The 141,962-nt window shown below is 51.7% G+C and overlaps 2 protein-coding genes and 2 long non-coding RNA genes across 8 annotated transcripts; 2 read left to right on the forward strand and 2 right to left on the reverse strand.

Moving 5' to 3' along the window:
* Positions 1-14,673: 14,673 nt before the first annotated feature.
* Positions 14,674-21,329, forward strand: LOC131491305 (basic proline-rich protein-like; the record flags this gene model as incomplete). Its single annotated transcript, XM_058694048.1, has 3 exons — positions 14,674-14,693; positions 14,992-15,072; positions 19,340-21,329. Coding segments are annotated over exons 1-3 (2,091 nt in total), but the record flags the coding sequence as incomplete, so codon positions are not given.
* Positions 21,330-46,278: 24,949 nt separating this feature from the next.
* On the reverse strand, positions 46,279-106,388 carry VWA5B1 (von Willebrand factor A domain containing 5B1). Of its 5 annotated transcripts, none has more exons than XM_058718837.1 (22): positions 105,987-106,388; positions 87,561-87,725; positions 86,159-86,311; positions 84,273-84,543; positions 80,675-80,820; positions 79,764-79,895; positions 79,016-79,140; positions 75,194-75,370; positions 70,681-70,791; positions 68,567-68,769; positions 67,994-68,108; positions 64,541-64,726; positions 62,474-62,657; positions 61,322-61,512; positions 57,376-57,577; positions 56,590-56,904; positions 54,242-54,379; positions 51,674-51,808; positions 49,232-49,306; positions 48,288-48,357; positions 47,658-47,775; positions 46,279-46,785 (listed from the first exon to the last, which is right to left on the reverse strand). In XM_058718837.1, exons 2-22 carry the CDS (start codon positions 87,697-87,699, stop codon positions 46,279-46,281), a joined length of 3,693 nt encoding a protein of 1,230 aa, XP_058574820.1. In that variant the 5' UTR covers positions 87,700-87,725; positions 105,987-106,388. The 5 variants fall into 5 exon arrangements, with proteins under 5 accessions (XP_058574820.1, XP_058574819.1, XP_058574821.1 ...); XM_058718836.1 differs by lacking the exon at positions 105,987-106,388 and adding an exon at positions 95,950-96,144; XM_058718839.1 differs by lacking the exons at positions 46,279-46,785; positions 105,987-106,388 and adding exons at positions 47,135-47,566; positions 95,950-96,144.
* A 15,331-nt stretch (positions 106,389-121,719) lies between these two features.
* Positions 121,720-123,339, reverse strand: LOC131493664 (uncharacterized). Its single transcript, XR_009252792.1, has 2 exons — positions 123,274-123,339; positions 121,720-121,896 (listed from the first exon to the last, which is right to left on the reverse strand). It is a non-coding gene; the product is annotated as an uncharacterized LOC131493664 (long non-coding RNA).
* Positions 123,340-123,425: 86 nt separating this feature from the next.
* On the forward strand, positions 123,426-126,802 carry LOC131493666 (uncharacterized). Its single transcript, XR_009252793.1, has 3 exons — positions 123,426-123,670; positions 125,859-125,999; positions 126,484-126,802. It is a non-coding gene; the product is annotated as an uncharacterized LOC131493666 (long non-coding RNA).
* Positions 126,803-141,962: the final 15,160 nt, after the last annotated feature.

Below are 141,962 nucleotides of genomic sequence, written 5' to 3' on the forward strand. Positions count from 1 at the left end.
AAACTCAAAACCCATCTACGTCATGTGTATCAGCCTCAACCATGCATCCACGGTGCCCACCGCACACGCAGGCCCGGGGGTGCACACGCGAAGCCACGTATTCACACGGGGCTGGGCCCGCTGGGCCCGCGCATGCGTGTTTGCTGCCCTGCCGGCGCGCCACAGGTGTCCGCGTCCCATAGCTTTGTGCTCAGCTGCGTGTGCCTCTCCCGCTCATAGCAGGTGTCCATTCAGGTCTACGCGAGTGGCTAGATTTGCACGTGCACTGGCACTCTGTCACGGATGCGCATTCACGGCGGGCGCAGGCTTGCACGCTCACACGCACCTGTCTGTGTGAAAATGCAGACCGGGGTGCATCCACGTGCCACAAAGATAAGAACAACAGCTGACAGTGAACTGGCTGCTGTGAATTGGGGGTTTTAACTCATTGAGCCCTCATGGCACACACACATATGCCTGTATTATCCCCATTTCACAGACGTGGACACTGAGGCTCAGGGAAGTTACATCACTTGCCCAATTTCCCACAGCTAGGACGTAGGAGGGCTGGAGTGTGAACCCAGGCAGTCAGCTCCACAGTCTCTATTCATCTCCGTTGCACTAACGTGGTAACGCAAGTCTGGTTTTGCGGGCGCCACAAAGATCAAGCCAATCAGTCCCTCGCCTGGCTCACACGGGAGTGTGAGTGTAGAGATGCCTTGCCCACGGCTGTGAAGACGGGCATGTGGGGGGTTGTGCACGCCTGCCTCGAGCTGCGTCCTCGGGAGCCGCCAGGAGCACTTTGGTACTTTTTCAGGGGTCAGTGCCCTGTGGCTCCTGAGCCCGTCTCTCTGGCACTGGTCACCTTCCACTGCATTTGCTTTTCTCACATCGGGTACCCCGAGTCCCAGCTGGGCCCCACCAGGCAGGGGGAGGAGGATCAGGCCACTCCCGCAGTTCTGGGTCTTGCCGGGTGGTCAGGAAGTCCTGAGAGCCCCCACCGCACTATGCTCCTGTCCCTCCTCCCGTCTCCTTTTGTTGAGATCACTCTTGAGGACAAGACGCCTTCCCCATCCCGGACCAGCATGACGGAGTTAGGGGCCCCCTCCCTGAGCACCTACGGTGTGGCTTGGGATCTCCCTGCGTCCTACGTTTGGCCCTGCCGCTTCTCAGCTGTGTGACCTTACACAAGTTTCTTAACCCCTCTGAGCCTCAGCTTCCTCATCTGTAAAATGAGGACAATATTGACACCTGCTGCAGGAGTGAATGGCAAGATTACTTGAGCTCATACATGGGAAGGGCCAGAAGTGCACTTCTCCTTCTGCTGCCACCATCCCCGTCACTGCTGCATTTGTCAGCCCCCCCAGGCAGGTAGCATGTGCTGTCTAAAGGCGGGGACCACAAGTTGTTTCTTCTTCTGTCCTGGGGCCTGGCTTGGTCCCTGGTGCAACATTGATGCTGCCTGGCACTGATTGGATGTCTGAATGAGGGAGCCCGGTCCTCTCCCCAGTGGGACCAGTTGCCCCATGAGTGGGATAAGCCCCGTCTCTCTGTCTTAGGGGGTGGGGTGAGGCCGCCTGCTCTATGCCAGGGATATAAAGTAGGACAGGCCTCCCCAGGGGGGTTGCCGTGGCAACAGGGAAAGTTCTGCTCAGAGGCAGACGTACAGAGGGTTGGCTGGGAGGCATGGCGGTGTTGCTTGCCTAGAGTAAGGAGACGGACTATGGAGATGGCTTTCAAGCCTCAGTGACTCATCTGTACAATGGGGGCTAAGCTTCCAGCTCACGACTAGGGTCATAGGCAAGGGGTCATGGATGTGGAAGGCTGTTGGAAGCTCCAGAGGGGCTGTCCAGCCTTGGCCACTTTATGACCATCTTCCGCAGCAGCATGGACGTGTCACAAGAGGAAGGACATTGCTTTACTCACTGCTGCACCCCCAGCACCTAAAACAGTGCCTGACACATAGTAGCTGCTAATCGGCATTTGCTACCTGAAGAATTATTCAAATAAGAAGTGGGGGGGGGGGCACCTCAAGGTCCCGGCCCAACCCAGCATCTGGAATTCTACCAGGTCCTGATTCTGAGCTGCTTAGAGACCCTACATTAGAGAACCCCCCCCCAACTCCATCTATGACCTACCCCAGATCACCCACGGACCTCTGAGGACCACCTCGCCCCCAGGTGTGAGCTCTGAAGGCACACAGGGGACTAGGGTCCACCTAGCCTCGGGAAAATTGTCCTAGCCCGGGATTCTCAGACTTTGGCTGATGACAGAGGCTTGGGTGGGGATGGGGATATGGGTGTGGGAGGTGATCTTGGTGGCTATAAAGAATACCGGTCCCCAGACCCCTCCCACATCCTACTCAATCAGACTCTCTGGGGTGCTGCCTGGTGTTTGGGATTGTAACAAGTTCCCAGGGGATTCTGGTGACTGGCCAGGTTGGGGACTCCTGCTCAGGACACAGCCTCCTGCAGTTGGAGGGACTTTAAGGGGTCTCCCCAGTTGACCCAGGGTCTGGAGCTTCTTGTACACTTGGGGAGGCTGAGGTCCAGAGAGGGGCATGACTTGGCCGGGCCCCCACTCTGGCACTCTTTTGCCCTGGGGCTCGGGGTCCCTACTTGTGCCTCTTTGTCAACTCTCACGGTGTCCGGCCGTCCTGGCTGACTGAGGGCTGACTGGACGGCTCTCACTCATGCATCCTGATCAAGACACAGAGCAACAGGGAAGGAGCTAAGGGCTACCCTTCCCCCGCCCCTCCCCCCCCCCCCCAAAGCCCTGAGTTTGCAGCCTGGCCCTTGTTTGGGGCTTCTTGGGCAAATGCTTTATTTAACCTTTTTGAGTGACTGTCTCTCCCCCTGAAAAATGAGCATAACAGGCCACATTTCACGGGCAGCTGGGTTGGGGAGGCAGTTGCAAGTTTGAACTCCGCAGCCAGGGTGTACTGGTTTGAGTCCCGGCTCCACCGGCTTGACAGCTGTGTGACCGAGCAACTGACTTTTACCTCCCTGAGCCTTTGCGCCCTCATATATGAAATGAAGGGGAGGAATCCCAGCTTCATGCAGGTCACCGGGAGGTTAAGTGTGAGGTTGCCCATGAAGCACCTGGTTCGGGCTCAGCTAAAATGAATGCTCTTTTAAAGAAAGGCGGGAAGGTGAGGACCCACGGGCCCAGCCTGCTAGAGAGAAGCCAGAGGACGGGCCGGGAGCTTCGCCTCTGTGTCCGAAGGGCAGCCCGGAGCAGGGGCAGTGGAGGGGAGAGGTGTTTGTTGGAACAGCCAGGGACGCTGCGAGGCCCCCGGTGTCCAGCCATTAGCCGGTTCCTGCTGAGCTGCAGGGCGAGGGAGGCTGGGGAAGTGATGAGCCACGCACAGCTGTGTGGTACTTTCTCCGCTGAAAAGCAGTTTCCAACTCGTTGTCTTAATGTGTCCTCACAATAACCCTGTGATTGTTAGCCCAGCGATCGGGCTTCCTGTTTCAGCCGGGAGATGAGAGCCCAGAGAGGTCAGCCGGCTGGGCCAAGGTCACGCAGCATAGCAGCGGCAGGGACAGGGCAGGTGGGGGGTGGGGGCGACTGCGTTTCCAAAGGATGTGACAGCCCTAGGGGCCTCCCTCCTGACTTCTGTCTAGCTTGCCTGCCACTTGCCCCCATGCTCTGGAGCCACAGGTCAGAGTTGGATTCCTGGATCGGCCCTTTCCTAAATGTGTGCCTTAAGGAAGTGACTTAACTCCTGTAAGCCAGGGTTCTTTGTCAGATGGGAAGAAGCATAACAGGACCCATTCCATGGAGTTGGTTTTGGGGGAGTAGCCCGGCCAATATTTGTAGAACACGTATGTGCCTGGCACACGGTAGGCTGGCTGTCTTATGCACAGCTGTGTGGCTCCCTAAAGTCATAGCGCCTGTCTGAGCCTCAGCTGTCTCATCTGCCAAATGGGCATTTATTTCGTGCCAGGCATTGTGCTAGGTCCCCGCGAGTCAGGATGTTATTTAACATGAACAGTAACCAATAAAACCAATTTCTCTCAGTCCCATTTTCCGGATAAGGAAACTGAGGTGCAGGGGAAGCAACTTGATGTGTCTGTAGATATTTGGCTAACGACCAAGATAATCCAGGTCAGACTCAGACCACAGCCCATGGCCCCTACACGTGTCAGCCTTAGGTTTCCGTCCAGGGAATTCTTTAGGGCTTATGCGCTTGCCTGGGATTGTGGAGTCTGGGGACCGGTGTCTGCTCGAGCAGCAGCCTCAGGCTGATACCCCCACCCCCCAACAAGGCTTCACAGACTGTGATCTCCCTCTGTACCCTGCCTTGGCATGGGGCTCAGGTCCTACCTGGGCCTTCCCACTTCCCCCGGGGCCGGGAGGAGGCTGGCAGGCCCCAGGCCATGTTGGGAAGGCCATTAGCTGGCACTGGAGCCCGAGTGCCGGTAATGACCCTATTTTCACACGGAGGCAGCTCACAGCCTCTCCCCACGCTGGAATCTGCTCCCGGAGCTCCCATTCCGGAAGGAAGCAGCAACAGATTATGTAACTCGGAGCAGGTTATGTAAGGATGTAGCAGGCCCTGGTGGGACTGGGGAACAGGGCAGTGCCCCCAGCCCCTAGCAGAAGTCTCTGGGGGGCAGGGCCAGGCTCCTGGCTGTCGCCTTGGGACCGAGACCCTCAGCTAGGCCTGGGCAGGAGAGGGGAGGGCGAGGCCGCTGTATGGAGTGGGACAGCGCTGGTCAGGGAGCCAGCAATCCTAGCTCGGGTCCCAGCTCTGTCATGAATTGGGCAAATCCTTTCCCCTCTCCAGGCCTCAGTTTCCCTTTTTGGAAAACCGAAGAGGGGTGGCTTGGGTAAGCTCTAGGGGCCCTACGGGTTCTGGGGGTGCTGTGTCTCTGTCACCTTGGAGGCAAGGCCCAGATTTCCAGGTTCTGACGCTCATGCGGTCGCCAGCTGCTTGAGCAGGGCACCGTCTCTCTCTGGGCCCTGACTTACCTGTCTGTCTGTAGGGAGCCGGGCTCCCCTGTCAGCCTTGTTGGTGCCAGATGGGCCTGCACTTTTGGGGTTCCAGAGGTGGGTGAGAGAGCGGAGCCGGGACATTCTGCCCCTAGTCTCTCCTTTGCTCCCTGATGGAGTCCTTGCAGAGAGCCCCCACATCACCAAATAGTAACAGTCAGGACGAAGACAGCTACAATGGCCCCGTCAGGCCTGTGCTCAGGCCCTCTGCGTGCGTCGTCCTAACTAGCTCTCACAAGGGCCCTGGGAAGTATGTACTTTTATTACCTCTATATTACCGGTGGGGCCGAGGCTCAGAGGGGGGCAGGTGACCTACCCAAACTCACACAGCCCGTCAGCGGCTAGGCCAGGATGTGACTCCAGGTACATCCGACTTTAGTGCCCATGATATTGCAAGTCTGCACAATGCGGGCCTGCTTCTCTCTGGAGACCGGAGAACTGGGTACGGCCAGATGGTGTAAACAGCCCTGTTCCGTGGTCTAGGTTCTGAGGAATGTCCGTCCCCCTCACTAGCCACCCCCGGGCCTCTCTGGACTCTCCACCCCCCCTTGTTCCTTTTGTGCCACCCACGGCATCCACGATGGCATCTGGGAAGTGGGCAGTGCAGGCTGTGTGGGCACATGGGCACTTGTATTTTTAAACCCTGGCTCTGGCCAAGCTCTGAAGTCAATTCAGACAGGGCCAGGGGTTTTTCTGTGGCTACTGTTGACCCTGAGTGGGAGGGCTGGGGGGCATCACTGGCATCAGGAGGCACCCCGCTGGTCAGTGGGACTGTTATCAGCCAGGGAGACGCTCAGCGCCGGCTGGGGTCTGTGCCCCTTGGACCCTGGGAGCCCCGGAGCCTGAGCGAAGAGCATGACCGCAGGGGGCAGGTCGGAGGCTTGGAAGGAGGAACCTGGAGAGAGCAGGGGAGGAGGGAGGAGGTGGAATGAAGGTTGAAGGGGCTGCAGAATATGGGCGAGAGGGCCTTTACAAAGCTTAGAGTCCAACCCCCTGACTCTGAGATGGGGAAGCTGAGGTCCCAAGAAGGAGAATGTCCGGGTCACAAAGGGAGTTAGAGGCAGAGCCAGAACTCGAACCCAGAGTGCTTGACCCCCAAGCAAGAGCAATTTTGGATTAGCTTCTCATCTGGGCTCCCAGGGAAGTCCTGCTCACGGAGGCTCTGCTCCCAGGTAGGGGAGTTTTATCTGCCCTGTAGGCAGGCTGGGGAGGAGGAGGCCCCTCCTGTGCCCACCAATGCCACCTCGTTGAAGAAGTCAGGGCAGGATTTCATAATCAAGGCCAGATGACAGCGGAAGACGTGACTGGGGAGTGAGAGGACGCTCTATAGCCACTGGGTCCCACCGGGGCTACCCCCAGTCTCTCCCTCCTGGTTCTTGGCATGTTGGCTGCTTTCCTTGCCCTGACTCCGGGCACCAGGAAGGTCCCTGATACCATTATACAGAGCAGGAAATTGAGGGGAGGCCACTTACCCCTCATGACAGAGAAACATGATAAAACTGAGGCATGGAGAGAGTGGGAAGACACGGCTTTTGCCCCAGGCTTGGATGCTCTCGAGCTGTATGACTTTGTCACAGCACGTTTCTGGGCGTCAGCTTCTTCATTTATCACACGGGGACAATCAGCAGCAGCATTTACCAAGTGCTAATTTTATGCCAAGCTCTGGAGCGATCACTTTCATATGTTATTCTTCTCAACCTTGAGATGGTCCATTTTTCAGATGAGGAAACCGAGGCTCTGCATGGCAGAGCGGGGCTGGGGATACACACAAGCCAGTATTTTCAGCCCTCTTCTCTCACCTCTGCCCAGACCCAGTCCAGGCCCCTCTCCAGATGCCTTCTTGCCCACCCGTGCCTAATCCACTCTCTACACCACTGCCACCAGCGCTGGCCTTTGGAAAACATGAGCAAACTTGGTTATCCGCTCCCCAGCTGGAATCTTCATGGATCTGCACTGCCTCTGGGGAAAGTCCGAATTGCCTAGCTTGGCATTTAGGGCCCTTTTGTAAGCCAGCCCCTTGCTCCTCCAGAGTCCCTCTACCCTGGCCACATCATTCTCTGGACAAATTTTCTTCTCCTACCTCATGCCCTCACTCAGGCAGCTCCCTCTGCCATTTTCACTTTATCATCACACTCCTATTCCTCCCTTGAAACCAGCCCAAAGTCACTGCTTCTGTGAAGATTTCTGTGCCTGTCCCTGGCGGAACATCAGTCCCTCACGATGCTCCCTTGGCCTTGAGAGTGGTTCTCATCACATAGTTTCTGAGGTACTTGCTCATGTGGTACTCTCCCCAACTCACATCACCCAAAGATCCCCGGGGGGGGGGGAAAGGAACTAGGTGAGCCTCTCCTGTGTCCCCAGCCCCGAGGCCGAGCAGATGAGTAAGAATGGATCAGGAAGCGGTAGAGAATGGCAAATCAGAAAAAGTTCTCTCTGGGTAGAGGCCACGTCTTGGCCGAACAGCTTTGTCTGCATCCCACTCACGAAGGATGGTGCAGGTTGAGAGCTAACAGCCCGCAGTTGGACAGACCTGGAATTGAGATGTGTGGATTTGGGTAAGTCACTGAACCTTTCTGAGCCTCTGGTTCCTCATCTGTGAAATGGGCAAACAATATGGTTAAAATGAGGAATCAGTACTCTAGTGCCTGGGAAACTTCTAGAGCAGAGCCGAACCTGCAATAAGGTAGGTGCTCAGTACAAGTTTCTTCTTTATTCCTGCTATCGTCTTCCATCATCATCATCCCCTTCCATCATTATAACCAACGTCATCATCTCCTTCATCCCAACATCATCTTAATCACCTCCATCATTACAACCAACATCATCCCCTTCATCTCCCATCATCACCTCCATCATCATCACATTCAACCCAACATCTCATCATCACCTCTGTCAATATAACCGTCATCATCCCCTTCATCCCAATGTCATCATCATCCTCACCACTGTCATCGTCATATCCATCCCCATTGTCATCATCATCATCACCATCTTCATCATCATTCTTCAAAGCCCTCTTCTTTCCCAGATACCTGCCCCTTGCACTGGAGATGCTGCAAGTATGAGGTGCCAGCCATGTGCCAGGAATTGGGCTAAGTGCCTTCCTTTCATCATTCCATTTAATTTTCACCCTGAAATAAAAACACAAGCAAAAATCACTTCTTTCCTGTGGAGAATCTTCACAGGCACCACGTGGGTTGCTACAATGATCCCCGTTTTACAGATAGATAACCTGAGGCTCAGAGAAGTAAAGCAACTTGCCAAGATTATCCACAGCTAGTAAGCAGAGGAGCCTGGTCCAAGTTTGGTCAGCTCTTTTAGCAACACCAAGCTGCTTGGGGCTCCTGATTCACTTGCCCTTAGGGTTTTCCGCATTTGCTGCTTGTTGCCAGTGCTCCCTGCAAAGGGTCAGTATAAGTTTTCAGCACTTTCCTGGGTTCCCTGGGCCCAGCAGAGAAACAGCAGCATTTTTTAGTGAGAGTTTTACTCAAAATCTAGAAAAGCAAAATTGGGCATGAGCAAAGATGCCAGGGAGCTGGGTGGAGATTTGTAGGCTCAGAAGCCGGGGTCTTGGGACCTTACCAGCTTGCTCACTCTGGACACACGTCATCATTACTCTGGACTCACAGCCTGGGCCAGGGTGTTCCTGCCTGAGGATCCAGTCCAAAGGAGCCACTCCAGAGAAACTCCACTCCCACCTCAATCTCATTTCCAATCCCCTTCTCATCCTTGTCCTCTTTCCTTCTGGAGAAGCATCACTGGCATCTCTGAAGTTGGAAAAAGATTCCCATGTTGGCTTTTTTTTTTTTTTTTTTTGGGGGGTATGTCTGGTGAAGCTCAAAGGGGAAAATGGTAGGTTCATTCGTTCTTCAGATCTGTATTGAACACCTACTGTGTACCACAACGTACCACATGAGGACCCAGACATGACTCAAACACAGCCCCTGCCCCAGAGGAGCCCCTCTTAGATCGTTACCTCTAATTGTAGCTGAGACCTTTCCCACTGCCCTGCCATTGTTCTGCGAGGGTCCAAGGGTAGGAGCCCATCTTCTATCCCACAGAGATGGACACAGAAGGGCTTTCGGAGGATGTTTGTAGAATGGAACTAAACTGAGCTCAGTGGAAATCAACCTCACCATGTAACTATGACCTGACCCTCTTTCCATGGGTCCGCCCAATGTCTCTATGTGGAGGTACCCTCAATGGGGTTTGACTGGGGAGGTCCAAGGGGGATGGGGGAGGAGAGTGAGAGGTTGGGCATTTTGTATAAATGTGCAAATCCAAAATTCTATGTGAGAATATGGAGGTCTTTTGTTTCTTTTGCTGACCTTGGTCAGGTTCCTAAAGCTAGTAAGTGGCTGGTTTATTATTCTGTGCCTAACACACAAGGTGCTCAATAAGTGAATGAATGAGTGGATGAATGAATATTTATCTGTATTGTCCCACTTATTTCAGTAGATTTTGCTGATTGGAGGCTCCTCATTGATCGAGAAACATTGGAGGCTTACTCTCTTGGGATTTTGGGTAAGTGACTTATGAGGAACCTTCAAGGCAACAGTGCATAAGTTTTCATGCTTAGAGGAGTAGACCAACTGAAAGGGAAGAGGAGATAAGGGAGTCAACTGTTCATATACTGACTGACCCATCCATTCACCTACCTATCCTGAGTTGGGGCCAGACATTGCAGGTTTTCATCACCAGAGAGGTGGGCCCATCAGATGGGAGAGGTGAGGAGAGTGTCCACATTTCATCCATCCATCCATATACCCACCCACCCATCCATCTATCCACTATTGACCCTTTAATTTGTGTGTTTATGTATCCATCCATCCATCCATCCCTCTATCCATCCATCCATCCATCCATCCATCCATCCATCCAAGTCACATTGTTCATTGTTGTTGAATGCCAGCCTCAGGACTTTAGACTGAAAACTATCTTCTGTGACAGCTGTCAAGGAGAGGAGGTTAATCTGCATGAACAGCCCCAATGCATGCTGGAAGCTAATTGGGGTTAAGCTGGGATAGTCAGAAAAGGACCTCTGCACACTGTCATGCTAGTTTTAGAGAGAGATGGGAAGCAGATGGGACATAGCAACTCTCATGAGCAAACACCCGGGTTATGCACTTATTAACCAGTTCATACTAACTCTAGAGTATAGGACAGCAGACAGATTGATCTGGATTGGCTCTCAAAAGTTCTTAAGAGTACCTACTTAGGCTTTCTGGCATCACTGTTGGGTTCAGGACTGAGTAACAAATACTTTTTGAATGAATAAACAATCTGGGAGGGGGTGACTTCCAAAAGCTCAGGGTCAAAGCCAAGACTGGACCTGCAAGAGGGGCCAGGCCTCTTGGAGGAACTGTCACCTTCTCTTTGCCTCCGTGTTCCTTTCTCCCCACAGCCTGTACTTGACTTCAGCCTGCACTCAGTGTCTGAGATATAGTAGCAATGTTTCCAGAATGAGTGAGTGGACAAATGTATCCACTAGTTGCACAAACATTTATTGAGTGCTTACTGTGTGTCAGGCACTGTTCTAGGAGCTGGGGGTACAACAGTACACAAGACAAATGCCCCATCATCGTGGATCTCAGTTTAATGCTCAACGTATTTAAAAAACAGAAGTGAGTCACACCTCTTGTGGGGCAGATGCTGCCGCTGTTGTTTCTTGAGAGTCTGTGCCAAGTGGTGTTTCCAGGTGCCAGTGGGAGATGGTTGTCTTGGAACCAAGGCTCAGTGGTTGTTTCTGGGCAAAAAAAACCCAAAACCAAAACCAAAAACAAAGCCCTCCCAAAACGGTGAAGAGCACCTAGTGAGGAGGCCAGCCTGGTGGAAAAATCCTAGGTGCTGTTGACTGAGTACTTGTTACACGCCAACATATAGGATCTCTCTCTGATGTCTCTGCCTTAGGAGGTAGGCTCTTTTATTTCCTCTGTCTTACAGAGGAGGAACTGAGGCCCCAGAAGCTCACCCAAGCTGGGACTCACCCAAGGCCACCTGGGGAGAGGGTGGTGAAGCCAGGATTTGATTCCAGGTCTGTTTGGATGCCCTAGGCCCAAGGTCTTGTCCTATGCTCAAATTCTTAACCACTTGGCTTGACGGCCAGGGAGGGTGGCAGGGGGTAGCAAGCTGCAGCCTATACAGGGACGGGGCCTGGCCGTGGAGAACTTTAGAGCGCTACCTTGGATGCTGTCTTAGCCCTAACACGCTCTTGTCCTTGATTGTGAAGCTGTCACGGGTGACTTCAGACCTTGCTCCTTGCTGCCTGCCCACCAAGAAGGCCATTCTACAAAGCAAATCGTGTCTGCCCACAGCCAATATGGATCCTATACATTTACACAGATCACTGAACACAAATTACAGATTGTTGTAATTTCTAAACACTGCCCTGCCACTTGGAGCTGCAGGGGGAAGCCCTGAGCCTCAGGGAACACTGTCAACAGCTCTCAGCCCTGCTGGGCACGCTGCAGCTCTGGGAGGGGACAGTGAGTCGGCATCGTAGCTGCTCCCACTGTCTTGGTGGCGGGATAGAGAACCTGGTTCTGCTGCGGCTTTGAAGGCTGACCCCATCCCAGCTACTTGTGCAAATTTGCACTGATTCCCTCCCACGTCTGGAAGCCCATCCAGAAACTAGAGATGCTTATTATACTAAAACCAGGCACACAGCCACCTCTCATTGAGTACTTCCTATAGCCCAGACACCTAATTCTCACTACAACCCTTGGAAATAGGTATGTGTCATCCCCACGTTATTATGAAGGTGGAAACAGGTTCAGAGAGGTTAAGCAACTCACTCAAGGTCACCCTACTATTGTTGAAGTAATTGTTGGAGATGGTCACAAATCTGACTGTGACGGATTTAAATGTCTGGTTCTTGGCTCTGATGTGGTCCTGTCCCCGACCTGCCTCTTCTCTCTGAGACCCACAAGGAGACCTAACTTGGGGGAGCAGCCAGCAGCAGTGGACTCGGAGAGGATCCACAAGAACAAACTGAGGGGGCCAGCTTACCGTGTGTGCAAAGGTCTTAAGGCACGTGTCCTTTTGTGTTCACATCTGTGTCCTCACGTGTGTCCTTGAGGTGTTCCATATGCTCACGTGCTCGAAGTTGTATGTTCTGGATGTGTTTGCATGCTCACATGTATTTGCAAGTGTGGGACTGGGTGCTTTTATGTTCTTGTTCACAAGTATCAGTGTGTGTGTGTGTGTGTGTGTGTGTGTGTGTTCGTGCTAATGCGCATGGAGTGTGTATCTAATTTTCATCAGGTTCTCACTATGTTCCAGGCACGAGCTAAGTGCTTTACAGGTATTGACTAATTTCATTCTCATAGTAATCCCACGAGGCAGGAACTGTTAACATCCCCAAATCACAGATGAGGAAATTGAGGCACGGGGAGGGTACCAAGTTGTCCAAACATCCCTTCTTTGTGATTACAGAAACTCTTTACGTCCTTTATGCTGCCTTCCTCATTTTGGGTCCATGTGACTTAGGTACTGGCCCCCACGTCCCCCACACCTGGGTTGGCTGTGGGACCCACGTGTGGCAAATCACAGCCACTGTGATTGGTTCCAGCAGCTGAGCCAAGCGGCTCATGAGAAGCATCTGGGGGTAGTTCAGTGTTACTGACAGCGTGGTCTGCAGAAACCCCTGGAAGCGGGAGCCTGCTTCCACAAGCCCTCTAGGTGACCCTGTGCATTTGAGGATGTGGACCTTGAGGTCAAACTGCCTGGGTGGCTGGAATCCAGCCCCACCAGCCACAAGCCATGGACAAGTTATAGAAGGTTCCTGTACTTCCGTCTCCTCATCTGTGAAGTGGAAATAAGAGGGGTCCTGGCATTTTTGAGGACAGAATAGGCTTATACATGCAAAGTGCCTAGAGCAGTCCCTGGCGTGTGTCCAGTTGCGGGAGGGTTCACTGTCACTCTGTTATTACTCGGGGACAGGTAGGGGACCCAGTCCTGCCCAGTGAGCATCAGCCCGGAGACTTTTGCTGGCACCGGTAGAGAGAGTCTCCTGCTGAACTAGGATGTAAGCCTGGAGCTGCCGTTGGTGACCTTGTACTGCCTCGGGGAAGGGTGGCCTGGGAATAAAGCTGCCAAGAAGGAAGTGAAGGGGAGAGGCATCCTCTGGGACACTTCTCGAGTGCCTGGTCCATGCCTGAAGCCACTGGACTTTTCAATGTCGTGGGCAAATACATTTTGTTCTGGCTTTAGCCACTTTGAGCTGGGCTCCTGTCCCTCATCCCTGAAGGACTCCCACCAGGTGCCTAATCTGACTCAAACCGTTTTTGCAAAGAAGTGACTCAAGTCAGTCTAAGACCGGACAGAGAGACGGGGCGGTTCTTGGATTTCTGACCCCCAGCCCGGCACCTCTTCATGGCTGTCTCATCCTGACAAAGCGACCCCAGGCCTCATCTCCTGCCCCGCCCCGGTCGTTCTCTCTGGCAGGCAGCCTCAGGCCACCCTGCCCGCTGGAGGCCTGCTGCCGGCCCACTGCGTTTCTTGCCAGCATCATTGCTTGCCCGAGTCCCAGCTGCACGTTAGGCAGCCTTGTCAGGAACCTGGGCACTTAAGCCACGTGGGGGCTTTTTGAAGAGGCCCTTTTGCCTTTTGAAGGTCAAGTAGATCTCTCTTCTGCCAGGCCCCTCACCCCCAGCCTGGAGATGGGCTGAGGTCAGAGGCAGATGGACCTCGTGGGGGGTGGCTGACCTTGTGCCAGGACCGGGCAGGTGTGGGCAGGCCGGAGGGCATTTTCTGCCTTAGCTTCCCCAGTGTGTGGGCCTCTGGCTTCCTGCTTCTTTCCTCAGCCTGCTCAGGCTCTCTTTGCCTTCTGCCATCACTCCTGGCTTTCCGTCCGTCTCCCCCAGCTCCGCTCTCCCACCCACCCCCAGCTTCGCAAGCCCCTGCGGCCTCCCGGACCTGCCCCTGTCTGACCTCTCCTGGGTCCTGCGCCCCACCTCCCCAGCTCACCCCCACACATCACAGGTCTCTGTAACATGGGCCCCTCCCTCTCCCCAGGCCTCTCCTGACGTCTCCATCCTGTCTGCCTCTCCCTGCCTCAAGCAGCACCCCACACCTGTCTCCCTCCTCCCTCCCTCTCCTCCAGGTGGCCTGCTGCCAGTTGGGTACCAGTTGGGTTGCCATGGAAACCACTGAGCTGCTTAGAAAGCTGCCATAGATCTAATCATGGGCCATGAGGTTTCAAGGAACAGCTCACTTTCTGGACGAAGGACTGGTGCTGACAGCCGATTAGGCCGAGCCTGGGATGGGAGAAGGGGAGCAGGAGGTGTGGAAGGTGTCAGCCAAGGCAGGACTAGGCCTCAGGGGTACCTTGGGACTAGAGGCCGGATCTACCCAGCCCCCACCGTCCAGCCTCCCAGACCTTCTAGGGTTTCCCTGAAGAGATCAGCGATGCTCGATTTATTCTCTCCTTCTTCCCCATCACTCACATTCACTCATTCACATTCATTCATTCACACATCAGATTGCCCCCCACTTTTGGTCATGAGCTCCCAAGGCTTTCCCAGCCCAGTGGGAGGGACAGATCCTCACACGGCAACCTTCCCCCGGGGGCTGCGCTCTGCTGGACGGCATCCAGGGAGACGCAAGGAGGGCGGAGGTCCATGCCAACTGGGGACAGTGAGGGGGTGGGGGAGGTGCTTCCCAGGGGATCCTTGAGCTGAGTCTCGAGCGATAGGAATGCATCAGCTAAGCAAAAGGTGAGGGCCCTTCTGGACCCACAAGTTCTGTCTCTGAAGGTGGGGCCACGGGCTCTGTTTTGGGGTGCACTTGAGTGAGGGCATAAGGAGCCTCTACTGACTCCTCCAAAAGGTGTGCCTTCCGAGCAGACCCTTCTTACAGTTGTGCTGAGGATGGGTGGGCAGGGGGGTGACCCCACTCCTGGAAAAATAGCCCTAAGTTCCCAGCACCCAAGTCCCCCGGAGTTGATGGGAGGACAGGAGGGCAGGGGATTTTTTGGAGGAGATGCTCACACCTGCTAATGCCCCCCATCCTTAGTTGTGTAGCCAACGGGTTGCGTCAGAACTTTATGGTCAGAAGGGCCTGCCAGCTTCGTCTAATCTCAGATGGCTCCCCCTGGTACCAGGTTTTTGGTTTCTCTCATCCAAGCCAGAGACTGTGTTTGCACATAATTTGCATACATTTGCATGTGGTGTCGGCAGGGCCCAGCATAACACGGGAAAAACACATTTTTCTCGCCAGGGTGCTTGCAGCCTGGATTAGAGCCCAGGTGTGCAGAAAACCAGCCTATAAAGTTCTTCCCTTCTGTGGTCCTCTAGGACAGTCTTTCCTGCATCCCTCCCCTCACTGTGGAGCTTGAACCCCCAAGTCAGCAGGTGGGGAGGGTGTCCCAGTCAGGGAGCCTGGATTCTCCTGGTCCTGGCCCAGATGTCTACTTGCTCTGTGACTTGACAGGTCCCCTTTCCTCTCAATGTCTCCATCTGCCTTTGTAGAAGTCTAAGGTTTACAGAAGATCAGGAAGTGGAGGGTGTGCACCTGGAGAAGCATCATGGCATTCGTTCATTTTGTTCTATTCGTCGTGTGCTTAAGATGTACCAGTGCCCTCTGTTCTGGAATCACAAAACCAGCCACGATCCTTGCCTCTGGGGAGTTCTGGGGAGACTGGCATTAATCAAATGACCACACAAATCAATGCACAATCACAACTGTGATAAGTGCTCCATAGAGATATGTGGTGCTTTATGGGAACCCAGAATTAGTCTGGAAAGTCACAGAAGACTTCCTGGAGGAAGTATTCTTTGGCTGAGATGTTAAGTACAAGATGCTATTTAGGTAACAGGGGCTAGAAAAGCTTTTCAGGGAGAAGAAAAAAACGTGTGCAAAGGCCCTGGGGTGGGAAGGAGCAGAGCAAGTGTACAGAAGGGAGAGGAAGGTGCTGTGTCTGTCTGAGTGAGAGGGGTGTGAAGTAAGAATAGACAGGAAGATGGGGCCAACCCACAGGACCCTTCTGACCCATTAGGAAAGGTTGTCTTTAAAGCACTGATGCCTTTATTCTAAGAGCAGTAGGAACCATCAACCCAGGAAGTGACATAAGCAGGTTTGCATTTTGCAAGGATGGGTGTGATGAATGCAGGATCACCAGGCAGGAGGGTGGGATTGTCGCTGGAGAAAGCTAGGGCCTGGCTTAGGTCACAAGGGTGGGGATGCAGAGGAGGGGAGGCATGGGGCCACCAGGTGGTGGCACAGACCAGGTTCAGTGATAGGTGAGTAGGAGGCCGGTAGGGGGAGGGGTGTTGGCAACGCCCTCTTGATATCTGAACAGCCTTGGGGCCGTGGCAGTGAATCTGGGACTGGCAGGCTTGAAGATGAAAAGCAGGAGCTGAGTTATGGTCATGTTGAGTTTACACTGCCTCTGAGGCATCCCAGTGGCAGTTGGTAGAAGCATCTGGAGCTCAGGGAAGGGGTGGATGGGGACATTGTGTCCTCCCAGTTCTCAGACCCAGGTAGGGGACTCCTCAGGATCTCCTCTGCATCTAGCACCTTCCAGAAGCAACCAACGTCATCTGTCTTTAGTATTTTAGACTTATTTCTTTTCTTAATTTACACACACACACACACACACACACACACATATATATTTAAAGTTTATTTATTTTTGACAGAGAGAGAGAGAGAGACAGAGCATGAGTGGGGGAGGGGCAGAGAGAGGGAGACACAGAATCTGAAGCAGGCTCTAGTCTCCAAGCTGTCAGCACAGAGCCCAACGCGGGGCTTGAACTCATGGACTACGAGATCATGACCTGAGCTGAAGCTGGATGCTTAACTGACTGACCCACCCAGGTGCACCTATAAATTTTTTATTTGAGAGAAAGAGAGAGAATGGGGGAGGAGCAGATGGAGAGAGAGAGAGAATCCCAAGCAGGTTCTGCACTCCATGTGGAGCCTCATGCAGGGCTCGATTTCATGACCCTAGGATCGTGACCTGAGCTGAAATCAGGTGTCAGATGCTCAACCGAGGTGTCCCTAGATTCTTTCTTTCTTTTTTTTTAAAGTTTATTTATTTATTTTGAGGGGGGAGGGACAGAGAGAGAGGGAGAGAATCCCAAGTAGGCTCCATACTCAGTGCAGAGCCCCACGTGGACCTTGAACCCACAAACCGTGAGATCATGACCTGAGCCAGAGTCGGATGCTCAACTGACTGAGTCACTGAGGCGCCCATCCCCTAGACTTATTTCTAATCTAAGGATAGACAGAACACTGGGGAATGTGGCAAGCATCTTCCCACATTACCTGTGTTAAACTTGCATCCTCCCTAAATGGGGAAGGTATATTCTGAACCCCAAGCACCCACAAAGGAATTCTAGGAAGGCTGCACATTCTGGAGAACATGATTCGGATGTAGAAACTTTAGGATTCCTGGTATCTTTGATGGTTTGTCGGGACAAAAGGACAGAATATTTGAGATCAGGACATTCAGAAAAAGGAGGCTCTGTGGTTTCCATGTTATTTAGGAACAGGAGAAACCAGGAAGGAAGGAAGGGGAGAGAAAGAAAAGATCTATTATTTAGGAACTGCCAGCTGCCAGACCTTAGGCTAGCATTTTTTCTTTTTAGTAGTATCATACTGTTTACTTCTTACAAAAGTGAGGTAGCTATAAATCAGCCCATTTTATAGGTGAGAAAATAGAATCTCAGAAAGGTTAGATCACTTGCCCCAAGTTGGGTCGGAGCTGGAATTCTAGCCCAGATTTGTGCTCTTTCCACCACATCAGCCGTACCTGAAAGTGGAGTTTTAAGCTGGTGCCCAGGAAGGATTTGGCTTTCTTAAGGGCCAGATGCTGGGAGGGCAAGGAGGCACTGCCCAGTAGGAGTGCAGGGCTCAGCACAGGCTGTGTGAGGCTCCCAGTAGCCCTGCTTTCAGACCAGGGATCTGCACCTGGCCCTGCCCCTCACTTAGCAGTCTCAACTCCCCTTTGTCTGCAGGAATTTTCCAGCCACATTGCTCTCCTCACTGTCCCCTGGGAATGCTACCTGCTTTCTCACTCCACGCCCTTGTTCCCACTGTGGCTACTTCTAGAAAGCCTTTTTCTGCCCATGCCCTGCCTGCCCTCTGCATCCCAGCTCCTGGCATAGTTCTCCTCATTCTTTGTGACCCGGCTCAGTGGTCTCCTCTGAACCCCCCTGCCTCATCCCCCAAGTAGAGTTGGCCCCCTATCTCCTAGGCCAGGAGGGTTCCTAAAAGCCTCAAAGCCAGACTCAAATCCTGACTCCTCCACTTAGGAGCTCTGTGACTTAGGGCAAGTGACTTCCCCTCTGTGGCTCCCTGGCTGCTTCTCTGCAAAGTGGGGATCCTAATGGCTCCAACTTCACAGGCTCATGGTAAGATTAATGTAATGAGATGACAGAAGTAAAGCCCTGGGCCCAGTGCCTGGCACATAGTGAGTCCTCTGTGAGGGAAGGCCATTGTATGGGTTGGAGCCCATTCTTTTGCGAGTATTTATTTACTCTGTTTTCCTTACCAGGCAGGGAGCTCCTTGAGAACAGAGCCTTCTTTTATTTTAGTATTCCCAGTACATCCCATAGACCCAATACATTCCAGGTGTTGAGTGCAGGTTTGTTGAATGAATGGACAGACACCAGCATCTTTATTCTCTATATTTTGCTTCCTTTCTCCACACCTGGCTTTTCAAGGTAACATTTGGGTTCCATACTCAACTGTACCCCTTTGCAGAGCCCAGCCCTGCACCCGGCAGGTGCTCAACAAAGGTCTGTGGTTTATTTCCATAGGCAGCCCCTTTCCCAGACGAGTGGGATTCAGTCCCTGATCCACACAGGCGTCAGCCATCCTCTGGGGTGTAATGGATACGTATTTCTCATTGCCCACGTGTCTTGCCGTCCCTGCTGAACACTGTGTTAAATGGTTGTTTAGTAGCTCAAGTGCACAGATATTCCTTTCAAAATTACTACCTTCACCTTTTGTTGGCAAAACATGCCATATGAAACATCCCAACCTCTTACTGAGCGTGGCTGTATGCTTTCTGTTGCCACCTCAGTGGCAGTTCTTGAGGCCAAAAGGCCTTGTCAGGGTTTCAAGTACCTGCTTTGCCAAATATTATCTGGACTCAAGGGGCCAGTGGGAGCTGACAGGCCAGCTGGGTTAAGCTGAGCTGACTTGTTGCCATCATGGCGTCATCCTCTTTATCACTGACGCCACCATCACCACCACTACAGTCGTCACCACTGCCAATGCCACCATCAACACCACCATCACTACCACTGCCATCACCCTCACCACCATCATCCTCATCACCACCATCACCACCATCATCCTCATCACCATCATCACCACCATCACCATCCTCATCACCACCATCATCCTCATCACCGCCATCACCATCACCACCTAAATCACCATCACCACCATCACCGCCATCATCCTCATCACCATCATCACCACCATCACCACCATCATCTTCATCACCACCATCACCATCCTCATCACCGCCATCACCACCGTCACCATCACCATCCTCATCACCATCATCACTGCCATCACCACCATCATCCTCATCACCACCCTCACCATCACCACCTAAATCACCATCACCACCATCACCACCATCACCACCATCACCATCCTCATCACCACCATCACCACCATCACCGCCATCACCACCATCACCGCCATCACCACCATCACCACCATCATCCTCATCACCATCTTCACCACCATCACCACCATCATCCTCATTACCACCATCACCATCCTCATCACCGCCATCACCACCGTCACCACCATCATCTTCATCACCACCGTCACCACCACCATCCTCATCACCATCATCACTGCCATCACCACCATCATCCTCATCACCACCCTCACCATCACCACCTAAATCACCATCACCACCATCACCATCACCATCCTCATCACCACCATCACCACCATCATCTTCATCACCACCGTCACCATCACCACCTATATCACCTTCACCACCATCATCCTCATCACCATCATCACCACCATCATCCTCATCACCATCATCACCACCATCACCACCGTCATCTTCATCACCACCGTCACCATCACCACCGTCACCATCACCATCCTCATCACCATCATCACCACCATCACCACCATCATCCTCATCACCATCTTCACCACCATCACCGCCATCACCGCCATCACCACCATCATCCTCATTACCACCATCACCATCCTCATCACCGCCATCACCACCATCACCACCATCATCTTCATCACCACCGTCACCATCACCACCTATATCACCATCACCACCACCACCACCATCATCCTCATCACCATCATCACCACCATCACCACCGTCATCTTCATCACCACCGTCACCATCACCACCTATATCACCATCACCACCATCACCGCCATCATCCTCATCACAACCATCACCACCATCTTCATCACCATCATCACCACCATCACCACCATCACCATCACCATCCTCATCACCGCCATCACCACCATCACCACCATCATCTTCATCACCATCATCACCACCACCACCACCATCACCGCCATCACCACCATCATCCTCATCACCATCATCACCACCATCACCACCGTCATCTTCATCACCACCGTCACCATCACCACCGTCACCATCACCATCCTCATCACCATCATCACCGTCATCACCACCATCATCCTCATCAACATCTTCACCACCATCACCGCCATCACCGCCATCACTACCATCATCCTCATTACCACCATCACCATCCTCATCACCGCCATCACCATCACCACCATCATCTTCATCACCACCGTCACCATCACCACCTAAATCACCATCACCACCATCACTGCCATCATCCTCATCACCACCATCACCACCATCATCTTCATCACCATCATGGCCACCACCACCACCATCATCCTCATCACCATCATCACCACCATCACCACCGTCATCTTCATCACCATCTTCACCACCATCACCACCATCACCACCATCACCACCATCATCCTCATCACCACCATCACCACCATCACCACCATCATCTTCATCACCACCACCACCATCCTCATCACCGCCATCACCACCATCACCATCACCATCCTCATCACCATCATCACTGCCATCACCACCATCATCCTCATCACCACCCTCACCATCACCACCTAAATCACCATCACCACCATCACCACCATCACCACCATCACCATCCTCATCACCACCATCACCACCATCATCTTCATCACCACCATCACCATCCTCATCACTGCCATCACCACCATCACCGCCATCACCACCATCACCGCCATCACCACCATCACCACCATCATCCTCATCACCATCTTCACCACCATCACCACCATTATCCTCATCACCATCTTCACCACCATCACCGCCATCACCGCCATCACCACCATCACCACCATCATCCTCATTACCACCATCACCATCCTCATCACCGCCATCACCACCGTCACCACCATCATCTTCATCACCACCGTCACCATCACCACCTATATCACCATCACCACCACCACCACCATCATCCTCATCACCATCATCACCACCATCACCACCGTCATCTTCACCACCATCACCGCCATCACCACCATCTTCACTACCACGATTAATACTATTAAGTATTAACATTTTGAGAACCTTGTCTGTGATAGATGTAGAGCTAAACATCTTACATGCATAACTTTATATAATCCTCCAAATGACCTCATAGGTATGTATGTTTTTTATTTTTGTCTTACAGATGAGAAAACTGAAGCTCAGAAAGGTAAAGAAACTTGCCCAATATCACACAGCCAGCAGGTGCTGAAGTCGGTTTTTCAAAAAAATCAAGTCAGCAGACATTTAATGAGCATCCATTGGCACACAGGTTACAGCACCTCCCCACCCCCTGCCATTACCAGCGTTGCAAAAATGAGGGTGCTTCTTTTTCTTTTTCAAGTTTATTTGTTTTGAAAGAGAGAGAGAGAGCAGGGGAGGGGCAGAGAGAAAGGGAGAGAGAATCCTAAGCAGACTCCTGCTGTCAGTGCAGAGCCTGATGCAGGGCTCAATCTCATGAACTGTGAGATCATGACTTGAGCTGAAATCAAGAGTCGGATGCTTAACCAGGCTCCATGAGGCGCCCCAAAATGAATGTGCTTACTGACTGTGGGGGTCTTTACAGCCCTGTGAGGGAGATTGGATGCGTATCATCAATACTAAGCAGCCTAAACGTGTGTCCTGGGCAAGCTACCTGAGGGCAATGGGAAAGAAAGGTGATATGTGGTTAAGACTACACCTAGAGGCACTCTTGTGCCACATACATTTTGACAAAAGCCATCCTAGGCTTCTGGTCACTTAGGAGCCTTCTCATCTTCATGTATTCCTGCCCCAGAAATGTGACCAACCCCAGGGAAGACTTGGTCCTCTCTAATTCCACGTCCCAAAGTCCCAGGCCAATTTCTTTTGCTGCTCTAGGTTTATGAGGACCCCATCTTGGTTTCCAGCTGGAAGGGAGTCTAGCAGCCTCTCACAGATGGACAAGCTGAAACTCAGGGAAGGGAAGAAACTTATTGAAGGCTCAGAGTATATTTCTTTTTTGTCAACTCCCTTATAGCACAGACATTCTGTGAGGACTGTATGGACTCTAGGTTTATCTGTAATGAAAGGGGATGAAAGGCACCCCTTTCATCCTGTCTTTCCTTATTGCTGGTTTATACAGTAGATGGTAGGGGAGGGGCTCCTCCCTCAGTCCCTTCCAAGGGGACCTCAGGACAGGCTGGTTGAGCCTGGAGGTAGGGGACTGAGAGCTCTTTGTCTACCAGTCTTTCAGGGGTTCATACTTCCCATGGCAGGCCAGGGAATCCTTCCCTTAGAGAAGGAAGGTTCCAGAGCACAAGGTTCCAGAGCGTCTCTAGATCCCTCAACGAGAAAAATGACCAGCAGCATCTCAGTCTGGGCTTCTGGCCTAGACTGGCCCATTTTCCTGAGAGGCTAGAGCAGGCCAGAGGCAGAGCTGGAGAGATTTAAAGATATTTGGTCTGAGTGATGGATGTAACCCATACTTCTGGCATTCTCCCAAGAAACTACATAAAGCCTCAACTTGCCTTCTCGTGATTTCTGGGTATAAGACTAATGTTCTTCTGACTGTGACTCATGCTGATGTTGACTTCAGGGAGGAGGAAAAATGGTCTGGCTTGAAGAGGGTTACACTTGATTCTTTCATTGGCTCCCATGACAAACATTTTTACCTCCCACAAAGTGTCAAGCATTGTGGTCCCAGTGGCGAGGACAAAGTAGAAGTGGTCCTTGCTCTCGTGGGGAAGACAGACATGACTCCGGTAGTTACACAAATGGAAACGTAGTTACAAACACTTTTAAGCTCTATCCCAAAGAAGCAAGGGCTGCTAAGAGAAGTTATAACAGGGAACTCGAAGTGGTTTTAAGAGTCAGAGCTTCCTTGAGGAAGTAATGACCAATCATTATTTACAGACTGGGAAATTGAGGCTCAGAAATATTGAGTAGAGTCCAATGTATACAGCTAGTAAGTAGCAGGGTCGGGATTTGAACCCTGGCCCTCTGGCTTTGCAAGCTAGCTTCTCAGCCATTTCACTCCCAATGTTTCCAGTGGATGAATGAGTTTAACAAGGCAAAGTTGGCATGGGCGTGGGGATAGGGGTGAGTGCCAGACAGGTGGAACAGAGCTCCATGGAAAATTATGGGTGGTAGGAAGAGTGCAGAGTGTTCACAGAGCCAGATGAGGGCCAGTGCAGCTAACATGAGCAGTCCAGTGGTAGGAAGGTGGGGGGGGGGGATGGGCAGGGCCAGATTGCATGGGGCGTGGTAGGAGCATTAGGGTTTGGGTCAAGATCGTGGCAGAGTGAGCTCCACAGGGCAGGCACTCTGTCTTTCTTCACCATAGGTACCCAGCTGTGAGCACACTGCCTGGTGCACAGTAGGAAATAGTGAATGGCTGAGTACAGAGGGAGAGAACTCCCCTCTCTCCAGCCCTTGCCCTGCTTGGCTTCCTTAGTTGCCACAGTCCATTGAAATCCCCAGGGATCCTGTTAAAAATATAAATACTGGGGCTCCAGCCCTGGAAAATCCAGTTTAGTAACTTGGCTAAGCCTGGAGATCTGTATTTTCAGTAAGCTGCCCAGGTAATTCTGACCTGGCTGTCCCCTGGGTAACCTTAGAAGCCAACAGTTTGATTTGCAACGGGCCACATGAAGGTAGGGTGCTGCCCTTCAGACACTTGCTGGGAGACACATCTCACTGTCTCCTATTACAGTGTTTACCTACAGTGCTCTGGAGAGAAACCCTCTTGGTAGGCGGTCTTCTGATGGACCAGCAGCCCTCTTCTTTGGGGAATGCAGAGCTCAGTTCCTGGACTGAGCCTGACCACCTGACCACCTGACCACCTGACCACCCGAGAACCCTGGACTGGATCATTGTTGACCTCGAGTTTCATGTATTCCTAGAAGTCTGTTGGGAACCAGGAGGGAGAGAAATGAATCAATCAGTCTATCAACCAATCAACTAGCCAATCCAGAGAAGAGAGGAAGAAGAGGGCAGGATGGAGACAAGGGAACAAGGTAAAATAGGAGAGGAGATGGAGAGAGAAAGGATGGGATACAGAGGGAGAGGAGAAAGAGAATGGAGAGAGAGACTGAGAGGGGAGAGAGAAGGCACAAGGTGGGGATGGGGTGGCTCTGCAGGGACAGTCCTGAGTAGTGCCAGTTCTGGGCAAGGCACCAACTTTCCCAGCCATTCTTGGAGGGGTTCTGAGGGGTCACCAGGAAACACGAGCATAGCTTACAGGTGTTGAGGGGGATGGTGAGAAGATGTCTGCCCCCCCTTCCCCACACTCTCAGCCAGGTTCAAGTCTTCAGCTGCTGGGAAAGAGCCCCCTTCTCTGCAGCTTCACAGACCCCATCTGTCCAGGATTCCTTGTTTGTCTGATTGGGATGGCCACTCCCAAGGGCTCTCCTAGACACAAGGGCCACCCCTTCCTGGCATCCAACACTATACGGTGTTAAGTCACAGGAAGCAGGCAAGGCTGGAGGTTGCCAGAAAAGGTGGCCATGCCAGTCCCAGTGCAGTCTAGGGTTCCACCTTATCTTATTCAGAATGCCATGTTTGACATGTGGTGGCCCTAGGTACCCTCTGGATCGGAATGGACCACTGGGCCATTAGCAAATGGACTGGCAGTAACATGAGCCCATCTGTAGGACTGCTTCAGCTGGAAAATGAGGACATGGGAGCAGAAGATCATACCTACAGCTATTATGCTGAGCTCCCGTGATGTGTCCTATTTCTGTAAGCATTCTAGGACCCATCCTGACCTGGCCACACTCCCTGACCCAATCTCAGCCCCTGCCAATTCCTACCACTCCTTGTCTTCAATCTCTCTTGCCTGCTCTTGCCTCTGCAGAATGTCTCCCCCTCATCTTTGCATGGCTGGCTCCTTCTTGCCATTCCTCCATGAACACCTGTCTCTAGTCACTTGTGATTGTATGACTCGGTTTGTATTTTTTGTCACTCTACTCTTTGCAGCCCCCAGCACGTGCAGTCCATTAAGACAGGGACCTTGTCCTTCTTAGTCTTGGGTATTCCACTCCTGTCCTGTCCCCATGCCTTGTTCGGTGCCCAGCATACACAGACACAATGAATGAGTGAGTGAATGAAATGCAGCAAAAGCAGTCAGTGCTTAGTTTGTGTCAGTTCATGTAGCTATTATGAATACTTACTTTCACTAGGTACTGGGGGGTAACATGGTCAGCATCCTACAAATGAGGAAGCCAAGGTTCTGAGAGGTGAAGCCAGCAGCGGAGGCCCAGACCAAGGACTCTGCTCCCAGAGCCCTCAGTCTTTCCATCACCCTGGGCTGCCCCACCCTTTGCTGAGCTTAGAGGAGACACAGGCAATGAGGAGGAAGTGGGAGTTATTATTTGCATTTAGACAGGAGGTGGTGGGTCAGGGTGGATCGCCTGCTCTGGCTGGTGGCACTCCGCACTGCCACCCACAGGCCTTTGGTGGTGATGACCTCCATGGATGGTCTTGGTTCCCACCCTCTGCAACTCTGTGATTCGGGGAGGCCCAGGGCAAGGCTGGGAGTGTTGTCCACCCACCCTGCTCCTGTAGAAGCCAGGGACAGATGCCCAGTTTGAACAAGGTTTTGGGCCATGGGAGAGACAGCGCTGCTCTCAGAACCACTTGGGCTCACTTCCCAGCCAGACCCGGCATGATGTTCCAAATGGGGAGAGGGTAAAGGCCTGACCTGATTTCTCCCTGGTGGCGTAGGGCAGCTTGAGGCATCCCACCCACAGGGCAGAGGCTCCTTGTCTTTGTGGTCATCAGAGAAGTACCACATGTGCCCTGAGCCTGCAGGGATAGGCCTTCATGCATCGCCTGTCAGGGGTGGCCTATACTCTGAGAACCACTGGGCTGAGGTTTATCAGGATCAAGGGGCAAGATCATGGCCTTTAGAGCTACCCAGGTATGGGTTCAAGTCCTAGCTCTGTCACTTACTTGCTGTGTGATGGTAGGCAAGTCACACAACTCTGTGAGCCTCAGTTTCCCTCTCTGTACAGGGGAAAGCACTTAGCAGAATGCCTGGTCACAGGAAATCAAGCTAGAGGCACAATCTCCTCAGCATCTGGCCATACTGTCACTGTGGGCTACTGCTGGCTGAGTCCTCCTCTGTGCCTTGGCACACACTGTTCTCGCCTTGCCCTACCTTGCCTGCCCGGGCAAAGGTCTCATCCTCCTGCATGGTGGGCACCTCCTCAGATAAGCCTTCCCAGATACCCCAGAGGGCTGGGCAGCCCTGGCTTCTCTGGTGGGAGCTCTGGAGTGCTCTGGAGTGATGGGGTTGCAAAAGTCCATGTTGTACCTTAAGGACCCAGGCTGTGTCTTGTTCATCCGTGTCGCCAGCGCCCAGCACAAGACTCAACACAGAGCAGGAGGAAAAGGGCTAGCATAGCACTTGAACAAATAGATGGGAGAGGAATTAAAAATAGGAATGAATTAATGAGGAGGCAAGGAGGGAGGAGGGAAAAAAAACAAATGAAGGGAAAGAAGGAAGGGATAGGGGGAAGGAAATGGGGAGAAAAGACATGAGAGTGACAGACAGAGGGGAGATGAATTTCGGGGGTGTGTCCTAGGCCCCCGCCCCCCTGCCACAGCACTGCCACCTCAGGCCTGTCCTCTCTCCCTGCCTGGTCCTCTCTGCCTGTCACTCTGCAGAACCCTAGTTGCCTCCGGCTCCCACAAAATATTCGTTGTTCTCTTGCCTGTTCTGCTCCCTTAGGTGCCAAAAATGGTGGAATTATCAGAGGTAAAACACATCTGTCACCAGGCCTGGGGAGTGGGGGTGCTGCCACCAGCGGATTCATCCAAAGACACGCCTCTCCCCAGGGCAGGGCTTGGGGTCCAGAGGCTGACTCAGGCCTGACTGTGTCTTCCTCAGAAGACTCGGGGAAAGTGGCAAAGCCTACGAAAAACGACAGTCCTTGGGGCTGGAGAGTCCTTGGCTAAGGGTGGGGGGCTCGGTTCTGGAGGGGGCCTGGGGGAGTGGTGCACAGTCAGCTGGGCATCCTGGGAGAAACCTATGGGCAACTCCTTGAGCATGATTTGGGGCTGCTGGTATCTGGGGATGGGCTTGTGCTGGGGGCAGGGGACAGACTCTCCAGATGGGGCTGGAGGCAGGCTGAGAGGGCGGCAGAGAGTCAGAACTGCAGGTTGAGGGACAGAGGCCAAGACTCTGGAAGGGGACTGAGGCCGGAGCCAGAGTGGGTGCGTGATGATGGCCACACAAAGTCCAGCTAATAGCCGTTGTTTCCTGTGCACCTGCTCTGTGCCAGGCCATGCTACGTGCTCTAGAGGCCTTATCTCACTTTATCCTTACACTAAGCATCACCACCATCCCCATGTGAGGAAATCACAGCTCAGACAGGTCAAGGAAATCATCATGCCCATGGGTAGCAAATGTCAGAGTCAAGATTTGAACCAAGGACTGACAAGCCCTGCTGCCTCCCTATCAAGGCCAACTTAAAAGAAAAAAGCGTTTTATTAATCTTTCTAGAATAGAATAATACATGTTAGCTGTAGAGATTTGGAAAGTAGGGTTCAAAAAGGAAAACAGAATTTATTCTAAGCCAAGTATTTTTTCCTATGCCCTTTAAAAAGAACCGTACAGCTCTCCACATTTGGCATCTTGTTTTTCCTACTTAACACCAGAGCACAAGCAATTTTATACTCCCAGTAACTATAATTGTTAACGGTTGTCACAGTGTTCTGTTTGGGGATATGTACCCCAATTCCCTTAGCCATTCCCTAGCAGCCAAAATGTGGACTCCAAGTTTTCCTTGCCTGAGCACAGATACCTGGAAGGGGGGTGACTGGACCAAAGAAAGGGCTGCTCTCGGGGTGCCTGGGTGGCTCAGTCAGTTAAGCATTGACTCTTGGTTTCGGTTCTGGTCATGATCTCACAGTTTCACGGGTTTGAGCCCCGCGTCAGGCTCTGTGTTGGTGGCATGGAGCCTGCTTGAGATTCTCTCTCTCCCTGTCTATCTGTCCCTCTCCGACTCACACTGTCTCTGTCTCTGTCAAAAATAAATAAATAAGCTTAAAAAAAGAAAAGAAAGAAAGGCTGCTCTCAGGGTTGGGTAAGTGGGAAGGGGAGTCCGAGGTTCCAGGCAATCTGCTCCTGGGAGGTTGGTTTCTTTCCAAGGGAGACCAACTCATGAGGGAGGCTCCCTTCCTTTGGACTAATGTTTCTGATTTCTGGCCATGGGAATGAGACCTAAAACGCAGGTTGGGTTGATACGCTTTTGACTGTTTCCCCACTGTCTCTCCCTGGAGCTGGTGGTGGGTGGTTTTGTGGGGGGGAAGGGGTGCGTGGGGAACTTCAGGTAGTCACTTAGCTACTGGAGGCATTCAACAAGTCAGAGATCTTTGGGATCATCCCATCCAATGCTCCCCGTGTTCACACAGGTGTGCGTTTGACAGGTGAGGTCCCAGCAAGGACAAGGAAGTAACTTGTCAGAGTCACTCTGCCTGATGGTAACTTTGCTGCGGCCAGAGGCAGGCACTGATTCCCAGTCTGTTGCTCTACCCACGATGCTAGCTGCTTCTCATTGTTTGATTCTAGGCCATATAATTCTACACCCTGAGCATAATGAATACAACCGCTGGTATCATGGTTACCATGGCAACGTTGGCCCCAAATGTTCTCCCAGAAGTACTGGGCATGGGGCTTGGGCTGGGAGAGACCTCAGGCTGGGTGGGAGCTGACCTGGATGGGGCTGGAGCCCACTGGTGTCTCAGGCTGGCAGGATGACATCACCCTGATGCCCTCAAGGAAGCCCCAGGGCTGGGCCTGGAGCAGGGACTGTCACCAATGATGTTCCAATTTGGTGTTGATGTTTCTGTGGAAAAAGAAGCAGGGTCTATGTTTTAGATTTTTTTTTTTTTTGAGACCAGAAAATGAGAGTTAGAGCTGAGTCCTGGAGCAGATAAGCCACCTAAGCAGGGAAAGGCCACTGGAGAGAAAGAGTGTCAGACCCTTTCGAAGCTCCAGGAAGTGCTGGTGAGTGGCAGGTGTTGGTTTGTTCAGGGGAAAGAGCACAGAAAAGCGCCTGGAGAGAGGCTAGGCCCAGAATAGGGTTCCAGGGATGGAGAGGCTCCCAAGCCAAAGTCCTGGGGCTCACATGCAGGACCAGCCCCCAAATCCTGCTCCCCAGGTGTCCCCAGAGCCCTTATGCACTGGGGGCCTCACCCAGGCTGAGGCTGTGAAGGAAGAAGGTGCTGCCACAGAGGAGAATGGGGGCAAGTGAGGCCCTCAGAGGAAGGTGGGACAGAGCCCTGGGACTGAGGGGAGGTGGTCCCCACTTCCTGCTGTTCTCTATTCCCTTCTGTTCCCTGCTTCTTGTCAACTCCTTCCTCTCTACTCTGTCCCCCCTCTCTCCCTCTCCGCCCTTTGCTTTCTTCCTTTTCTCTTGCCCTCCTTCTTCCTCCTCTGCCCCTCTCTTCCTCTTCTCTACCTCCTTGCTCCTCCTTCCCTCTTCCCTGAAGGCACTCTCCATTTCTCTCCTGTCTCTGGTCCCTCACCAGGTGACTAGAAACTCAGCAGTTCTCAGCCTCCCTGCAGCAAAGCCAACCTGAACCTTACACATACGCATGTACGTACATTCAACCACATGGGCTCTTCCTGCCTTCCAGTCATCACCTGGGCCTGCCACTGTTTGCTCAGGGAATCTAAACAGCAGCCCAAAGCAAATAAAACTGAAAAGGAAAATCTATTGCTAAAATCCCAGGTTAAATAGACATGCACCTAGGACAGCGTTTCCCAGACTGTGGCATGTGAACTCCAGTCCTCAAGGTGGGAGATGCATTTCAGTAATGCAATTTAAGTGCAGGCTCTGGAGCACACTAGCCACATGACCTTGGGTAAGTACTTAACCCCCGGTGCCTCAGTTTCTGTTTCTGCAAAAAGGTAATAATAGTATCTGTTTCATAGGCTGTTGTGAAGATTAAGTGCCTTAACATTGGGAAGATCTTAGAATAGCTCCTGGCACATGATAAGTGATAGATATAGATAGATAGATATAGATAGATATAGATATAGTTATAGATATAGATATAGATATAGATATAATACTGTTAGCTATTCCTGTAGGTGTTCCACGAAAGGATGTTTGAGAAACACTGAGAACTTCTTGCCCGCCATCTCAGAAACAATCAACACACAATAGCACATTCGAGGGCCCAGAAGTCCTACAGCAAACAGATCTGTTTCTGTTTACCATCATAATTCTCAAACGTGCTTTTACCGTAGTATTTCCCCTCCCTTCTTTGGAGGCACAAAAATGCCTGTCTCTTGGGACACGCTCACTTTTGAGGGTCACAGTTTGAGAAATGCTGGTTTGTATTATTCACTGTTTTGAGACCATGGTGAGTGGGGTAGAGGTAGAAAGCATTATCTCAGTCATCAAAAAGATCTGGGGTCAAACCCCAGCTTTGCTCTGCCAGCCACAGGGCCCAGGAAATGGTGCAGTCAGGGCCAGAGAGAGGAAGTGGCTTGCCCAAGGGAGAGACTCAAGACTGATGCACAGGACTCCTAGTCCAGGACCCTTCTACTTCCCTCCTGGCTTCTCCCTCACTGTCAAGTAAAAGCAGGAAGGCTTTTTTTGGCTGGGGCGGTGTCCCTCATCTTTGAGCCGTATGTGAGCCCACCCTCCCCTCCCCTGCACCATTGGCTTTTCATGTCCTGCAAGTCTTGGGCCTCAGTGGCCACAAAGAACATATGCTTTCCTCCCAACCAAGGAGAGGGAGGAAGGAGGTAAGAAGATCCTCTTCATCTCTCCCCACTGAAAAGAGTAAAAGAGCTAAATTCCCAGCATGGGCAGTGACCAGGTGCTTTTGAGAGAGCCTGCGCATGTGCCCCTGTCCCTGGTGCTGAAAGATGTCTGGCCCCTGCGTGGTGGTCCCTCAACCCCAGACCTGGCTGGAAGGGCCGCTGCAGAATCTCCTAAGGAGAGTCCATCAGTACTGTGATCCCCAGCCCTTGCATCTCACCTTCTCACTCAGAATCTCCTGAGATAAGTACCTAGCTTCCTCATGTTTGGAAATCTTATGAGGGGTGGCTTGGGACCCCACTACCTTGGGGAGCATTTGTGTATCCCAACCCCAGCCTGCTTCTCCCACGGATCATTGTTTTTCAGTGATATTATTTCCTGAAAACAATTTGTAATTTTGATACTCTCACAGGAAATATAAATCATTTTATATGCTTTATATCAATGGAGCAGATTTTATGGGTGGTTGGCAGTTCTATTATTTTTATAGCAGTAGCGATTTTTTTCCACTGTTGGAGCTTGAGAGTGGATAGTCCCTCCTGATTCCATATTTGCAGTGCTCTGAAGTCCACTCCATTCTTTCCCTCGGCCTGCAGGCCTGGCTATTTAGGGCGCTAGAGCGGTTTTAATTATGTTTCTGTGTTCTCTGTCCCCACGTTGTAATGCTCCAGGCATCGATGAGATGCCTCTGTTGCTGTATTTACTCTTTTCAAATCTTTCTCTTTCCCTCTGGGACCCCAAGGATAATCCTCAGTGGAGAAGCAGGTGCAGTGGACATTCTACCAAGAAAGATGCAGGCAGGGGCCAGATAGCTTCACCAGCCTCTGATGACACCCTTGGGCTCAAATGCTGGTGGGGAATTTGGATCTGATCCTTGAAGTCTCATCACCTCTGATTTCCCTGATGCCAGAGCAGCTGGCTCTGAGGCTGTGAAGAGATACAGAGTAGTGATCACAATTACAGGCTTTGGAGTCAGATCTGGATTCAAAGTCTGGTTCTGTCTTTGGCTAATCATGTGATCTGGGACAAGTTGCTTCCATTTCCTGGGTCTCCGTTGCCTAATGTGTGAAATGTGGACAGTGCTACCCATGCCCCAGCAGGTTGGTGTAGAGATATGGGAGAAAATGGACATCAAAGTATCATCCTTTACATCACCATAAGTTATTCTCATCATACATACGAATCTCTATCCAGGTGATGACAGCAATTTTAAGGAGGGCATTTGTATGTTAACACGATATTCTTCGTGTCCTGCAAACTTCCACTTCCATCCCCTCCCCTGGAAATCAAGTTCTAAGAATGAAGTTGAAAGTAGATGTTTGGGGTCATGGAAGGGCGGGGGTGTGTGTCCAGAGCAGAGTATTGCTCACTGTCCCCTCTAAGGCATCTTCTCGGGGTGTCTCTACTACAGGGCATTCCAATCCAGAGGAAGAAAAGAAGCTGTCCCAGGGGTTGGAGAAGGTCACTGAGTCTTCCCAGGTCCCAGGTGTGGAAGCCTTGGGCCAGTGTGGGCTTGGAGCTGCTCAGGTCTTAGGGTTGGGCTCAGGGGAGAGAACCAAAAGTCATAAACTGGGGGTCCCTTTACCCCCCTTGCACAGATGGGAAAATGGAGGCCCAAAGGCAACAAGCAGCTTGCTCAGGGCCACAGGGTTAGTTGGCAGCAGAATCAATGGAAAGAAGCTGGTGTCCTTTTCATTACCCCACGTGGCCTCCTGGACACAGCACAGAGTGCAGCCACTGAGTCTGTGTAGAGTAAAAAAGACAAGACTCACGAGGTCCTGGGTTGGTTTCTGGGGAGGTGGGTTGGATTGGCTCTGTGTGACCTCAGGGAGAATCAGTAAACTTAGGTGCTGGGAACATAGATTTTGGCATCAGACAGACTGAAATGTGAACTCAGGCTCTGCTGTCCTCCACTTCCGTGAGCTTGGCCTCTGAGAGACCCAGTCTGTTCACCTGTGCAGTGGGACTAAAGGGAAATACTACGTTAGTGATGTTGTGAGTCAATAAAACAGCCAGTGGCAATGCGTGTGATGATGCGCTTTGCTCCTTTTCCAAATGATACTTGAGTTCTGTGTCTGTGCATATGCTAAGATGCTGCGTGCAAGTGAAGAGGTTATGGTGTGGCCAGAAACAGCTGAAATTGTGTGTGTGGCCGTCCAAAGATGGAAGGAGCTGCCTCATCACTGGAGGTGAGCAAGCCCCTGGTGGGGATACCACAGAGGATTCAGGCATCTGCTAGAGAAACGAACCAGCACCTCTGATGTTCTGTGATGCCCACTCTCCCCCTTCTCAATTCCCTGGCTCCTGCTCACCAGGGGCCTCTGTTTTCCAAAGCAGCAAGCAGCCTGCATGGTAATTACTTTTGGACTTATTAAGCATAATTATCCCCTAATCGCATACAACCAGTAATTACTGTGGCTGTTACCAGGGGCCTACCCAGGCAGTACCGCCCGCAGCCCCGGGGTCCAACACCCAGCTGGGGCTTGAGGTGGTGCCGGTGCTCCCTGCCACAGGGTTGGGGGGGGGGACCTTGCCTGCCACAGGGCTGCCGCACCCCCCACTGGGTGCTCCTTCAGCCTGGGCACCAGGCTGGTGAAGAGTTGCTCACGTCCGACAGCCCTCGGACCACTCCAAGCTCCAGCCTGGCCAAGTGCTCCCCACCCTGTTTCACTTCTCTGATGCCACCCTGCCTCTGCCATGCTGTTTCCTCCTCCAGGGGCTCTCTTTTCCCCGTGCACTCCTCTTCCTTCCCTCCAACCACCCACCCTCTCTTCTTCCCTTCCTTCAAATATTTTTGAGTCTCTTTTATTCTTGGTACTAAAGATACAGCAGCAGTGTTGGGGGCGGGGGACAAAACTCATGCTTTCACGGAGCTTACTATTTGGGAGAGAGAGAGAGAGAGAGAGAGAGAGAGAGAGAGAAAGAAGAAAATGGGTAAGTCATGTTATTAGAAGAGGTTGAGCACTGGAGGTTGAAGGAATAGAAAGCAGAATGATGACGATGTAGAGGAGGGAGGGGTTAGAGAAATTCATAGCTTTAATAGGATGGCCCTGGGTTGGCCTCATGGAGGCCTTCAACAAAGACTTGAAGTAGGTGATGGGTTAACCTATGATGATATGTGGGGAGAGAATGTTCTAGGAAGACGGAGCAGCTAGTGTGAAAACTCAAAGGTGGGAACAGCCAAGGGGTCTAGGGTGGCTAGAGCAGGGGATGGGGTGGGGGGGAGCAGGTCAGCGCCAAAAGGGAGCAGTGGCCGGTAGGGTCTGGTGGGCCCTTTAAGGATGCTGGTTTTCCTCTGCATGAAATATCTGAGCAGAGGATGGGCTTAATCTGACTAGTATTTCTGTGTCTCTACTCTGTCCATAGAGAGACAATGGGGAGCCCAGTAAGCCTGAGCTGTTGCAGCAGCCCAGGTGGGAAATGGTGGGGGCTTGGCCATGGAGCTGGGAGGAGTGGAAGGATTCCAGAGATGTTTTCAAGGCGGAGAGGACAGGATTTCCCAATAGGAGGGGAGAGAGGCATGAAGGATGCAGGTTTTTGGCCTCAACAACTGGAAGGAGGGAGTTGCCACTTACCAAACGGGAAAGAGGAGGGTGAAGCAGGTTTGGGAGGAGGGTGGGTGCTGGGCTGGGGGCATGTTCAGGTCTTGGATGCGCGAGAGAGGTGCTAGTCTGTGGTTCAGAGGAGACAGGTCTGGCTGGAGCGCACATGAGGGAGCCTTCCCCACAGGGACAACATGTAAAGCATCTAGAGTGAAGGCACTCATCTAGTGAGCCAGTGGGGACAGGTGAGGAGAGGCCCATGTCCCAGCCCTGGGGTCTCCCAGGGTTAAGGGACCGGGGGGGGGGGGGGGGGGGGGAGGTGAAGAGGAGCAGGCAAAGAAGCAGAGACACAGGAGGAGAAACCCAGGAGGAAGTGTGTCAGCAGGAGGGAGGGAGCTCTCTCCTGTGTTATCCTGGGACACCAGATTCTGCCTCTTCTACTGTCCTCACTCCGCTCTTCGGATTTATCCCTCTCCTTCCCAGCCCCCCACTCACGTTTTCTCTCTCCCCACGGCATTTTTTGTCTTCCTCCCAGTCTCTCTCCCTTGGGCTCCTTCTCTGGGCCTCAGCTTCCAGGCCCAGCCCCGCCGCGGGTGAGGCCCCTGGGGCGCAGGGCACCTGCCAATGTCCTGGGGTCTTGGAAGCAGCTTGCGGGCCTCGAGGCTGCACCTCCTGCCCACATAAAGCGTTCTATTTATTTACGTGCCGTTCAGACTATTATTTATTAAGGTAACACTGTCAGCTATGCGCGCGCTGATTGTTCTTAATGTGCCCCCACCCCCACCTCGGGTTCACAAGGCGACATCCTCGTGGCGGCAGAGCCAGCGCGGTTCGGAGCGGGGAAACCGAGGCCCGAGCGCGCGGAGGGTGCGGGGAGAGCGGGTGACCTCGGGGTGCGCGCCGGAGGCACAGAGGGTGCTGGGAGCGCGCAGTCGGAGAGGTGGGGGATGCCGGGGCGCGGGCTGGGGGTCGCGGAGCTCCCGCCAGGAGAGCGACACCGAGTCTTGGAGCAGGTGGGGGACCCCGAGCACGAGGGGGCGGTTCCGGGGGACTCGGGTGCGGCTCTCGGAACGGATGGGGGACATCAGGACGGAGGGGAGGTGCAGGGGACCCAGGTGGGGGTTTTGGAGCGGATGGGGGACCCCGAGCGCGGGGCCTGGCGGGAGTGAGGTTGGGACGCACGGCGCTGGGGCCTCGCGAGGTTCGCCTGCCTTGTGGGCGGACAGACGGACGACCGCTGGGCCCCGGGAGGGGACCGTCGCCTCCCCCCACCCCGCCCGCGTAGGCGGCGGCCTCGCCTCGCCCGGTTCTCCCGACGTCAGCAGCGGCCGCGGGAGCCAGAGGGAGCGGTTTAATTGGCAGGATTTTGGGTTAAGGACAGATGTGGCTTCTCCGGGTTTGGAGGCAGGGCGCGCGGGGGCGGGGAGGGTGCTGGGCAGATGGGGGGGGGGAGGGGAGCGGGGAAAACAGATTGAGAGAGACCCAGGCTAGGCGCCCCTAGAAAGAGGGGACAAAGGCAGAGTTGGGGGGGGGGGTGGGAAACAGTGGGAGCGAGAAGCGGATGAAGGCGTGCGACAAATACAGCTGGGGAAGAACAGAGGCGACACGGAGGCCGTAGAGACCGCCAGGAGAGGGCGCTGGCGGGCTGGCTTCTAACCCCCGCCCCCCTTCTTGCCTGGAACCACCCCCTCCCTGTATTAGCCCAGGCCCATCCCAGGCAGCTTGGGACATTTATTCATTTAATTTTATTACTGGTATTGTGGGTACAGGGCCTGCCAACTCCCAAGCCTTGTTGGTGTCACCCTGAAAGTTCTCTCCGGGCTGGGAATCGCAGCTTAAGAAAACCAAGGGAACTGTGCCCTGCGCCTCCCGCCCTTCTCCCCCCCTTCTCCCCCCCACCCCCCAACTCTGTAAAAGTTGACTTGGGGCGGGCTGCGCAGGGGCCCCTGGGTCCCCCTTCCGAGCCGCACAGGGACAAACACTTTCTTCCTGCGAACACCGTGAAGGGAAGGACGGTGATTTTCCAGATAGGCACACCAGGGCTGGGAGAGGTGAGGTGAATCGCCCAGCCAGTGACAGGAGACAGGCTGGCTGGAAAGGCCGGCCCAGAAACTCACACTTTTTCCACTACTCGGGGCCAAACCTTTCATTGATGGTGGTTGTAATTTCATCGGGCCTCCGGCCCTGAGGGACAGTGTTGCGGTGGCCTGGAACTGCACCCAGTGGGTCTGCGGGGTTGGTGGCTGTTCTGCACATTCTCTGGGTTCCCAGAGGGCGTGTCTCCACCCCTGAGCCAGGCGTGGTGGCACAGGACTCTGCCACCTGTATGCTGGGGCCTTGCGGCCCGAGGGAAGAGTCCTTGTCTCCAGGAGAGCTGACAACCTCTGGGCAATCCCCACCACCCCTCTCATCCTGGAATGTTCTGAAGTCTGGAACCAGGATGGTAAAGTCACCAGCCTCAGAGTCGGAGGGAACCTTGTCCAGCCTTCCTCCCTCATTCCCTGAATGAGGAAACTGAGGCCCAGAGTCTGTGTGCTTGGCGTGACCTGGGCCTTCACAGCAGGACTTTTGGGGTGTGTGAACCGTGCCCCTCATCTCCTTATTTCAGCATGGGGGGGCTGGGTTTTACCACAAAGTGGGGGAGGGCAGCAAGATTTGTTTTGTGTGCCCCAGCCTTCTTTCCAGCTCTTGTTCCCGGTCACCTAGTGCTCTCTGCTGCCCCAGGACTCGAACGGCCCTGGGATAGTAGCCTTCTGCCCACCCTGGAGCTCCCCTTTCCCTAATAATGCTTCATTTTTCTGCCTTATCACCTTTTGCCTTAATGTATATTTACTTGATTTTGTGTTTCTTGTCCATCTCTCCCCACTAGAACATCAGCCCCACGAGTGTGGCATTATGGGTGAAATTGTGTCCCTCCACCCAAATCCATTTGTTGAACTCTTAACCCCTAGGACTCAGAATGTGACCGTATTTGGAGATAGGATCTTTCCAGAGGCAATCAAGTTAAAATGAGGTCATTGTGGAGGGCCCTGATCCACCAATATGACTGAGGTCCTTATTAAAGGGAAATTTGGAGGGGTGCCTGGGTGGCTCAGTCGGTTAAGCATCTGACTCTTGATTTTGGCTTAGGTCATGATCTCACAGTCGTGGGATCGAGCCGCACATGGGGCTCCATGGAGCCTGTTTAAGATTCTCTCTTCCTCTCTCTCTGCCTCCCCCTCCTATGCTCTCTCTCAAAATAAATAAATAAATGTTAAAAAAAAAGGGGGGGGGATTTGAAGACAGACACATCACAGAGAGACGGCCATGTGAAGACAGGTTCTAGGGCCACAAGCCAAGGAAGCACCGGAAGCCGGGAGAGGAGCCTGGAACAGACCCTTTCCTTGTAGTCCTCAGAAGGAGCCAGCCCTGCCAGCACCTTGAACTTGGACTTCCAGCCTCCAGAACAGGAGACATGAAATGTTCTGGTCAGTGCCTGTGGATACAGGCAGAGGCTGCTGGGCTCACTATGTGGCCCTGGGCTGGAACGAGTTACCCTGGCTTGTGACATGCAGTGATGAGGGCCAAATTCTGGGTGACCGCACAGATGGAACGGGGGAACCTGCAGAGGCAGAGCCGACATGTGGTACAAACAGGGAGTCTGGTGTCTTCAATCCTTTCCGATCTCACCTGCCTGCTTTCTGTTCTTTTCCCGAATAGTATCTTTCCTCTGATCAGACCCATCTTTCTCCCACCCAGTGTGCAAAGCTCTCTGATCTCCCCTTAGGGGAGGAGGGAGGAGGGCTGTCTTCAGACTGATGATTGCCTGGGGACAGAGACCTAAGACAGGTGTCACTGGAGGTGCACAAGAGTTACCTCAGAGAGTGAAGGGTCTGATGGGGGAGACAACCCCTGGTCAGATGGAGGACGTAAGGCCTGTGGCCTCAAAGACCCTCCAGTCTGATGGGAGCTACACAGCCTTGCCCCGGGAGAGATCTGCAAATATGGTTGGGAGCCCCCTGTCTGATGGGGGAGACAGAACACACATATGTATACACTAGTAAATATCCCGTAAGAAGCTGCTGCTGTGGGAAGACCTGGGAAGGCTTCCCGAAGGAGGTGGGTTCTCGCGGAGTCTGCAAAAGGAGGGTTGCTAATATGGCGGAGAGGAGGAACAATGGGCAGAGCAAGGAAGCCCAAGTAGTCCCCTTTCCAGTTCCCGGGAGCTGGCCCAGCGTCTGGACTCACGGGTGAGTACGTGACCGGCGCAGCCTTTCAGTGGGCTTCCTAGCTATCACGAATCACCCATTTTTAGCAGGGAAAAAAGGCTGTTGACAGGGGACGGGAATAGCTTCTGAAGCCTCTCTCCATCCCTGCCCCTGCTGCCCCTCCTCTCTCCCGGAATGTTTCTGCGGGGCCCGGGTCTGGAAGGCAGGGCACGCCCACAGCGCCCTCTACTGGAAGGCACCTGAACAGCTCTGCAGGCTCCGCGCGCCGAGGCTTTTGTGCCAACAGCCCGGGGTCCCTGCTCTGCGGCAGCCCCAGATTCCGAAGCCAGGAGTGAAGGATAGGACCTCGGTTAGTGCCTGGGAGGGTCCATATCTGTGACCTGGAAGATCTTGGAGTTTAAGAGTAGTGGAGGGGGTAGTCAGTTCTGCTTGGAGTGGCCAAGGGAGCAATGGTAGACAACCCCCACCCCCCACCCACCCCAGATCACACCGGGAGGCTCAGGAGCTCTGAGTATGTAGGGACCCTCCTCCCCCCAGGCTAGGAGAGGGCCATCTCCCAACAGATTACCCATGTCTCATTATATCAAAGCGGATGTGTCCCTTTCTTTCTCCAACCGCAGGTGTGGGGTGGCTAGACTTTGGGTGGGTGGTCTGGATCCTTCCAGGAGGGATTTAGGGTTGGGAGATTCTAGGTGATGCTGAGAATGAGGGTGGCTGGTGCTGGGGGGCAGAACAAGAGAGCTTGGCAGAGCTAGGCCGGGACTCACCGTGATGTGTTCTCCCCATTTCAGACCAGGATTAAGACTAATCAAGCCTAATGGAGCTCAAGTTTCCCATGGGGTCAGTAGTGCCTTGGAGAGGACTGGCAGCCACAGGACAGAGGACTTAGGGGGCCAAGAGACCTGAACCACTGGGCTCTCTTCATTGTCTCCATCCACCGAGTTCCTGGAGAGAACCCAGGGGTCCTGAGTTTCTGCTTTCTTGAGTATGTTTTCATAGCATGAGGAGTTAGGAGACCCTTACTGCCATCCCAGCAGGACACACACACACACACACACACTGGCTTTTACAGAATGCACAACCGGAGAAGAAAGCAAAGAAGCAAGTTTCATACAAAATGGAGTAGTGCCTGCTCACATATTAGTGAGATGCTAAAGGAACCTCAGGTCGAAGCTGCTGGGGGCTCAGAGAAAGGGCTTGTCTATGTGAGCGAAGGCCCATTACTCATCTGAAAGTCATCCAAGAGGGCCATGCTTGTGAGCAGTATTTCTGTTAGCTTTTGTAGTCTCAGCCCGTTGGCTTCTCAGATTGTTCCTATTAGGGGCTGTTAGTACATCACGGCCATGTTTCTGGCCCCTTAGGAATTCCTGTTTTAATCAACCGTCCTCCCTGGAGGCTGCAAAGGGATGACCGATGCAAGGATACGATGTAAGCTGCTAACGGATTTCCAGATGACTCAGGTTTGCTTTGGGGGTCCGTTTGTATGGGCCCTCAGGCAAGACGGTGGCTGGCGATGATTTTTGAAGAAATATATTTGTGATCGCTAATTGCTTCTGGGGAAAATCCGAAACGTGGATGTCAGCTGTGCAGAACGACTGTAGCAGGTGCTGTCAGCACCTTGCATTGTATCCCCACGGCTGGTTTTCAGCTCCGGGGCACAGGGGCTAGACACAGGCCAATACCTGTACTTCTTTGACTGGAGGCTTTCTCTAGTTGCAGAAGTGAGCCCAGCTCTGCCCCCCGTGGCAGGCCAGACGTGCCAAGGAAAGAATGCCTGGGAGTGACCCTCAACCAGTGACCGAGTGGAGCTGGAGCCTGCGCTCACTCCTTCCTTCTCTGTGAGCTTTGAGATGGGCATGTACTTTGGTTTCCAGAGCCCTGTGGGATGAAAGTCCACACTCATAGTAGTAACCTGCTCACAGCATTCCCTTTGTTGGTGTTTTGTGCTGCGATTTCACTTCCTCACTTGCCTAAGGGTGTGCTTCCCGGGGATCATACGATTACCCTATTTGCACTGAATCCTTATCTCAGGCTCCTCTTCTGGCTGAACTACTGTGACCAACTTGTCCCGATTTCCCCAGGGTTGCCCCAGTTTTAAAAGTGAAAGCCCCACGTCCTGAGACTGCCCCACACTTCAGTCCCAGGCAAACAGGGACACTTGATCAAGGGGGATCCCAAACCAAGACAGATGTGACCATACTAAGCAAGGCAGACAGAGCACTGAACCACGAGTTTGAAAGCCCAGTATCGGTTTCGAGAACAAAAGAACAGACACAAGTATAATTTTGCCATATCGTCGGGTTCATTAGTTTTTATGAGCTAAATGCCTATAAGAGATCAGTAGCCACCATTTACAAATAAGCCATTCCTTTGAAGACAGACACGGTCATACAGCCCCAGAGCGTGGTTTGCTAATTATTGGTGGACATAAGATGGCTGACATCCAGGACTCCCACAGTGTTGACATGACCGGCTACCGGGAAAAAGGCAACGTGTATTCCGAGGACAAGAAGTATCACAGGCACCGTGGGGACATTACAGATGAGCAGGCAAGGGGATGGGGCAGCACGGTGTAGGCACTTAAGGCTCCGAGGGGGACAAGCACCGGCCATGCCACTTGAGCCAAAGCCACCTGGGCAGTGAAACTACACGGCGTGTGTCACCACATTCGACCACATTGAGGCAAGGCGCTTTGCCTTGGGAAGCGGCTGTAAGCTCAAGGCAGCTGGCTCCGAGCCAAGGAGGTTTGCAGCATGAACAGGAGAAATCCCACTTTGGCGGGTAACCTGGGAGGCAGTGCTGTTGAGAGGCCAAAGTCAACAGGCTGCGGGCCGGGTGAACACGCAGGTCAGGGGGCTCCACCGGAGGGGGGCTGGGAGCCTGGCTGGGAGATGCAGCCAAGCTCCTGACCTTAGGACAGATCTCTGAAGATCAGATTATCCAGCTGCAAAATGCCACACATGCCCCTGCCCTGGTTATTTTTGTACTGGAGCTGTGGTGCGTGCTCAGGCTGAGGAATGCGCCTGTTTGGTTGGGGGGAGGGGGGGTTGTTGATTTCCCTGGTCCCTGCTAGTTGGTGGCAAGAAAAAAAAGATCTCCCACGGGTCGTGAACACAACCCGTTCCTGGTAGCAATGCCCTTCTCTTTCCCTTCCCAAAGCCCTAGGATACAGGATGCGTTTGTGTCTGGGGGCCACTTGGGGATGCTCCAGGACGCAAGTAGGGGACAGCAGCATTTGGATACTGCAACAGCAGGTGCTGTGTCACAGGCTGTAGTGGGGCAGGTGAACGGGGTGGCCGGTCACACAGATCAGGGGAGACCCGTTTCCTCGCTTCCTTTCACCGGGAGTCCCTGCCAAGAAAGAGAGAAGGTTCCCTTCCTAGAGAGCAGGTGAAACCCCCACCCCCACCCCCACCCCCAGCAGGTAGTTTTGGAACTAGCTACTCCATTCATCCATCACAGCAGCACAGGCCAGTAGATGTCGTTTGTCCACAGGCAGGGGAAGGACTGGGCAACCGCAAATGCGTCGGCTGGAAACCAATGCCTCTTCTCAAATCCAGTGCAGGCCTGCCTAAGTGCAGGGCCCAGTTTTCCCCGGGATCCAGAGTTGATCTCCTCCGCTGAGGGAGGACTCTGGGTGTGGCGGGAGGCTGGCTCCTCGGGACACTTTTGTGGCGGGGACTCCCCTGCTCCACCTGGCCAAGGAGGCTCACTGCAGGTGTTCCCGCGAGAGTGCCACGCCGCCTCCATTCTGGCTACACCATACACGCGCTGCTGCGGGCAGCTCTATCGTGCCATCCGTGTCAGAAAGCTCAGGGGCTGGCCTTCGGTGCAAATGATGCCCAGACAGCACAGTCTGAGGCCACACCTGCACGTGACAGAACCACAGGCCGGGGATGTCGCAGCTCAGGCAGCTTAAGATACAGCGCCCCCCAGAGGTGGGGAAATGGTTCACGGAGGAGACATTCTTCAAATACTTCTCGCCAAGCTCCAAAAGCACAGGAGTACCACCCGACATGTTCACTATGCCGCCCGGTGTGCCTGGCATCCAGAAGGATCTCTTTGAATATCAGTGTCTGCAAACCCCTGAGGGAGATCTCCACCAGAATGTTCCCAGCTGAATAACCCAGGGGACAGCAACCTTCGGAATCACCTCATTGGAGCCTGACAATACATATTTACATATTCATGACTCTGAGTCAGTCTTGACCTAAAGAGATCTGTTTTCCTAGTGTTTCCCCAACATATTTGTCTGCCCTGACAGTTTCTCATGAATTGCTAATTCACATATCCACCAAGGGATAGTGTTGGAAATGCTGATGGAGCGTGACCTCCTCATTCTACAACAGACAAAACAGGGCCCAGAGAAAGCAAGCAACTTGCCGGAAGTCACAGAGCACGCTGGTGGAGTTTAGACCAGCACTGAAATCCCCCACTCTCCTCAGCGTTCTCCCCACTGAAGTGTCCAGCCTTCGCTGGTCAGTACCACTAGGCATTTGTAGTCTCCTGATTCCCCAGCCAGGCGGGGCACAAACGTTTCTTTCCGTGACCTAGAATGCAAGGGTTAGTTTAACAAAGGATCCAGGTTAATCCAAGTTAATCCCAAGTGCAGGGATGATGTTTCCCTCCTTGAGAATTTCTGGAACCGTCTTAGCTTCAGCGCCTGTGCTAATTACCTAACGTTCTTAACTTTTCTTTAAAGTGAGTCCCTTCGGTTCTCTGCTTGGCAATCCTAGGGGCAGATTCTAGAGAAACACGCCATCTCAATACCTCTGAAGGTTTTTTTAAAAAAAATGTCTTTTCCAGATGTCCCTCAGAGCCCTTGGGTTATTTGCAATCAATGAGAGTTTGTCCCTTTGCACCTTTGGGTGCTGGGCAGGAGAGCCAGGGGGTCAGAGGTCAGCAATTTGCTTATGCATCAAAATTGCCTGGAGCCCCAGCAGCCGCTAGAGGAGTAGGAACTGAGGACATTCCCTGGAGAAGGGGGTGGTCCACCCACCACCTTGCTGGGTGCTCGATTACCCCTTTCAGTTCCACACTGGGCCACCTCGAACCTGTTCATTGTCCACACTGAGCCTGGAGGCCCACAATCAGGTGACTCGCGAGGCCAGACAGCCCAGTCCAACCTCACTGTGTAAGAGGAGGGAGGAGGCCCAGGAAGCCCACGCCACTGGCTCAAGATCACACAGATAATGAGAGCAAGTCCACGGTCACTAAGAGGGAAACATCTCAGGGGCAGAAAATCTGGGAACGTTCGAGCACGGGGGAGCCTCCCAGCTCCAGGGCACCCAGCACGGGGAAGCCGTTGCCCAAACCTGTGCCAGGAGTGCGCACTCTCAGCCTGACTGTTGTTTCCATTCATGGTGAGCCAAAGGGGGATGTCACACTCCTCTCTCCTGACCCTGAAGCTGGGCTGCTGGCTGCCGGCTGCAGAACCACTACTTTTGGGCCGGGGTGTGTGTAGGGAGATAACGCTGTCCTTACACCTGCTTGAGGCCTTGGGCACGAGAGCCTAAGACCCTTGTCCCTCTCAGTGGCACTGATTTTAAGCCAACACCCCAGACGGTCACCCTGCCCCAGCTGGGGTCGTGGTGGCCACAGTATTGGTGACTGCCCGGCTTGGTTCCTCCCCAGAGGGTGATTCGGAAGCAGAACAGTGGGCCGGGCAGCAGGCGGGACTTTATATGAAGCCTCCAGCCCCTTCCCTCCCCTGGGGATAGATCGATTGCCTGCTTTTTGGAGCCTCAGCAGAAGGCCAGGGCAGAGCTCTGCTCAAGGGCGGGCTGCACAAGGGGCACATCCAGTGGGGACTCCTCTTCTCCATGCCCGAAGGGCATTCTGCTGGACGCCCTGTCTCCCTCAGCCCCTGCTGCAGACCGGGCATTTCTGGAGGCTTTGTGAGGCCGGGACTTGTGCCAGAGCCCATGGCTCCTTTCCTCCACAGGTCAGTTTGCTCTGTGGGGGCCTCCAGACCTCCCTGAGGGGGCTTTGTGCCAGGGCCATGGGGCCTGAAGGGACGGCTGATGGAGACATTAAGGCCTTAGGGAGGGGGGCCTGTGGGTTCAGCCTGGGGTCTCAAGCTGGTGGACTTCCAAGGGAGTCTTCGGGGCAGAGATGACTGGGACCAGCCCCCAGGGAACCTGAGGCGGCCACAGGCCCGCCACCACATGGTGTCACAGGTGGGCCCGAGACAGGGAAGTCCCCAGGGGCTGTCTGCTTTACAATTCAAGCCTTCCCTGTCTTTGAATTAGTCTCCCCTCCCCGCTGGAGCTGGTGGCCCCAAAGGTATGGCAGCTGAGCACTGGTTCTCTGTGCAAAGGGGGCCCCTCTCCCCCACAGTGGTGTGGCTGGAGAAGGTCCCAACTGCCCCCGGGTGCAGCCAACACGGGGGTCCCTCTAGCCCCTCAGGGCAAGCTGAGTTCGCCTCGCACAATTCTGGAAAGTGTGCAAATGACTTCAGGGGTCGCCTGGTTTCTCCTCTGACTTCTGCCAGCATGTCTATTCTTTTGGGACTATTTTTGCCCACAATGAAGCTTCGTTTCAACACCTCAGCTCATAGGGGGTCTCCCCTTATCTTCCCCGCCTCCTCTCCTTAGATAGGAAGTCACAGTAAATCTGCAAACTAAAAAAGACCGAGGGCTTCCTAGCCCAGGGAAAAGGCCCCCGACGGACTCTTTTGTAACGTGTTGGGAAGGATGGTTCTCCAGTCGGTCTGTAGGTGGGATTTTGGGATTTAGGGGTCCTGGACCGTCACTGTGGAGCGAGCAGAGGTGGTCTCCTCATGCTTAGATGAGGCTCGCAGTTCTGGTTACTGGCAGCCTTTGGGTTCGCTCATCCACCCTTTTATTTGGCGGGGGTGGGGGGCTTTGCCTACGTGACTCTCTTCCAGGAGAACTTGGGTTTAAACTGTATTTTCTCTCTCCCCACCCACGGCTCCCTGGATGTCCAGCAGAAAGGAACCTCCAGAGCTTCTAGAGATCTAGTCCACCTCCCTCACCTCACACGCTTATTTTACAGGTGGGGAAACTGAGGCCCAGATAGGGGGCAGGGGCCGGCCTAAAGTTGCACAGCTAGGTGGTAGCAAAGTTGGGATTGAACTCAGGCCTCCCGGCTGCCAGTCCAGGGCTCTTTCTAGCAGCCAATATATTGGCTGTAGCTTCAAAATCTCCCCCCACCCAGGCCCAAATGGTCCCCTCCCTCGCCTCCCACCCCCCCACCCCCCACTACACATAATTCGGGTTATAGCAAAGCATATCGAACTCCAGATTCTCGTCCCAATGCCGCAGGAGCACGAACAGCTGGCGGGCGGCCGCCTTGAGTGTGCCCCGCGTGCGGCCCTCGGGCACCTCCTGCTGTTCCAGCCACGAGTTGGCTTTGGCGGCCACCAGCTCCCACTCTACAAAGTAGGAGGCCGAGCTGTGCTCCAGCCACGCCAGTGCCACCACCGTAGCCCAAAGCTTCCCTGTGTGTTCGATCGCAGCCCTGGTCTCCCAGCCTGGCTTGCCCCCCGCCGGAGGCTCTGGGGAGAAGCCATCACAGGAGGGGTGCCGGGCCGAGGGGCCGGCGGTGCATAGCTGGGGACTTGGGGTCTTGGGCTCGGGCTGGCGGGTGAGGGGCACTCGGTGGCCGGTGAAGGGTGAGGTCCACTTGAGCTTCTCCATGGGGACGTGGATGGCCTCGCAGAAGGCTTGGTTGAGCAGGAAGGCTCCGGAGGCCAGCTGCAGAGACACCTGTGTGGGGGGGAGCCCCTCAGTGGGCCTCAAACTTTTCAGCCTGTGCAGCCCCGGGCCGGGCAAAAGCCTGGGTCCACACCGCCCGCCCGTTCATCCTCCCCCCCCCCCCCAGCCTGCCCCTCCTGCTTGGGAGACCTGAGGGGTACCCAGGCCAATTAAGCCTCTCAGGATTGCCTGGTTCTGTGTCCCCACAAGACACTTAGTGCCATGAACTTAGGGACTCTGTTCATCCAGTTCAAGGTTGTCTCCCAGGGTCTAGCACTGTGCCTGGCTCAACAAATACTTACCGTAAGCACAGTGCTGTGCTGCTCAGGATATTTGGAAATTCAAAGTGACACTATGCCTCGGGAGTGTAGGGACTGGGGCTGTGCGATGAAAAGCTCACACCGCGTCCGTCTCCCAGCACCCTCTGATCCCCAGATATGCTGGGGCCAGGCCCCTTTGTTCCTCAATTCAGAGACGCCCCCGCCAGACCTGGGCACCTCACCCTGCCCGCAGCACGCCAGGCTGTCTGCAGAGCCGCTTACTAAACACATCGCGTGTCCCTGGGGTGTTAATGTTACTCACTTGTGAGCTATTCCAAGGCTTATTTTTATGTCTTGAAAAATAAACACACATAGGTGGTGGAGTAGAATGCAAAATTCCTGTGAATTTTTAAAGCAAAGACAGCGGATTGCAAAGAATGTTCACGATGCTGGTGCTGGATTCGAGCGACACTCCGAGGCCCCAGGCCCTTTCCCTGTTGGCTACTTGGGTGGGAAGGTGTAGGTTTTCTTCCCTTTGTGAAGGGGGAGGGGTGGGCAGGAGGCTCACAGGAAGGCCCCTCGGGGAGTGTGGGGGGCTGAGGTCTGGGGTCTGGGGCCACTCACCAGCGGAATGTAGTCGAAGTTCTGGCTCCCTGGGGTTGGCTCCGGAACCTTGGTCAGTGGCTTGCTCAGGAAGCCCTTGGCTGCTCGAGTCAGCAGCCTGGACTTGTGCAGATTCAGCCTGTGTGGGGGGAACCGGGGACAGGTGGCCGTAGCTGCCCCCATGGTGTCTCTGGGAATCTCCCCCCTCCCCCCGTGCTCACTCAGCAGCTTCTGAAAGTCAGGGCCAGAAAGAATGTGACAGATGGCTTCCTCCGACCTCCTCATTTGACAGCTGGGGAAACTGAGGCCCAGGGAGGGAGGTTTGCATTTCCTGAGACATTCAGTGAGTTAGCGGCAGCCTGGACAAGGAACGTCCCGTATTCTTTTTCTGACCCTCTTCTGATCATGTATTCCTTTCAGCCCTGGGGGTCAGAGAGTCTTGGGGCAGCCCTCCCAGGGGATTTGCACCTGCATAGAGACCATGGACGTGTGGGGGCTTCTGCTGTGTGATGACGGGAAGATGGTTGATATTTCTGGGTAGGGAGCCTCCTGGATCCCTTTCGGATTGTTCGTTTTTGTCTAAATGTCAGGCTGGGCCTGCTTTCTGCCTTTCATGCTAGGGGTGGCCCCAGGGAAGCTGATCCCACGTACCTGGATCCAAAGAGACTCTCTGAGGCCTTCAAGGAAGACAGGGTATTGGTGGCCAGACTGCGCAGGGGACCTGGAGAGCCACAGAATGACAGTTGGGACCTGACAGATGACCCTGTCCAATGGCTCACTCCCCAGCTGGGAAACAGCGACCCAGAACGGGGCAGGGTTCTGCCTAGGTCCCTAGGGATCCACGCTGATCATTAGGCTGTTTTTATTTATTTATTTATTAAAAAAATTTTTTTTAATGTTTATCTTCATTTTTGAGACAGAGAGAGACAGAGCATGAGTGGGGGAGAGGCAGAGAGAGAGGGAGACACAGAATCTGAAGCAGGCTCCAGGCTCTGAGCTGTCAGCACAGAGCCTGATGCAGGGCTTGAACTCACAGCCTACGAGATCATGACCTGAGCTGAAGTCGGACGCTCAAACGACTGAGCCACCCAGGCGCCCCTCATTAGGCTGTTTTTGACCCAGGTGGTGTGGGGAAGGGTGAAACGTGTGTCCACATATAAGAAATAGGCCTCCAAGTTTCCTTGGCTGGCGGCCGCTGGTATCTTCTGGAAGGTTACCCGTGGGGGCAGTGACAGTTTCTCATCAGCCCCCCTCACCCCCGAGTGGGGACACTGAGCTTCCTTCCCTGGCATATTGCTGGAGGATTCTAAACAGAGTTAGGTGCTAGAATGCTCCCTCCGCTGGGAATTGGGAGGTCTGATTCCAGGCCTCGTGTTGTCACTAACTTGCTGTGTGACCTTGGGGAAGTCACTTCACCTCTCTGAATCTTAGTTTCCATGTCTTTCAATTAAGGATACTCCTATTTATCTCACACAGGGGCATTTTGAGGAATAAATAAACCACCAAAGACTTTGTAGGGCTAACACTCTCCTGGCTCAAGGATCAATCACTCCACTATCTTAATGAAAGAGAGAGTCAGCTGACTGCCTACTCACCTTCCGAAGCGGCATGCTTTTCGCGGCCCGGGGATGTGGTGTCTCTGAAGGGAGCACTGGGGCTTTCCTCCACATCTACAACAGAGGAACCGGTGAGGCCTGAGCCCCCTGGGCCCTCCCTTTCCCCACCTCTCCTGCCCCCCAAGGAAAGCGAGGGCAAGAATTCACAGTCCCTGGGGGTAAGTTGGACGAGCAAGGCCAGGGTTTCCGTCCCTGTTTTATGGTCCTTCGTCTTCCAAAGATAACACCATCACTCCACCGTAAGAGTCAGAGAAGCCTGGGTTCAAATCCCAACTCACCCATTGACTAGCTGTGTGACCTTGGGAAAGCTACTTCCTTTATAAACTGAGGTCGCAAATTGAGGATAATAGTATCTACCTCGCAGTGTTGTCTTAGGGATCAAGGGAGACAATACACAGATGACAGTGCCGGGTGCCTGGCCCATGGTAAGTGCTCAATAAAGCCCTGAGCTCAGACCCAGCAGAGAAATGCAAGCAGCCCGGGGGTCTGAGGGTGGGGGGCGAGGTGGGCATTCGCTCACCAGGTCTGTGCCTCACTGAGAAGGGGCTCCTGCCAGCTCTCCAAAAGGCACGAGAACATGGCACTAACTTGTCAGAGGGCTCTGAGCCTCAGTTTCCCCATCTGTAAAATGGGGATAATAACTGAACATAGCTGGTTCAAAATGCATACTCACGGTGCTTATTCTTATGATTGTTTCAAGGGCTGGACAGCGATGGGCAATATACCATAAGGGAATTTCCAAAATATGGAAAAAGCTTCATGCATAAATGTTTATCAAAGCCTCTGTGTTCCCTAGGAGGCCATTAGTGGCTCTGTGAGGGCCAGGAATATCCGTTTATCGCTGGGGGTGCGGGAATAGCACAACAGTGCACCAGTGACTGAACGCCTGAGTGACGGAGGCACTGGGAGGCAACATGGCAGTTAGCCTCATGGCTCTGGAGCCAGACACTGCCTGGGTTCAAGTCCCGGCTCTCCCAGCTGTGTGATATTGAGTAAGTCACTTAACTCCTCTGAGCCTCAGTTTCCTCATTTCTCAATGAGGAAGAGAAACCGTGTCAGATAATTAGAACAGTGGCCAGCACACAGAAAGTTCTCAGGAAATGTCAGCCATTGTCATCCTTGGGGAGGGAAAGGGCTTGGGATAGAGTCAGAGTGTAGAAGTTATAGACACTTGGGTGTGAATCAGAGGTCAACTGAAAAGAAGGTATTTGTGGGGCGCCTGATGGCTCAGCCAGTTAAGTGTCTGATTCTGGATTTTGGCCCCAGTCATGATCTCCCAGTTCATGGGATCAAGCCCCGCATCCAGCTCTGTGCTGACAGCATGGAGCCTGCTTGGGAGTCTCTCTCTCTCTCTCTCTCTCTCTCTCTCTCTCTCTCCACCCCCCGCCCCTCTTCTGCTCACGCTCTTTCTCTCTCTCTCTCTCTCAAAAATAAACTTAAAAACATATAAAATTAAAAAAAAAGAGAAAGGAAGGGATTTGTGATTTTGAAGGAAGCCATGGGCCACCAAGAACTGAGCTACGGAGAAATGAAAAGGTAGACAGAAATTTCCTCTAGACTGGAAGCCCGGCTTGGTTCAGGGGTTACAGCATGCTCCCCCCAGTTTTGGAGGCTCTGAGGGACTGAAGAAATGGCAGAGCTTTTTAATTCTGGAGTTACACTCTCTTCTACCCCTCACACACTGTTCCTTTTTTAACCCACCAATGTCTGTAAGGACTTTCTAGTCTCTCAGGTAAAAAACAATCAGGATCTGGGTGCATGGCCTAGTGGTCAGGTGGGACTTCTGACGTCCTTCCCATGCACAGAAGAAGGCAGGACATCCTCACTGAACATGAGAGGGCACAAAGGAAAGGGTTAGGACCAGTGCAGCAGTTAGGCTGTCTTTGGAGGGACCAAAGGACGCACGTACATTCAAGACACGCAGGGTGAAAGCGATCCCGTGAATTAGTGCAAGGTCACAAAAGGGTCGAATCACGAATGTTTAAGGACCCGAGCTGTAGGCACAAGGAAATCAGGCGAAGGCGGAAAGGAAGCTTTGGGAATCCTGACAGAAGCAGATGGTATAGGACCCAACCAGATGAAACTGCCTCTTTGTTCCCGGCTTTCCCCCTGGTTTGTTAGCTGTCTTGGCATTTGCTGCCTGGGAGGACTCGGGAGACTGGAGTCAGAGAACAGCCATCGGCTTGGCAAACCGTGAAGGGGGAGACGTGGAGGGATGGCGCGGGCATGCGGGTGCCCCGCAGCTCGCTCCGCGAGGCTGTGTTGATGGTGGCATGCTTGGGCCATGCTGAGCCTCGGGGAGCCCGGGAGGCCTGGCCCCACCCAGGCCCTGTGAGGACCCAGAGCGCAGACTCAGAGACTGGCCTCTGCGGCCTTGGACACGGGGCCCAGGCTTCAGAGCACGCCTGAGGCAGCTCTTACTCAGGTTCTGGAATTTGCCATCTCCTGCTGCCGCCGAGTAGTCCCCGAGGAGGGTCTGGGACCGTCTGAAGCCGGCAGAGGTTCCCCTCCACTGTCGGGTCAGGACCTGAGAGCTGACCATCCGCCATGCAGCACCTTCACGAGGACAAGGAGAAGGGGGTCAGATGGGTACCGTTGTGTCAGTCCTTTGCCTCTCCCCCGAGGCTAGCGGGAGTGATTCTGGCTTCAGTCTTTCACTTATCCAAAGGCAGAGAGACATTTTACAAGGCAAGACCGTGAGCTTTGGAGCCAGAATGACCTGGATTTGAACCTCAGCCCCATCTCTTAGCAGCTGGATGGGGTGCTCACCACTCTGTGCCTCAGTTTTCTTATCTAGAAAATGGGGATAATAACCTTGCTGGGTACATGCTATTGCTGAGCTAGCGTTCAGAAAGCAGCAATGTTTTCTAGTTAGTTAAAAGGCCGGTTTTCTCAGGAACACCCCATTTTCCTTCTCTCTTAGTTTACTGTCCCAGAGACTGAGGTCCCAGTTCCTCTCCCACAGGGAAGGCCCCTGAAGTCCTAGGGCCCCGCCAATGGGGGATGGGTAGAAGACAGATGAAACTATAGCACCCTCGAGTATGTTTTGGGGAACCCCACTTTTGGAGAACACTAGTCTGTAAATTATGTCTTAAAAAATACCAAGGAGTTCTATGGGGAGGTAAGTTTAGAAGATGCAAACTGCAGTCCATTCTCTGAGCCTCCTGATGTAGATTAATGTACTAAAAAAGGCTCTGACAAGTTCTGCAATCAAAAGTTCCGAGCTTAATCCAGTGGTTCCTAAATGTATTTCCTAACTAGTACTTCCTAGTTTTGTGCTGAATGGCCATGAACGGCACATGGAACTAGGGTACTGATTTCCTGGAGCACACTTTGGGAGGTACTGATCCAGGTCTTAAGGGGCTGGGGGACTTGGGTTAAGACGTGGGCCAGGTCCCCAAACCTTACAGGCTGTGGGCTACAGACACTAGGAGGACAGTCGGAGATGGGAGGGGAGGGAGAGACATCCTGAATGTCATTCAGGATGACAAAAGCCCCGTGAATGAGAATGCCCAGTGGAGGAACAGCCTGGGCTTCTGGCCAGAACCTGAAATGAGACATCTGAAAGAGGGAACGGGTCATTGATTATTTTGGTACCACAGATGAAAAACAGCAGGGGGAGTGGGGTGGGGGGGTGCACAGGAGAAATGAGGAGAGGCACATTTTGTTTTCAAACATTCTTTCAGGAGGTTTGCTAAAGGAAACAAAAAAGAGAGAAAAAAAGAAAATGGAGCTGGCAGTGGATGGGAAAATGAAATATAGGAAAGAAAAAGTACATATAGTTTATGCCCCTATGGAGAGTAACTCACCAAAAAAAAAAACAAAAAAAAAAACAAAAAACAAAAAACAAAAAACCTAGAATATTTCCCCGAAGAGAGAATCTTTCCTTGTCTATGAGCCTGGCAGCGTTTAGAAAGATAAGCAGCATGCAGTGTTGGGGAAGGGAGATTTCTGAACAACCTCTGGGCAGGGTCAGTTTTGCACAATACATCACAGTTTTCAACGGGCAGAACTTTGGATGTGCACTCTTACTTCTGAGAGTTAATTGGCCCCAAGGAGATAACCAGACAGGGGCATAAAGATGTTTTTTGCACCGTAATTTACCATAATCAAAAGGGGGTTAAACTGAAGGTCTAATAACACAGGGCTGGTGAAATAGGTTCTGATAAACCTTAAGAGGCGGCGGAGAGGAGCAGGAGGGAACACACGCTGGAGGCAGATCGCTGGGATTCAAAGCCTGGTTCTGCCCCTCCCTGCTGTGTGACCTTGGGCAAGTAACTTAACTCCCTCTGCCTCTGTCTTCCCATCTGTAAAGTGGAGGGGGGGGGCGCTCATAACAGCATCTGGGTTGCAGCGCTGTTTTGAGAATTAAGTCATTTGCTGTAAAGTGCTTTGGGACGCTGTCTAACTGGCTGTTACAATGATGAAAGCAGAAAACCCTGCAGGTATTAAAATGGTGATATAGATTCAGCTTCGTGGAAAGATATTTTCTACACCCATAGTTTGGAAAATGTAGCGCATATTGGTATGATCCAATTCATGAAAAAATTATCTGTCTTTTGATTTCGCTACATGTAGATATTCATAGAAGTCTGGAAGGATGGTCACACCAAGGAAGTAATTAGTACTCATTTCTGGAGGACTGTCAGTTCCAAGCACTTTTATTTATTTTAGGTCTTTCTGTATTTTGGAACTTTCTCCAGTGAGCACACATTGTTCCAGTTGGAAAAATACAATAAAATCATATTCACTTGGTGGGAAAAAGGGAGTGGGGTGGTTTCATGGCCTTCTGCAGAGCAGTGGGAAGGGGGCTCGTGTGCCCCCACCCTATGGTGACCAAGTCATCTGCCAGGGACCCCTTTTGCTTCTAGGTCATTCCTTGTACTCCTCTCGGTAGGCCTATGCTCCTTTGTGTCTCAGTTCCCCTCTGCCAGCCAAGGGGGGCACTGCTTGTTCCTCAGGCATGCCCCAGCCACCCATCCGCCTTACCAGAGTTGGGGTACCCCACCACGGTGGGCAGGTACCGGCTCTCGCTCACGTCCACAGGAACAAAGGCCGTGTATTTGCTGATGATGTTGCAGGCCTTGCTGGTGTGCACAGCGTTTACCTGGTAGCGGCGGCTGGACCCTGCAGAGGGAGAAGTTGGGGGTCAGTGTGCGGGCTCGGAAAGTCCCCCTTGACGCGGAAGTTCTGGAAGCTAAAAGAAGGGCTAGACCAGTGGTCCTCATCTTTGGGATTAAATAAGCCTTTCAGGGGTGCCTGGGTGGCTCAGTTGGTTAAGCGTCTGACTCTTGATCTCAGCTCAGGTCATGATCTCGGCTGTGTGGGTTTGAGCCCCTCATCGGGCTCTGTGCTGGCAGCGTGGAGTCTGCTTGGGATTCTCCCCCTCTCCTCACTCTCTGCCCCTCCCCCACTCAGACTGCTTCTCTCAAAATAAATAAATAAACTTTAAATAAATGAATAAATAAATAAGCCCTTAAAATTGAGGGGATGGCTTGACCTTAGCCCCCACCCCAGATTATTAACCTCTGTCATCATTTCCTAAAAGGACATTTTAATGTCAAAGAGCTAAGACGTCTTAAGACAAAAAAGATAGTTACACTCCTTAAATAATTTCAGCATTATTAAAAAAATCCTCTAGGGGCGCCTGTCTGGTTTGGTCTACTGAGCATGTGACTCTTGATCTTCGGGTTGTGAGTTCAAGCCCCACGTTGGGTGTAAGGATTACTTAAAAATAAAATCTCAAAAAAAAACCCCAAAACCTTTCTGTTGTCTGTATTTTCCATTTTCATTTTGCAGCTATCTGGTAAAAACTTTGTAGCAGGACTTTGCAGGTTCCCTGACTGGGTGGGGACCCCTGGTCTGGCCCATTGGGACAATCTTGCCGAGAAGAATGAAAACCAGAGAGGGAGAGGGGCGAACACAGGGTCACACAGCGAGTCAGTGATGGATCTGAATCCAAGATGGTCTGACCCCAAAGCCCAAGCCCTTTCCATGGAACAGGTGAGCAGTCTCTGGCTTGCTGCCTCCAGAGGGCTGTCTGTGTGAGGATCCAAGGAGATAAAAGGTGTACAAGTGTTTTGTAAACTGTAAGGTGAGGTGCTCATGGAAAGAAAATGATGTTATATATTAAACGAAACTACAAATAATATAAAATATAAGCAATACATTATTGTATAAACAAAGCATGAGCCTATAAACAAGTACTATTCTCTATTTATATCTATATCTATCTATTCTCTAAGGGTGCACCACCCTGATCCCAGGAGTCACCATCTTAGGAAAGTTTGTCCCACTTCCTGAGCTAAATTAGCTCCCCTCTCTTCCCGTTATAGGATTTCTTGGATCCCTGTATTTCTTAATAGCACTTAGGACAAATGCACTCAATTAATTGTGTGTATAATTATTTGATTGATGTCGGCTTCCTGGCTAGTCCTTGTCAATCAAGCACTCGTAAGTAAGGGTAGGAATTGTGGTGGTCATCGCACTGTTCAGCCTCGAGCCTGGCCCCCCGCTGATCCAAAATCAATAAAATGGCCTTGATGAGTGAGGGAGTGGACCGACTGGGTTTGGGGGGGGGGGGTTCCCTAAGAAGGTGCGTCCCAGGGGAGCGGGTCAGGTGGGACAGGGCTGGCTCCATCGTTCTGTCTCCGGAGCCCTACAGGGGGCGCTGTAAGGGGAAGCCGTGGGGAGTGAGGGGGAATGGGGGACCTGTAGTAGAGGGGAAGAAGGAAGGAGAGGAAAGGACGGATCACCGGAGGGGGTGAGAGGGGTGGAGGAGTCCCTGGGGAGGAGAAGGCGGCTGGGGGATGGGGGCTGATCAGGAGAGGATGGAACACCTGGCTGTGTGTGTGGGCGGGGGGAGGTGGAGGGAGGGCTGGGGGGTTGGGGGAGAGGAGAGGCACTTGGAGGCTGCAGTGTAGGGAGAAGAGGTGGAGCATAGACAATGGCAGCTGTGGGAAGACAATGGCACCTGAAGCCAGGGGAAGGGAGCAGATCTCCGGGTGGGTGGGCCGGGAGGGCGACGGGGCATTGGGCGGGGCTGTGGGGAGGGGGCCGAACGCGGCAGCTGGGAGGGGGCGGATCATGGTGGGAAGCGTGGGATGGGCATTGGGCGGGGCTGCGGGGAGGGGGCGGATCATGGTGGGAAGAGTGGGATGGGCATTGGGCGGGGCTGCGGGGAGGGGGCGGATCATGGTGGGAGGAGTGGGATGGGCATTGGGCGGGGCTGCGGGGAGGGGGCGGATCATGGTGGGAAGAGTGGGATGGGCATTGGGCGGGGCTGAGAGGAGGGGCTCCGGGAGGGCAGATAGGAGTGCGCAGGCCGTGGGGCTCACCTTGCTCGATCTCCTTCTCGCGCTCCGCCAGCTGCTCGAAGTCGCGGATGATGGCGCGGGCCGCCAGGTGGTGGAAGGTCTCGCTCCACAGGTCGGCCTCGTGTGCCCCTCCCCTCTCCGGGCCGGGGGGCCCCAGCTCAAAGCTCACTTCCCACTGCAAACGTTGGCTGTCGCGCAGGCCCTTGACCACGGCCTTGCCCAGCACCGGGGCTGGGGTAGGGGGCCTGCTGGGACTGACACGATCCTCGGACTCGGCCAGGGGTTCCCAGTCCGAGGACGTCTCGGTCTCGAAGGTGGAAGGGTGATGGGATGGTTCTGCGAGTGGAGGGACAAGCAGGTGGTGCTCTGAGCTGGGGCACGGAGGGTCAATCCCTAGGGACATCATTCCTCCCCAGGGCGCAGACATCCCTAAGCAAGTACTGTCTTCCCCCGACCCTCCCCACCTCAAGGAACACAGGATTCCTTCCCTCGGACAGCTGGAGGGTATAGCTTCTCCCCAAAATGGGGCAGACCCACCTCCCAGGAATCCAGTACTTGAGGTGGCCAGATAGAATGGTGTGGGGACACTTGGGCGGCAAGAATGCAGCCTCAAGGACATCTGGGATCCTCACAGCCAGCCCAAGGGCTAGGTTGATTGGGAGAGTGAGGTTCTCTGGCAGGGATGGGCAATATCGGATCCTTCTCCCTCAAGGGCACAGAGGAAGGCATTTGCCATCAGTCCTATCATCTGAAGGTGAAGGATTCCTTCCTGTCCCCAGTCAGGTCCTGGACCCTGCAGGCACTTACCCAGGTCCCCAGGGCTACGGCTGTCTGAAGCAGGCTTCAGGTTAAACCCAAGATCGGGCTCTTTCATGGGGCTCCAGGTCTGGGTCTCCTGGCTGGAGGGCAGGCTGGGCTGGCAGCCTTGGGGCAGCAGAGACGGCCTGCGGGCACCTGGGCCTCGGAGTTTGGGGCCCTGGCTCAGGTCCGGACCGCTGTTGAGCAAGGGCTAGGAGTGCAAGAGGGAAGGGAGGAGGCTGAGCTCCTGGTGGCTGCCCTCTTCCCTCCACCCCTAGCCACAGCTCTTTCCCTGGGCACTTCAGCTCCTGCGGTTCCCAAGGACACATAACCTACTCTCCACTACCCATGAGGAACCATCAACACAAACAATCCCAAAGCATGGATAAAGCCCAAAGCATGGAAAATCATGGAAAATCACATACCATGGATAATATTCTAAATCCACTTTTTTTTTTTTTTGCCATAAAGTTTAAAACTTTGTGTGTGTGTGTTGGGAGGAGGCTAAAATTATCAGCGTTTTCCTTATGTCTTCTCATATGTCATGCTTAAAAGGTCTTTCCCACTCAGAAAAACTCTTCTGGAATTTTTATGATTTATTTTTGTTTGCTTAAATCTTTGATTCACATGAAATTTATTTTGGTGTCAAGAAATAGAAACCAGCCTTTTCCTTGATTTTCTGAGTAGTACAGATCTCAACACTGCTTCCTGAATATGGTCCATTCATTCAGTTTCTAGGGTTTATCAGTTCCCTGCCTCTCTCCTGTCAAAGCTCTCATGTACATTTGGCTTTATTTCTGGACTTTCTCTTCTGTTTTGTGCGTTTAATCTGTCTGTTCTTGCGCTGGTACAAAAAAAAAAAACATCAAAAGGCAAGGGATAAACTGGGAAATATATTTGCAACATGCATGACAAAGATCATTTTCAAGAAAAAGCGCTTGTAAATCACTGGGGCAGGAGGGCAGAGGTAGAATGTGGGTTCAGGGTATCTACAGGCAATTCAAAATGTATCAAATAAACCCATGAAGAAATGTTCTGCTTCGTGAGCATTGCTCTAAATTAAAATAAGTTATGATTTTTTTCCGTTTTCCAGATTGGCAAATACTTAAACATTTGATGACGCACATTGTGGCTAATTGGGGAGACAGGGTAGGGTCTCTCTCTTGGACTGTCGATGTGTGTATAAACTGGTGCACGCCTGTGGGAGGAACCTTTAGCAGTGTGCTATCAACATGAAATGTGCACAGACTCCTTTGACCCAACAATTCCATTTTCAGAAATTTAATTCTGTGGAATACACAAGGATGCAGATATCTACGTGCACGTACTGTAGATTTGTTGCGGTATTGTTTGTAAAAGTGAAAAATCTGGACCCTGTCAAAAACGTGCATCAATAGGGGTTGACAAATAAGTTATTATGGTCGATCCATACAATGGAACGCCACACAACCCAGAAATCAAAGTGGCAGATCTCTTCCTACCAACGTGGGAAGCTGTCCGAGATCAAACATATTTTAAAAAAGTAACTTGCAACTGTTCGGTATTTTGATTGTGGAGATAGTTACAGGACTATGCGTTTGTCAAAAGTCACAGAACAATTCACCAAGAATTGTACACTTTACTGTATACAGAAAAGTGTATTAAAAAGGGGCACCTGGATGGCTCTTCCAGTTAAACACCCGACTTCGGCTTGACTCATGATTTCACTGCTCCTAAGTTTAAGCACCATGTTGGGCTCTCTGCTGTCAGCACAGAGCCCGCTTCAGATCCTCTGTCCCCACCCCCTCTCCTCCACTCGTTCTCTCTCTCTTTCTGCCTCAAAATAAATAAATAAACTTAAAAAAAAAAAGACATTAACAAAGTAAATCAGAGATTTACTTATGGACTTTGGAGAGATCCAATAATAATTGGATAGATTGGAGATTTATAATGTGATTCTTCAAAACGTGTGTGTGTGTGTGTGTGTGTGGGTGTCTTTGTAGTATTTCTGAAAGGAAACACTGAAAATCCAGTGGGTTTGGGCACAGGGAAGGGCTGATTTTAGTTTTACTTTATATCTGACTGCACTGTTTGAGGGTTTTTATTGTAAACTCTGAATGTGTAGTACTTCTCTAATTAAAGAGTATTAATTAAAAATGAATTTTGTGCGTCCGGGAAACTTGCTATGCTTGGTAGTGGGAGCGGATTGGGAGGGGCCAAAGGCACTTACAAGGTGAAACAGAGAAAGCGCCTCTTAGGTTTTAAGGCCAACAGTTAACCATGGAATCTTCCTCATCTCTATCAAGTATTTACTGAGAAGAGGACTGTGCCTCTCCATTAGATGGGGACTCCTTAGGGCAGGGGCCGGGATCCTCCTTCCCATCTCCTCTGGGGCTGGGGACAGTACAAGGGTGTGGGAGAAGGAAAGGACCGTCGGTCGTTAGGATGGCCCTGATGGGAGCTGGTACCCAGCCAGGGCTGCTGGGTCCCAAGGGATCCTTAGTCCCCCTCTCCCATGACAGACTGGGATTCCCCTCACCCCTGCCCCAACATCACAGCCACAGCAAGAAACAGACGCTGCTACAGCTTCCATGGTAACAGATTGGTCTAAGATGCAGTCCTTCACCCAGCCAGAGGCTGCAGGGTGTGTGTACATGTGTGTGCTTGCATATGCAGGTGTGTGCGTTTGTACCAGCGTGTTGGGGAGAGTCAGACTGGAGAAGCCAAGCAGGGGCTCAGGGAGAGACGAGCAAAGATGGGCCAGAAGCAAGCAGGAGGGAGCAGATGCTAAGCTGCCCAGAGCTCTCACCAGCTAGAGGTGCATCTAAGGGACACCTACTGCATACCAGCTGCTGCTCCAGGGCACTTCATCTCTTATCAGCCATTGCCTGCAAGAGCCTTCCACTACAGTTGGCTCTCAAAAAAATCTGTTGATGGCTGTTATTAGCTCAATCACCTGCACAAGCTATTCTCCCCATTTCACAGAAGGGAAAATCAGGGCTCAGAGAGGGTAAGCAACATGCTTAAGGAGCAGAGTCTGCCTGAGTCCAAGGGTAGTGTCTTCCAACTGGCTAAGCACAGAGAAGGGCCTAGGTGGCCGAGTCTCTGCCCCGGGGGGGAGGGCAGGAGCTTACGGAGGGGCGGGGATGGAGGGGGCGGTGGGTGGCATGGGAGAAGTTAACGGCTGCTTTTATGGAACCAGGACCTAATGATGACAAAGCTACATGAAACCCATTCCTAAGAAAATGGGAGAAAGGCATGCAGATAATAAGAAACCCCAATCTGGTTTAGGACAGTGTTTCTCTGGTGACTCTACCCTCTTCCCCAGGGGGATTTGGCAGTGACTGCTTTTGGTTATGGTGATTGGGAGTGCATTTCAGTTGGTAGAGGCCAGGGCTGCTGCCAAACATTCTACAAAACACAGGACAGTGCCTGCCACAAAGAATTATTGTGTCATAGTGCTGAGGTGGAGACACTCTGGTCTAGCTGATGGCGGGCGACTGGTCCTGCTCTGGCTCTAACTCTGCGATAATCTCTGCCAGGGGTGAATGTGCAACACTTGGGATTTGCAAAAGGTGCAGTGCGATGGAGGGAGGGAAGCAGGGGCTTTGTAGGGAGAGGGTCCTGGGTCGCAGTCCCCCGACTGGCTATGTGACCCTGGATAAGTCACTTTACCTTTCTGGCCCTCAATTTCCACATCTGTACAGAGTGGGGGCGGTCAGCTCCCCCACCCGCTCGATGCTCCCTGCTGGCTGGGAGGTGTTTGTGTACACGGAATGAGTGATGTCACTGGCCAATGGGTACCATTATTAGAAAGGGGGTCAGGCAGGTGAAGATCCAGAAAAATGAAGAGGAAGTGACTTGTTTGGCAGAATAGGATGTGGCAGAAAAGGCCCCATCCTTGTGGCTGAAGCAGGACACACAGTTCTCTCCCCATCTATGGTCTCCCCCAGCTCCAACTTGCCCTGCTCGGTACCTGCAGATCAATCTGCCACCACGAGGCCTCTGTGCTGGTCTGGTTGGTGAGATCCTGCGGCTTGGCTTTCCGCAGTGGGTATCTCCTGGCAGGCACTGTGGGGTCGCTGGCTGTGGTGGCCCTTGGGGAAGGCTTGTGGTTGGTGATCTGGTTGGTGCTATATGCCCGCCGTCGCTGGGAGAAGTCCAGACCTGGGTAGGGTGGTGACAGGGGAGCCGTCAGGGTGGAGAACAGTGGGGAAGGAGAGAGGGGCTTGTATGCTCCTTTCCTGCTTAGAAACGTCTTGCATTTTCTACCTCTTGCCTGGTGAAAGATTTGCAGGTGTCTCGGCTCACCTGGCATTTAAAGCCTTGCCTAATCTGGTCCCAATCCATCTACCCAGCTACTGTCCTTTCTGCGCCTTTTTCAATGTATTATGTGCTCCAAATATGCCAGATGAGTAATCAGTTGTGTATGTGTTTTCTAGGTGTCACACTTCCACATCTCAGGTCCATTTCTGCTGCCTGGAATCTCCTCTCTTCCCGCTTCTAAGAATCAGTGCCCTCATTATGTCTTTGTTGATATCCTCTACCGATGTGTCTTTCCTTGGGACCCTCACAGCTTGTTAAACTTTCCTGTGGTCCCTGTCACTCTACTTCTATCAGAGTTAGGGCCAGTTGTATCTGTTTCACTAGGCGGAGAGCTTCTGAAGGACAGGAGTCCACATTTGGGGTATCTTTGTTTCCCAGATCTGTGTTGGGTAGCCTAGCCTTAGTAAGTGATCCCTTCTCTTTCTCTGCCCCTCGTGTGATTCTCTCTCTCTCCACCCTTGCTCACTTGAGCCCCCCCCCCCCCCCACCAAAGTAAGTAAGTAAGTAAGTAAGTAAGTAAATAAATACCTAGGACCAGACATTAACACCATAAAGAAGCTTTGGGTCCAGACAGCTCTTAGACCCTTTGTTTGTACCCTCCCCCTCTTTCAAGTTTCATGATTTGGCCAAATTGCTTAAAGTCGCCAAGCCTCCGTTTCATCATCTGCAGATAGGGAGAGCAGTGCTCATCTGCACAGCTGCAGTGAGATTGTTTGTATAAAACAGCTTAACACATAGTAACTGCTCAGTAAAATGTAGCAACCATGGCCTCCCTGGAAGAGAGAGTGGAGCACAGGCTAACCAAGATTGGCGATGGAGTCTCCGGTGGACAGCTGGGCATCTTTGGGCTGCCTTGGGCTGCAGGGTGCGCCCATGCCCCTGACACAGTCCCTGCTGTCTGGGCTGGGCCCCTCGTCCTGTGAGTGGTAGAAGACAGAGCTGCTGGACTCTTGAGAGTGCAACATGCTGTATCGTCTCCTTTTGTCCTGGAGGGAGGGAGAGAGAAGAGGGCAGAGAGTGAGGCTAGGTGTCGGAAAGAACATGTTCAGGGCAGCAAGCGTGTGACAGGAGGTGATGGACATTCCATCTTTGAAGATCTGGAATAACAGGAAAGCTTTTTGCTTGCTTGATTTGTTTAGGCAGACTTCTGTTTAAGAGATGGTGAATGGCATTGGCTCTCCATATCATTTATACTATTTATATTTTTAATTATCTTATTTATTGAAACATGTTTAAAAATGTCATTCTAAATGCCACTGCTGTCTCCAAATAGGCATCAAAATTAACAGAATGAACCATCTGTTCCTTCCATTCCATTCTCCATGATATAAATGTATATATATATAAAACATAAGGGCTTTGGAGGGTCACTTTTATTCTACCAAAGCTGGACTGTATTACTTACATTTATCAGTATCTTGAATTTTGCACTTAAAACATTTTGGAAATCCTGCATATCAACTATTCTTTTTAACAATTGACTGAATAAATATTCTCCCACCCTTTATTTTTAAGCATTCACTTTGTGGCCATTTATTTTTGCCGCCATAAAAAATTGCTACGGTGAATCCTTGGGCACGAATCCATTACATCACTTTTATTTCTATGTGTTAGATTCTTAGGAGGGATTTCTGGGCTGAAAAGTTATGTATTTCAAATTTCATTAGGTATTTCTAGATTGCTTTCCAGGGGGAAAAGTCATGTTTCCACCACGATATACAAGGGTACCCTTACCCAACAGCTTTGGTAAGAGTGGGAGAAAACTTTGCCATTCTCATGAGTAAGGAAAGGGAAGGGATTTGATGGTCCCTGCTAGTGGTAGGGTCTGCTGGTGATCTGCTGCCTCCAGACCTCCGAGAAGGGTCTATACTGTTCAAAGACTGACCAACTTCTCCCTGCATTTGAATGCCCTGCTCTCCACAACACATTAACCATTACCCTGACCACGATTCTTAGGAGATTCTATAACATTCTAAAATCTGGAAATTGCACATAAAATTCTAACTTCTCTTGTAAGACTGAAAACACATTTAACACAGAGCCCACATTCCTGCATGGGAACAGTTTGTTAGAGCTGGGTAGGGGACCACCCAATTTAGATGGGTGCATGCTGTCCAATTTGCCATATTCCTTATCACTCCTTATGGCCTTTCTATGGACTCAGTGATCACTGCTATCCTTCATGGCGTTTTCCCTTTTATTTTTATAAGTTCATTTCAATCATTTTATACCTGCACAATCCCTCTAGGCAATGAGTTTGTGACTCCTGCTTAAAAATAAAACAAGAGGACAAATCCTTCAAGCGGGAGAGGAGAGACTCACTAAAGAGGGAAGATGGATGGGGAAATAGCTTCTCGGGCAATCTCCCACGTTTTAACATGAACTCCACCTTCCTTATAGACATTCCTCACTTTTATCTCACGTCTGTCACCACATACAAGAGAATTATCCATGTAAATAAAACACAAACTCATCTGAGGAGACATGACCTGAATAGAGTGTTTGGGGAAAGAAACCTGAACGCAGTTATTCTGAAATGAATTGTTTATCAAAATCACCTTGAGGAGATTATATAAAATATAGGTTCCTAGGCCTTACCCTCAAAGACTGATTCAGTAGGCCCAGGTTGGAGGTTGGAGTCTGCATTTTAAGCACATTACCCCAAGTTTTCTGCTGCAGGGGATCTTAAGAACCACGTATTGCGATGACAGCACTTAGCCAAGCAATGTCATCATGACCACATGCCCTTGGCCTGGCCACCATGCCCCACAACTGTAAACACCAGATCCAATTAGTTCCTAGTTCCCAGTAGTCTTTCCAGCTAAGGATGGCTTTGTGGGCAAGGTTCTGGAATGTCTAAGATACTTACATATCTGGGATGGGAGATGTATAAGGAGGCATCACACACAATGCCATACCCCACCAGCCGCTCTCCAGGGAAGAGGCAGCTGGTGCTGACAGGCGAGATTAGGACCTCGGTGGTCTCAGGGAAGACCCACTCCACAGTTACATCACTCAGGACTGGGGCCATAGCCTTCTTCAGGGATTTGATCATCTGTTGGGCAGAGTCAGAACACAGGTTGGAGGCATGCATGAGCAGGGACATGAACATATGAGGAGCACCCACAAAGATCGTGTGGGTATGAACACGAGAGGGTGTGAGCAGAGAAGACACAGTGGGCTTTGGGTGGCTTGTCCAACAGTGAACATGCCTCTGAGCTTCTTAAACTACCAGAATGCTCCTCTAAGCCTAGCATATTATAATGGGAAAACCCAAGACCCAAAGTAAGGTTGTGACTAGCCCAGGGCCCACAGGAAGCTTGTGTCAAAGCGTGGACTGGAGAGTGATCTTGAGCAAGTTAATTTGCCTCCCTGGGCCTCAGTTTCCCTACTGGTAAAGTGAGTTAGTAATTTTCAACTCTCAACGTCATTGAGAGGATTAGCCGAGATACTGGATTTGAAGCAGCTGCCTCATGATAAATGTTCAATACATGTCATCTGTGGGGGTGGCCTGGGTGGCTCAGTCAGTTGAACATCTGCCTTCAGCTCAGGTCATGATCTTGCAGTTTGTAAGTTCGAGCCCTGCGTTGAGCTCAGAGCCTGGAGCCTGCTTTGGAATCTGGGATTCCCTCTCTCTTTGCCCCTCCCTCACTCACACTTTGTCTCTCTCTGTCTCTCAAAAAGTAAATAAATGTTAAAAAATTTTTTTTAAAAATGGAAAAAGTTTCCATGCTCCTGGATAGGAAGAACAAATATTGTTAAAATGTCGATACTATCCAAAGCAATCTATATATTCAATGCAATCCCTATCAAAATAACACCGGCATTCTTCACAGAGCTAGAACAAATAATCCTAAAATTTGTATGGAACCAAAAAAGACCCCGAATAGCCAAAGCAATCTTGAAAAAAAAAACCAAAGCAGGAGGCATCACAATCCCAGACTTCAAGCTATACTACAAACCTGTAACCATCAAGACAGTATGGTACTGGCATAAGAACAGACACTCAGATCATTGGAACAGAATAGAGAACCCAGAAATGGACCCACAAACATATGACCAACTAATCTTTGACAAAGCAGGAAAGAATATCCATTGGAGTAAAGACAGTCTCTTCAGCAAATGGTGCTGGGAAAACTGGACAGCGACATGCAGAAGAATGAACCTGGACCACTTTCTTACACCAGACACAAAAATAAACTCAAAATGGATGAAAGACCTAAACATAAGACAGGAAGCCATCAAAATCCACGAGGAGAAAGCAGCCAAAAACGTCTTTGATCTTGGCCGCAGCAACTTCTTACTCAACACGTCTCTGGAGGCAAGGGAAACAAAAGCAAAAATGAACTACTGGGACCTCATCAAAATAAAAAGCTTCTGCACAGCGAAGGAAACAATCAGCAAAACTTAAAGGCAACTGAAAGAATGGGGGAAGATATTTGCAAATGACATGTGAGATAAAGGGTTAGTATCCAAAATCTATAAAGAACTTATCAAACTCAACACCCCAAAAACAAATAATCCAGTGAAGAAATGGGCAAAAGACATGAATAGACACTTCTCCAAAGAAGACATCCAGATGGCCAACCGACACATGAAAAAATGCGCAACATTACTCATCATCAGGCAAATACAAATCAAAACCACAATGAGATACCACCTTACACCTGTCAGAATGGCTAACATTAACAACTCAGGCAACAACAGATGTTGGCGAGGGTGTGGAGAAAGAGGATCTCTTTTGCATTGTTGGTGGGAACGCAAGCTGGCACAGCCACTCTGGAAAACAGTATGGAGATTCCTCAAAAAACTAAAAATAGAACTACCCTACGACCCAGCAATTGCACTACTAGGGATACAGGTGTGCTGTTTTGAAGGGACACATGTACCCCCGTGTTTATAGCAGCACTGTCAACAATAGCCAAAGTATGGAAAGAGCCCAAATGTCCATTGATGGATGAATGGATAAAGAAAATGTGGTATATATATACAATGGAGTATTACTCGGCAATCAAAAAGAATGAAAAGTTGCCATTTGCAACTAGGCGGATGGAACTGGAGGGGATTACGCTAAGTGAAATTAGTCAGAGACAGACAAAAATCATATGACTTCACTCATATGAGGACTTTAAGAGACAAAACAGATGAACATAAGGGAAGGGAAACAAAAATAATATAAAAATGGGGAGGGGGACAAAATAGAAGAGACTCATAAATATGGAGAACAAACAGGGTTGCTGGAGGAGTTGTGGGAGGGGGGACGGGCTAAATGGGTAAGGGGCACTAAGGAATCTACTCCTGAAATCATTGTTGCACTATATGCTCACTAATTTGGATGTAAATTAAAAAAAAATAAAATTAAGAAACAAACAAAAACGACAGCTGTGGTTTAGCACCAGCTAGGCTGATTTCTTCAAAGGTACTGCAAAGCTGGAGAAAAATGATTTGGGGATTGTGGCAGCCATAAAGGCGCACTCCCAGATCTCCCTCGGAGGAAGACTGTGTTCTTTGCAACAAGGCATGAAGTTAGGTGATAGTCTCCAGATGTAATGCTCCAGCTTTACAGTGTGGTCCAGCCAAGACCACACTTCTGCCTGAAAGCCCCGAGGCAATGGCTGAGCAGGGCGGACCTGATGTTTCAGCCTAATCTGACTACCTAATGGGAGATCTTTGCTCCAGAGCTCTCCGTTGGGTCCTTGCTGAGACCTTGCCAGACCTGCAGTCAGGCTCTCCCTTCTCCATGCTGCTTCCCTTCCTCCCTTTCACAGGCATGCAAATGCATCATGGGCTGAAGAGTGCTCCGTCCCGTTTCTTCCTCTTTCCTCTTTCATAGATATTATCCCCCAGTGAACCTCTTGCACTCTTAACTCCAGAGCTGTCCCTGGTTCCTGGAGGACCTGGGCTGACACAGGTTTTTCTAAGGGTTGAGTTATTTGTGCCAACTGTGCAGAAAATGGAGAGAAGACTATAATCCCCTTGATTTCTGGGTCCTTTAGATTTCTTTTGAGCCACCATTTGTCACCATCAGGAATGTGGTGAGAAATGACCCCAAACACAACTCGTATCCATAGAGGCAGTGACTCTTTCAGAAGCCCCTCTCCTGCCCAGCCAGGGGACGGAGCACGTAGATCCGGTGACTGGAGACCAGTGGATCTAGTGTCTTGGACTAGCTCCAGAAGGTGCCTGCTCTGTGGCCTCCACCTCTCTGATCCTCACTGGGGTGTAGTGTGGCCTAGCGGGGAGCTCAGACCTGGATGAAATGAAGTTCCAGCTCCACCCCTGAGGTACCAGCACCAGAAGAGACTGAGCCCCTGTCGCCCACCTTGGGTTGCAGCCGTTCTCCCTCCATCAGAAACTCAGCACTGCCCTTGGACACAGTTGCCAACCCTTTCACCAGTCTGTGGCACACGTTGGGTCCAATTCCAAAGCTATAGCACCTGGGAGAAGGGGAGGAGAGAGGCTGGTACTTCTGGTCCTCTGTGCCACCTTTGTCCCTTTGGTGGGGAAAGGGACAGAGCATGAGCCGGCAGAGCTATCTCAGAGCTGGTCCTAACATCAGGCAGAGGGTGAAGGTGAAGGAAGAGGGCCAGCAGCAGGCACTCACATTCACAATAGCCCATCAACCCCCACCCCAGGACAGAGTCAAAGCAGCAGGAAGGACTTCCTCTGATGAGGCTGCCCTTTGGAAGCAGAGATGTGGGCGTCTCATTCCATCTGAACTCTTGAGGCAAAAAGGCAAACTCTGAAGTCAGCTACACCACCCTGGACGCAAAGCACTGTAGGAATTGGGAGTTCTCTCTTCCCCTTCTGGCACTTTCCATGATGCCCTGGTTCAGCCACCCCCGCCCAGGGCCACCCAGGATAACCAAGCCCTAGACCTTCAGCCTGTGCCTACCTGGTGGAGAAGGCATGGTTTCGCACCAGTTCTAGCACCTTCCCGGTGTTGTTGATGGCACCGTCCGTGATCAGGAAGAGAATCCGTGGGTGGCCTCGGTGCACTGGCTGCCGGATGATCCACTTGAGTGGGGAGAGGATATTGGTGCCACCCATGTCAGCCCGCATTCTCTGGATGTTATCACAGGCCATGGCCACGCTCTCCTGCAGGGAAGTGCCACAGGCAGGGAAGGTAGTCCCCAGGATCACCATATGGCTCTGAGACTCCAAGCCCCCTGGAGGATAAGTCCTTTGTTTCCCTAGATCTTAGTTGGGTCTCGCTGGATTGACTCATATTCCCAATTTCAACCCTGTGTGTGCACAGGAGGAATAGATGACGACTCCTTTGGGGTGATTCTGCCCAATAACACCCCCTACCAGTGCCCTAATGCTGTTGATGGTGTGTTAACTTACCTTTCTCCTTTCTTTGTTCTTCATTAAAAATATAAACACCCCTTAAAAGGTAGCATATCAAGCCCCAACTGCTCAGCACAAATGAGGTGTCCTTTTCTGATGAGCAAGGCAGGAGGTGTAGTGATCTAAGAACATTACACTAGAAATCTCAAGACTTGAGTCCTGGCCTGCCTGGGATGCTAACTCCCTATGGTGCTTTGAGGAAATCAAAGTACCCTGACGTGGGCTTCAGATTCCCCTTCCCCTGGATCAATACTGTGAAACTCAACTGGCCAAGGACTGCTGTACCAGATGGATGTCACTGCAGCAGGAACAGATTCTCACTGGACATCAGATGTCCTGCTCCCGATTCATGAAGATGCTCTTTCAACTCCCATGATTGGGGTAACGGCATATAGCAAAAGTCTTGAAATGTATATGTCCCTTTTGAACCAACAGAACTAAGGATTTATCCTAAGGGAATCATTAAGGATGGGTGCAGAGTCTTTGCTACAAAGATGACTGAATAGAAAAATAAATGGAAGCAATTTAAATGCCCAAATGTAGGGATCTATTTAAGTAAGTCCCGATTTACCTGTGTAGTGAAATACTAGGCAGCCATTTAAATTATGCTGCAGATTAATATTTACTGGCACGGAAATATGCTTATGATAGGCTGTTGTGTTGTGGCAGGTCTAATCCTATCTTTATTAAAAATGTGTGTAAATACATAGAACAAGGTCTGGAAGGCTTTATACTAAGCCTATAACAGTGGTCTTTCTTTCTTTTTTTTTTGTGATGTGATCACGGGAGATTTAAATTTTTTTCTTTTTGATTATCCAGATTTAGAAATTGTGGGACAATCAATATATAATTTTTTAAAAATATTTTAAAAACCCATAAAGTTATTTTTCACTGAAAAATGTTCTTCCTTCCTCTCTCCTCTCCCTCCCTTACTTTCTTTCTTCCTGTTCCTAGGTCTGGATAGGATATGCTCCAATTTTGAACATGCTGCTGGGGCCCCAGCCCTCTTGTTCTAAATTGTAGTTTGAACCTTGTGAGTTCTATTCTTAGCCCACCTCCCCACCTATTCACTCCACAATCCCCTTTCCATTCCCTCCTTTAGCTCAACCTTGCATGGGTCCATCGTTCTCTTGAAACAGAGGCTTCAGTGAGTGGCAGGCCTAGGATATATCCTATCTCCACCCCTTCCTTGTATCCCCTCTTTGTGCACACCTACACTTTGCCTAAAATATTCCTTATTTTCAAGAGGAGACAGGGCGCCTGGGTGGCTCAGTCAGTTGAGGGTCCAGCTCTTGATTTTGGCTCAGGTCATCTCAGGTCATGATCTCATGGTTGTGGGACTGAGCCCAGCATGGAGCTTGCTTGGGATTCTCTCTCTCTCATTCTCTCTCTGCCCCTCTCCCACTCATGCACATGTGTGCATGATCTCTCTCTCTCTCTCTCTCAAAATAAATAAACTAAAAAAAAAAAAAAGAGATGTTAGAAACCGGCCTACCCAGAGATAGCCTCCCTGGTTCTCTGCTTGTGGGCATCACTGAGGTGCCACGTGAGGGATGGCTTCTGAGGCTGGCCTCAGGGTTACCTGCTCCTTCTTTTTCTTCTTTTCCTCTGCTCCTCACCACCCATCCACTCCTGGACCCAGCCCTTCCCCCTCCTTACCTCACTGTAGGTCTGGCTGGAAGGGAAGAGGGTCTTAAATGTGGATCCAAACCCAATGACATTGAAGAGGCAGGCCGGCATGAGGCTCTTAAGAGCCACCAGCATGGCATCCTGGCAGGCAAGAAAGGGATGTTCAGAATTCAGAAAGGAGCTACGACCTTTGCCACCACACACCAGTGTTCTCATCCCAGCCAGAAGCGGCCTCCAGGCAGGCCTTCCACCCCCCACCTGCACCCAACATTGCCTTCTCCCTCAGATCTAGAAATTTGCTGACAGGGAGACCAGAGGCTGGACCAAAGCCATCATCATAAAACTTCTCACCCGTGTAGCAAGCCTGACTTCTCAAAGTCCTTCTATTATATTTGCCAGTTCCCTTTCACCTCCTGCTGACCCTGAGAGTTGGGGAGAGCAGAGAATATCCATTCCCTTCTGCAAAAACAAAATCAATGTCTAAGGGAGGCACGTGGCTGGGTCCAGGGCACACTGTTGATGGAACAGGCTTCTGGCTTTCATCCAGGGCCTTCTGCATCAGATGGGCCCCCTCCCCACTGTTAACTAGGAACAAGTCTCTTAGGGACAGTCTCTTCAGCTCATATTTGTTAAATGCCAGGAGATACTTAACACACATTACTGTATGTAATCTTTGCAATAACCCTTTAGGCAGGCACAACATTATTCCCCTTTTATACAAGAGAAAATTGAGGCACAGAGGGGTGCGATAAGTCATTGGTGAGCATTCTGACAATAGTGGAGTCAAAAACTCAAACATGTGTCACCTTGCCTCTGAAGTTTGTGAACAGTAGAGTCCTAACCTGCTTAACTAGACAACACCAGGAGACCTTGATGAAGGTCTGTTGAAATAAATAATGACAAAGAAGAAAGGTGGAGAGATGGTGGGGGCGGGGGATGATGATGATGATGATGATGATGATGTTGATAATTGAGGATGATGATAGAACAGTGCAGTGGTAAATATCAAGCAATTACTATGTGCCAAATCCTGTGCTAAGCACTTTCTATTAATTATGTCATTTAATCTCTTTAACATGCATTACAGCACAGTGGTTAAGAAGATACATTTTGAAGTTAGATGTATGTTGGTTTAATTCTCACTTTTGCCCCATTACTAACTTGACCTTGGGTTAGTTATGTCCCTCCTCTAAGCCTCAGCCTGGCACTTAGTAAACATTCAGTAAATGGTTATTATTGCCACCCCAATGAGAAACATATTAATAGCAATGCCTCTGTTTTACAGGTAAGAAAACTGAGGCTCAGGGGCACCTGGGTGGCTCAGTCATTTAAGCGTCCAACTTTGGCTCAGGTCATGATCTCACAGTTCGTGAGTTTGAGCCCCACATCAGGCTCTGTGCTGACAGTTCAGAGCCTGGAGTCTGCTTCGGATTCTGTGTCTCCCTCTCTCTTGGCCCCTCCCCCCACTCTCTCTTCCTCTTTTTCTCAAAAAGAAAAACATTAAAAAGAAAACTGAGGCTCAGAGGGTTAAGAAGTTGCTCTGGATTGCAAAACCTAAGACAGCTTTTAAAACATAGCTCTGAGATCCTTATTCATGTTGGCTCTGCCTTGGCACAGAGCTCAGAAATGAGGGGCTCTCTGTCACCCTCAAGGAGTTTATTGATGGCACCCCAGGGATCTCAGCTGACTTCACAGACAGACAAACTGTTATATTCCAGAATCCAGAAGGAAGCACTTGCAAGTCTGTCTTGGCAACTTCCACAGCAATACAGCCTTGCAAGCTCCACAGACCTGCAGCCCCTCTCCCATCCCCCTCCACAAACATCAAACATTAACATCAACCTTCACCGTTCTCTCCATCTCTTTTTGTTGCCTGTGTCAATACATTTTGTTTCTCTACAAGAAGTCAATATCTTCTTATTTTTTTCATTAGCCACTAATGTATATTCCCGCTAGCGGGAGACTCTGCTGATCCATACAGATTGTCTCTGCTCACACCTATTAGAATTTTTAAAGCCATGTTTTTGGCATTGAGTGGCAGCTGAAGAATGAGACCAGCTGCAGGAAATTAAATTGGCTGAACTTTCCCCCTTGGTGTGGCTGTTTGGATTTCTATTCTCTCCCACCTTCCTGAGCCTAGTTTTCCCTAAAATGTCTACCTAATGGCACACAATTAATGCCCCAAGCAACCCCCCTATGGCCTCGTTGTCAGTGGGGAAAGGAGCGTGTGCCTGAGTGATTTCTGTACCTTTTTCTAAAAGGGGCATGTGTAGCAGAATGGATTGTGCCAATGCAAAGCCATTTGTGGAGAGATGACCTTGAGCTCAGTGAGCTGAACTGGAAAAGAGAGCAGGGGAGACTCCAAAGGGGGAAAGGACTGAGAAGAGAGTCAGAGGAAGTCATTGTCTGAAAATTCTAGAGGGTAAAGTTTGGAAAGGTCTTTAGTTCAGGAAATAGATTTCCACTCATAAACTGACTCCCTTTAACTGGTAGTAACAGCCTGGACCACTGAGATGACAAGGGTGTAGAGAATGAGTCCAGGCTCAGCATGAGAAAAAAATGCCATGGTCAATTATTGATGTCTGTCTGGCCTTAGGAGAGAGGAACAAAGGGACGTGTGACATATGTTTGCCCTCCCTGAATTAATCGTTCTTGCTCATTTTGCAGAAAGGATAAATGAATCCCAGAGTTGAGAAGCCACTTGTCCAAAGCCACATAGCAGGTCAGTGGCAGAACTGATCCCAAAACCCAAGCATTGCTCTTTCTATTAAGCCATGCAGCAGAAATGACATAGAGAAGAGAGCTTTTCTCAGTAAAAGAGTATTCTAATACCCTACCAGCAACCTAAGGAAAATGAGCACTGATCCAAGATATGGGAGGCTTTGACTTCCTCATTAGCCCTGTGGTGCTGGGGAGAACACCTGGCTTCTTGGGGACTTAGTTTCTTTACCTGGAAAATGGCAGGAAAAAATGACTTAAATGCTAAGAGCTATCATAAGATCCCATGATACTTAAGAATAACTGAAGAGATGTCTTAAAAACTGATACAGCTATGGAATGAAATACACATGGCCACACAGTCCTGGAGCATACTTCAGCAGAACTATGGACAGCTCCCCATTCTAATTCTTGCTTTTGATGGCAGACAAAGGTGGGGAGAAGGTGAAAACTAGTCCTGTACCTCAGCGTCTAGAGGCCTCAAACAGGAGCTTGGGTCTCATACATGATTGCTCAGGCATACTTCAAGATTAAACCTAGTCATGGAAAGCCTGAGGAGATACCTGGCATCACAGATCCCATCTAACCCCTCCCCTCCTTGCCAATCCTGTTGCCCTGGGAACAAGAGTTTGCTCCAGAGACAAACTAGGGGGAGGGATGACATTTCAGGTGACAGCAGCAGAACTGTCTCTCTTCCTGTTCCCGCATCCTTCATTTCCTCGAACTATGAGCCTTTACCCAGTTCAATAAACAGCAACTGGGGGCTTTTTATGGGTAAGTACAGAGCGAGGCTCCATGGGGAGAGATAGATGAGAAAGATCTGGTCCTTTCCCTTAATGAGTTCATAACTCCAGCAGAGGAGACATACATCTCCACAATGAAAAATACAAAGGAGAGTTAGATAATGCCATAATCGAGGTGAATAATCTTCTGAAGGAGAGGAAACGCTTCTGGATATGTGTGTGGGGGGGAAAGTTTATCACTCTTCTGTACTCCTTCAGAACTTCCCACTGCAGTGGGACCATGCTCCCAGCTATGACTGGTTAGCAGGGCTGCTCCCTCACTCGACTGTGAACCCCTTGAGGCCAGGAACTACATTTACAACCTGTTGTCTTTCCAGATGGCCAAGCACTGGACTTTGCCCATATTAGGCACTTGAAAAAAAAAAAAAGAATGAACCAAATATTTTCTAGTGGTTTGTACACAGTCCTTAATGGCTGAGGCCATGTGCAATGAATCTCTGATGTCAGGTGGTAGGAACAGACAGACATGAGTTTGATCTTAGACCACACTAGCTGTGTGACTTTGGGTAGGTTACTGAAATTTTCAGGATTGGCTTTCCCATTTCGAGAATGGTGACAAGAGGGCCAACCTCACAGGATTATTGTCTGGATTCAACACCACTCTGTGCATTAAGTGGCTGGTATTGTATCTGGCACATAAACCTGATGCTATGTGAGTTCCCTCCTCTCTTCTCTGTGCCTCTCTCCACTCAGTACCTGGTGAGATGTCTCAGCCCAAGCAGGCACTCAACAAAGGTTTGCAGAGTGCCAAGGAAAGCTATTGATGATGACTTTATCCCTTGGTAAATGGGCAACAGTTCTACCTCTGCTCATCCATTTCAGGGTTTTATTTGGGGAACAAGTTGAGTTTGGGTGTCTGTGTTCAAATGGATTTTAGAAAGTTGAGTTGTTCCTTTTAGTCCCGGAGTAATTTAGGAAAGTAGTTCAGGTGTGGAAGGAGGGCTGCTTGGAACAGAGAGTGCTGAGGAAACTGGTTCACCCTGAAGCCCTAAATCCCAGGGCATGGGTCCTCTTATAGGTACCTTGACATGGTGGATGTTGGTCCCACTCATGCTGCCACTTCGGTCAATGAGGAAGATAAACTCCCCATGGGTCTTTCTCAGGTTCGGCTGGACTGACTGGAGGTCGGGACAGAAGTTGAGCATGATGACCGAATGGTGGAGGATGTCCTTGTGGAGACGCTTCCGGATGATTTCTGTCTGGAGAAGAAAGGAAAACTCTCTCACTTGAGCACTCAAGGCATCCAGAGCTGCTCCTGGGGGCTCACGCTGGTCCCCCGTTACTCACCAGGTTTTGTCAAGATCCCACTCATGCTCCGTACGAGAGACACTTCCAGGTCGACCATACCCGGTTCTTCCGTTTGCTAGACTTTCACAGTGGCAACAAACAGCAAGCATAGACTTTGGAGGCAGAAAGACCGGGGTTTAAATCCCAGTTCTCACCATCCAGCTGTGTGTGATCTTGGGCACGTCCCTCCTCTGGGTCTGTTTCTTCATTTATAAAATGGGGCAAATGGCATCCCCTTCTCAGGGTGGTTACGGGATGGACACGTGCAGGACCTCAGCTGAGAAGTGTGTCTCTGGCTTTCACCCCCAGCGTCTAAGCCACTCCCTCTGGCTCATCTTGGCTGTGAACTTGGTATCCCTGGGTTTACCGCTTCTCTCCCTCTGATAACTTCCTACTCCGTCTTCAGATTTTACCTCTTTAGAATGCCTGCCCTCGTCTTCAGGGTGAACTGACTATTGCTTAATTTCCTCATGCATGGAATGAAGACAAGAGTACTGATCTCACGGAGTTATATGGACTAAGTGCAATGCCCATGAAGCCTGCCGCCTGGCACAGAGCAAGTGTCTTTACACGGGAGCCACCATCACTGTATCTGCTGCTGTTTGTTGTGGGGACCCAGGCGCTTCTCACATTGCAATGTTTTGCTTACCTGACTGCCTCCTCCTAGCTTGTATGCTACTTGCAGGCAGGCCATACCTGAGTCTCTTTCCATCTTACCAGGGCTTACCTCAGAGCCCGGTACAAAGATGGACTCAAACATCAAAGGTGGGACAGCACCACACTTCTTTTTCTTTCTGTGTGTTCTCTTCACTTGCCCTGGCACGCTGCTGCTGAACCCTGCTTCCAGACTCACCACGCACGCTGTGCCGAATCTCATTTCCTCCATCCTTGCCCTACCTCTCTCTCTCTCCTCACCCCCATTTCCTCTGTCTGCCTCTTTGTCTGACTGTGTCTGCGTGCGTGTGCCTCTTTGTGTCTGTTTCTCAGTGTTTTCATTTCAGCCCCTTCCCCAACTTGGTAGGTGACATCATCATCCACCCAGGTGTGTTCACACCCAAGACCTAGGGCTTGTCCTTGGTTCCTCTCTTATCCTCCTCCCCCCGCCCCCACAGCTCGTCGTTCAGCCAAGCATTGTCAGCTGAGATGCGCTCTGAACTTGTCTTCTTCTCTCTGTCTCTACCCCTACCCCCAGCCCAGTTTGGGACCGTGCTGTCTCTAGTCTGGACCTTTAATGCCTCTGTCAACCACTCTTACCTCCCTGTGGTCTGTTCTCTACATAGAGCAGGGAGTGTGATCATCCTTGTCGTTCTGCTGCTTACACAGCTTCCCCCATGCCTTGCACATGGTTATGAAGCCCCCTAGTGCCTGACCCCTGCCTACCTGTCCCCACCATTTTTGCCCACTACATTTCGGCAACGCCGGGCACCTGTTTCCCAGACGCGTCGCCTTTATTCTGCTTTCAGTTCTGTGCACGGTCTTCCATTGTTCACCACTCACCAGGCCTCATTCTCAGACAGGCTTTCTCTAAACACCAGGCTAAGTAGCGCCCATGCTTATCACGCATTACATCCTATCATTCTGCGGTATTTCTTTCTTGGTCCCCAGCCCTCTCTGCCCCTGAACTTGCTCATTCGTTTACTTCTAGTCTGTGCTAGAATGTAAGCTCCATGAGAACAAGGACATGTCATTTTTAGTGTCCTCCCAGTGCCTAGAACAGAGCCTGACATCTCCTGGGGGACATAGTGTTTGTTGAATAAATAAATGAGAAATGAATCTGTGTGGGCACCTATGTGTGCATCTCTGAGTTGCTTTTTTTTCTTTCTTCCAGTCGCTGTCTCTACTTGTCTCTGCTTCTCTCTGCATCTGTCTCTTGTACGTGGCGTCTTCCTCTGTCATTTGCCCCCCTCTTTGCTAAATCACAGCCTCTGACGGCTTGTCATACCCACTCCTCATGATTGATGTTCACCTTCTGGATGCCTGCCTCCCTCCTCCGTGAGGGATCACGCTCTCCCTCCCACATGGAGCTCCTTTGCCAAAGGCCACTGCCCAGCCTGGCTTTCCGGAAGACAGAGCCCAAGTCAGCAACAGCCTCATCTGCCAGTGACAAGAGCCCCTTCTGGGAACCCGAGTTTTGCCTCTCAGCGAGGTGGCGTGGGGACCCCGGCTCAGGATTCACCAATGTCTCCTCCCGCTGCCTTTATCCAATTGCAATAAACTCATCTCTTCTTAGTGGCTCTGGGTGATCCCCTGTCATCCCTGGAGCTCACGGGAATACGGGGTACTTGCATAACCAACCCAAGGTGGCAAATTCTCATTTGCTTCCCCCCTCCCGGGGCTAATTGATTTAATCTTGGCAGGCAGAGGAGCCCCAGGCCTGGGAGACCCACTGCCCCTACTGTTGCCCACATGCTACAGTCCTCAGAGCTCGGGGACACCCCCACTCTGAGAACCTGGCCCCAGCCTCTTCTCTGAACTGACTCATCTGGGTGAGGGAGCCCTTCTGGTAAGGCAGATGTTCCCAGTGGGGTCCCTAACATGTGACGACAGGGGCAGTGAGTTACTGACCCTTTCCTTTCGCCATCCCTCCTGCCCCCCACCAAGCAGGCCCTGCCAGGGGGATGTCTGCTGAAGGGGTTGGCGCGGGCAGGGAAGGGTCTACATATTCCCATGCCCTCCCCCTCTGCCATGGTCCTCTGCCAGTCAGGGAGGGGCTCTTAGACCCAGCCAAGCCGCCCCCACAGGGTTGACTCTGAGTCCTTAACCTCATGTCACCAAAGCCAACAGTCTTCCCTTCCTCTCAGCTGAGTGGTTCTTCTTGGGTGCTAAACCTCAGCGTTCTCGTCTAAAATGGGGATACCAGAAAAAGAAGCGTGCCATCGTCCTTACACCTGCCTTGGCATTCAGGGCCCGGCTTGGTGTGCAGAGCCATGAGCAGGAGAGGCTGCCGGCTCAGCCTCCTACCAGCCTTCCCCAGCCGCCGCCCCCCCCCCGCCCCCTGCTGAGGCCTTCTCACACTGACACTTCATGGGGGGAGGGGGCGGGCAAGAAAGGGTCTCCTTCCGGCTTTCTCTGCTCTGCCTTTATTCTTTAGGTAATAGTTGCAAGGATCTCAGAGGAAGGAAGAGCAGGAGACCCATTCAGCAGATGGGAAAATGGAGGCCCAGGGGTAAAGGTGGGACTGAGAGGGCACCTGGGGGCTCCTTGGGATGAAGCGACCTGGAGAAGACCAAGGTTGTTCCTGCCACCAGCCTAGAACGTCGCCTGGCTTAGGCACCTCGGTGGCATTAGGAGAAGGTGGGCTGGCAGGAGGCAGGAGGACAGGGTGCCTGACGGGTGACGGGGAGACAGAGTGACGGCTGCGTCTGGACATCCATGTCCCAGCAGCGCCCCAGCCACAGACGGAAACAGTGATCAGGATGTGCCAGCAGCATGCTGAGGGAGGGACCCGGGCAAGCCACCCTCTTCCCCTGCTCAGCATCCTCATGGGTCCCTTGATGACCGAGCCCCCGATGTCACCCCAGTTCTGCCGCCGCTGACTCGGCTTCAGCCACACTCACCTGTCTCTCTGCACTGCTGTCCTTCTTCATCCCTTTAATGAAATCCGTTCTTCCCTTCAAGTGCTGCTCAAACTCTCCCAGGGTCATGTCCCCTTTCTCCATCAGGACGTGTGGCATGTGGGGCTCTGCAGAGATGAGATCAACTCTTGGCACTTGTCCAAGTGGGAGGGCAAGGCCAGGGGCCTTGGTTTAGGAGGAAGATCTTCATGGAGTGGGGAGGACTCCCAATTTGGGGAGGGGTAGGGAACCCCTGGCTGCCTGGAGTGGCATGGGGTCTCAGGAAGACTCCTCTGTCAGGCAGGGGAGCCTAGTGGCCATGGAGAACTCACATCCTTCTCTGGGCCTCAGTTTACCCATCTGTCAAATGGGGGTGAGACTGGGCTCTGATCTTTTCAGATCCTGACATTTTATGAAGCCTTCAAGAGACAAAGGAATTGTTCTCTGAGGGTTCAGAGCTGCGAGGGTCTCCCTGAGCTTGGGATTTCAAAGGTTACCTGCTCAGCTGGCCTGGGGGCCAAGTTCCCCATTGGGTGGATGAGACCCCCAGGGCCTCTGGAGCTAGAATCCGGCAGGAGGCACTCAATTCCGCCAACTAGAGTCAGGTTTCCAGGAGCCACTATTGCTGGTTTCCTCTCTGCTGCCTGCCCCCCCCCCCCCTCTCCCGGGCTGGCTGCGTATCTCTGCCCCACAGGATCAGCGCCTCCTCCCTCCCACAGGCCTCCCAGGGGCCCCGCCTGGCGCAAAGTACCACTGGGGTGGATGAGGATCTCCACCGGCCGGTCGAAGGTGTGCCTGTTGGCCAAGGTGATAATGATGCTCTTGGCTGAGCGTGCAGATGGGGCAGCATCAGCTCGGATCTCGTGGGTGGGACTCTCCACCCCTGAGTGGCACAGAAACATGGAATAAGCTCAGGAGTCTCAGGAGAAATAGGGGCTCCGTTGGGGACAGGAAGACCCGTGTCAGAGATGAGGGGCTCCTGACCTGCTGTGCAACCATGGACAGGCCTCCTCAATTCCCCCATCTGCAAAATGGGGGCTTAGACTGGTGATGTCTGTGGCCCTTCCTGCCCTGACCTCAGGATCCACTGGGGTCAAAGGGTGGCTTCCTCGTAGTGCACATAAAGAAAGCAAGAGCTCAAGGCTCGATGGCTGGGCACTCTGTAAATGCCATCACGCTGCTCTGGGAGAACACTCATTGACAAGAAGCTGCGTCCTCGTGTCCCTTTAAAACCTTGAGTGGGCTGGGGAGGGGAGCCATCAGAACAATAGTCCCCAACTCTGGTTGCATGTTAGAATCGTCTGGGAGCCCTTAAATATTCCAGTGTCCAGGACACAGCCCAGACCACTGTCATCAGCAGCTCTGGGTGGGATCTGGGTGGTGGGATCTGAAAACTCCCCAGCCGATTTGACTATGCAAGGGAGCCATTGAGGTGGGCATGGGCGCAGCCTTGAAGCCTGTCGTTGGGAGAGGCTCATCTTTGGGCCACACGTTGGGGAGCAGGAAGTGGGGGTCCACGAAGCTCCATGTGCTTCTGGGCAGGTCAGCTTCCCTGCCCTCGCCCTCCTCTCTATCCCTGGCAGCTTTCTGCTGGAAGCCCTCCCCGCCTCCGGGCCTCAGGTCTTTCCGGCCCTGATCCAGGTCTGGGTGGCCCTCTCTCACCTGCGAGCAGGCACGGCCCGCGAATCTCCAGCTGGAAGTTGAACTCGTATTCCATGGGGTTGGACACATCGGTGTCCAGGAGAGTTGCCAGGCACAGCTTGTTCCAGGAGTCCAGGGCCCGGGTGCCGAAGCAATGCTTGTCTTTGCTGGGGAGGTGGCCAAGTGGAGGAGGAGGTGGAAGGAAGGAAAGAAGGAAGGAAGGAAGGAAGGAAGGAAGGAAGGAAGGAAGGAAGGAAGGAAGCGGCAGGAAGACGGAAGAAGACGGTGAGTCCCAAGTGGCCTAGGCATTCCCTGCAGCCCAGCCTGAAAGGGGGCTGAGGAGCCTCCTCCCACCCCACACCCTTACTCGGCCACGGGACCTGACCCCAGGGAGAGCCTGGACTCCGACATGAGGCCCAATGACTCACGGTGGATGGGCCAGGCGCCAGGCCTGGTGCCCCAAAGCATTGGCACCTGTCGTTCTCACCACCTCCCGCAGAAGAGGCATCAGGGCCCCCAGGGCCCCCATTTCCCATATGGGAAAACAGGTTCAGCAAGATGTAGCGGCTAGCCTAAGCTCCCACAACTAGCACTTGGCAGAGAGCGTGTCCTCGCCGGGTGAGTCTGGCTCCACTCTGAGGACATTCACACAACGTCACACCATGTCTCGGATCCCTGCTCTTCCTTGTGAGCCGGGGGCGCCTTGCCCAAGCCGCTTCTCCAAGTCTGGGTTTTCCATCCATTAAATGCGGATAATAATGACAGTGAGTTGCTCAGTGAGTCACCTGCTGAAGGCTCAAGTTCCCAGGCTCTCTTTCTGGGTCATGCCCCACCCTGTCTTTGACCCTACTGTATCCCCCACCCCTCAGGGTCACACCCTCTAAGGTCTTTGTTCTACGTGCTTAATCTGCAGGTCTCCTTGTAAAGCACCTTGTGGTGTGTGTGTGGCCCATCACTTCCCTTGTTTTGCTCATTGCTGTTTTTTTAAGCTCTGTCCAGGTACGCTGTGCAAACCAGTCTTTGCTGGGACGCGTGTCACCTGGGGGCATCTGTAATATTGTACTTCTTCTCCCTGCCTCCCTGGGTTAACAGATGACACGGCAGGTCTGCATCCCTTTTGTGGACTTAGGAAACAATGTCTCTGGGGTTCATGGGTCAAAGGACAGCCGCTGTGTTTCACCAGATTGCTTTCCAGGCTGCAAAGTTTCCATTTCTGCCAGCAATGGACAGGAGTCTCCTCCTCTCAGCACCCTCACTAACCCTTGGTATTATTATCTGTTATTCTTATTTTTTCTCGTGTCACTCTGTGTGCACAGCTCCGAGGTTCCTGGGGATTTGATGCAGGCTGCTCCTGAGAGCGTGTTTTACTCTGCCTGCTGGAACGGGCAGGGATAAGCTTCTCAGGGCCTCCTGGGCCCCTTGTTCTTCCATCCACCGAGGTCTTGAGTGTCCCCAGCTCCGGTAGGCCCCGTGTCTCAAACACAGAAGACTTGGGGCCAATGTCAGCATGTACAAAGACAGCACACAAGCTGGTGTTCCTGGTCTGAGACTGGCTGGTGCCTCAAGTTTCTGTGCTGTGACAACAGGTGTCCTCACTTAGGCTTCAAGACCTTATACAGTCTGACTCCCCATCATCCCTCTGGCCTGTCTCGCACTCTGCTAGATGTTTTAGCCTTCCGGCCGCTCCTCCAACACATCATGCCCGCTGCTGCCTCAGGGCCTTTGCACTTACCCCTCCCGCTGCCCTCTGTACAGAATGTTCTTCCTCCAGCGTATCTCCACCCGCCCTTTCTTCAGATCACGCTTCAAATGTTGCCTAAGCTGTCCTTTCTAGCTAAAATAGCACTCAGTCTATCCTCCCTAGCCTCTACAGCATTTAGCTTCATAGAACTTGCCTAACATATCACATGTTATGGGCTTATTTCTTTATTAACTGTCTGCCCTCCCCCCCCCCCTTCTGCTGTCAGAATGCCAGCCCCATGAGGACAGCGACCTTGTCTGTCTGGTTTACTGCTGTATATTCCCCGCACGCAGAACGGTGCCTGGCACACAGTAGGTGTTTAATTACTGTTCATGTAGTGACTGAAAATTGCACTCGAGGCTCACTCCACACGGGAAGCTGCCGTAACCCTCCCCCCGGCTCAGCCTGAGGTCGGTGGCACCTAGACATTTGCTGACACTGCTGTCTATGTCCCGATGGGCACGTGTTCCCGGCTGTCCCGGAGTCCTACCAGGGTGTGTATGAAAGTCCTGGATGTATATGGTACATCTTCACGGATTTCAACTTGGCCCAAAGGTTTGAGACAAGACTTGGCGGGGGGGAGTTAAGCAGTTCAACCGGTCATTAACTGTAAGTGTTAATAGATTTTAAAAAATTCACATGTGAACGATAAAATGTGAGACCTCCAAAGACATCTGAATGCTGCAGGCTGCTTGGCTGCTTGACCGTGGCCTCCTCTCTCCCTGCATGGGAAATGCTCACCCGCCTCAGTCCCCACGGGGTGAGGGGGAAGGGAGGAGCCCCAATTTCAGCAGCAGATGCCTCAGGCTGTGACCCACCTTCTTTTCCTGTTGGGGGGGGGCACGGCAGAGCACAGAGAAACCCTCTTGTCCTGGGCTTGTAGTTTTCCCAGTCCCACCTTCCTAAAACCCCTATTACTGGCTTTTTGTTGCTTTTGGAAGAAATCCAAAGTCAGCCAGGGCTACAGGGTGTCCTAAGTGTCTATAGCCTCATTTCGTGTCACCCGTGCTTCAGTTCTCTGGGGTGTCCTTGCTACCTCAGGGCCTTTGCCCCTGCTGTTCTCACCTACAGGAACTCTCCTCTCGGTGCCCACCTCCTTCTCATCGCTCAGCTCCCAGCTGAAATATTGGTCTCCGGAACTTGGAGAAGACTGGCCTGGCCCCTGGCCTTCCAGGGCGGGTTCCTCTTTCATACTGTCAGCCCTGTCATTGCACTTTTCACATCATTAATTATGCACGCAATACATAAGCAATTACCTACGCATCCGTTACGTTATTAGTTGGATAATGATCTCTCCTCCTAAGTCCCAAAAGGGAAGGAGCCATGTTGGTTGGGCGCCCTCTGTATCCCTAACACCAGTACTAGGGTGCTCAGAAAATGCCTCGAGTGCATTAAAAAATAAAGCCTGGAAATTCGAATCCCAAGCTGTCCAAATACCTGAGCTTCCGGCCAGTAGCAGCATGGGGCATTTCAGGGAGATTATTTAAAAAAAAATTTTTTTTTATGTTTATTTATTTTTGAGAGAGAGAGAGAGAGAGAGAGAGTGAGTGGGGGAGGGGCAGAGAGAGAGGGAGACACAGAATCCCAAGCAGGCTCCAGGCTCCGAGCTGTCGGCACAGGGCCCGTCACGGGGCTCGAACTCACGGACCGCGAGATCGTGACCTGAGCCGAAGTGGACGCTCCACCCACTGAGCCACCCAGGCGCCCCTCAGGGAGATTCTTAAGCGAGCAGAAGGGAGCAATTATTCGGGTGGTGGCTACTGCACCACCAAGCCTTGTCTTCTCTCCTCTCTCCCCGGCCCCACACTCCCCTGCCTTCATCCACCGCCTCCCTGCTGCCACTCGAGACTCTGCCCTGGGCTGGGCAGGGCTCCTTACCCTTGGGCCTGTTGGCTGGAGGGGCCAGCGCTCTCGGTGCAGAACTGAGGCACGGTCGGGGCGCAGACAGCAGGCAGCAGGACCCGCACAGCCCCGCTGGGCAGCGTGGGGAGCTCCGAGGAAGTGCTGACGAAGATGGTGACGTTCTCCATGGGGACAATGGTCCCCAGGTTGACCACGAACAGGACCCGCTCCAAATCCTCATCCAAAGCCACCTTCCCCGGCGTGCAGGAATGAGGGATGACGGAAACCCCCTCTTGCAGAGTGGTCCCTAAGTGACAGGCCTGGAGTCAGCAGCTATGCGCGTATTATCTCTAGTCCCCTTGAAGTGGGGTAGGTTTGAGAGCCCATTTTGCTGATGGGAATATTGAGGCTTAGCGGCGGGGGTGGGGGTGGGAGGGGTGTAACTCGCCCAAGTTACTAGGCAAGTAACTAACTCTTTGGCCCGGGATCTGAACCCACGTGGGTCCGAGGCCAGGCTGGAGTACTTCCCACTGGCACCCTGCTGGGAGTGGGGGGCTGGGACCCACACAACCCGGACAGAGGCCACGCCCCCATCCGCAGACCCTGCTTCCCCTCAAAGAACCACATTTAAGCATCCCCCCACCTTTGGGGCAGATGCCTTTGTTCATGAATATTGCTGTTGTCTGAGAGGCCCGTTCCCTCGCCCCTACTTGGCCAGCCTCACGCAGCCACCAGCCCCTCCACGAAAGCCTCTCTGATCCCCAGTCGGACCCTCCTTCCTTCCTCGGACGTTACGCAGACCCCTTCTGGCACAGCTGCCTTCCACCTTCTGTTGCGGCTCCCCCGACGCGTGTACAGCTTTTCTTCCAGACTGCGAGCAGCCCTAACAACTTGGAGGCAGCTTGGTGTCTTGCCCACAGTGGGTGCTCATTCGAAGATTCTTGACTGTCTTAATGATCAGGTGAACAAATGTCACTTTGATCACAGATCCAGTGGTAAGAGTCTCTTATGTCACATGATCCTTGGTCTGACTTCAAATCTTGACTTGTCACTAACATGCTGTGTGAACTTGGGCTGAGACAAGTTCAAGTGAGACACTGCATGTAGAGGGCTCACCCCAGGGCTTCCCCTCAGTACATGTTGGGGATGGCTTTCCTTTCCTTTCCTCTCTGGGATTCCTTCCTGGTCTTACTCTCCCACCAGCTCAGACTGCATCTGGGCACCTGCGTGTTTCGTATGTTTCCTAGGTGGTCATGGCCATCGATAGACCCCAGACCTGCCACCCGGCCACCCCAGGGACCCCCCTTTTCTGCACCACCCGGCCTGGGTGTTGCCTGAAGAATATATTCACGGCCTTCACTTCCTCTGAGGTCCTGGGCCATGCTGCGAGGTTACCGCACTCACGCTATCCCCTCAGATGGCACAGGGAGGCTGTGTGGGCCCTCTCTGTGCCTCAGTATCCTCAATAGCAGGCATCCGCAGCCATGATTTGGGTACTTACTCTGTACCAGAGACTGCCGTCTCCACAATCACGTCTCTGTTCGGCTTTGGATGCGTACGATTATTTGTTCCATTTTACGGATGAAGTGTAATTTTTTCTTTAAGCCCATACCATTTGCAACAGGATGGGGAGTCAGACCCTGGTGTGATTCATTCCACAACCTCTGAGCTTAATGGACACACTGTTCTGCTCTGTAGAGGCAACTTAGCAACGCTTTTGTCGCCTCCTTTGATCCTCACCCTGCTTTTGAGGTGAGAGAACAGGAATGAGGTTCAGAGAAGTAAATTATTAGCCTGAGGGCACACAGGATTCCTGACTCCTAGTTTAGTGCTCTCTCTACCCTATCCCACTGTTGTCCTTTCAGACTGCTTGAGACCCCAGCCAGACCCAGGCCCTGCCACGGCCCTCCCGTCCTCCTCACCTGTGACATTTGTGGCTCGGATGCGGGTGCCATCAAAGTGGCTGCTATCCATCTTGGCTTTGTCCTTGATCTGTACTGTCACGACACGGTCGGCAATGACCGCCTCAAAGCCGATCACTGTGGTGTATTCATCCAGTGGGTACACAAAGAGGCCTGCCAGGGAAGGGCCCAGCATCACGGAGGGTCCCAGCCCCACCCTGCATCAGCATCACGGAGGGCACCCAAGCCTTTGACCTGCCAGATCGATGGTTGGTTCTCACTGTCACAGAGAGGGTGCCAGAGGACTCTGGCTGGGACCTTGTGGCTCTGGAGCCACGCAGGCAAGTGCAGCAGAGGAACTGTGGGAACAGTGGAGCGACTGGAAAGGGACATCTGCTCCCCTGTCCCAGCTGACTGTGTAGGCACATGAGACCCATGTGGCCAGGGCTTTTGAGTTTTCAAGACACAGTGGAAATCTGGATTTTTATGTGACCTATTCTGCATGCTGGGACACTGGAGGAAGAAGAACCTTAGAACTAAGGTTCTAATCCAGTCCCTACCACCTCTCTTCGCCTGGTGATTTTGGATAAGACACTTAGCTTCTCTAAGCCTCCCAGCCCCATCTGTAAAATGGGCTCAGTAGAGCCAAACTCATGAGGTTGTCATGCAAATGGAAAAAATAGCCACCATTTATTGAGCTATGTGCCCCAGAGCGTGTGCCCCGTGTGTTTAGACCTTAGTGCCTCCTAGACTCTAAGAGCACATGAGTCACCCTGGGGGTCTTGTTAAAAGGCAGATTCTGATTCAGTAGAGGGATCAAGGCTATATCTCATTTAACGTGGCCACGAACACCAGGGCGGCGCAATGCCTGGCTGATGGTGAGCCTACCCCGGCTCCCATCCCTCTGAGCCTCAGTTTCCTCATCTACGAAATGGGCAGAGGCTGGTTCTTCCCGCACGTGGCATGCCAAAGAACCATCCTGACATTGGCCCGTCGTTTAGTCTCCTGGGTCCCCAGCAAGTTCTGTTTTGTCACCCTCTGGAGATTTTCCTAAACAGATGACCAGGGTGAGCCACGCCTAAGAGTGGGAGCTCCTGGGTTTGCATGGAGTCTTGACGACTCTCCTGCTGTGGGGCTCCCTGAGAAAGTTTGGTCTGTCCATTTGATGAGGGTGGGCATGCCCATGTGGGACACAGGCAGTCCTGGGACAGCTGGTGGGGGTTGACCCCAAAGCCCGACCTGATTTGCTACTGGCTCTGACGCCTCTGGGGGCAGAAATGTCATTCTTATTTCTCAGATGGGGAAACTGAGACTCGGAGAAGTTACATGACTTGCCCTATGTCCATCGGCTTGTGTGTGTCAAAGTGAGGAAAAAACGTTGAAAGCAGGGTGGCCCTGGGGCAGCCATAACATGGGTCCTCACCTTGAAAGGGCTGGGCTTCCAGGTTGCCATAGGTGAGAGAGGCCGTCAGCCCCAGTGCGTAGCCACTGACGAAGGAGGTGACATCGGAGGCGGTGAGGGGCAGGGCTGCCCCTGTGAGCTGGTTCAGCAGCCCAGGCATCCCGCTGGCTATTCAGCCTTCAGACCCTGCAAGAAAGAGACAGGAAGGACAGGAAGTGGGGAAACCCCACCCCCATCCCTTCCCAAACCAGTTCTCCACTTCAGCCCCCACAGGCGGCCAGCACACTGTTCTCTCCATGTTCCCCACACGCTTCCCTGGTGGTGACCCCTGCTATCTCTCAAGCATCCCTGAGAGAAGTGGGAATTTCATTTCCCTCCATGTCACAGCAGGGAAACTGAGGCCTGAAGACAGGTGACCCGCTTGGGCTTACTCAGCGATCGGGGCTGGAGTCCAAGCAGGCTCACGGCCAAGCTGGAATCCTCCCCGGCAGACGGTGCTCCCCTAAGTCTGGATGGGAGTCCGGGGCCTTGGGCTCTGACCCCATCCCTATGTCAGTCCCATAATCTCTGAGCTGAGGCTGCTTCCTGTGCAGCATGAGGGAACTGAAATCGTTCACCGCATCCCCCCTTCTCTGATTTCAGGGGGCGTCTGAAATGAATCTGCCCACCACCAGCAGCCCGGGGTTGTGAGGGGAGTGAGGAGCACCCCCAAAAGAGACTCAGGTGAAAGGGGCCACCCTCCCTCCAGGTGTGCAGGTCAAAAGCCTGGGAGTGATTCCTGGCACCTCTTTTTCAGCACCCCCCCATCCCCAGGCCATGGCCAAGGCTTGTGATTTACCTCTGGAAAAGCGGTGGCATCCATCGTGCCTTCGCCTCCCTGACACCTGCACCCTCATTCCAGCCACTACCGCGTCTGTCTGGACCGAGGTGCCCCATTGGCCTCTTGAATCTACTGTCACCGCCCCCTCCAGCCATTTCTCTACTCAGTGGCCACGCCCCCATAGCAAAGCACCAGTTGGTTTGGTCTCTTTCCCCCACCACCCTGCTCCTGGGGCAGAGACCGAAACCCTTAGGCCCGCCTAGGGCCTGTGCAGTCTGGCCCTGCCGGCCTCTCCCGCTGGTCAGTCACCACGTCCGCACCCAGCCTTTAGGACTCTCCCAGGCTTCCAGTCCATTCCTCAGAGGTATCCTGTGACCTCCCACCTTTGTTCTGCTGTTCACCCCCTGGAAGTTTCACCCCACCACCCACTTTAAACTAGTAACCTCCTGGGGCACTTGAGTGGCTCAGTCAGTTAAGCCTCTGACTTTGGCTTGGGTCAAGATCTTGTGGTCTGTGGGTTCGAGCCCCGCCTTGGGCTTGGAGCCTGGAGCCTGCTTGGAATTGTGTCTCCTTCTCTCTCTGCCCCTCTCCCGCTTGTGCTCTCTCTCTCTCTCTCAAAAATAAATAAACATAAAAAAAAACAAAAAACTAGTCACCTCCTTCTTGTCCTTCAGTGTCAGTGGAGGGTTGCCCCACAGGGAAGTGACACCACCTGTGCCCAGCGTCCTTCATTCGTCTGCCTCCCCAGAGACAAGTCTCTTTCCCTGAGAGCAAATGTATCCATTTGCAGGGATACATTTTGTTGTGTGACGTTATTTTGTCATCCCATTTACAGTGTGTGCTCCTGGAGGGATAGGCCGTGTCTCTTTGTGCTTCCTATTGTACCCTCAGTGCTGATTAAACCGATATGAGAACGGATGACTATCGTCACTCCATCGCGAAGGACCGAGCACTTCACGGGGCAGTGATGTGTCCATTATCTACTGGGCTCCCAGGACCCTCCTGGGTAATCCCTGGGCTTGAAGGGTGGGGTGGGAACGGGAAGTGCCAGAAGCCGAGCTCTCCAACCAGCCTGACGGCAGGGCCCGGGCGGTGGACGGATCGGGACTGCACGGTGGCCCGCTGACAGTGAAGCTTCTTGTCCTCCCGCTTTTATGTAATTTGGCCTTAAATAAAAGAACCTGGGTAATTGTCTGTTGGGGAATTGCCCTCGACAGGCCCCCTGGGAAAAGAACTATTGGGGAAAGAAAATAAGGTTCTGCAAGGAAATTGCACGGCCCTACATTTAACCCTTGTCACCCCCTATAAAGACTCCTCTACCTAAAGGAAGGATAGCCCCATATATCTCCCAGCCAAGGAGAGACAAATGGAGTTGAAAGCCCCACTCCGGCAACAAAGGAGTGTATCTATGGGCACAAGTTACTCCAACCCCTAGGCCCACTTGGCCCCCAGGAGGCATTCCAGATGATGATTGAACCTAGTTGGTTAAGGTGCAGAATGGTTCATAAGTTCCTAGGTGCATGGTCTCTCTGAGAATGCCTAAGGCGTGGGTTCCTAAGGCCCTCTTGGCCCCCTCCTGGCACCTCAGACCAAGGCGAACACTCTTGTTCCTCAAACCACAAGTGGTTCAGGGAAACAACTAAGAGGTCATGTCCCTGTAACTGTCCCACTTGAGATGTTGAGAGATAGATGACCTTTCATGAAAACAGCAAAGCAAATGCTTTATAGATTATAGATAAATGTAGATATGTTGTGAAAATAATGTAAGAAATTAATCAATAAGCAAAGGGCAGGAGGGAACGTTATGAGAAAATAACCATGATATTCCTTAAAGGGTGATTACACACAGGAACATTTTAGAATTAGGTAAAGCCCAGAAAACATAGATGACGCATGCTACAAGGATATTGCTAGCAAATATAATGCCACGTTTGCCACGATAAAGCGGCCAGTCCAACACACTGCTGTGGTCTGTGTCCACTTTTATTTTTGTTTTATTTTATTTTCTTTTTTTTTTTTTTTTTTTTTTTAATTTTTTTTTCAACGTTTTTTATTTATTTTTGGGACAGAGAGAGACAGAGCATGAACGGGGGAGGGGCAGAGAGAGAGGGAGACACAGAATCGGAAACAGGCTCCAGGCTCCGAGCCATCAGCCCAGAGCCTGACGCGGGGCTCGAACTCACGGACTGCGAGATCGTGACCTGGCTGAAGTCGGACGCTTAACCGACTGCGCCACCCAGGCGCCCCTGTTTTATTTTATTTTCACTTTTTCGCCGACGCCGTTCATCCTTCGGGAACCCCTGGACCTGCAGGAGCTGGACTCCGGCAGGGAAGCAAAGTCAAAGGGTGGGGAATACAAATTTGAGGTCAAGTTCAAGGCAGGTTTTCCTCCCTGTGGAGCGCGTGCCAAGCAAAGCCCGATCAACGCGTGCTACTGTGCTGCCTTTTCCCAAGGAAGGGAACTCTTCCCCGGCAAGCCTTCCTCATGGCCCTGCGTGGCTCCTCCGGGGCTCCCGCCCTCTCTGCCCAGCAGCAGCGTCTTTATAATTATGTTCTCTCTTGTGGTTCCGGCCCAGACGCCTCTCAGCCCTGCCTTATCGAGGCAGGCTGACTGACGGCAGGAGGCAGATAAGGAGCCAGGAGGGAGCTGCTGGATCCCCAGCCACCCTCTCTCAGGAATGTTCTCTGTCCTGGTGGCCTGAGCAAAGCCTCACCACTCCCAGGGGTAAAACAAGGTGGTGGAGTTCATTTCCTGAGCCATCTCAGCTGCCACCCACACTCCCTCCCTCCTCCTCCTCAGCCCGGTTCCCTCCTGGCCAGAATATTTGGACTTCAGCTTCAGTCCATCCTGGGGTGGAGTTTGGCCGAAGACATCTTCCCACACAGTCCCTGGTGCCCGTCCCAGGGGCACCTTGCCCTGGAAGGGAGGCTTGGATGACAGTGATGGTGATAACAGGGGGCAGACTCACTCAGAACTCACCCCTTTAACAATATCAATACCTTCTCTTCTCAGGAAGAGAGAACTTGAGATTCCTTGGGGCCTAAACAATGCATATTTTCCATGAATTCATCCAGCATTAATAAGCACTTGTTGTATTCAAGGCCCCGAATTAGCCACTGGGGGCACATGAGACACAGCTCTGTCCTTAAGGAGCTTAGATTCCCACGATTCAGCGCTTACGATACAACACCCAGGGCTCGTCCCAACAAGTGGAATCTACTCCCGAAGCCAAGACCACACTGTATACACCGTATGTTAGCTAAACTTGATGATAAATTATATTAGGAAAAAAACAAAATAAAAAATAATTACAATTGTGAAAAAAAAGGAGCTTAGAATCTCGTGGCGGGGAGATCTGTCAAACATCAAAATTGCAGAGGGGCCCCTGGCTGGCACCTCACCAGCACCATGAAGATTACATTGAGTAATGTATGAAAAGTACCCAGTACCATGCCTGGCACATACTAGGTGCTCAATAAATATTTACGCAGGGAAATGAATGAACGTCGGCTGCTTCCCAAGGACACGAACTTTCAGTGATCACCCAGGTGCCGCGGAGACTGTGGGAGACAAGCCAGGTGTGAGACATAAATTAATGGGAGAGACACATATTAAATAAAGCTGCAAGCCAACAGACTCACAATCTGACCCCTTCTTGTCACCTTCCCCTGCTGCCACCTTCTTGTAGTCCAAGAGTCTATCCCCAGTGGAGCAGACAGAGTGATGCCTTGAAGCCATGATCCAGTCACGTGACTCGATGGCACAGCCCTCTTGACGGCTCCCCGCATGCCTCCAGGCCCCTCAGGCCTGCTTCCTTCTTCCCATTGAAGACATGACATCCTTCCAGCTCTTCTCCTGGCTTTGCTCTTTTGCAATGGCTGTTCCACACTCAGGAATGCTTTCCCTTAGACATTCTCGTGGTTCGTCCCTTCACTCTTTCAAGTCTTTGCTCAAAGGGGACTTGTTCGTGGAAGCTTACCCTTAGACTGGCGACCTGTTCGTCCGTCTTCATGTTCAATCCCTCAACCTACGTTTCATTTATATTTCCCGTAGCACGCACCACTATAATATGATGTAATACAATCTATGCATTACGTTTGCTGCTTATAATCTACTTTCCCTGCACAAAGGCAAGGATTGGGGTCTGTTTTTCTCACTGATATATCCCAAGTGTCTTGAATAGTGCTTGCACCAATGGTAGGTGGTGAGTAAATATTTGTTGAATGGATCAATCAACATGTAGTCATAATGTCAGGCTGGCCATTTCGGGGTTCCTCAGCTCTCCCAGCTGAGGGAGAGATGTCTTCTGACCACCGGGCCCAGAGCAGCACCTCAGAGAAGATATTGATGCTAAATCCATTAGACTCTCATCTCAGTGTTTCTATCAGGGCCCCAGATACACCCTCGTTGGTGGCACCAAGGTCCTGCCATCTTGGAGCTCACCCATCGGTCCATAGTGGATGCTGCTATCCTGTGTCCCTGAGCCAGCCTCTGGCCACCTCCCATCCCTCAAGCCCACCACAGTGCCTTCTGCGGCTACCACTCTGGAGCCAGCAGGCCCCCTGTATTCTGGGGCTCTCCTGGGATTTTCTCAGAGTCCTTGGCCAAGGACCTTGCTTCCCCTGCAGCCCTAGACGGGAAGGACTGCCTACTCCTTGTCACCCCTCAGTGTCAAGGGTGGGACGGTGGCCTCCTTGGCCTCAGCCGCTGCTCCAAAACCACCATTTTGCTTCTGCCCATAAAACCCCTTCTCCGTGGTGGTGGGTGGGGTCACTGTTGCCTTTTGACTCCATACCCACCCATTGCTTGCCATTCCCAAGGTCCTGATCTCTCCCTTCTTTTAGCAAACACTTGGCACCTGGCTCCCATCTTCCTCTGCTCCCCAAACCCTGCCATCAACCAGGTGACTTTAGCATCCACAGGTGTGGTGCATCTCCCAGCCCTTTTATCTCCTGACCCCTGCACCTCAGTAACCTTTGCTTCTGCTCCAGCTCAGCTGGTGACTTCCACTCCCACACCTTGAGCTTGACATACCACCCATGTGTGCCCCATCTCCAAAACCACGCAGGCAGCCACATAGGTTGTTCTAAAAACCTCCAAATCTTGGCACGTCTGAGCCCTCTTTTCCTTGCGTTCTCCTTAGCACTTATCACCATACTGTATATTCTTCTTATTAATAGTCTCGTTCGACATGTCTCCCCAGCTCTCCAGGGTGTAATCCCCAACGAGGGCGAGGGTTTTGTTTCAGTCCGTTCACTGCTGCATCCACGACCAAGAGAATAATGCCTGGGTATCGTAGATGCTCAATAAAATATTTGTTTTTGAATGAATGAAACATCACTCCATGGACTTTTTCTATAAAATTTGGCAACAGCCCTCAGCGGTAGGTATACGCTTAGCATCCCCATTTTATAGATGAAAACACCAATCTCAGAGAGGCGAGGTAGACTGTCCAAGGCCACACAGCCAGAAGGTAAGGGGGCTGAGAGCTGAACCCAGGCAGAAGGACCACAGAGCCATGCGCTTAGCCTCGCGGCTGCAATGCCTCCTGCTTCACCTTCTCCTGGGCTGGGCCATCTCTCTCCATGCGTGTCTTGCCAGCCTCCTCTCCCCTCCATTTCTACTGCTGCTGCTTCCTTATTCTGCCCTGGACCATCTCTACCCTCCCTTCCAGTTCGCTCTGTCACCTCGGGTGCACACACACACACACACACACACACCAGCCTTCTTTTCCCCTGGGCTTAATGGCTCCCCATTGCTCTCGTCTGATAGGGCAGGTCAAACTCTTAGCCTTGCACCCAGGGCTCTTCCCCATTTGGGTCCCCATCTCTGTCCAGTGTCACCTCCTGCCGAGTTCTCCATCACTGTGTCTCAACCACGCCAACCTTCTCACTGTGCCCTGAACCGGCCAGGTTCTTTCTCACCCTTGGGCCTTTCCCCAGAATGATGGTTGCTTTCTTTTCGCCTTTCAAAGTGCTGTTCAGCATTCAAAGCCCTGTTTCACTGTCACCTCCTCTCTGAAGCCCCCCCCCCCCAACATCCTGGCCCATCAGACACGCCCTTCTCAGCGCCTCCACGGCCTCTGAGCACTTGTCTGACACATCTCTCATCTGGACGGACCAGAACTGCTCGTCGGTAATGCTTGTTGACCCCAAGTGCTGTACGAACAGGGCGCACCTCCTTCTCTGCCTGTGTCCTAGCTTCCTGCACAGGGCTCAGTTCAGAGGAGGGCCTCTAAATGGGACTACCGGGTTCTAGTGCTTTGTAATCCTCGCTAAAGCTCACACCCACCCTCACTTTATGGGTGAGGGGAATGAGGTGCAGAGGGGAAGTCTGGAAGCATGTTGGTGAGCGGTCAGGCTGGGTGGGTGGTCAAGCAGCCTTCCACCGGCCAATGCCTGTCCTTTTCTTCCCCAGTTGCTTCCCAGTCCATGCTGAGCACAGGAGAGGCTGGCGAGGGAGGGAGGGTGAGGAGGAGGGAGCACCAGGAGCCTGGGGGACCGAGCTTCAGGACACCGGGCTTCCCCTGGCTGTGATGCCTCTCAAGCTGCTGCTGTGATCCTGACCACCATGAGCTCAGCAGGCCCCTGCATACCAGCCCCCCGCCCCAGCTGCGGGCCCCAGAAGATGCCTCTGGGGAGGCTGTGGTCTGGGTCCCAGTCGTCCCGGAATCACCTGGCATGCAGCGTTCTAGGCTGAGAACACTCTGGGCCATCAAGAACCTGCAGCAGGTGTCGTGAGTTGGTTTACACGTGATGTGGGGACATGTGCAGGGAAAGGAACTGGGAGAAGAGAGTGCGGGGTCCGTGCTTGTCTTCAGTCATCATGACAGGCTGGGGAACGCCTGCATCAGGGTCCTGGGGTACAGGAGAGGGGCCTCCCGCTCACTTGCTAGAAAGGGATTGGAAAGTGGGGGGAGCTTGCTTGCAGGGTAGCAGCCGGGTCCTAGGATCCAGAGCATTGCCTGGGTTAGTGTCCGAGATGGCCACTCCCTGGTGGCCTGGGGCCAGTTACTCAGCTGGGCTCTGCCGCTTATATATCATGTGACCTTGAGCCCCTTACTTAACCTCTTTGTGCCTTAGCTTTTGCATCTATAAAATGGGACCATGATGGCGCCCACCTCCTTAGAAACTGGATGGATAAAGGAGACGATGTCTATGAGTGGTGGGCAGGAAGCTGGCGGGTCCTGAGGAGGCTGGAGGCTTCTCTTCCAGGCCTTTTTTCCATAGAGTCTCCTTGCAAGGCCCCCTTCCTGGACTGGGTGAGTTTGCACAGGCACCAAGCTCGCACAACTGGGAAGATCCCTGGGTCCCGGCCCAAGCGCCCACCTCTGGTTCTGACCTTGGAGCCAGAACGTGCCCTGTTCCCTTTCTCCCCTAGCTCATATTGTTCCAGAGACAGCATGGCAGGCCTCCTTTCTCCACCTGGAAGGCTGTTCTGGAGACCTCTCCCCTTCCCCCTGGTCAGGTGCCCCCAGATTGTGTCCACGGGGTCGGGGCTTCCCAGCTCCATGGTCTCAGCCAGGCCTGGGCCAGGCACAGACTGTGAACCCACCAAGCAGTTCTGGCCTTGCCACCCTGCCCACTCACCTTGGGCTGGGGGTCCTCATCGTATTTCCTGTCAGCAAGCTGTCTAGGAAGTCTATGCTTTCATGCCCCTGCCGGGAGCCTGTCCTCCAAGGACCGCCCCACACACAGATGAGCCCCAGTATTCCCTTCAAAGCTGGGGCAGAGTCGATGGGTTCTCAGGCCCCACTGATTGTCCTAAGCTTCTAGAATTCTGGGGTTCTCACAGGCTGGTCCCCTTCTCTACACCTTTCCCCCTTAGGCCCACACACACGGTCCTGAACTGCCCCCCCCCCCCCCACTGGCTGCCAGCTCCTGGCACTGGAGGCAAGGACTGTCTCCCCCACCGTCTGGCCCACAGTCGGTGCTCAGCGATGGCCTGAATGGATGGATGGCGTGTGCTCTATCTACCCAATGAATGAATGAATGAGTGAGCGAATGAATGAATAAATAAATAGGATAGAGTGTATCAGGGGTGGGAATAGGCTTCGGCCACGGGATCATTTAAAGCAGCTAACAGTGAGAGAAATCCCTCTATTTCAACCCAAAGCCTGTAGGATTCCATCCTGGAGCCAGCCGTGGTCTCCCGTTGGGGTGGGGAGTTGGGGCTAATCAGGACAGAGGGCGCCCCGGCCTCTCAGTGCTCGGTGTTCCTGCCCTGCCGGGAGACCTGGAGTCCCGCCAGTCCGGATGTCCAGGGCAGTCAGCCCTGCAGGTGGCTGAGGCCCAAGCCGCCCACGGCTGCAGAGGCTTCCGGCTAAGAGGCTGCGACCGGGCCTGCTGTAGGAGGGAGAAATAGACACAACTAAGCCGAAAACTGCGTGTCCCCCAAGCCCTCCATGAGGGCTGTCGGGTTTCCGAAAAGAGTCTTTGTTGTGTACCATTAAGGTGACGGTGGGAATACTTGTGAGCAGGTGCCGGATGCCCGTCCCTCTGCCCACGGAGGGCCGTTCAGACATGAGCCACCACACCGCCGGGAAAACTGGACTCCGTGTACACGGATTCGGTTTCTGCTCATCTTTCCAGGGCCGCACGTGCAAGGCGAGCCCCCTGTGCTGAGCAACCAGCATCCCTGCGGCCCATGAAAGGTACTAACTGAACAGTTGTGGCCTTGACCTTATCCATGCCTCCCTGTTGCTAAGGGGCTCACGGAACAACCGCGCCGGGAAAGGGCCATTTTAGAATCCACCCCCCCAGGCATTTCCCTTCTAGAACTGCTGTCTGGCACTGGGGGCTCCTAGGAAGTTGAAGAGGCACCCTTGGACCGTGCCTCCCCCAGACACTTCTAAGGGTGGAATGACAGGCTGGGAAGCTACTTCCTGCTTCTGGAACCTGCCTTGCCTCTTCCTTTCCAAGTCTTTCCCACAGAAACTCAGTATTGCCCTCTGTGTAATGGGCATGTACCGTGGCGATTTATCTCCCAGGGCTCCAGCAAGGATTACAAGTGAGACACTGCATGTAGAGGGCTCACCCCAGGGCTTCCCCTCAGTACATGTTGGGGATGGCTTTCTTTTCCTTTCCTCTCTGGGATTCCTTCCTGGTCTTACTCTCCCACCAGCTCAGACTGCATCTGGGCACCTGCGTGTTTCGTATGTTTCCTAGGTGGTCATGGCCATCGATAGACCCCAGACCTGCCACCCGGCCACCCCAGGGACCCCCCTTTTCTGCACCACCCGGCCTGGGTGTTGCCTGAAGAATATATTCACGGCCTTCACTTCCTCTGAGGTCCTGGGCCATGCTGCGAGGTTACCGCACTCACGCTGTCCCCTCAGATGGCACAGGGAGGCTGTGTGGGCCGAGACAGAGTCCCCAGGCCCAGGTGCCCGTTCTGCCAACCACTCCATATGGGCCCCGGACCGGGACCCTGCAATCACACATGCTGCCAGCATCCATCGCTTGGGCCCCACACACAGTACACCTAGTGGGACACAAAGATGGGTGGGTGGCTGGCTTAGTGTCTGTCTTTGCCCCACTTGCCCAGCAGTAGGGAACCAAGCTGTCTTGCTCCTTGTTCTATTCCCCAGCATATGAAAGAAGTCTTTAAAAATAATAACAGCTAATATGTACGGAGCAATTAATATCTACCAGGCGTTATTCTAAATGCTTTTCATGCGTTAGCTCAGGGAACCCTCAGGACGACCCTGTGAAGTAGGCATGACCGTTATTCCCATTTTGCAGATGATGAAACTGAGGCACAGAGTGCTTACATCCCCTGCCCAAGTGCTACTCTCCTAAGCGGTGGAGCTGGGATTTGGACTCTTCACTTTATAGCAGAGGAAACCAAGGCCCAGAGAGGTTAAGGGAATCTCAAGGTCACACAGCACGCTAGTGGCACAGTGCGGATTTGAACCCAAGCCTTCCGGTTCCAGAACGTGGGTTCTTAACTGTGTCGTTCTGCAGCCTCCCAGTCAGATCCAGGTGCCAAGGCCCAGGGAGGGCGCCTGAGAGCCTGCTTGCTATTCTAGAGGCTGTCATCCTCGGCACCAAGCGGCCAGGTTCCACGCCACACTGGCTCCCACCCTTCTGGGGCTCCTTCCCCAGGCTTCGAGCAGCAATGTCGGATCCGCATCATGCCCTCCTCCTACAGAGTCGGCATATTTGAGGCAGCTCCCGCTGGGAAATCATCTGAGCTAACAGGCAAACAACACAGCGGATGCGCACAGAGGCCTCCAAATGGGTCTCAGGGGGGCGGGGAGGGGGACAGTGCGGGAGAGACTCTGGAAGGTTTGCTGTGTCCCTTTTCCTGGGAGGGCTCCAGGTGGTGAGGAGCCAGTGGAAGGCTAATAGGGAGTGGGGAGGCGGTGGAAGGAGCTGGGTCCAGGTTACAGAGTCCCCACTGCCAACCAGGCTTAAGGAGATAGGATTTAGAGGCTCCCGACACTTATCACAAACTGTCCCTGAATCAGGCACCGTGCTAAGCAGTTTATGTGGATTAGCACACTGATTCCTCATGAGCCTGTAGCACTTCTTTTTTTTCTTTCTTTCTTTCTTTCTTTTTTTTTTTTTTTCTGCAGATGATCTGGGTGAACACAAGGGGAGCTAAGAAACTGGCCCAAGGTCACAAAGCTAGTAAGTAACAGGTCTGGGACCAGAAGTCTGGCAGTCTCTTTCTGGCGCCTCTGTGTCTCTCACTGTGCCATCATGGAGTCCGTCCTAACAATATCCCTCACGTTCAGAGGCAAAGGAAAAGCCCTCTCAGAGTGCCAGGTACAAAGTGGGTTGTCAGTACCAGAGATTAACCCAGCTGGGGACGAGAAAGCAGGGAGAGGAGGCCAGCAGCAGAGCCCCCCACCCCGGTCAGCCAGCCTGAAGGTCAAGAGCTCAGGCTCTAGAGTCTCAACAGTTAGGCTCAAAGCCAGGCTCTGACTCGTACCTCTGAGTGACAAGGACAGGTTTCCTCATGTCTCTGAGCCTCAGTTTTCTGATCTGTGAAAAGGGCACAGTAGCAGGTCTGCTTTCGAGTGCTGTCATGAGGCAGTGAAGCAATGCGTGTGAAACACTGAGCCCAGTGCCCGGCCCAGAGTAAGTGCTTCCTGCGTCTGCACAGGTACGTATCATGGCTGGCCTGGAGCCGTGTGAGGAAGACAGGGCTGGCTCTTGAAGGTGAGTGGGCAGCTTTGGCCTTGCGGAGGAAGATGGGGTGAGGGGCAAACCGGGTCAAGGTCAGACCTCCCGACAGGCTCTTGAAGAATCTCTTAGAAAACCCTTCAAGGTTCAAAGAATTGAAAATGATGGGGGCTCAGTCGGTTAAGCATCCGACTTCAGCTCAGGTCATGATCTCGTGGTCCGTGAGTTCAAGCCCCGCGTCGGGCTCTATGCTGACAGCTCGGAGCCTGGAGTCTGCTTTGGAGTCTGTGTCTCCCTCTCTCTCTGCCTGTCCCCCACTCTCTCTCTCTCTCAAAAATAAACATTAAAAAAAAATTTTAAAAGAAAATGATGGAGTTTACAGTAGTGAGGGCGTTCTAGTCTCTGACCAATTTACCCTTTTAAATCTACCATTGTTCCATAAGAGTATGAATAATGAGCATCGAGCCTTATATGGAGTGATTTATAATATACTTTCACATCTGTGAGTTAAATCGGAGCTCTGTGAGTTGGGGCAAAACAAAGATTATTATACCCATTTTAAGGATCAGGGACTGAGGCTCAGAGGGGGAAGTAACACAGGGGAATTGGAGCTCCTATGGCAGAGCTTTCTCTACGCTATGGGCTGAAGGTCTGTGTCCCCGTAAATTCAAAGCCCTAATCCCCAGTGTGACGGTATTTGGAGATAAGGCATTTGGAAGGTAATTAGATGTAGATGAGGTCATGAGTGTGGAACCCCTTGATGGAATTAGATGAAAAGAGGAAGAAGCCAGAACTCTCTCTTTCTCCTCACCATGTGAGGACACAGCACAGCTGTCTGTAAACCAGGAAGAGGGCCCTTACCAAGGAGCCAACCATGCTGGCATCCTGATCTCAGACTTCTGGCCTCCAGAACTGTGAGAAGTAAATTGCTGTTTGAGCTACACATTCTAGGATGCCTTTGTTAAAGCAGCCTGAGCTGACTGAGACACTACGAAGGCTCTCCACCTGCTTTGCTAGGCTGGGCTTCAGGGTTGGCAGAAGATGAGTCCACTGGCCGTGAGGTATTCAGTGGCCAGGGCTGGGGGCTAAGACGCCCAAAGGGATTCAACCCAAGATAACTCTTCTTCTTCCCCCCATTTTCTGTTTGCATTCTCATAAAGGCTATGATGCTCCTCTCTGAAGAAGCCCACATGTGATCTTCACATTGTTGGGCAGACTTTTCCAGTTCTCTGGGCACTTGGTAGGCTGTCTTCTAGAAGGTATGGCTGTGTGTCTTTTTAGGACCAATGAACTGAGTGGAAGGGAGGTGTGTCAATTCCCAGGAGGAAGCTTTCAAAGCTGCTGCGTACTTGGTCATATCTTTTTCCCTGCCACTGTGATCATGGGGACACACGTCTACAAGGAGCCTCTGTTATCCTGGACATAAGAGTGACTATATTATGTGACAATATGCATGACCCACTTTGATGTGCAGCAGGAGCAAGAATGAAAACGTTGCTGCTTTTTACTGCAGCACAATCTAACTTGGCAAGTAGAGCCATAAATGTTTGGGTCTCTGAGCAAAGACGATGGTCCAGAGACAGAAACCACAATATTGGGAAGGGAGTAAGAGATGGGGGAGGGGGAATTGCCCAGTGGGTCCACTGTAATATAATCTCCATGAAGGCAGAGATTTTTGTATGTTTTGTTGACAGTTATATCCCTAGTACTTAGCAGAGTGTCTGGCCATCAGCGGGTACTCATTAATGCTGAAAAAACAAATGAATGACCTCCATATTTGCCCAATAATTGGACCAGAAAGAGACCACTCCAGTGAATCCACTGAAGACAGGGACCAAAATTTCATATGAAATTGTGAGTGAAAAAAAGTTTCAACTTCTTATTTTGAAAAGTAAAACTAAAAATATGAAAATAGAATCTTATATTGGACCAAAGTGAGATTATAATTACAGCCATGTGCTAAACCTTCCAATGAACGAAGAACAAATCAAGTATTGACTGGGCGGCGGCGGGGGTAGGGAGATAAATTTTTTGTGCAAAATCGTATGCTAGCATGATATGACATTTTCTCATTTCACATTTCTCCATCACAGAGTGACCATTCAAATTCTCTAACCATGAACTCATTGTTGCCAGTTTCCCCTTCTGTTGTTTTCTGGTCTACCTCTGCTGGGTTCTCGTTTGTCTGTGGCTTTGTGTGAGATGAGAAGAGATGAGAACCTTTCTTGGTTCATTAAATCCTACAACCTTCATAAGACCTCAGTTTCACTTTGCAATCCTTTGGCATTGTAAATTCAGTTGCTGATGCTGACACCATCCCAAACCCAAAAAGAACCTGATGGACACCAGTATTAAGTGATGGCCAGGGATGGATGTTGGCATTGTGGAAGGAGAGATTTCAGGCAGGGACTACTTTTTAAGTGGTCATTTCGTTAACGTTCTTCTATCAGGGTACTCTTTTTTAAACCTACAACCTCACATCTGTAGGGTCTCAGATAATGATGACTTAGACCCCTGTATGGGATCTGAAGAAGGAACAGGGAATACATGGCCCATCAGGCGGACTCATCCCCTGCCCTCCAGCCTCTCTCACCCATGGTTCCTTTCTAGGCTGTGTTGGGAGCATCCACCTCAGCTGCCTGTCCTCACCTTGCATCCTTCACTGTCTCCAGAGTGGCACCTGTAGAAGGAACCACTTCTTCTCCTGGGCCCAGTAGTGTGATTCCCAGCATGGTTACAGGAAGAGGGAGAAGAGCTTTGTATTAAGACCACCTGGGACTCAAGAACATTCAAAGCACATCATCTAGCAAAGAGTTTTAAACGGAGGACTGTGATCCCCCCGATTCCAGTGAGGATTCATGAGGTGAAATTTTATCTCCTCAGGTTCATCAGTTTGTCTTCCTGGGGTCCCCATCTGACCAGTTCTTCCTACTCTAGGACTGCCAATAGCTTTGGCTAAAGCCCTACTCTTTCATGCCAAACTCAGCCTCCTTGATGGTCACCCCCTTACCCACTTCTGCCTGATCCTATCTTACACCTCCCCTCTTACCCTATGTTCCTGGAAAAGCAGCACGTTTGTTCCTCCCCAGACCTCTGTGAACCCAACTCCGTGTCCTTGTTTATGCACTTCCCTCCACCCAGAGCACCATTGGCCCATCTTTTTTTTTTTTTAATTTTTTTTTTAACATTTATTTTTATTTTTGAGACAGAGAGAGACAGAGCATGAACGGGGGAGGGGCAGAGAGAGAGGGAGACACAGAATCTGAAACAGACTCCAGGCTCTGAGCTGTCAGCACAGAGCCCGACGCAGGGCTCAAACTCACGGACCGCGAGATCATGACCTGAGCCGAAGTCGGCTGCCTAGCCGACTGAGCCACCCCGTTGGCCCATCTACCAGTTTCTTGTCTCTGGGCCCTTTCACGTCCCACCTCCTCCGAATCCCTTTAGCTGGCTGTGAGACTCCCTCCGCTGACCCCCTCAGCCATATCCTGCTCTAATCCTCCTGCTCCATGGATGGTCCTAACATCTCTTCCAAGAGGATGGCAAAGAGGCCTTTCTTATTCTGTTTCCGCCCTGGCACCAGGCGGGTAGCACGAGCTCAGGACCATCCTTTGCTTCATTCCTGGTGAAATGGTTCTGCATTTGCTAGGTGACCTTAAACCTAGTGCTTGGAGCTCTCCAAGACTCAGTTTCATCAACTGCAAAATGGGGACTGAATAAAATACCAGGGGTAAGGTCCCCGGCAAGGGGAAAACACAAGGCGGGGAAGACACGAGGTACTGTTCCCTCCCTCCGGCTTCTCCTTCTCTGTCTCTTTCGCAGATTCATCCTTCCATAAGGCAAGTAACCAGCATGGAGGCAAACATTCCTTAAGGGCCCGCCTCAGGCCTTCTGTCCCAAAGTGGTTTTCCCCTGTCCTGCTCCAGCGTATGAGCAGACGACCCACAAGTGTGACTCTGCATCCTGGCCCCTTCTCTACCTCTCAGGCCCAGAGAAACTCCCTTGCATTCTCCTCTTGGCAAGCTCAAGGAGGCCTCAAGTCCAAGTGCTCCTCTCTTGGGAACTATTTTACATAATCATGGCTGGTTGATAAATGCCATTCTCCCCACTAGAGACTACAAGCTCCTTGAGGACAGGGGCCCGATACTCAGCACAGAACCTGGCAGAAAGTGGGCATCCAGCGCCTGGATGATGGCCATGCTTTTCCCTCTTTCCGCTTGAGTTTGTCTGTTCGTTCAAACTGACTGACCACCGGCCATGACCTCCTGCCCCTTCCAACATGTACTCATACCTCCGGCCCATATAAAGCCTCCCGCACTCCTCTCTGTCCATCCATATATCCGTATCTCCCCCCACTGCTTTCTCCAAGTCCTCACCCCAGCACCGCTTTCTCCAGGAAGCCTTCTTAGCCCCACACTGAGCACCCCCGATCCCAATCCCCTCTCCCAGAGGGCTTCGTGCACCAGCCGTGCTTCTCGGTGAGCGCCCCCTGAGAGCACTGGCCAGGGTTTTCATGAGGGAGTGCCCAGTGGCCACATTTTCTTAAAGGAGGTTAAATGAGATGAGAGGATTTGTTCATCCCTGGTGACCTAGAGCCACACTTCATTCCCTGAGCCCACTGGACTGTTCCCAATGACCGAAAGGAAGTCTGTGGACTTCTTGTTTATGATGACCCTCTGCGTGGCATTGCCCAAGCCCCTCTCCAGTCTGGCTGGGCTGGGGACGCCGGTGAGGATATGGGAAATCTAGGTTGGCTTGGCCTTTCGTTATCGAGGCCATGTAGGTGGAGGGACTTGGCCAGGAGGTGCTAGAAGGGATCCACTTATGCAGCAGAAAGGACAGCTTGAACTTGAGCAGGAGCCTGAGGCCAGGGTCCTGGAGGAGCTGCTGATCTGGAGCCCCTGGGTGCCTCTTCCACTGTCCCCACTCCTCCAGGGCTGTGCCTTTTCCCTGTAGGGCTGGCCTCCCGCAGAACCAGAGTCAGCATTGTTTGTCCATGAGGAAGAGGGATTGCACCAGGGGGCTGGTGCAGGTGCCCACTCAGAACGGTGTGCAGTGAGGGACACCAGGCACAGAGTGTCGCTTCTTCCCTCTGGGCCAGGATGACTTTACCAACAGCCCATTCAACCGAGCTGCAAACCAATGGCCAATGGCTGAAATCTCTTCTGAGAGCTTAGTCTGGCCTGGATTTGAGTTTGGTCCTCATGCTGTTTTCTGCGAGGCCACAGATCCCTAGTCACCTACCCACCCAGGCTGGAAACCTTGGCCCATCTCATGTCTGAAAAGCAGTCGGGTCTGAGGTCCACCCATCAGGAACACTGCCCACCTCACCTTAGGCCCTGGATCACCACCTGTGTGGGGTTGGATGGAAAACAGCACTCCCCACGAGGGGGACTCTGACCAAGGCTGGGTGACAAGGGAACTGCATCAGGCCTCGGGGGTCCTGCCCAGCAACCTCTGGGTCAAGTTCAATCCACAATCATCTGTACATGTGCACATGTGCACGTGTGTGTGTGCACACATGTGCCCCACACTCTTAAATCCCTGCAGGCACAGGGCATCCCACACAAGTACCCTTAAACACGTAATCACATTTATACATGCACCACTGCCCCTCCCCCCCCACAACCACCAACTTATGGAGCTCACTCTATACATATCACTACCCTCCAGGGACACACCCCTGCCTGCACATGCCCCATACACTTCTCAACATACATCCCACTCACCACACGCACACGTGCTCAGTGGCCCCCAGCCCAGCTAACCAAGGGAGTGTCCGTGCCCTCTGCCTCCACTGTGCAGGAGGCGGGAGTTCATCCGACCTCCTCGGTGCCTCTGCCTAGTTCCCTGGGACCTGCCTGGGCTCAGACAGATGAACCCAGGGAACAGGGTTCTATGCCAGCAGAGGAGGAGAGGAAGAATGCTCTGTCTCTGCTGAAGACTACTAGGAAGAAAGAAAGAAAGAAAAAGAAAGAAAGAAGGAAGGAAAGAAAGAAAGGAAAAAAGAGAAAGAAAGAAAGAAAAAAAAGAAAGAAGGAAGGAAAGAAAGGAAAGAAAGAAAGGAAAAAAGAGAAAGAAAGAAAGAAAGAAAGAAAGAAGGAAAGAAAGAGGAAAGAAAGAAAGAAAAAAAGAAAAAGAAAGAAAAGAAAGAAAGAAAGAAAGAAAGGCAAAGAAAGAAAAGAAAGAAAGAGGCATAGGAGCAGAGACAGGAAGGTGACTGTTGCTTTTGGTTGGGGGAGAGGAGGGGAAGGTTCTGGCTTCCACCCCACCAAGCCTCCGCCAAATTTCCTCTGCTGCGCGGTGCGGAGGGAGTGGAGGGAGCGTCGCATCGGACTGAACTGTTGCGGCTGCAGGGAGACGTAATGACGGCTTCCAGCGGGACTTGACATGTTAGCTGACACCAATGCTGCACTCGGGGCCAGGTCCCCCCCCTGCGCCAACCCACCTCCCACCGCTGGAGGACCCCTTCTCCGTCCTGGAGCCCCACTTACCAGGCAGGAGTAGGGGTCGGGGGGGGGCACACACGCTGCACTTGGCCAGTGGTTTTGGGGACAGTCACACGCCGGGCACCTGGAGGGCAGCAGGCACGAGCCAGGCAGCCAGGGATGGACAGTCTGCGGAGCTCCTGGCAGCCCCAGGGCTCCGGAGGACAGACTAGAGATGACGGGGACCCAGAGACGGGGGAAACAGGTGGCTGGGATGGGTGGGGGGTGGGGGAAGGGAGGCAGAGACAGAGGGGAGAGAGACACAGGGAGGAGGAGATGCTGAGAGAATCACACCCAGAAGAAAGAGAGGAACAGACCGAGAGCTCCAGAGAGAGGGAGAGAGGGGAAAGGAGTGGGGAGAGAGAGAGAGGGAGGGAGCGGGAGGGAGAGAGGGACGGGAGGGGGGAGGACTCCAGCAGCAACATGTGGTAATGCTGGAACATCCCGGCCTCATCTTCCTCTGCCCCCTCCCCTTGTGCAAACGCACGACGTACACATCCTGATGCACACAGACACACACACTCACGCGGCCACTGGCACACAGGGGCACCTGAATTCCGCGAACACACCCTGGCCGCACACTCAGGACAGCCCCCCTGCGGCCCCTCATCCACCCACCCTTACCTGCCCCAGAAGCAACACGTGTCTGGGCAAATACTCCCTCGGTCCGCTGCCCCTGAGGCTGCGTGCCTGCACCCAGAGCTGCTGGAGGGGGTGCCTGGGGCTGGGCTCCGGTGCCCAAGCCCAGTGCCCGCCGCCCTGGCAGCTGGCCTGATGGATGCCCACATCGCGATAGCTGTTTAGGTGGCCTGCGGGAAGCAGAGAACCATTTGTTTTGTCAGAGCGTAACCATGACAATCACCCCCTGCTCACACCGCTGGTGCTGCTCACCCCCCCCCCCCACCCCTTCCCTCCCCCCTTCTCTGGAGCACTGGAGGAAGCAGAAGGCCACTTAGCAGCCTCTGCTAATTCCTGCTGGGACTGATGTGAAGGGCCTGGCCAGTGATAACAGGCTTGGGCAGCCCCTCCCTGGGGGAATAAGGCTGCCTCGGGCCATTCAGCCCTGTGCTGGGCCTGCCATGGCCCCGGGGCCCCTGTCGCTGGGACCAGAACAGAGCTGGCTCCTTGTCCCCCGGCAAGTCCATTCTAGTGCCCGATGACATAAGCTGGAGGTCCATTGCCTCCCGGGGACATGATGCCACCAAGCAGATGGCTCTGGTGACTGTGGTCATGGACCATGGGTGAGTCATCTGCTAAGAACTTTGGCCATGCCTGTCCCGTCTTAGCGTCCCCAAGCCATCACCTCCTGCCCTTGGTCAAGCCAAAGCCACAAGGGAAATTGTTAGGCTTTTAGGCACAGCTCCAGGAGTCATCAGACTGGAGGTCTGGCCTCTGGGGTACAAAGTTGGACCACCCAGAGACCCAGAGATTGTCATCATCAAGGACAGGTAGATCTGGAAGGCAAGAGGCCTGCCAGGTGGGTCCGTGAAACCTAATTTGGGGTCTAGAGTTGAGGAGTCCTAAGCTGAGAGGGTAGATGCCTCGGGGGTACAGAACAGAGCTAACAGTCATCCGCTCGCACATCTTGTGGGGTCCTTATGAGAACCTGAGAAGAGGGGCTTAATCCCAGAGTGAAGAGAGAAACTGCACTTCAGAGAAGTGGAGCGACTTGTCCAAGGACATGTGGTAGGAGGAGAGGAGAAAGGATTCAAGCTCACACCTGTCAGGTTCCGGCACCTGGGAATTTTCCAGTACACCTCGTTGGCCTTTTCAAGCAGTCACCGTGTGCCAGGCACTGCAGGCAAGGCCTGGAAGAAAGTCATGCTTGCCTGCTCTGTGCCAAACACGGGGAGGTGGGTGCTATGTTCCTCATTTCAAAAACAAGCCCAGAGAGGTGAAGTAACTTGCCTAAGGCCACACAGCAAGTGGAAGACCCAAAATTCAAGTCCAGGTCTGTCTGACCCCATCTCTCCACCCTGCCTCCCTCACCACATATCAGGGGCTACATCCAGGGCAGAAGACCTATCCCCTTTCTGGACTTTCTGCCTGAGGAGGGTGGAGTCTGAGGGTGGGGCGGGGGCAGTGGGCAGAGGGGTAAAAAAGGTGTGAACGAAGCAGAGATGTCATGTGAGGTCCAAGACATGTGATCTTAGAAGCCTGAGAACCGATGATTCCACCATTAGAGAGTCACATCTCAGGATTCCCTGGAGCCTGAAGTTCCCCCAGACTTCTGTTAAATGTCTACCTGAAACCCCAGGTCTTTGCCATCATGGCAGGTGTCAACCAGCTGAAAGGGAGGCCCCAGCAGGAGAATTTTGGAGAAGAGTCTGGAGGGAGGGATCTGGGAGGCTAGTGCTGGGCAGAGGGAGTGGAGGGGCGGAGAGGGGAGGGAGCGAGCCTGAGCAGAACTTTTCCGACCTGGTTGTTTAGCCTGGTTTGCCTCTGAATGTCTGCTGGGGTGTCATAGCACCGAAGACAGTAGAAGATGGTGTTTGGGGAACGGCGCGCTGCCTCTGTCCTTTGGAGGACGTGGCAGAGTTGAGTTCAGTACTTACGCTCACCCAGTGAGCCAGGCTTTGGGTCCAGTGCTTGGAGAGGGTGCTGAGGAGCGGGACACAGGTTCCAGGAACTTGGCCAAGTGGGAAGTGGGCACAGGGGTTCACAACCAACTTCCAGGCCACTCGGCAGTCCCCTAAAGCCTTTCCCCCTGCATTGTCTTATCGAATGCCTTAATGAGTCACCCAGGTGGCAGGCAGAATCAGCCGTGCTCTGGAGGGGTGGGAGACGGAGGCTGACAGGGCACTGTCACCTGGCACCTGGAGTCACCTGCAGGTCAAGGACTAGGGCTTAAGGGACACAGCCATTTAGAATTCCAAGCCTTCCCCAAAGCCCGGTTCTCAGCCCCATGAAGTTCAAGATCTCTGCCCCCCTATCCAGGCCATTTCCAGACTCATCCTTTCTACTCAGCCACCCCACACCGGAGTTCTAGGACCCAAATTCTCCGGGATTCAAGGTCAGCCTGGGTGCATGGCGATAAGGCCGTAAGGAGAAACACGAGGTGGCCGGAGACAGAGGATCTGAGACAAGAACTGGCTGGGTCGAGAAGCCTGCCTGCTTGGAGGTGTTTTCCAGAGCTGCCTCTGCTTAAAGCCCCAAGATTTCCTTACTCAGTGTCTCGGGTTCCCAGGGCTGCTGTGACAGACGACCACAAAATTAGAGACTTAAAAGAAGAGACATTTATCCTCTCACAGTTCCGGAGGCTAGACATCCAAGATCAAGTGTCTGCAGGGCCTTGCTCCCTCTGAAGGCTTAGGGAAGGAGCCTTCCCTGTCGTCTGCACCCTGGTGGCTCCTGGCCATTCTTTGCCTCCCTACACTTTATGACTGGGCTGTGCCTCTGTCTCCCTCGGACGTCTTCCCTGTGTGTCTCTGTGTCTTGGTGTGCCTGTCTCCAAATTCCCCTCTCCTTTCTCTTACAAAGACATCCACCACTGATTAGGGCCCGTTCTCAACTCAGCCTGATTACATCTGCAAAGACCCTCTCCCCAGGAAGGTCATGTCCACATATCAGGGGCTAGGACTTGAGCATATCATTTTGGGGGACACAATTCAACCCGCAAAAGGAACTCAGAAGGTAATAAAGGCATGGGACTAGCATGACCCCAAGAGGCCAGTCCTTCTAGAAATTCGGAGAGGAGAGGAAAGCAACTGGCCATGTTATCAGGTGGTTAAATGTGCACTCTGGCACTGAACTGCTGGGTTCAAGCCCTGACTCTCTCATTCCCTGGCTGTGTGTCCTGGGGGGAAATCACTTAACCCTTCTGTGCCTCAGTGACCCCTCTGTAACACTGGGAGACTTGAAGTGTCATCATGATAATTAAATGAGTTAATATTTGCCAAGCACTTAAGACAGGATGGCACTTAACATCACATGAGTGTTCAGGTAAGCATTGAGTGTCCCCTAGACCGATGTTACTGTTTCACAGGTGCAAAAACTCAGTTGCAGAAAGGGGAGGTGATATCCCCTAGGTCACCCTGTTGGGCCAGCTGGGCTGCAGGGTTGCCCTCAGGGGAGATTAAATCTCCTTCCCATTTCTTGTGCGGTTGGAGAAGTCAGGTGGATGGTCTGGAGGGGCAGCAAGCAAGGAGGAGGTATGTGTAGACGGGGACCAAGGATCCCAGTGAGAACGGAAGCAGCAGCTTCTCCCGTCCACACATACACACACCTCTTTTCCCACCCAGCCCTCTGTTTGCAGGATTGGAAGCTGCGGTGAGACTGTTTCTGCCCACACAGAGGAAAACAAGCCTCCGGGGTGTGTAATCAACACAGTCTGGGTGAGACGGGAAAGCTAGTCCCCCAGTGACACAAGCTGGGGACCCAGGGCACGGCTGACAGATCAGGGAAGGTCTGGCTGGGGGGTAAAGGGCAGGGGTTTGGCTCTTTCCCCAGAACGCCCGGGGCCGGGTGGTCAGGCTGTGCACACAGCGCATCAGAGCAGAGCCCTGCCTTAGGCTTAATTCCCGAAGGGGCTGGATGCAGCCGTTGTCTAGCTGTGGGGTGCCAGACGGACCAGGTCCCAGCTTTGGAGGCAAGGGGCTGACATGTACCACGTTCTTAGCAACACTCATGACACCCCCTTCCTTTCTTTGCCACCCCTCCCAGCCCCTCATCTGCCTGCAGGAAATAGTGAGATCATTCCAGCCCATTACTGCTCCGTGCCTGCGTATCTCTGCTCTGTGCCATGTGATTTGGCAGTTCTTCCTCTAAAAAGGTGGATATAGCCCCGCCCCTTCACCTTGGCTTTGGGCCCATGACTTAACCAATGGGATGTTGAAGGGGATGACGTAACTAAAGGCTTGGAAAGTGCTCACCTGATTGGGCTTGCTCTCTTGTGCCTCTGCCCTCGTTGCCGTGAGAAGAACATGCCCAGATTGGTGCACTGGCCCTAGGAGGGGGGCAAGGGACACACAGAGCAGGACCAAAATTCCCCAGTCAAGCCCAGCTGAGATCAGCCAACTCTTAGCTGATCCAGAATAAATGATTGTTGTTGTAAGTCATGGGGTTTGGAGTGGTCTGGTCAGCAGCATTTTCTGGCAATGGCTAAGCGACAAGCCACCTCTTGTGGATTTCAGCTTCCCGATGTCTTCTGAGCACCTGCCTCGTCTCCACCCCCAGCCTCGGTTCCAGCCTCCTCACGGCTTCCTATCCCCATGCTGCCACCAGATCTTTGTAACACCTGATGATGCTTGTCTCTGCTTATTACCCCTTTCTCAACCAAGCCTAAACCTTTTCAATGTCTCTCCGTGGCTTTCGGTAAAAAGTCCCCTTCTTAGCTTGGCATCCAAGGCCCTTTCTGATATTGCCCCTGCCCTCTCTCTGGCCCGGCTCCTGCCCAGTCCCCCATACGGACCCTTCCCCTAGCCACATAGAACTACTTGTGGTTCTTCGAACCTTGGGTTCTTTCAAACCTCTGGAGTTTAACCCGTGTTAATCCCTCCGTTCCCCATTTCCATCTAGCTATCTTCCATTTGTCCCGCGGAGCTGAAGCACCAGCCCCCTGAGAAAGCCTAACCATCCCAGATAGATTGCCTGGCCAAGGGGCCACACTATCCCACACCTGATGCAGAGCCCAGCATACAGTAGGTGCTCAACTAACACCACGTTGGATGAATAAGTGAATGAGGGCATGGATAAATGAGCATCGCTCAAGAGCGGTATCATGTCTAACACACCTGTATTTACAGCATCTAACGCTGATCCGGACTCCTAGCGGGGCTTCATAAAGATTGGTTGAGTAAGTGAATGAATGAACATGACCGCATCACCCAAAGACTGTCCCAAGACACTCTCGGCAAGCTGCCCCTGTCCTCCCCAGCAGGGAGGAAGCTGGGAGGGACGTTGAGGGGCCAGGGCAGTGGGAGCCATCTGCTCCGAGTCTAGCAAGAGAAATTGCATTGTCTGTGGAGAGCTTAAAAGCCCTCACATAGACTACAATCAGTCCGTGTTTTATCATCGCTCAGTGGTAAGTTAGAACAATGTCCGTGATAAAATCATCCTCCCCACCGAGCAGACCACTCCCGCCATCTCTGCCCTGATGTCCCACTGCAGGGAAGGGATTGCTGATGCTCACCACCCCGACAGTCTGCCTCGTACCCCCCAAGGACATCCTTAGAAGGATAGGGCAGCTCAGTCTCAGGAAGGGGATGCTGGAGACCTCATTGAACCCAGCCTGGGTTGTAAGGGCTTGCAGTTCCGGTTAGACTCCAGGAAGCTACTGGCAGGACGTGGGGGCTTATGGCTAAAAGGGAGCAAAGGCAAGATTTGCACCAGGTCTGTGTGCGTCCAAAACTTTCTTCTCCACCCCTTCCAGGTCCTGTCTCCAACTGGTCCTCGAGCTTTGGTCCCCTCCTGCCCGCTGCTGGCACCCTTGGGCCTTGGCTGAGGACAGGGCCGGTCAGCCCAGAAGCTGCCCTCATCACCCGGGGCAGCATGAGCCTCATGGAAGAGGCCAGCCCTGGCCTCAGGAACCAGTCTTCACCCAGCCACCCAGGGCTCACCTACATAACGATACCTGACACTGGTCTCCTGCGGACCGCACCCCTGAGTCGGGAGCCAGGTCCTATCACTTGCCATTTGCGGGTACTGCTTCCCCTCTCTGAGGCTTGATTCTCTTCTCTCCAGAGCGGGGGTGGTAATTCCTGTCTCCCCCTGGTGAATGGCAACCCCCTCCTTCCCGCTGCACTGCCAGCGACTGGATGTTCTCTCCAGCCCTGCTCCACCACCCTTCCAAGTCACCGTCATCCCCTGCAGGGCACTGCCATAGCCTCCGGCCCCTGCTTCTCCTCAAGCCCTTCCAGTCTGTTCTCCAAGCAGCTGCCAGAGTGAACGCTGCAGAGCATCAAACCCGATCTCGTGAAACCCTGGTTAGGCCCGCAAATGCTTCCCATTGCTCTCAGGATAAAGACACAATTCCTCTGTACCTCGGCCAACAAGGAACGCCCACAGATCTGGTCCCTGCTGACTTCTTCCACCTCGTTTCCGCTCTGTGTCCTCCGGAGGCACTGTATTCCTCCCAGACCGTCGTGGTCCCTGGGCTACCTTCTGACTCAGGGTTTTGTCCTAACTGTTCCCTTTCTCCAGAACATTCTTCCCGCCTCTCTTAATTAACACCTGTGCTTCATCAGATGGCAGCTCAAGGATCACTTCCTCATGGGATGCTCAAGGTCGAATTCCCCAATCACAGGCTCTCCTTGCCCCGAGGACCTGTCCTTGGTAGACTTTGTGGCTCTTGTCACCGCTGCAACTGAACATTTCACCATGGGATCACTTGACGTATGTCTTTCTCCCCGACTACAATGAAGGCTCCTTCTCTTTGGACAGCCATATATGCCACACCCGGCATGGGGCCTGGCACAGGGTAGGCCATCAGGAAATATTTTTGAACAACCAAACAAGTGAAACAAAATGAAACCCTTAATGGAAGCAACCTTTATCAAAAATATAAATCCTGGAGGGGCGCCTGGGTGGCGCAGTCGGTTAAGCGTCCGACTTCAGCCAGGTCACGATCTCGCGGTCCGTGAGTTCGAGCCCCGCGTCAGGCTCTGGGCTGATGGCTCGGAGCCTGGAGCCTGTTTCCGATTCTGTGTCTCCCTCTCTCTCTGCCCCTCCCCCGTTCATGCTCTGTCTCTCTCTGTCCCAAAAATAAATAAAAAACGTTGAAAAAAATATATAAATCCTGGGTACCCATTTGGAATTATTATTATACCCACTTTACAGATGAGGAAACTGACAATCAGAAGAGTTAAGGGACTTAGTCAAGTCTCCTGGCTTGGTGGCACAGCCAGGGCCCGAACCCGGACCCGGCCACGGTTGCTGGCATGTGGAGGGGCTCAGGCCCTGCTCGCTGAGCCACCTCCACTGCCTGTGCCCTGCACCCTGCTGCCTCTCCAGAAGGTGGGCTGCCTGGAGTTTGCAGATGGCTGCTGGCAGGGGTCAATGCTGGCGGGAGACAGCTGCTCTGCAATCAGGCACCTGTTTCTTATTCATGATCTGTTACCATACGTGGTGTCTTCAGTACAAACAAACAAACAGGCAGTGACAGCTCCTGGCTTCAAAGCTGTCCCGGGGGCAGGAACACAGCCGCCCTGGCCAGGGGTCCAGTGCAGCTCGGTGCTGCAGGGAGAGGCGGGGGCTGGGACAGATGCTGGCGTCTCGGAACAGGTGGCTGGCTGCTCCACAGAAATTGGAAGGAGGCAAAGATTTGCTCAGGGGACAAAGAAGGGCCGAATCTCTGAAGCTACCAATCTTGTTCCGTGATCTTTGGCTTTTGAAACATAGACACATTGCAAAGAAGGAAAGGAGGAGATCAAAGGAGAATAAATTCCTTCAAATGTGGTCTGGAGTACTTCCTTCTGTTTCTTGCCCTCTCGTCTCTTCAGGCTTTGTCTGGGAAAAGAGGATAATGTGTTTCTAGGCTCTGCAATCTGCAAGCCAGCCTGGGACACTTTGTGCATTGAGGGCCTACAATGAGCCTGGCACTGTGCCAGGCGCTTTTTCTCTCTCTCTTTCTCTCTCTCTTTCTCTCACACACACTGTGGCACATAATTCTCACAACACTCTGGGAAGCTTTTCCTGTTGTTGTTGGGTTTGTTTCAATTCAACAAACGTTTGCTGTGTCTCCTCTGCTAGACGTGCGGGACCCCAGTGATGAACATGGATGCTACCCCTGCCATCACGAATCCTACATTCTCCATTCAGGAGAACATTCAAGATTTGATAAATGCCCAAAAGGGGACGATTTGAGTGGCATGGCCCAGAGTCACTAGGGTGAGGGATGGGACGTTAGATACGGAAGTCAGGGGAGGCTTCTCTGAGCAAGTGACGTCTGAGCTGAAGCGTGAAGGGTGAGGAGACAGCCAGCTGTTTAGAGAATGGGGTGGTGGAGGAGTAGAGGAGCAGCAGGTGCAAAGTCGGGGAGGGTTACCCCAGGAAGGGAAGGGGACCAGGCTGGCTGGAACAAAGTGAGAGCGGCCCACGCGGGCAGTGGGGGAGTGATGGGAGCAGTGCCTGTCCCTGTGGAGTAGGAATTTTACCCTGAGAGCAATGGACAGTCCCAGCAAGATGATAAACTGGGGGAAATCGGATTCTGCTTCCAATTGATGAGGTCATCCCGGCCACTGTGTAGCGAATGGATTGGAGCGGGGTAAGCTGGGAGAAGGTCAAGGGGGAAGCTATCATGGAACTAAAAGTAACAGAAGATGGTGGTGATGGAGAGCAGTGGATAGCTTGAGGGGGGGCGGTATGCGAAAGACAAGGACCGAGGGTACTTCCTATGCTATGGGCTTGTGCAGGTAGATGGGTGGGGAGGACCAGGTTGGAGGTGGCGTGGGTGAGGATCTAGAAACCTGGACATAATGAGTTTATGGCAAATCAAGTATCCAGGGAGCGTTCATAGTTGGATACGAGTTTGGAGCTCAGATGATACTGAGCCGAAGATAACACTCGGGAGTCATTAAGCTCTAGATGACAATTAGCACCATGCAATGGGACCCTCTGTGGGCTGAGAATTGGCTGAGCATTCGCTGTGAATTCCATGGCAGCACGGACCATGCCTGCCATTTTCACTGTCCTATAACTCCAGCATCTACAACCCAGTACATAGTAAGCATTTAAGTCATCGTTGAAGATGGAAAGACAAAGATGCAAAGGAATCCAAGGTCATGATCTCTTTCTTCAAGGAGCTTATGGTACACAGGGCCACCCAGAAGCAAAGGCAGCTTCATATGCATAGAACAATAGTCTCAGAGCCAATATGGAATCCGGGACCATTCTGATGAGCCAGGGAGGACCCTTACCTTAGCCTGCCTTCATGTGCGGTCCAAGTGAATGGGCTAAGCACACTTGTGAGGAAGACATTTAAGAACAGGTATTTCCAAGCCCTTTGGAAGTATCTGGTACATGCTCCATATCAGATATGTGTTCAGTGGATTTATACACCGTTTGCCTTTGCTTTTCTGTAGGCTGTTTGGGTATGTCTTTGCTACTGTCCTTGACTCACTGCATTCTGGTCCTTTCCTTTGGAGATGTCCTTACCATCTTTCCCTCAAACATCCCTCCCTATCACCCACAAAACTCCAAGCTTTGCAAGCCTAGGGGACTTTATCCAATTTATCTTCCTAATTCCAGAGGCTGGCTGAGTGCTGGGCATGTGACAGTTAATAAACCACCAGTGCCCGTGATAGATAATAGAAGCTCGATGGGTTTATTGAATAAATGAATTCGCAGCTATTTATCAAAGCAAATTCTCTAAGGATCTCTCTTGGGTAAGTAAGTGTCTTAACCTCTCTGGGCCTCAGTTTCTCCCAAGCACAGCCTAGAAATGGTCTGCAATGCCTGATTTCTTGCTCACTGTAGTGTATACGAATTTATACATATTCATTCGGGTGGCATGGAGCTCCGGCTGAGCTGAAGCTAATGCAGGTCACTGAGGTGGCCACAAGCCCTGCGTGGGGCAGGAGGACTGACTGAAGGAAGATTTGGGTGCCAGTGTCCAGAGCCAGAGGGGGAAAAACTTGTAAAGTGTGGTCTGGAGCACTTCCTTCTTGAGAAAGGCATTGGAATGATGACTCTACATGTATTCTATCTATATAAAAAAAATTCACGATACCTGTTGTTAATCCATCAATGGGCATCGTTGATTCTCCCTCCAAACTACCTCTTAGATCCATCACCTGGCCCCCAGCGCCCCCTCCACCAACCCCAGACTCTGCAGCATCCTCCCACCACTCTGTTTCCCTCTTGTTTTCCCCACAGAGTGACTTTTATTATTTTATTTTAATTTTTTTAATATATGTATTTTTAAGTCCATTTCTTTATTTTTGAGAGAGAGAGAGAGAGACAGAGAGAGAGAGAGACAGAGAGAGGGGTAGGGGCAGAGAGAGAGGGAGAGAGAGAGAGAATCCCAAGCGGATTCCAAGCTGTCCATGTGGAGCCTGATGCGGGGCTCGAACCCTTGAAGCATGAGACCATGACCTGAGCCGAAATCAAGAGTCAGATGCTTAACTGACAGAGCCACCCAGGCGCCCTTACACAGAGTGACTTTTAAAAACATAAATCACATCACATCCCTGCCCTGCTTAAGACACTTTGGGAATGACATCACACTCAAAATCCAAACTCCTCACCCTGGCCTTGCGTGACCAGACCCAGCCTCCTTGTCCCATGTGTGTGTGTTCCAGCCATTTCCTCTCCTTTCACTTCCTCACGCCCAGCCCTCAGGTCCTCCCCACCATGCTGCTCCCTCCGAGGGCAGTGCTCCACCGCTCCCTTTGAGCAAGACTGTCTTAGACACTCGCCATAAATGTAACCTCCTCAGAGAGGTCCTCCTTGACTACCGATCCCAAGGCAGACCCTCCTCAGTTTATCTAAGCGAACAGCATCGTGTTTATTTCCTTAGCAGCTCTTCCCACAACTTGAAATGTCTCTGTTCATTTGTGTGTTTGTCGTTTCCCCCTGCAGACCACTCGCTCCTCAGAGAATGAACACCACATCACGTCTGTTCCCCGGGGCACCTCCAGAACTTAGCATGGCACCTGGCACACAGAAGCTCAATAAATAGTCATCGCATGAACAAATCCTTCCTGCTCCTCGTGGTCCCCAGCCTGGTTCCAATACAGTGAGGATGCAGAGAGAAAGGGGCTATTCTGGCATCTTGAGGCTTCAGCCCAGAGAGCCCTGGACTACAGCACTCTAGCATAGGTAAAAAAAAAAAAAAAAACTGTACCCACAGCCCTCTCAGGCAACACAATGTGGCCTAGCATGGCGGTGTTTGCAGGCGTGTGGTGGGCAACTTCCCTCAGGACTTCTGGCGACACTTGGTGGAGCCCCGAGCCTGTGCGTCTGTGTATTCATGTTAGGACACTCGCTCCTGGTTACTCGCCTCCACTGGGGCCCTTTGCTCTCACTGATGAATGAAACCGTATTTGGATTCAGTAAGCATGTCTGCACTGCCTTGCGTCCTCCAACAGGGAGTCAGGCTCAGCCGCGGTTCCAGAGTTGGCTCTCACAGAAGCAGAAGGCCTCCTTGAAGCCACATGACTTTTGTGCTGGGGAAGAGGCGTGCCCAGAACCGTCTCTCACAACTTGTTCTTTGTTCGCCTCACTTGGCAGACATTACATGGCAGATGTAACATGAGCAAAAAGCGTAACCTTCACTGGCTTCCGGTGGAGAGTTGCTGGCCCGTGCTGAGCCTTCATTGTCAAGGTGAAAAAAGGGTTTGATGGAGCCTAAGAACCAACGGATGTCCATTTGCCTACTTGACTCCCGGATGCCCATTCATGCCCAGGGTAAGTGCTTGTCCACTCTGGTTCCCGAAGCCCCGCTATGGAATCAGAGGGAACCGCCCACGCTGGCAGAGATGCTCAGAGTCGAGCCAGGACCATGGTCCATCCAAGCAGCTGCAATCATACAACTCTCCTCCTTAGCAAGGAGCATTTCTGTTGGGGTGGGAAGGAGTTAGGGGAGAGGCTGGGGCCTGTGGTTGTCAGGCAAAGGCGGCCACCGTGGTCTTCCGCAGCATGTAGTCTAACAGCTAGTGCTGTCCCTTCTCACTTGTATTTGTGAGAACGTATGAATTCATTTCCTGATGGACCTTGCATAATTGCAGTTACCTGGGCTCTGTGGACCTGGAAAGCCTCCCCTGAGAGCAGGGACAATGATACCTGCCTCACGGGTGGGTTGTGTAGACAGACGAGATCAGGTAGGCCAAGGGCGTGGTATGGGCTGAGCCGCCCCTGACTCTGACCCTGACTTGGACTCTGCCCTTGTAGCAGAACCAAAACTTTGGTAAATCACGCTCAACAGGCTGCCATCCAGTTTATTAAGTATCCACATAGGAACATATCACACGTCGTCATGTCGCCCTCTCTACATTACCTGCCGCGCTGCTGATAAAAACAGCTATGATTGGGGCGCCTGGGTGGCTCAGTCGGTTGGGTGTCTGACTCTTGATTTCAGCTCAGGTTTGTGATCTCTCAATTCATCACTTCAATCCCTGCATTGGCTCTATGCTGATGATGCAGAGCCTGCTTGGGATTCTCTCTCTCTCCCTCTCTGTGCCCTTCCCCTGCTTGCACTCTCTGTCTCAAAATACATAAGTAAACTTAAACATATATATATATATATATATATATATATATATATATACACACACTCACACACATATATAAACATATATATATATACATATATAAGCATATATATGTATATATATACACATTTAAGAAAAACAGCTATGATTTTGTGTGTACTTTCCAGGTTGCAGGAACTTTTCACTTGTTAACAGATCTGGTCCTCACAATAGCCCTGCAAAGTTTCTATTATGATCCCCAGTGTATAAATGAGGACGCTGAACTCAGAGAGGAAGGGAATCAGAAGGCACAGCTAAGATTTGAACCCAGGACAACGGCCCATCCCTTGGTACCATGCCCATCCCCCACCTGCAAGGAAACTTTCCATGACCTCTTTAATCATGATTCTTCATGCCCACCTGGGAAACTCGCCCCCATGGGGACAGTCACTGTCCACATGTGGACTGAGTGGTCTATGGTTCCCCTGGGCTCTCAGAGGCAATTAAGTGCAATGACGCGTTCCCACCAAGGTCGTCCCTGTGAGGTTGGACCCTGGGCCCAGTCTCCAGAGACTGGAGAAGTCTGATTTGCCGTCCCCAGGAGCAGTCCAGGCCCTCCCAGGAGCTAGGCCGTTGCCATAGCATCCGTCTCAGCTCCTCTGAGGCTGGGCCCAGCCGGCGCGGTCCAGATAAGCATCAGATGATGCCAAGCTGGTGGCAATGTTGCCAAGGGGATGCTGGCCTTCGAGACGCTCAGGTGCTGTGAATACTGATGAGGAGCCAGAGGGATGCAGGGACAGGAGTTCCAAAGGACATCTCTCTCCTCGGGGCTGCCCCTCTGCTTCAGAAAAGTCCCTGATGGTTGATGTCTCCCACGGTGCCTAGCCCCATGCCTGCCAAATGGTGGATGCTCATTCACTCCCTCAAGCAACGTGTGTTGGGCACACCCACATGCCAAGCACGGGGCATTCAGGGAGAGAGTGAAAACACACACAGGACCGACCCTTGCAGAGCTTATATTTTAGTGGAAGAGGGAGCTACTAATGAGTGTGACGAAATGTCACCAAGGGAACTCCATGGAGCTTGACTGATGGGGGGAATTTGACCTAATCAGGGAAGTTGGAAGTCTGCTTGAGTTGAGATCCAAATGCAGAGGTGTTCATTAGAGGATGGGGGGTGGAAGTGGAAGGGGAGGAAGAAGAGGGGGAGCAGGAGGGGGAGGAGGAGGAGGGAAGGAGGGAGAGGAGGAGGAAGGGGAAGAAGGAGAGGAAGGGGAGGAGGAGCAGGAGGAGGAGGAGGAAGAGGAGAGGCAGAGCTAAGAGCATTGCAAAGCGTGTGTGTGTGTGTGTGTGTGTGTGTGTGTGTATGCAAAAGAAGATGAGGGCCAGATGCTGCAGGGCCTTGAAGACTGTGCTGAGGAATCTGGCCTTAATCTCAAGGGTGATAAGAAGTCATCAGAAAGCTTTAAATCAGGGGCTGATGTGATCAGATCCGTTTTGAAGCCATCGGGTAGGTTCAGAGTGAAGGTTTAGAGGGAAGGCCCTGAGATGATATGGAGAGATCAGAGGGGGTGGGAAAAGTGCTCAATCAATATTCTGAGACTATTTTCCAAATCTGTTTCCTGCCTTCCTTCCCCACCACCCCTACCTTGTTTTCTCTCTTTCACAGGTGCAACCAGCCCCTAATCGGACTCCTGGCTTCTGTGGTTTCCCACCTCATCATGACTGGCCAAGGCCCCATTTAAGACCCCAAGTCGGAGAGCCCATGCTCTCCATGGACTACACCGTGATTCTCTGTGTCTCCCTTCCTTCAGGCTGGAATGCGGGGCTCTCTCATCACAGATCTGGCAGCTGCCTCTCTCGGGGACAGGGCTTGGGGGACGGTTGTCATTGGCTCCCTAGGACTCATTGCACCTGGGAAGGGAAGACATCAGGGAACAATGCACCTAAATAAAGGTAAACCTCTTATTCTCCCCATATCTGCTCTTTGCCTGAGGTCCCTCTGTCTCAACAATGATATTATTGCTGGGTATCTGTACAGTATTAACATTGACACGGTATATTTACATCATAAATAGCATTAACATATTTAATGCATATGTATCTGTGTCAGGCTCCATGCAAATTGCTTAGCTAGCATTATCTCCACAGAAACTTTACAAGAACCCTGCAAGGTAAGTGCCATTATGCCCCGTGGTGGAGAAGAAACAGAGCCAAGTGCTCACCTACAGTAGGAGAGGCTGGACTAGGCTGGCCCCAAGCCCACAGTCCCTTCCTCTATGAAATATGCCTTGTGTATGTACAAGGAATGGTTTGCCTGTGTCTCAAGGTCATTAGGGGCTGAATTACTTTTGTGGTCTTCATAGTTTTTCCCAGAGCCTGAGCCCCACTGCTCCCCCAGCCCAGCTTCACATGCTCCTGGAATTCTCTGGCAGAAAGGAGGCAATCTTCATTTAGGCTCATAGGACTTCATATATCCATCCATCCATCCATCCATCCATCCATCCATCCATCCATCTATCCACCTGTCCATCCAAGAAGCATTTGTTAGTGCCTACAGTGTGCCATGCCTTACTATGTTCTGGAACTACACAGATAAAAAGCAGCACAGCACACAGGCCAGTATTGTTCTCTTCCCACCAAAGGTATCAGTGACAACATAGAGAACAGTCAGCAAATCTGATTTCTGGAAGGGCCCAGGGACTTGTTGCACGTCGACAGCCTGAAAGCAGGTCCAGAAAGTCCTTCTTTTCTCCACCTCCGGTAAGGGCTGGGGCAGATGCCACAGATCTGTGGGAAAAGAAATGAGCTCAGCGGTTGCTTGTCCCTCATGAGCATCAACAATTAGGAAACATCTTGCAGAGTCTGGGCAGCGTCATCGCAGTTGGATTTCCCCTGGCCCAGGCAGCTTGCTGGGATCTTTCTAGAGGCAGATTGTCATGGCTCTTCTGCCAGCAACAGCTCAGGAGGCATCTCTCAACATCTCGCCCTTCCTGTCGACACTTCTGCCAGTGGGGAGGCTGCAAGGCGGGCTCTCCCTTCCTCAAGAAGATTCTATGACATCTGGTGGGTATTCTGTGACCTCTGTATACCACTCCCCACAATGATCCCAGAATGTAGGGGGTATTATCCCCATTTTCCAGCTGAAAACAGTGAGGCTCATTGAGGGAGGGGGCACCTTGGCCAAGATCAGACAGCCAGACAGTGGAGTGCTGGGTGGGAGCCTGGGACCCCCTGATGTAAGCCTGCATTAACAGTTATGTACTAAACTGTTTTGCAACCCAGCAGCCCTACCTGCGGGGTAAGTGCTAGACAAGGTTGTGGTGTCTTCTGGGTTTCTGATCCCTTTGTTTGTGGGGATTAAGGAGGTCTGAGGGCTTCAGGGGAGACCATCAGATACAGCACTTAGCTTATACGAAGGTAGTGTCTAAAAGTTTGGAATCTGGAATCCATTTGCCTAGGCAAGATGGTGGCTGGATTTCCAGACTGGCCCTCAGAATCCCATTTGAGCCCTAAATATTTGGAGGATCAGTAGTAATATTTCAGCTGCACTCAACTGCCATTTACAACCCTGTTCCCATAAGAAATGCATCCCAAGATGTCACTGGTGATACCAGCACCATGTCTCTCCTCTTTGATGCCCCCACCCTCCAGCCACAGCCTCAGAGCACCTCCAAAAGGGCAGGCATGGGAGCTCCACTCCTTTGTCTATGAGGCAGAGACCCCTTCGAACCCTGGCGAACACTCCTGTCTGAGACAGAGCCTGACACACAGCAGGTTCTCAGTAGATTTTGCAACCCCCTCCCCCCAAAAAAAAGAAAGAACAAGAAAATGGGGGGAGTGGGGAAGACAGGGGGCAGGAGGGAAGGTAAGAAGCCAGGAAGGAAAGAGTGATGTGCAGCCGGGAAGCCAGTGCTTTGCGCAGGTGTTTGAGGGGCTATGGGCAGATGATGCAGGTGGGCCAGACAGACGTGCCTGTGCTAAACTTGGCCTCCACCTACACACTGGCTTCCGGCTGGTTGGCCTGTCTCAAAGATAAAGAGCTCTCTCCCACAACAGGGAAGTCAGTCCTGGCTGCCCTCCACAGGGACACAGATGCTGTGGCACCAGCCGCAGCCCCACCAGGCACCGGTTGCCCATGCAGGGCTGTGAGGGCTGACGCTGCACCTCATAAATGACTCCTTCCCACCCTGGGTGTCCATTTGCCCTTTCCTGATGGAAGCGACTTTGTCTGGCAGACAGGCATCGCTGGGCGTTGCCATGGTGATGGCTATGATGTCACCAGGGAGTAAATCAAAGCGCAAGTCTCACCGGTTGAGCAGGAGGCTCGTTGAGACCAGAAGAGCGGAGGCAGGGGAGTCACAGGGCAGGTCTGCAGGGCCACCATCTTCCAAGCCCCTGCTTTGTTTCCTGAGATGAGGCTCATTTGTTTATTCACTTATGCAAATAGTTTTTGAGTGCTTACTGTGTGTCAGCCACCAAGCTAGGCACTGGGGATGGGGCCTGGGATAAGAAGACAATGTGGTCCTTGTATGGCTGCACAGCTCACAGTCTAGTGGGAGAGGTGGGCACACGAGGACGTATACAATAATGCATCACTACCATTGTGGTTCGTGCTAGGAAGGAAAGTGCCGGAAGTGTATTCACTTGCTGTGGCTGCCATAACAAAGTACCACAGACTGGGCGGCCTAAACAACAGAAATGTATTTTGTCACAATTCTGGAGGCTAGAAGTCCAAGATTCAGGTGCTAACTGGAGTGGTATCTTCTGATGGCTCTCCCTGGCTTGCAGACAGCCGTCTTTTCCCTGGTCCTCCCGTGGTCTTCACTCTGTGTGTTTGTCCTAATTTGCTCTTCTTATAAGACCAGCAATCATTGGATAGGACCCACCCTAGTGAACTCATCTTAACTCAGTTACCTCTTTAAAGACTCTCTGCAAATATACTGGGGTACTGGGGGGTTGGGACTTCAGTACATGAATCTCAGCCCATCACAGGAAGTTAGAAAATGTCTAAGAGGGGATCCAAGGTGGCAGGGTGGAAGATGGGCCAGGAGGGCCTCCCTGAAGAAATGGCATTTCCTTAGAGTCTTGGAGAGCTGGAAGGGTTTCCAGGAGGGCAGATGGGGGAAGTTGGGATGAATTTCCAGATGCAGGGAACAGATGTTGGAAAGGCCAAGAGTGGGGGAGTGTCTTCGTGAGTTCAAGGAGTTAGAAGACCCGTGTGGCTGGAGCAGAGTGAGTCAGGGTGAATGGTGTAAGAGGTGGGAAGATGCCAGATCACACAGCACCTTGTGGACAACAGTAAGAATCTGGACTTTCTCCCAGAACCTGTGGGAAGCCATCAATGGCTTCGAGGATCGATCAGAACGTGATCAGAGGCTCGAGGAACAGCTCAATCAGAATGTTCTTTTAAATGTTTATTTATTATTTTTGAGAGAGACCGTGCAAACAGGGGATGGGGAGAGAGAGAGAGAGAGAGAGAGAGAGAGAGAGAGAATCCCAAACCATCCCTGCACTTGGATCCTGGACACAGAGCTCAATCCCATGAACCATGAGATCATGACTTGAGCTGGAATCAAGAGTCAATACTTAACTGACTGAGCCACTTAGGCATCCCAATCAGAATGTTCCATTAAAAGATATCTCTTCCAGAGGTTTTGGGACGATACCCATCATAGAGGTTGTCATAGCAGCTCTGGAGTGGCAGTTTATACTATTTGCCTTCAATTCTGCCTCCCTTCCTGGCCCTCGGTATGGCTTCCCTTTTATGAGAGGAACAATATTTTTCTGCCTCATCATCTTTGGGCTTAACTACTTGCTTTAGTAGAATATTAGTGGGTGTAATAAGCAGGGGTTTCGACTTGCATGGTTTGGCTTACACTCTTATGCATCTGCCATGTGCCATGAGAGCATGTCCTGGGTAGCTGCTGTCCATGGAGAATGGGGAGACCTACAGAGAAGACCAGAACCTGACCTGTAGCCTGAGGAAGTACTGTCTCAAACGACTTATCAAGTCGACTTATCATCAAGAAAAGCATATGTTTAAGTGGCTCAGTTGGTTAAGTGTCTGACTTCGGCTCAGGTCATGATCTTGCTGTTCCTGAGTTCAAGCCCACGTCAGGCTCTGTGCTGACAGCTCAGAGTCTGGAGCTTGTTTCAGATTCTCTGTCTCTCTCTTTCTCTGCCCCATCCCCACTCGCTCTCTCTCAAAAATAAATAAACATTAAGAAAGAAAAGCATATTTGTTGTGGCAGACCACTGAGATTGGGGGTGGTGGTGTTTGTTTTACAGCATTATCATAACAATACCGGGCTAATGTACTGAGAGAGGAGGTTGGCTTGAGTTAAGGTGATGACAATGGGGCTGGAGAGAAGTGGGCAGATTCAAGATAAATTCGGTAGTTGTCAAGTTACAGGTGACATTTAAGTCCTAGGATAGATCTGCAAGGAATAGAATGTAGAATGAGGAGAGGGACCATGGTTAATTCTTGAGAGATACCCCCAACTAATGAGCAGTGCATTAGTCGGCTTGGGCTGCCATAACAATACCACAGGTTGGGCAGCTTAAGCCAAGTTTAAACCTCACAGTTTTGGAGGCTGGAAGTCCAAGATCAAGGCAGCAGCAGAGCTGGTTTCTGGTGAGGCTGCCTGCCAGCAGTGTCCTCACATGGCTTTTCCTCTTCTTTTAGGGACGTAAGTCCTATTGAATTAGGACCCCACCCTTATGACTTAACCTTAATTTTTTCCTTGAAGGCCCTGTCTCCAAACATAGTCACCATGGGGTGACATACACCTTTTGAATGGACACAGTTCTATCCATAACAGGTAGCGTCTCCTATGCACTGGGTACTGGGTACAAAACCAAAGCTGCCAGCCTTCTGAAGATGTAGATGGGTAAGTGTCACACAGCTATGCCACCAGCAGGGTGTAGGGCCGGCTCAGACTGGAGGGCACAAGAAAAATAGATTCCGTCTCTTGGTGGGAGGAGGGGCAAAGCCACGTCCGAAGAAGGGCACGCAGGAGGGAGGGATCATGTGCCCATCTATGAAAGTGAGAATCAAGGATGAGTGAGTAGGAGACTTCAGAATCCCCCCTGGTCCTCTGGTCACCACCAAGGGGCTCAACAGTTATCTGGAGGCAGACAGACATGGAGGCCAAGACCCCCCCCCCTCCCCGCAGAGAGTTTCTCTCCCCTGTCCTTTAGTCTAGCTGGGTATTTGAGAACATCCATGCTGGAACCCTCCTCATGTGACAGCTCTGACAGGGACCTAGAATCATCTGAAGTGTGAAAATGATGGGCCCCTCAGCATCTTCTAAAGGTGGCAGATGACATTGGATACCTAGGTTTTGCTGGCCTAACCCCCATCGTCCTTTTCAGGATAATAGAGCTCTGATGCTGCTTTTGTGAGCGTCCTCCTCCTTCACCATGGACAGGATCTGTGGGACTGTCAATCAAGGTGTCCTGCCCATCCCCCAGCCAAGAGGAGAACAGAGAGTAGGAGGCTCCTGGAACTCAAGTCTCCAGGGAAGTCACACGAAGACAGTGTCAGGGTGAACATGACTCACCCACAAAAGCCCTGGCTAGGCTTATGCTGTGGTTCCTGCTGCCTGGATTCTTGCTGTCTTGTTCTGCTTGAGATCTGGCTGGTCTGTTTTGTTTCAGTGCTTCCTTTGATCTGTAAGCTTTGCCAAATCCTTCCCAATAAATTTCTTCTTTGCTTAAGTGAGCCTGTGTGGATTTCTGTTCCATGCAGCCAAAGATCCCTAACATCCATCTTGGCTGCAGAAATCTGACATGGTGGTGAAAGGAAGATTTGGTTCAGAAATGGGAGTCATATGAAGAGGAGTCCAACTGTCCTTTGAGGAGAAGGAGGTTGACCCTGCTGGGAGGGTCCCTTGCGATACCTTGATTACATGAGGGTAAGACAGATTTCCAAGCGTGCTCTCAATTTCTTGTCTGTCCATTCTGGATTGCCCCAGAAGCCACTGCGATGGGGGCTGGGGGGAAGGTTCCTGGACCATGTATGACAACATCAAATGCTGCCAGGATACAGAGCATTGAGCAAAGAGAGAGCCACTGTCAGCTCCCCTGATGGTCATTCTGGCAGAGCCGTGGGTGCAAAGTCACTGCTGGGGACTCAGGGAAGGGCTGGTTAATAGGACATTGGGTGACTGTTTTTCAGGGCAGTGGGGAGAGGGGTATCATTAAGAAGGGGTCCCAGGTTCCCCGATTTGGTGGCTGTGTGACCTTGGGTCAACATCCTCATCTGTCAAATTGAGAGAAATGAGAACCCTACCACATACAGGTTGTTGGGGGAATTGATTAAGTGCATACCAGAGTTTTCTGGATACAACTACCACTGGTGAAGCATTAGATCCTTTCAATCGGTACACAAATAAGCACTTTCTATTTTAATAGTGGGTGTTTATTTCTAGGGGCATCACCGTGAATAATGAGCATCCCATGACTGCAATTTTGTGGATATTGTTCTTCAGGATGAGGCCAAGTTAAAAGTTAATCTGGTTCTGCCATTCACTGGCTCTGAAGCCTTGGTAGGTCTCCTTCTGTTTTCAGCCTCAGTTTCCCTATCTGTAAAATGGGAGCGATAGGATTTCTTGGAAAATGTATACCCCACCTAATTCCCATAACGGCTGATAGGGAGCAGAATGGCTTGGTGAGCCCAGCACAGGGCTCTAGAAATATGTGCTTCTTTCCATTGCTCATACAAGGCTTCTGTTTCTCCATCTGTGAGAGGGAGGGGCAATGGGAAGGCTGAGCGGCACCCTCTCCGAGATTTCTCCCACCTCAAACCCACCTTCTTCTCTGTGCTAGGCTTTGTTCTGCTGTGAAAAACACTGGGAAGCAAGATGGGTGTTATGTGTCTTCCTCCCCCCTCTCCATCCCCCCCCCATATCAGGGCAGTGAGTGGGCCCAGAATCAGAGAGACCTGTCTTAGACCCTCAACTCAGCCACTAACCACCCTGATGACCTCATCTAAGTTCCTTAACCTTTATGTGCCTCAGTTTTCTCATCTACAAAATGGGAATAAAAATACCGACTCTTATTCCTCATCAATAAGGTCAGGAATGTGAAAGTGTTAGAGCATTCCCAGCGCATAGTGGATCCTGTCCCTTCCCTTCCTGGCAGGAATGCATCGTGTCATGTTCCAAAATCGCATTGTACAACCTCACTTCACCCTCAGTGACCATTCAAGCTCCTTCTCTACCCCTCCCCTCTTTCTCTTTCTTTCCCCCTGCCCCCCACCTCCTGCTGTGGACCATGGACATGAAACCACTGTGTCTGTGTGTCCAGATCTCTTGGATTCGAGTGGAGGGCAGCTGGCTCAGTGACAGCAGCCTGGGAGGAGGGCCTTGGCATTGGCAAGTGCATGTAATTAGCACTGATGAGGCCCAGGGGTCCCTCTCCATATGGGCCTGTGAACTTGGCCATTGCACTCCTCTCGATGAACACTGATGAGCAATGTTGCAGCAGGTACTGCCTCAAGGTGGGCGAGCAGGAAGGCAAGGGTGGGTCACAAAGATTAGCGACAAGAGCTGTCATTTACTGAGCACTCAGTCTGGTTGTTCTAAGAGCTTTGGGTGCGATACTTTGTTGAATCCTGATCTTGGCTCTTTCATGAATTTATGCTAACATGAATAGTGATTGTAGACGGCATTCTTTGTGCTGATTCTGCTCTAGGTGCTGTGTTGAGCACTGTGCACACATTTTCTCAGTTATTCCCCCGAAACCCTATGAGCCAGGTACTATCATCTCCTTATCTTACAGGTGATGGAACTGAGACTCAAATAAGTTTTTGGTGCTAAAACAGAGCTTCTCATACTTTGGGGTACATATAAAACAGTTGATAATCTTGTCCAATTCCAGATTATTCAGATCCAGCAGGTCTGGGGCGGGGCCTGAGGCTCTGCATTTCTAACAGGCCCCAGGGTGATACAGATGCTGCTGGCCCAGATCACACGGGAATTGGGAGATCCTAGATCACCCGGCTGGAAAGTGACTGATTCGGGATCAGCACATGCAGCTAAATCAAATGTGAGGCCAACTTGGAAGAGTACTGTTGGGAGAATGTATGAGAGGAGAGAGGAAAAAGGGACTATTTATGACCAGAGAGTTGAAGGAAGGCTGTATGGAAGAGGTGGTTTGAGTAAGGCCTTCAAGGATGGGTAGGATTTTGAAGGGATGGAAGGGAAGGGGCGTTTCAGGTCATGAGCAAAAAACACAGAGGAAGAGAAGAGTGGGTGTATTTGGGGGATGTTACTGTCGAAACATAGGGAAGGTGATGTGTTGAATTGTGTCCCTCCCCTCCCTCCCAATTCATATGTTGAGGTTGTAATCCTGGGCATCTCAAAATGGGACTTTATTTTTTATTTATTTTTTTAATGTTTATTTTTGAGAAAGAGAGAGTGAGCGAGTGAGCTGGGGAGGGTCAGAGAAAGAGAGGAAGACACAGAATCCGAAGCAGGCTCCAGGCTCTGAGCTGGCAGCACAGAACCTGATGGGGGGCTCAAACCCATGGACCACAAGATCATGACCTTAGCTGAAGTCGGAAGCTTAACCGACTGAGCCCGCAGCGCCCCTCAGAATGGGATTTTAGTTGGAAGTAGGGTCATTTCTGATATAATTGGTCAAGGTGAAGTCATGCTGGAGTAGAGTGGGCCTTTAATCCCATATGATATGGTGTCCTTAGAAAAAAGGGAAATTTAAATACAAAGCTGTGCACAGAGAGAACACCATATAAAGAGGGGAGTCATACCTCCACCAGCCGAGGAGCCACCAGATTGGTAGGGGGTCCTGGCCCAGATCCTTCCCTAATGCCTTCAAGGGAGCATGGCTCCGAAGACACCTTGATCTTGGACTCCTTTCCCCAGAGCTGTGGGACAATACATTTCTGTTGTTTAACCTACTCAGTATGTGGAACTTTGTTCCGGCATCCCTAGGGAAGGGATACAGGGTAACTGCTATGTGTGTGTGCTGGCAGATGGCCTTGAGGAAGAAAAAGGCTTTTTGTACCTAAGCACTTCACTTTTAGATCCAAGAAGATCCCTTGGCCCAAGGGGAAACAGATCGGACAATGGCTAACTTGTTCCAGAGGGGCCTGTTCCTGGGACCTGGTTGAAAGCACATGTAAATGTGTACACTCAAAGCTAAGTTAAGGCATAACTTGAAGCATTTCTAAGTACTGATCTCAATCTCTTCCCCTCCGAGAAGGTTGTAAGTGAGAAAATGGGGACAGGAATGACTAGGCATTGAGTCTTGCTGTGCTAGGCATGCTCCATGCTTTAGTTCCGTCTCTACTGCACTCTTGGAAGGAAGATCTTGTTACCCTCATTTCACTGAGAATGAGACTGAGGGTCAAAGAGTTTAGGTCACTTGCCCCAGGATGCATAGGCAGCAGATGGCACAGGGGACATGGGGACCCAATGGTTTACCTTCTCCCATGCCTCCTGCCATTACATGAGGTGTAACGACAGGAAAAGTGACCCAGAGCTGGGCTGCAATTTGAGGAAGGGAATGAGCCCAATATCAAGAGGTTGGCGAAGAGATCTGTCTACAGAATTCTCACCATATGAGACAACAGCCCCCTTAATGTTCAAGCTACTTTGAGTTGCACCGTCTGTTGTTTACAACCAGAAGCTTCCTAACAGAATCAGCTGTTAAAATGAGCCAGGTCTTCAGGTCCAAGATAGATTACAAGTGCTGCCCGTCCAGAGGAGCTAATAAACACTACCCTTGTTTCTGCACCCACGTTCTGAACCAACCAGAAGTAAGAATGAGGGAAAGGCAGATGGAGCCCCCAAACATTGCCTTTACTAAAGATAAAGCTGCTATTGGAGAACATGGCTTTACGTGCAGGAGAGTGGGCTGCCTTATGTTACACCCGGAATAGGAAGGCTTGCCCCCCTCCTAGGGTGTAGGCAGCTTTGGGCCGTGGAAGGGACTGCAAGAACCATGCAGAACCTTGGTCCCCATGGAGACAGCTGGGCTACTGTTGCCAAGTTCCTTATCCCAGGTCACTCACCAATGAGCAAGGTCACTCAGTGGGCCAGAGCTGTGAGGGATGGAGAGCGGTGAGTGGCATCCAGAGAGCGTTGCTTCTGGAGGATTCTCCAGGAGGGGGGAAGAAATTTTCTTCCAGGAGGGTAAAATTGAAAGAAAAGAGAGAGAGCACGTGCACACGGAGTGATTATATAATATAAACTTACTTTTGTTAAAAAAAAGAAATGGGAAAAACCTACACATGTACATGCTTGGGTGAGCACAGACAGGTGTGGTAGACACCAAGACTACCCCCAAGGGGTGAGGGTGGAGAGGGAGGGAAAGATGATAAGTGGGAGTGGGGACAAGAAGGTACAAGGTTGTCACCCACTGGCAGTGGCCATCTTTTGGGCACATTCAGATGACATTCTAGGATCCCATCTGGAAAGTGAGATAGGGTCATGCATTCAGGTTGGAACTGGATTGTGAAGACTGTTCACAGGAGTGTGAGGAAATCAGAGGAGTGTTCACAGAGGAGATGGACACTGACTGGGAGGCCGAGAGTGTAGACCAGTGGTTCTCAAAGAGTGGTCCTGCACCCACATCATCTGGAAACTTGTTACAAATACAAATTCTTGGGCCCCATCCCAGATCTGCTGAGCCAGACACTTGAGGCTAGTCTTTGCTAGCCTGAGGTGACCTTGATGTTTGCTACACCACTGTTGTAGAAGGTACAGCTTTGGAGTCAGATCACCTGGGTTTAATCTTGGCTCTGGTTCTTAATAACTCTGTGGCCTTTAGCAACTCAAGTAACTTCTGTGAGGCTCAATATTGTTGTGTTTTATGCCTTGATTATTACTAGGTACATGTGAGGCACCATTCTCAATACTGAGGTCAGAGTTGAACAAACTGACCTCTGACCTCAAAGAACTGGCAGTCGACAGGCTGTAACAAGAGCCAATATTTATTGAGCACCTGTGATGTGCCAGATATTGTGCTGACTGATTTATGTGTATTATGTCATTTATTTCTCAGAACACCCCTATAAGGAAGGAACAATTATTATCCCCATGTTCAGATGGGGCTGAGTGACACATGGCCACTGACCATGGACAGCTGAGAGCCAAAGACAGGTTGTTTGACTCCAAAGCCTCAGACAGAGGAAACTCCATGGTTTTGAGCAAGGGGAAGGAAGCCCAGCCTGAAGGCCCCATTTCCCACAGAAGAGGGACCATGACTGCAAGAGAGGCCCACATAGATATGAGGAGAGCTTTATCAGGACCCTTCCTTGGCTACTCCAAAACCCAAGTCTGGGGGGTAAATTTTCCCAGAGTTTCGCACTACTTTCCATTTCAAAGAATCTACATTTTCGAAAATTTAAAGCTTTTGGCTCAAGGTCATTGCCAGAATTCTAGAACAAAGATTTAGGGCTAATGGTCTGAAAGTATTGTCATGTCAAAACATCATCGCCATATTGAATTATTGGTTGTGTTTCCCTTTGGTCAATCTCTGTTTGCCCCCCGCCCCTCCACTTCTACTGCCTCTTGCTGGGTTCTTTTTTTTTCAACGTTTTTTATTTATTTTTGGGACAGAGAGAGACATAGCATGAACGGGGGAGGGGCAGAGAGAGAGGGAGACACAGAATCGGAAACAGGCTCCAGGCTCTGAGCCATCAGCCCAGAGCCTGACGCGGGGCTTGAACTCACTGACCGTGAGATCGTGGCCTGGCTGAAGTCGGACGCTTAACCGACTGCGCCACCCAGGCGCCCCTCTTGCTGGGTTCTTATCTGCTGTTCCCTGACCTGCTCTGTGTCCCCAGAGGCTGACCACTTCACACCCATCAGTCAGCTGCCCATAGCTTCTAGCTTCCAGTTGGAAGTACCAAGAGGGGATTGGAAGGCAAGAAGAAAGAGAAATGGGGCCTCTATTCTCTCTACTCCCTTCTGCCTGGCTGTGGTGGGTCTCACCCACACCAGCTGTGGCTGCTTTTCTCTGTGTCACAGCCCCTGTGGAGCTCTCTCTTCCGTGGCCCCTTCTCTTGTCCCTCAAGATCTGGAATAGTAACAGCATTCTGCTATTGCTGGCCCCTTGGGTGCTTCGCCATCCTTCATAGCTTCCCTTAACCCTGCCCACACCTCCTAAACAGCCTCTTTATTACATTCTCTTCCTGGCAAACCTTTTGAGCATTCCATCTGCTTCCTGAGTGGGACCCTCACTGATACAGACAGCAGCACCATTCATGGCTAGCATTTATGGGGTGATTTCATACGTGTGGCCTTGTTCTAAGAGCTTTTCCATGCTTTGACTCATTTAAGCTTCTCTGTGTAGTAGGTGCTCTCTGGAATTATTCTTGAATGAATGCTAGTTACCTTTGGCCAATGAACTTCAGGCAGGGTTCCAGGTGAAGGAAACAGGGTGGTAAATCAAACAGAAGCTCCTGTAATGGTATGTGACTTTTATTACCATGCCGCGGAAGCTGATGTTGCAAAGGCCTGATGCCTCTACAGTGACAGCCTCTTGTTGGGGTTTATTTTTCCTCCCCTTCCCCCCTCCCTGCTCTTTGAGTGCTGGAACTGTTTTTTATGCTGCTGGGCCCCTCCAAGCACCCAGCACAGGCCAAGAGGCTGGCAGCAGATATGCCACAGGCTCCTGTGGACTGATTGATTGGCTGATACCGTGTGGCTGAATGAGTGGATGCTCTCCGAGCAGCTGCTGCCAGGGGAAAATTCCAAGCGCAAAATATTATTATTAATTATCACGATTGCTCTTTCAGCTGTAGGCACAGTGTCTGCTTAGAAGGAAGAGATAAGGCTTCCCTGCCAAAGCAAAAAGACTGATTAATGCTGATGGATTTTGTCCTCTGAGAGAAGGCTGCGGAGAGCTATTATTTTCTTTTGAATGACTTCTAGACCGAAGTTAATAAAACACAAAACAAAACCTGGATTTGAGGCCTGGCTAGGCCCAAGGCTGCGTGACCTTGGATGAATTACTTAACCTCTCTGTGCCTCAGAGTCTTTATTGATTAAGTTAGGACTAGACTAGGTAATGTCTAAGATTCCTTCTAGCAGTTCTCCAGAGATGCTGGGCAGTGCAACACCAGGCCCTCATCGATGGGCTGTGCTTAGCCATCCTTTCTTCTTCCAAGGGACATTCTCGAAAGCCATGCCCGCACCTCCTGGGCTCCTCAGGACGTGAGAGTTGAATGTGCCCTCCTTTCATGGCTGTGGGAGTCATGGACACGGTAGGGAGTAGGAGTCTGACACAGAGTCCCTGCCTCTTCTTCTTTCTCTTCTCTCTTCATGGTCACAATAAAAACACCCCCAGCTCCCACTGTTGGAGGCTTTCTGTGGTGCCCATCACCATTATCAGCACCTTATAGAAATGAATCTTTTTAATCCTCATGACACCTTCATGAGGGGTAAGCTGCTACTGCCCTTTGTTTACACATGAGGAAATGGAGGCATGGGGCTTTCAGTCCCATCTCTGAGGCCACCCGGCTGGAAATAGGATCTGACCTTGGAGTTGGAAGGACCCTTAAGGCCTGTCTAGCCCAGGTCTCAACCTGCCTGCACATTGGAATCACCTGGAGAGTCTGATAAAGGCTGATGCCTTGGTCCCACCCAGAGATTCTGAGTTGGTTGGGGGCACAGCTGGGTTCTGGGTTTTTTTTTTTAATCTCCCCCCAGATGATCCTAACATGCAGTATAGTGTGAGAAGCACAATTTCATCTAATTACCTATTTGCAGATGAGGGAGTTGAGGCTCAAAGGAGGGAAGCAGACTTATCTGAGTTTCCCTACCATGGGTGGCCCTGCCCCGCAGCTCTCCAGGTGGGAGTTCAGAGGAAGTGATGCCGGATGGAGGGGCTGATCCTGCTTTATGAGGCCCCTCCCAGCCAGTATCTCTGAATCTCCCCAGGGTATGACAGGGGTGGTTTCTGCTATTTCCCCCCACCCATCAGGCTGGCATCAGCCAGCCAAGCCTTGAGATAACTAGAAAATCCAGAGGGGGGGCAGAGTCAGAGGAGATCAGAGATGAAGACCTTGCTGGACTCAGCCCTGGGGACTTAATTATCCTTCACCTTGGCCTGAGCCTTTTTTCTTATCCTCTCCCAACACGTGATTTCCTGAGCAGAGGGCTTGCAAGTTTGAACTGGTGGGGATTGCCACCAGTTCTGGCCCATCCAGAGCACGGGTGCCAAGCATACTGGGGCTCGGACCAAAACAAAATCCTAAGAGTAACTACCTAAGAAGGGCTTCCTGGGAGCCAGACATCACGGACGTTATTTCATTTAAGCTTTGCAAATATAAGTGGAAAATATTATGAATTCTATGTTTCAATTGTAGGAATGGAGGCCTAGAAGAGTTAACTAGCTACCTTAGCTAACATTAGTTAACTAGGTACATTAGCTAGTAAGGGACAGATGGAGATTTGAACCCAGGTCACCTGCTGATGTTAGCCTAAATTCTACCTCCTCCTGGAAGCCTTCCCTGGAAATCAAGACAGGTCAGAACAGATCCTTTTAGTATGCTTCTCTGTGTGTTACTTCTATCCTTTTATAATTGAGTATTCTTCGGTGCTGTTGTTCAAGGAGGCTTTGTCTCTCCCACTAGACTGTAAGTTCCTTGAGGGGGGCTGTTTTGCTTACACCCCCACATCCCCAGTTCTCAGAATAGTGCCTACCACCTGGCAGACCAGCCACCTAGTAAGTGTTGAAAGAAAAAAGATGAATGGTCTAAATGATCCCACAGTCAATATTTATACTCATGCCACAGTCTTACATTTACATCGACTAGTTGGGAATGGTCTCCAAAATTAGCCTCTTTTTTTTTTTATTTTTGAGAGAGAAAGAGACAGAACATAAGCAGGAGAGGGGCAGAGAGAGACACAAAATCTGAAGCAGGTTCTAGGCTCTGAGCTGTCAGCACAGAGCCCAACATGGGGCTGAACTCACAAACTGTGAGATCATGACCTGAGCCAAGATCAGCTGCTTAATTGACTGAGCCACCCAAGGCCCCCCAAAATTAGCCTCTTTTAAGAAATGTGGTGCTCTGGGGTGCCTGGGTGGCTCAGTCAGTTAAGCTTCTGACCCTTGATTTTGGCTCAGGTCATGGTCTCGTGGTCATGAGATCGAGCCCTGCATCAGGCTCCAAGCTGAGCATGGAGCCTGCTTGAGATTCTCTCTCTCTTCCTCTTCCTCTCCCCTGCTCATGGTCTCTAAACAAACAAACAAACAAACAAACAAACAAACATTTAAAAGAAAGATGGTGCCCCAGAAGGTGAAATCCCTGGGATCCTTACCATATTAGGGATACTGGGAACCCCTGAGAATTTTTAACCCAATAAGAACAATCCTAAGGATTCCATCACAGTTGTGTATTCATTATGCATGTTTATTGGCCTAGTGGAGGCTAAATGGTCTGACCTGAGCAGGTAGCTATCTAGCCATTCAATTGGATCATCAAAGTTCACTAAGCATTGCTTATGCATCCAGTTATAGCATTTAGGATTGCATGTAGAATGTAGCAGAAGCCCGTCCAGTAGAGTCATCAAACTGGGATTTGATTTTTATATCTTACAACCAGTTCAGAAGAGGAAAATCCCAGGAGCTCACAGCTACTCAAGGAAGAAGTCCTTAAGGATTTAGGATTCTTCCAGATGCCTGCTCAGCTATCCCCAGTGTGATTTTTCATCCTCATGGTCACAAGATGGCTGCCCTACCTTGAGGTGTGGGGTCCAAGGTTATAGGCAAGAAAATGAGATGAGAGTGCGCGGGTATAAGGGACCAAAGGCAAAGAGCCAGATGGGTCTGGCCCTTTATCAGGAAAGCAATGTCTTTTCTAGAAGCCCACAGTATAGAACTCAAGTTGCCTCTCATTGGTCCAAGCTGGGTCACATGGCACCTGAACTTCAGGGGAGCCTGGGGAGGTGAATATTTTTAATTAAACATGTTGTTTGATTGGGATTCTGTTAAAAAGGAAGACGGGAAGGATGGATGTCAGTAGGCCACTGACAATATCTGTCATGTAGGCTCTGTTTTAGGCGTGTGGAACATGAAGATGTCCAGAGTCAGACACAAAAACAGTCTTTTATAGTACAACATATATAGTGTTAGAAACATGGTGGGAGCCCAGAAAAGTAAGGAGAGAGTATGTGGATTACCTGGGGGAGCTGGGTCAGTATGACAAAGAAGATAACATTTCAACATTTGAGATTGAAGACAATGGGGCAATAGTTTGCCATGTAAATAGAACAAGGCCCCAACCTTTCAAAATTTGGTCTCAAACTCCCTGTTAGCCCCAGCTCTTGGGATTATTCCATTCTGAATGCTTCAGACCCACATATAACTAGCTCTATTTGTCCTTCTTTGGGACAGGTCTTGAAGGATGAGTAGGAATTTGGCAGACCAACCGTAAGAGCCTGGCCATTCAAAATCTGGTTCCAATCTCTTTCAGCCTCAGCTGCTGCAAGCTTTAGAGCCCCCCAGACCACTCACCATTCCTGCATATTCCATAGTTAGTAATTTCTCCATGCCCTCCCCTCTGTGCACAAGCTGTTTTTTTTTTTTTTTTTTTCTGCCTGGAATGCCCCTCCCCCTTCATTCTCTGGGATATGGCTCTCCTGTGGTGGTGACTCATCCTTGGCCAGCTGTTTGGAGGGCGAGAAAGGACTTCATCAGAGTGAGATGTATGCAGGAAGTTGGATAGCAGTCACATGACCCAGATGCAGAACTTGGCTTTGCTGGTTGAGGAAACGAGAGAAGGGAAACTAACTTTATGAACTCCAATCATGTGAGGACCACTAGATGCATCATCTGATCCCTGAAACAACCCTGTGTGGTGGGTATTTTTATGTGCCTTCCTTGGGAGACCAGAACTCTGCAAGGCGAAGCAGTTTGTCCACTATTGCATAGTAATAAGTGAGGCACCTGCCTGTCCAATGCCAAAGCCTGCGCTTCACTCCTTCCATCAAACCACGAGGCCTTCTTGGTGCCCTTCCTTGTCCTGGGTTCTGCCTTATTCCTGGAGGTCAGCCATTCTGTTTAGAGGTTTTACTTCTGGGTGTTCCAGATGAAGAGTTTCTGCTTAAGTCTCTCTCCTGCTCTTGACCTTCATTCCAAGCCAGAGCAGTGGTTCTCCAATGGAGGAAGGGGTGATTTTTCTCCCCCAGGTGGCATCTGAAAGGGCTGGAGACGTTTTTGGTTGTCACACTGGGCAAGTGGGCAACCGCAGGCATCTAGAGGGGAGAAACCAGGGATGCTGTTCAACATCCTGCGGTGCGCGGGACATCCTCCCACAACAAAAAATGATCCCACCCAAAATGTCAGTAGTGTGGAGGATGAGAAACCCGAGTTAAAGTTATAGTCTGTGCACATTGAGGAAGCAGGTTCTTTCTGAAAGATTCCCTGATCAGTTCCTGCTGTGCTTGCTTCTCCCACTCTTAACTCGGTGCAAAACAATGACATTACCGTATGCTGGAGGGTAATCTGTGCTGATTGTGGTTCCCATGCACAGGACGCAGGGGTGGGAGGTCTCCCTTCTGCACCCATCTCCTAAATTCTTGCTCATCTTAATTGATTCTCTGAAACTGTAATTCTCTTGAAGAGCTTGGCCTCCAGAGTCAGTCCATCTGGGGTTCAGGTTATGAGCACATAACTTACCTGGAACAAGTCATTTAACTCCTGGAAGACTCAAGGTCCATCTTCAAAATGGAGATAACAAGAGCACAGAGCTTGTTAAAGTAGTTTTGAGGATTTAATGTGATGATTCCCATGAATTGGGGTGCCCAGGCAGATGGTAAATACTCAATATGTGTCTGGAATTGTTGTTACTCTGAGTGTTTTTTTTCACCTGTTAGCTCTTCTTTGAGCCTTTTTGTCTCTTTGGAAAGCATCTGGTAGGGTGAGAAGGACACAGACACTGAAGTGAGGCATCTCAGGGTTCCAGTCAGTTAGTTCTGCTAACTTGATGGCTAGGGACCTTGATCAGCTTCCTTCTCTGAGCCTCATTTCCTCATCTGAAAGCTGAGATAATACTCCGACCTTATAATTCTTGTAAGGACTAAGGTGATTAACTGTCTGACACTTAATAGGTGTTCAGCAAACCATGCAACCCTCCTCAGAACACAGTGCCAATAAAGCAGAGATAAAACTCAATGCATGGACTCATTTGGAGGTCTCTGATGAAATTCAGTATTGACAGCGTTGTTTAGAAATGGCATTCCCAGACTGCAGGAGCTGAAGGTGAATGTGGGTTTGCTCCATTTCTCTGCAGAGTTAGCAAGCAGAAGATAAATGTTTAGACAGCAAGTAGGAAAGAGGGTGCTGTGCTGGAAACTTCCATTTGGCCCTCCAGATCTACTCTCCACTGCTCTGTGCCCCCAGAAGTTTGGACCACAAGGACCGTATCCATGACTTCTGCCATTTTTGAGCCTTGACTGGCAAGGAAGGGAAGAGAGTAATATAGGGGTATTCATTTCCCTGCCCCCCTCCCTGTAGCTCCCCAGCCAGCTGGCTAGTCCCCAAAGGCCACAGCTTTTATTCGGGCAACTCTGCTTCCACAGAATGTTCTCCCTGCCCCTTCCCCAGCAGCCCAGAGATAGTAATGGCTCCCCATGGTTGCCAGCCTCAGCATCCTTCACTCTCCCTCATGCTGTCCCACACTCTGCCTGCAACTCCACAAATGGTCCTTTTATTAAACTCACCCAAAATTATCCAATTTGAGTGTGTGGTGCACTTGCTGCTAGTACCTTAAATGATAAAGAAGAACCCATCACAGACACTCCATCCAGGGTTTTCTTGCAAGCTCCTGGTTTTCCTCGTGGTGGTGTGTATGAGTTTGCTCTGGCTCCTGTAACAAAGCACCACAGACTGGGCGGCTTAGACAATAGCAGTCTGTTTCCTCACAGTTCTGAAGGCTGGAACTTTGAGATCAGGGTGTCAGTAGAGCCCTTCTGAGATCACCAGGGACCTGTTGGGGAGGGATCTGTTCCCAGCCTTTCTCCTTAGCTGGTAGCTGGCCTTCTTCTCTCTGTGTCCCCCCCATGGTCTTCCCTGTCTGTGAAGGGGTCCAAATTTCCTCTTCTCATGAGGACATCAGTCATACTGGATTAGTGCCCACCCAAATGACATTACTTTACTTTACTTACCTCTTTAAAACCCTCTCCCCCAACATAGTTTCATTCTAAAGCCCTGGGGGTTAGGACTTCAACATATGAGTTTTTGTGGGGCTATAGTTCAGTCCGTTACTTGGTGGTTGAGAAATGGGGATGTGATCACTGGGTAGGAGTAAGACTGGGGGAAGGCAGTGGGACTCAGCAGCACTCCAGAGCGATGAGATCACCGCTTTCAAGGGCCAACATTCTAGTTGGATGGGGAGAAGAAGCAAGAAAGAGATAGATCACATACAGATCAATAAACAGAACTCTTCCAACAGTGACAAATTTGGTATATGACAGAAGGACTGGGCCAGCTCAGACAGGTCGGGGACAGCCTCTCTGAGGAGGCCATTTGAAAGCAGATACGGGAAGGAGACAGAGGAATCACCACTCGACTTCCCCGTTTGGGGCAGCGCCTTTCTGGCAGAGGAAATGCAGCAAACAACAAGCAGGGAGCGGTTTTCATCCAGAGAGCAGCCTTTGCTGATGTAGAGAGCAGGAGAATTTGGAAAGAAAATATTCAAACGAGATTAAACAGGCCTCCTGGGGGTGGGCCGTTTTCCAGGACATTCTGTTCACACAGCAGCCGTCTCTGTACTTGGGCTTTACCTCCTCCTTCCTTCACTGGCCTGCCCAGCAGCAAAGTTCAGCCCGGCTCCGTCCTGTCTTAACCGCTGCCAGGCGGTCCTGCCAGTGCAGGACCCAGATGTGCTGCCTCTATGTACAGAGATGACTGGGCATCCCCACCAAACCAATCACAGCTTCCCCCATGGTCTGCTAGGCGGCACAGAGGATTACTGTACCAGAGCCAGGCTCATATTAAAATATTAATTTACATTTAAAGTGTTGCCAATATGTCCATGTGGATCTCCATTCCATATGTTTGTGAGAGCCCTGGGGCCACCAGGGTGTTTGATTTTGAGTGTTTTAAAATGAAGGCTAAAGGTGACTTTTGCAATAAAGCAGTGCAGGTGATAGCATCAGAGGCTGCTAGGCTGCAAAACACCCTAGAGACCATCTCCTTTAACTATTTCCGCCTCCCTTGGTTTTAAACTCCTCCCTTCCTCCCTCCCTTCTTCCCCTTCTTCCAAAAATGGTTCAGCTGACCACTTATGTCAGTTTCTTATGACTGCTATAACAAACGACCACAAACTCGGTGGCTTAAAACAACATGAATTTATTAGCTGACAGTTCTGGAGGTCAGAAGTCCAAAACAGACCTTAAGAGGCTAAAATCAGGGTGGTGCTGTTCCTTCTGGAAGCCCAGGGGGAAAACCCACTTCTTTGCCTTCCCCAGCTTCTAGAGGCCACCCACACTCCTTACGCCATGGCCGCTTCCTCCATCCTCAAAGCCAGGAATGTACCGTCAGGTCTTTCTTATGCTGCCTCACTCTGACTCTCCTGCCTCCCTCCCTCACTTATCGGGACTCTTGTGATTCCATTGGGCCCACTTGGCTAATCTAGAATAATCTCCTGTCTCAAAATCTTTAATTTAATCACATCTACATAGCCTCTTTTGTCATGTAAGGTGACATATTCACAGGTTCTGGGGATTAGGTGGTAGACATCTTTGGGAGGTCATTATTCTGCCTATGACACTACCCCTCAAGCAGTTCAGTTTCTCCAAGTGACATGCTTCATACCTTATTCACAGTGTCCAGCAATGCTGGGGCTCACTGCTTAGCTATGCAATTATCAGTTTAAT

This window comes from Neofelis nebulosa, chromosome 2 (genome assembly GCF_028018385.1).
Source record: "Neofelis nebulosa isolate mNeoNeb1 chromosome 2, mNeoNeb1.pri, whole genome shotgun sequence".
Taxonomy (NCBI): Eukaryota; Metazoa; Chordata; class Mammalia; order Carnivora; family Felidae; genus Neofelis; species Neofelis nebulosa.

Bases quoted from the DNA above. Each gene is read 5' to 3' on its own strand.
- VWA5B1 (XM_058718837.1), bottom strand. From the start codon at position 87,699: ATGCCTGGGCTGCTGAACCAGCTCACAGGGGCAGCCCTGCCCCTCACC. The intron at 70,792-75,193 runs GTACCTATAAGA...CTTGCCTGCCAG, and splicing joins CCAACATCCACCATGTCAAG to GATGCCATGCTGGTGGCTCT. The intron at 47,776-48,287 runs GTACGTGGGATC...CCCCCCACACAG, and splicing joins GAGAGTCTCTTTGGATCCAG to GCTGAATCTGCACAAGTCCA.